Source organism: Parasteatoda tepidariorum, chromosome 8, assembly GCF_982258835.1.
Source record: "Parasteatoda tepidariorum strain Cologne lab strain chromosome 8, Ptep-v5.0, whole genome shotgun sequence".
Taxonomy (NCBI): domain Eukaryota; kingdom Metazoa; phylum Arthropoda; class Arachnida; order Araneae; family Theridiidae; genus Parasteatoda; species Parasteatoda tepidariorum.
The window spans coordinates 105,518,243-105,621,197 of NC_141762.1; the positions used below are offsets into that span (position 1 = coordinate 105,518,243).

Here is a 102,955-nt window from a genome sequence, read left to right on the forward strand (position 1 = left end):
AATTACTTTCTACAGCTATGCAAGTCTATATTAAGACAGCATTAAATGTTTACTTTAATCTGTACTTTCAATCTCAAGAATCAATAGATTTTTAAAAATGTAATTTCAAATGTGTTGGAATTTAACACACATCAAGAAAGAGAGTAATTTCGTTAACTAAAATTAATTAATGTAGCAATTTATTTGAAATAAATTTTAAAACAAAGATAAGAAAATAATAAAAGTATCAATATTTGAAACACTGTTTTTTAACTTTTAAAATCAATATATATAAAAAAAATTAGTTGATTTAAATCAATAATTTTTTTAAAAAAATCTTTTGATTTATATCATGTTTTAAATCGTTATTTAAATCAAGCTGATTTAAATCAACAAACCCTGATACAAATCAATAAAAAAGGACTATAATAGCAGGGATTACAATAAAAAAAAATTAAATAAAATAACAGGGATAACAATAAAAAAAAAGGATAATGTGGTATAATATACAAATGAAATCAGCTCTAATTTTATAAATCAAGTAAAATGCTACACGCAAATAAAATGACAATAAAAATTTAGAGTTATTTATTCAAAATGCTAAAAACCATAATAATTTTACATAAAAAAAAAATCATTTTTTTAAATGACTTTTTTTTTATTATTTAAAACTTTTAGAGGAAAAAAATCTAGAAAGTTTTAAACAATTTGTTTGCACATAGTTCTAATCTAAAGAACAGCTTTTCCAGTAGTGGCATTCTAAAATTAATAAATGGGCTTTTTTGTCAAATTTTTTGTTAAATAAAACAATTTCTGCAAAACCAATTTGAAATAAGTTTTTCCTAAAATCACTTAGAGATGTAACTGTATTGGTTACCATGAAGGATTGAGCAGGTATCATAGTAGGTATTACTGTTTGAGGATAGCCATAAACTGGAACATTGACCATTCCAACCATTCCTTGCCCAACAGCAGCCTAGAAGGGAAAAAAAATTCCATTCATTCCATTTAGGCTTATCACAAAGAAATTACATTTTGCAAACATTTATAAACTGGTTAATTTAAACCCAGCAGTAAAAGTATGATGGAATTGAGAAACAATGTATGTAGTTATTTAAATAAACAATCTTTATTTTTTTAGATAAAAATTATAATTTAAAATATTATACCAGAATCAGGGTCTGTCAAGACATTTTGTAAAAGGTTCTGTATTTGTAAAATTGAGAAAAAATTACTCTTGATTTGTGAATATAAAATAAGTGCTAAGTCACATTCTTTCAACCACGGTCCTGTTTTGTGAATTTGTGCAAATAGGGTTCCGTTATTGCAAAAAACCTTTTCAAGGAGCTTTTAAATTGTAAATGGACACAAGATTATGTTCAACACTGTAAAATTATAATTAAAAATATTTTAATTTTCAAAAATAAACAGCTATTGCTGCTACTAAATTAGAGATGCAACATACAAATATTTGGTATTTAGCCTATACTACACAACAAAGAATATTCATTTTGGACAAATAATGGAAACAAAATCACTCACATTTTTAATAATTTCAATGAACACATTTTAAATAACATAACTTAGTTATGTATCACTCTTAATGTGTTGCACATTAAGTAAACTTAAACAATTCTTAAATTTACAATAGTTTTTTTTAAAAATTGATATAAGTTAATTTTTATTTACATAATATTTTATCAATAAATTTTATGAATAATATATTGCTCAATTATTTATTTACAAAAAAATATCCTTTAATATCAATGAGAATGTACACACGATGCAAACCAATACAGTTACAAAGAAGTAGATATATTTTCTTTGAATACTACATTTTGAATTTATAATTTTTTTTTTTACTTCGAAGAAGTTAAGGGATCTAATATAAATGAAATGAGATCAAATTTAGCCTTAGAATTAAAGCAGAAAAACATGATTAACAAAACACTCAGCATCAGTCAATTTTTCCTGCCCATTTACAATAATACGCAAACGTCTTCGAGTGTCACTTGTGATGGGTTCGATTAAAAGACAAATTATTTTGTGAAGGGTCCGTTTTTATGAAAAGATATTTGGTGAAGGGTCCATTAACGGACCCAAATTTCTTCTAAACAGACTTTTGAGAATTGAGACAAAATATTCTGACATAATATATTTCAATTTTTGAAATGAACTCTAAGTTTAAATTAATCAGATTCACCAATGTATGATTAGCATGAGTTTCAGCCAGTAGTTTGAAAAACCACATTATTTTTGTAATTCACTGCAACTACACAGAATTTACAACTACAACTTGCTACAAATGCAGTTAACTACAACTATTTTTTTAAAAAATGAACTGACTACAAATTGTAGTGACTACTTCACTACTTTCAGACAAACTTTGCTAGAGAACTTAGTTTACACATATATTCAAAATGGGTGTGAATAAGAAATTGGCTTACATTAAAATACAAGGGAATAATTAAGAAATATTTATTCATGTTCACATGAGCCAGTTTGTTACTCCAAAAAATGTGTTTCGAATTTGATAATATAATCTTAAACTTTTTACACATTTTTCCATGAGAATGGTCCACATATTATAAAAATGGCTTGTTTGTTTTTTCTTAAAAAAATATTTATAGATATTTTTTACAGCAATCAAAACAAAAAAAGGGTGCATAGCCAAATCTTTCAACAAAAAATAAGCACCTTTTAAGTACTTTTTAAGCACTAAAAAAATATTTTTAAGCATACATTAACAAAATGCAAAATTATTTTCAAAGAGTTTACATGATCGTGATAAAATAACTAGTTTTTGACAAAGAACTCTTTTCTTCATTATATTAGCTACCATAAAAAGATCGCGAGATTTTTCGTTCCGAAAAATGAGGGTGGAAAATGAAACCTGGAATTGAGAATATCAAGCAAAATGCAGCAGAGTTGCACATGAGAGTGCTGGAATTTCCAAGAGCTCAGGTCAGTGGACGCACATGCGGTCTCGCAAGTATTTCCTTAAACATGTAAAATGATAGCTGCTTTCATACGCTACTGGACAGACGATAGGTCGAAATGGATTGTGGTTGAATAAAATGTGAAAACGTTGAATAGAACAAGGTGAAAACCACGCTTTTGCAAAATACGTGCCTAAAATCGACATGGTAAAGAAAAAAAATCTCTTTTTCAAAAGCACTTTTTAAAAATACTCAAAGAAAAAAGCACCTTTAAGGGCTTTAAAAAAAATGAAAATCGAGATAAGTACATTTAAGCACATTTTAAAAACGCTACACAACATGAAAAATAAAAGCCATTAAAAAATAAAGATTAAAATAAACACCATTTGCTGAAAAACAATACTTTTTTCTTAGAGCCATTCATATCTCTATATATCATAAACTTTTATTCCTAACTCTATAAATTTTCTTTTTTAAAAATCCCCAATTTGAGAATTTCATTTTAATTCTTTCAAAATTTCAAAAATGAGGACGACGACGAACAAACTAAAGTAGATCCAACACGGAAGACGTTGGAAGTATTATGCGTCCAAATCTTCCATTGCGGTGTCACATCATTATTTTTCAATTTACAACAAATAATATTTTCATTATAATGTAATAAAAGTAATAATAAAGTTCATATTATTTTAAATAATTTTTAACCAAAAATATTTGTTTATATCTGTTCACATTGGAGAAATAAATAACGGAGATTTTACTAGCAACATTTTTTAGGCTATGAGTAAAGTTTTGACACATGATGCATAATTATGTAAGTCAAAAAGTGAAAATTCACATTTAGAAATAATATAAGCACTTACATTTAGTGAAGTAAAAAATATGCATACAAATCTTAATCTAAAGAAATTAAAACCATTATTTATAAATGCTTTAACTATTTCATTTGAACAGCTGACCCAATTCTGGACTTACGATTGCCAATGTTCAACTCTGTATTCTTGTAATTTTGATCCCAATCCAGAAGACGAGGGAGCTCCTGGATCAGTACCCCCAGAGATATTGATTTGTTATGGGAACACGTAGGACTTTGCGACTCGACAGATATAACATGCATCAGTCACCATTCACTACACGGGGAGTTTTCGGTCGGTTTGGGATCAAACCCACAAACTCTAGGACATAGGCCCAGTGCCCCACCAACCAGGCTATCCCGGCCTCTTCTTAAACTATTAACATTCAGCATACTACAGTACTAGCAATAGTATCATCTGTTGAGTAATAAGATAATTATTTTTGCCATCAGTGGATATTTTATCACCAAATTTTTTTTCTTAAATTTCTTGAACAAATACGGAGAAATTTTAGAACATATGGGTTAACAGGAGATCGTAAAATACAGGAGACTTGGCAGGTATGTTTGTTTAATTTTTTAAAGAAGAAATAATTTTTTTTCTTGATTAATTCAAAAATCAAATTGGAAAGATATTAATTGTCCTATGGCATTCTGGTCTCTTGCGTTTTCTCAAAACTAATTTCAGCCCTCCGGAGTTCTGAAGAGAGGTCATATCAATAACTGTTAGAAAATAAAAGAAATAGCTTTTTCTGAGGACAAAAGTGAAAAATGTTTCTGAAATTTGAAGTGCACAAACATCTTAACAAATTGAACAAAATTTTATAAACACTTTTTTTAAAGTCATACAATATGCAAGTTAATGTAACATTACATTTTTACAAGAAACATGCTATAATTATAATTCTTGAAATTGCATTTATTCAAACTCAATTAAACTTGATATAAGCTTTTGTAAGTATAAATTCATGCCTAACAAGTAAGGTAACATAGAGGGCAAAAATACAAGTTTGTTTCATTTTTTTTTAAAATAAAAAATTTTAGCAACCTTGAAAAGATATTAAAATCAATTTTTATAAAAATATTGTTCTTACCACAGGTGGTACATTCTGTGGCACACCAACATAGTTTGACACAGGTGTATTTGGACTCCAGTTCACACCGCCAGTTTCAGAACATATTTTTGGAGAACCCCACTGATGACCACCAGTTCTAAATTTTGAAATAAAATGACAATCTTTAAATATTTTTAATTATAATAACCAAAATATAAGTTTTGGTAAAAGAATTTGCAATTTAATTATCTCCATTAATTATAAATAATTTAATAAAATTTGTACAAAAATATATTTGACATAATATATGCAAGCATTAAGCATAGAAGATTTGGGCATCAGAGGTACACATAAAAAAAAAATTCTGAGAAATTAAAAAACTAATTTTTTTAATTAATTATTTTCTCACCACATTTAAAACAGTTTTAAAGAAAATTCAATTATTTTATTAAAAAAAAAACTAAAGAAATATTTTTAATAAAAAAAAAAAGATTTCAGATCTAAAGAAAGTGGTCTAGTTTACACAAAGTACAGTGATTCTCTTTCAAATTAATACGTTTTCTAAACCTAAACTTAGGATATTTTTAGTTGATTATAGACACCTACACCGATAATTTTGCAGTCTTATTTCGAAAACAAAATAGAGGAAAAAGTTTTCATTAACAAATTTCAAATACAAAATAAAATTGTTTAATATATGGACATAACATGTTACAAGCATAACATTAGAAAACATAAAATATATTGTAAAAAGAAAAAGTTGAAAATCATAAAATGTTACAAACTATTCCTCATTTTAAAAATTATGTATCATCAAACATATTATAATTTAAATTTTTATATATTTTTTTCAGCATCAGATATAAAATATTGCTAGATTTATAATGAAAAATATTTTCAGAATTCTATTTTGACTAGACTTGTCACATTTTTCAGGTTTGGCAACTTTTATGAGCAGGGTGGTCACTCAAATTAGATTTCAAATTTTTCTTATTTTACCAGGTTTTCCAAGCAACTATCTTAAACTTCCAGGTCTGTGTTTCTTTTCTCTTATAAAGTGCAGGATGTGTACAAAAAAAAGTGTCTATATTACAAAATATTTTATTTAAAAACTTATTTTTTTAACATAGCATCTTGAAAAAAATAATTTATTTTGACAATTTTGCAAGATTTATTTATTTATTTTTTAATGTTTTGGTACAACATTAATTTTTAGGAAATTAAGACATGGAGAAAAAATACGTTTAACTTGTAGAATATATTGTTTTTATTGAATACAATTTTTTTAATGTGTTACTTTAACTAGTTTTTGCTCAAAGTGTAACTAGAAAATGGCAAAAAAGAATGACCAATAAGACCTTGGATAGGTATTGTTTAACATATTTTCATTAAGCAAAAAGGAAAACCGTTTCGGGTGATTATATATTAATACATTTTTATAATTATAGTGGCTCCCGAAAGTCTTCGCTCACTTATAACTGTTATTGAAATAGGCAATAAAAATTCATTAATTAAAATGAATATTTCAGACAATAAGATGTAAAACTGCATGGCAGCAAACAAAACGGCTTAAGCAAAACTGCATGGAATATTTTAAAAACAAAGCAAAAGTTTATTTTTAAGATATCAATAATGAAATAGCAACAAAAATTAAATGTTTTCCGATTTCAGAATTAAAATTATCATCTGTTGCTTTAATTTTTTCATTTAATTATTTTTCATTTCATTTTTTATATATTTATTTGCAATTCAGTATCAAATTTGAGACAGCAAAATTATATTTTTTTAAAAATTAAAATTATATTTTAATTTTTGCTTCACCGTAATATTTTCTTTTATCTTTTAAAAACGCCTCATGGTCATAATAAAACAATAGTTGATTATTTGTCATCATAAGAGGTAAATCAGTAATGAATATTGTTAAATTAATATATTATGTCATATTGCAATATGCGATAAAATGCTGTAAATGTGTAATATGCAATAAAATGCTAAAAAGAAGGACTTCATATCAGATTAAAATTATAAAATTTGTGGAAAAATTCATAAATTTACAATTGAGCGTTGAAACAGTTTCTGTAAAATTTTATAAAAAATATTCTGCTCGAATTTGTTCAGACAAAAAAAAACTAGTTACATTTATTTACGAACTTATAAAAGCTATTCTAGATGTGAAAGGAAACTAATATATTACTAATTAGAATATTTACTAATAGGCAGAGATTTTTTTGAAAGTGTACAATGACTTTTGTGCGATAAAGTGATTGTTACTTTTTGATGATTGATTTCTTACAAATTAACTTTTGCTTTGTCTTTAAAATATTCCATGCAGTTTTGATAAGAATAGAATATATTTTTTTATTATTAAATATCCATTCTGAAATATTCATTTTAATAAACGAATAGTCTTATTTCATTTAAAGTCATAAGTGTACCAACATTTTTATGAATCACTGGATTTACATTTCAATATAAAGCTGTATTGTAAACTGTATTTTATCTTAACAGTGCATTTTAAAAAATTAATTGATCATATTTTCTTTAAACCAATATCTCAAGCGAAATTTTTAAACAATGTTTTTTTTTTGAATTAGCATTATTATTTTAAGAGATTCAGTATCCAAAAGTAAACGTCACAAATGTATAATTGTCTAACTTTTTGTTGCTTAATTTATAGAAGAAAAAAGATAAAATTCTTTAAATTTTATTCTTTTTTTTCTTAAATGGAATTAAAATATTTAAAGAATTCCAATCTAAACAATCTTCTTTGTACTAAACACATATGAATAAAAAAAAAATTTTATTTTATGTTTATACATCATTTAATATGTTTCCTATATGTTCCTTAGTCATTGTCAGCTTTTTTAGGAAAAAAGAGGAATAGTTTTGAAACATCATCTCTGGAATGCAAGCAACATTTACGAACTTTCGATATTGTGATAACTATACAATTCGAATTTTTGAATCAAAAAACTAATATTTACCAACACAACCGTAAAATTTGATTTTAATATACAGTTAGTTCTAAAAAAAAACTTTTTTCAAAATAAAAATATACTATAAAAGGTTAAAATGAAATAGAAAAAATTAACATTAATGCAAGAATTGTAACAATTTGTCGACAAACATTGCTGTTAGTGATGGGGGAAATGTGATTGGTTGGTTTGCTGAGAAAAAATAATTTACAGATTTCTTTGAATGGGAGTTCAAAAGCTTTCAGAAAAAGAGTGCAATATAAAATCTATTATTATTAAATTATAACCAACTAATTTTTAGAGAATTTAATAAAGTTAAAGATACAAAAACATTTTGACTCATTTTGTCAAAATAGAAAAAATTACCACTCTCAATTGCAAACAAACTTGAATCATTGTGTGAACAAACCAACGGACAGAATTTAAAAACCGAAGGAAATATCCTAACCCCGTCTTCCACATCCACCATAATCTTTGCCTTTCCTAAATTGCACAGTCCCATAGTCTGCATAGAGATCAAAGGTTTCTACATTTGCTTAGCAACCATGGGAGAATTTTATGTTGTATTCTAGTTTAACAGGGTTATAATGGAGCAAATTTTGATGAAAGCAAAGTAAGTCGATGATATTTTAATTGTTTGGAGACACATTTCCGTCTAAAAAATGTGGGTATAATGGATGAAACAATTTAAATTAAGAAAATTAGCAAATAATTTAAATTAGAGAAATTAAAAAAAATATATAAGAAAAAATTTCCAGCTTTTCTTTAAAATTTCCAAGTTTTTATCCATATTTCCCTGATTTTTCCAGTATAAAAAAAATTCCCTGATAATTCCAGGTTTTCAAGGTTTTCCATGTGGGTGGCCACCCTGTAAATCTCTGAAGGGGTAGGGAATTTTCTCCAGATCCCTGTACATTTGGTACAGCAATGTGACCGACCACAAGCCTCTTGATTCCACAGATTTTAATAGCACATATATCGCATGTACTCGGTGGTGTCGAGGATCGAGCATCGCCCCCGTCAAGGACTAGAATGGCCCTTAAAACCCCTATTAACCGGGAACTAAGTTTAAATGAAAAAATCTTGGTCAAAAAACATAGAAAAAAATTTGTCGCACTAATGTCAAAATATGAAAAAACAAATATTTAATTTCTCTCTTCTTTTTTTGTTCTTAAAGGTGGGTTTCTTTTTTTATGGTTTATGTATTAGCATTGCAAAATTTAGGTCTTACTTTCAATTTTTGAGGAACTTTCTCTTTTCCTTACTTAAATCCTTTTCTTTTTTATTTATATAATCTAAATAATTAAAAACAATTTATTTAACTTCATTAACTATTTAAAACCTTCCAAGCATTGTGTCCCTAGGTAAATTTTACTAAAATTCCCTGTTATGTAACATTATTGCCCGATATGAAAAAAAAAAAAAAGGCTATTCAATGCAAGAAAGCCAAAAACTGACAGTTCGGAAAAATAAACCGAACTAACGCTCTAACTATTTTTAAAAGTGCTTCAATTTCACATACACAAAAACTCACTCATAAATAATATTTTGCAAAGAAATAAAGAATTATCATTACTTGCTCTTATGAAAAAAATTATTTTTCTGACATTACAACAAAACTTACAATTATTATTTATATTTTATGCTATTTTATATTATTTTTTATATTTTATAAATTTATATTATTTTTTACTATGCATGATTTTTATAAATAACGTACTTATTGCAATTAAGATTTCATAATTAAACAATTTCAAGATTACAAATTTAAAGATTCAAAGCCAAATTTAATAAATTTGTAAAAATGTTGTTGTGTGTAAAAACGTCTTTTAATAACAACAAATATTTTAAAACTTCCCACACTAAATTTTATTATGAAAACTAATTATGAGAATAATCTTTTTACCTGTCTTTTGATACATATATTTTTTTTTCATTAATAAATATTATATACATTAAAGAATCAAGATTGATAAATTTTTCAAAATACTTTAATTCTATTTTTATAATTTATGAAGTTTTTGGAAGGAAAAAAAATTAAATCAGTATTTTAAAATAAAGTAAATGTCTCTTTCATGCAGTAAGAACATGGAATTTAAAAGTAGACACATTTCTAAGTAATTATTTCGAAAAAACTTATATAGGGTAAGCGATAATTGCAAAGTAAGAAATTAATAAATAAATGTTAACATAGTTAAGCAAAAATAATCGTTTCTATTTCATGTTGATTGAAGTAGAAAATAATTATTATAATATTAAAATTATATTTTATAAACTCGTATGGTGAGCGATAATTACAATATAAAAAAAATAGTGAATCAATTTTTACATAATAACAAAAAAATAAATTTTTTAATTCATGATCTCTGAATAATAATAATTATAAGTATTCGCATATTAGCATCCCACTCTAGAGTAGGATCGAACCTAGGACGCCGTACCCTTTAGGCGAACGCTGTAACCACTACACCACGACTCTTGTTCTAGACTGAGATAATTTAAATTTAAGTAATGTGTTTCTATGTTATGTTCGCTGCATGTCAAGTTGTAGCAAATTTTTACTTTATTCAGTATTTTGGAAAATTTCTTAATTTTCATCATAGTTTAGTTATATAAGAATTAAAACTCATATTTCCCTTGTCAATTACTGATAATGAGCCGACTCAATAATATCAACAAGCAAATATTTATAACCAGTTTAATGAAACAAAAATAATTATAAGTATTTAAAAATTAAATATGAATTGTAATGAAAATCTGCAATGTACAGTTTATTCGAATTCAAGAGAGACGTAAAAGATTATCTTTCGTGGGCTCTCACAGGTTCACCCTTTTTGTTTGAAACATTTTTAATATTAAATTTACGTTTATAATCCCAAAAAATTTACGTAAATATAACTATGCAACAGAAGGTCAATTTTTCGTTAAAATAACAACTTTAAAAAACGGTCAAAAAATGGGTAAAAAGTGCACGTTAAAAAACATATTTTTAGTATGTATTTTTTATTATATATGATTTTCATATAAGATTTTATTATGAAACAATTTCTAGATTATAAAATTCAAGATTCAAAACAAAATGTAATCATTTTTTTTCTGTGTAAAAACGTTTTTTAATAAGAACAATTATTTTAAAACTTCCTACACTAAATTTTATTACGGAAACTAATTGTGGGAATTCCTTATTATCTGTCTTTTGATACATATGTTTTTGTTTTCTTTCAGTAATGAAGATATATACTACATTAAAGAAACAAGATTGATACATTTTTCAAAATATTTAAATTTTATTTTTGCTATTTATTGAAGTTTTTGTAAAAAAAAAAATTTAAATCATTATTTAAAAATAAATGTTTCTTTCATTGCAGAATGAACATGGAATTTAAAAGTAGACAAATTTCTTAGTAATTATTATAATTATTTTTTAAAAACTCCTTTTTAAATAATATCCTTCTTGGGCACTCACACCCTTTTTTTAGAAAAATTTTTACCATTAAATTTACGTTTATAATCCCAAAAGAATAACGTAAATATAACTATGCAACGAAGCGTTACTTTTTCCTTAATAAAACGTTTTTAAAAAACGGTCAAAAAATGGATAAATGTACACGTTAAGATAACGTATTTTAAGTACATATTTCTAACGAAATATTTAAAGGGAAAATTGATACCGTTAAAATAACGTCATTTTAACGTATACGTTTTAACCAGGGTTTGAAAAAACCTGGGTATTTTAAAATAACCCCAACCCGCCTGGGTTTTATTGAAAAAAAACCGGGGAAAATTGGGTTTTTTCATTTAGTGCTCATAAACTAAAAAAGTTTTACTGTGAAGCGTGCGTGAGTGTTTGAAGTTTTAATGTGAAAATTTTTTTTTTTTTAGTAAAAAGTGTTGTATAAGCTTAAAAATAGAAAAAAATCCAAAAAATTATTTCAATTTTGTTATATGTATTTTATATTAAGTTTAAATAATGCATTATCACTAATACATATTTGAATCTTCTTTATTGTTAAATACATAACGTTTCACAATTTTTAACCCAAGCATTATAAAATATAAATGCAGTAATATAAAAGGAACATTATTTACTAAAATTATTTCAATTTTGTTATATGTATTTTATATTAAGTTTAAATAACGCATTATCACTAATACATATTTGAATCTTCTTTATTGTTAAATACATAACGTTTCACAATTTTTAACCCAAGCATTATAAAATATAAATGCAGTAATATAAAAGGAACAAGTTTATTAATCTTTTTGTTTTCACACACATTTATTTACTATATTTATTAAACATTTATTTATATATATATATATATATATATGTATATGGGCAAATCTCTAGAACCTTTAACTTTTTGATAAAAAAAAATTTTAAAAAAATATATAGACACACTATTTTAAACCTCCAGGATTGTTTGAAAATGTATGAAATATCAGAAAATAATCGTGAACATCGAAAATTTCGATGCCCTTTGAAGTATAAACAAAATATTAAAATTTTTGAATTTTCCTTATTTACCCTTTATTTTTCATCAAAAATTATTAGTATCATAAATTAATTGAAAAATTTTAATATTAAGTTAAATTGTTATAAAATGTATAAAAAGGACTACTTTAATTATTTTTAGTCAAAAAATATTTTCAATTAATAAAACATAGGGAAAAAACTAAGTTCTCATATGTTAAATTCAATTAATTAATCCTGTGGTTACGGTTTGACAGGGTTACGGTCTGGACAACCTAGGGAATAGATCGAAAACTTTACTCAGATGCAACACAATGCGATGCACACAACACAGAAAATAAATTCGGCAATGACAAACGTGTGATCAAAATTTTGATTGATTTTTACATTTACTTTTTAGATCTGCGTCAGGTTACGGTCTTGACATCGTTACTGCTACCTCACCGAATGACAGTTTGGGATAAATTCGATTAATTTATAATTACTGCAAATAAAAATATTCATCTATAATAATGATACATGTTTGTTCTACTTTAAATAAGCTTTTGGAATATCACTAACATAAAATTCGCAGAATTGGATTGTATACCTTTTTTTTTCAATTTTCGATGGTTACGGTTTGGCGTGCCAAAATTTCGCGATAAACTTTAAGTGTTTGCGAACGTCAATATTTACGAAAAATATCATTCAAGGAAATATTATAGTACAGCTGATACACTTAATTATGTTTTCAGTTTTTTTTTTAAACAGAATACATATTGAAAAAAAATAAAAAGTATGTTAAACTCTCTAAGCGACACTCCTGAAAAGTCGTCAAACGTAGGATTGAAGTAAGAAGTGAAGGTCAAAATCAAGTTACCGGCGATCAAAACTGTACGTATTTTAAAGTTAGTAATGCTTAGTTACTCCTGTAATTTTATTAGAATTAATTTTCCCTTATTATGTTATATATTTACAAGAAAAGTTTGAAGACACCATAGGTTAAAGGTTCTAGAGATTTGCCCATATATATATATATATATTTATATATATAACCCAATATAAAATTATAATCAGTAAAAACTAAAATTTCATCTGACTTTTGACTTTAATAAAAAACTGAAATAAATATTTAATGGTCTTCCATGTTTTTATAATAATATTAATAGAAAGTGAAATTAAAATTGCATATAATTATAAAGAGTATCAATTACTTACTCCATTTTTTTTGTCAAATAATTTACCCTAGGAAAATGATTTCATTTTTAGATAAATAATTTTAAAATGTTCTTGTATAGAAAGTTTTAGCTTATTTTTTAAAGCCAGAAAATAAAACTGTTTAAATTTGCTAATGTATCACTTAGTAAAAAAAAAAAAAAAAAAAAGTTTCCTTTGAATTTTTTTAAACATATGAATTAATAATAACCTGTTTATTAATATATAAAGCATGCAACTATAATTGAAAAATTTATCTTTTCAGACTATATTATTAAATTTCTATTTGATTTAATTTCATTAAAATATTACTTTTCAAAAAAACCCACTTAAAGTTTTCAATAGTACCTACTATAAAATTAGATTCGAATTCCTTTTACTTTACAAATATTAGAAACTTAATTATATAAATCCCGCAACTCTATTTGACAAACTCATGCTGTACAATAAATTATATAAAATTAAATGTGCAACAATAAGTTTTAATAAAAATGTTTTTTTAAAAAAACCCACTTATTGTTTCAAGTGGGTTTTTTCAAGGTGGGCCCACCCAATAAAACCTGGGCGGGTTTTTTCAAAGTGGGCCCACTTGGCGAACCCTGGCTTTAACGAATGAAGAAATGTTGAAAATCATCACATGAAATTACGTAATTCAACGTCAATTTCAACGTAATTTTAACGTTTACGTTTTGACGAATAAAGAAATTGTGAAAATCATCATGTGAAATTAACGTAATTTTAACGTAAGCCCAAAACCTTATAACGGACGAACGGATTTTTGACGTTTATTTGCCCTTCATGCTGAATGGGATTTATATATATATGTACATATACATTATGAAAAGTGGTTACTCAAATTCACTGATAGTAATATCGTATTAAAAATATATATATATATTTTTAAATCATGCAGAATTTTGTAGCAATAACCATTGAAAAGGCGATCGAGAAACAAAACAAACTTACAATGGAATCTGAGCAAATTGAGTGCATTAAAAAGTGACGACTCAAATTTGCAATTCAAAATTTTTTAAATATTTTGCTTTTTTTGGGGGGGGGAACAAAAATTCATTGTGTTTAGAAGCCTGAGGTTGTCAAACTAAGTTTTGTTAAAAAAAAACATTGCTAGCAGTACAGAAAAGTTTCTAAATAGTCTCCTGTTCTAGAAAAATAGTTGCTTTTTTAGCCTTTTCAGGCAAAAAGTTGCCATAGTTGTCTCAGACCGAAAATAGTTGCAAATAGTCGCATTTTAGTCTTCTTTTGCAACCCTGTCCACTGTTTGTAAACTACCCTATAATATTTATTGTAACGAATATATGAAAACAAATCAAAATAATTTAGTTAGCCAAGATAAATGCTAATTATAAAAATACCGTGCAACCAATATTTATCGTTTTCAAGCAATTATTAAATTTGGCACTGAGGAGATACAACTGTTTACAGTAAAAAATCATAAAATATTCGAGGGTCAAAATTTTTTGTTACAGGGTGCGTAGCCAGATTTTTCAACGAAAAATAAGCACCTTTTAAGTACTTTTTAAGCAATCAAATATTTTTAATCACATTCCAAAAACAAAAACATAATTAGGATCTGAGCAGTAATAAAAATAAAAAAAATTCTATCGTTTAAAGTTCTTAATTTATAAACATGAAGTCAATAAATTTGGAAACATTTTCAGAAACTTTACATAATGATGATGAAATAACTAGTTTCTGATAAATGCTGCAGAGAAAATTGTGATTGAAAATTGTCATGCAAGCACTTTTTAAAAAACGCTACACACCTTGTGGTTGCTAAGTTTATGTTTTGATGTATGATCTCTGTTTCATAAATCTCATTTAAAATTATTTTCCATAACACCACATGTAAATGATTGAAAAGTTCATATGAAACAAAATTTTGTTACAATGCTCTTATAGCCATAGCCTTGTAATTTTGAACCCATTTCGGAAGACAAGGGATTGGGAGAAATTTGCCTTCGTGGAGGACTTTTTGATGGAGCAAAACCACATTTGCGTTACATGGAAAGGAAAACCACGAGAACGCCCCACGGTTAGGCTGACTGCAAGGAGACTCTAACCCATGATCCGTCTACCACTGAGAATATTTCATCTCAGCACAGCGGTCGGTGCAAGCCGGGACCGGAATTCGTATCGATCAACCATCGGCGGGATCGAACCTCGTTTCACCTCATTGGAAGGCGAACGCTTTATCCCCTGAGCCATCGTCGCTCTGCATTTACACATTGAAAAATTTATAACTAAAAGCATGCGGAATTTTGTAGCAATAACTGCGAAAAAAAGCAATCAAGAAACAACATAGAATTAATGTCATCAAAAAGTGATAACTCAAATGAGCAATTCTAACTTATGGGGTTTTTTTTTTCTTCAGAAAACAAAAATCATTGCATTTAAAAGCTGCGACGGGACGCAGGTTGTGAATCCATACTTTATATAAATCAGGGTGCATAGCCAAATGCTTCAACAAGAAATAAGCACCTTTTAAGTACTTCTTAAGCACTAGAAACAATATTTTTAAGCAATATATATATTAACAAAATGCAAATTAATTTTCAAAGACTTTACATGATCATAATAAAATAACTAGTTTCTGACAAAGAACTCTTTTCTTGATTATATTAGCCATTATAAAAGGATCAGGAGATTTTTCAGTTTGATATCAGAGGGTGGAAAATGAAGCTTGAAATTGTGAATATCTTCAAAATGTAGCAGAGTTGCAAATGAGAGTACAAGAATCTCACCAAACTCAGCCAGTAGACGGATATGCAGACTGGCAAGTATTTCACCAAACATGTATGCAAGTATTTCACCTCAAATGATTGGCGCTTTCATACGCTATGGACTGCATAATTATTAGCTAAAATTAAGAAGCATTTTTACAAGCTCGTAAAAATCATAAATTATGTACTTGAAATGAACAGCAAATGTTAAATAACAGAGAAAACAAATGTTTAAAATTTATTCTCTCTTTTCCTGCCTCTCTAAAGCAAAAAGTATAAACAACAAACAAGTTAATAATTTTTTGTAAATTCTAAGACATACAGAGAACGAATACATTGAAAAATATGTATACAATACTGTTGAAAATTCCATTTATTACTTTTAAAGCAAACTATGCATTTTTTTCTTTTTTTTTTCTTCAAAATTTAAAAATAATTCCAGAACATTATGCTTTACATTTTACAAAGAACCATTTCTGTAACTTCATTATGCAATTGCAATGCATTATACATTTAAAATGCAGAAATATAACTGAAATAGTTATTTTCATAATAATTTTTTTATTAATCCCTTTGGTAATAGGCAAGCAATATTTTTTCAGTTTTTACTTTACTTAACTTTTATATTTAGTATGTAAAAGTAACATGTCGAATATAATAGAAAAATACTTATTTCTGTGCAAAATTAAGTTGTTTCACGGGGAAAGAAGAAGAAAAAATCTTTGTGGGCTGGTTCTTTTCTGAACCCTATAATCTAGTATTATTTTTAGAAGCAGTATTATTTTGCGAGAAACAACAGTCTTCAGGAATATCAGTAAGTCATAACATTAAAATTGCAACAGTTAGATTCTCAGTTTATGATAGAGAAAATTTAATAAGGCACAACATGAAAAACATTCACAGAAAAGAAAATTAAAAGGGAACTTGAAACCAGGAATGAAAAGTTTTAACCACAGTGAAAGAAATAGGTTTCCTCTCACATAAGAGGAAGAAACTTTTTTTTTAATAAAGAAATATCAAGTATGAATTTAAAACAAAACTTTAAGAAATCCATAACTATAATCTAGTTTAAACAATTGTATTATTTCCAAGTCATTTAATAAATCATTTTTAAGTAAGAGAAAAGTCAATATTTAAAAAGGTTAATTATAAAAAAAATTGCTAATTAGATAATTAATTTGCAGTCTATTACTGCAGCAGTATATAAAGTATGATTAAAAAAAAGAAAGAAAATAAAATAAATAAAAAAATATTTCTAAAAAAAAAACATTTAACACTAAATATTTATTGGATCAATTCTTTTTGAAGCATTTTTGATCTTTTATGCTTTTTCACATAATTCAAGAAGTATATTAAAACATTAGCTACATCAGGTCTCTATAAGAGTAATTTGGGTACCTTTTATAACAGTGCCTAAAACACGTAGCAACTAATAATAACACCATTAAAAAATAATCACTGGCATCAATAATATTTTGTTTTATGCTCAACCCATGAAAAAGATAAGCATACTTTATTTTACGTTTTTTTTCTTCAGATTTATTATACAGGTAGGTGTTAAAATTAAGTATCTTAAATTGGACACAATTGAAACAGTCTAAATTAAAAGAAAAACACTTATACCATAATAGTGGTTGTTAAAACACATTATGATTTTCGTAGTTCATTTAAACAAATTTAAGAATCCAAGTATTAAGTAAGTGAACTTGATATAGAACTTAAATAAAAGTTTGTTAAAAAAATTCTTTTTTTTTTAACACAAAACACGTAGCAACTAATAATAACACCATTAAAAAATAATCACTGGCATCAATAATATTTTGTTTTATGCTCAACCCATGAAAAAAGATAAGCATACCCTCCAACTGCTACGGAATTTCCGTAGTTTCAGAAATCTTCTTTTCAGACGGTAGCAAAATTAATGTCTTAATATTTAGAGAAAATTAATTTTAGCGTAACTTGTCCACTATTACTTATAAAAGTGCAGGCCATATGGCTAGATTCTTAAGTTCTGATAAAAATTTCTACTTTAGTTCGCTACCACTAGAAGGAATTATTTTCAAAATCCTCATTAGTTGGAGGGTATGGATAAGCATACTTTATTTTACGTTTTTTTTTTTCTTCAGATTTATTATACAGGTAGGTGTTAAAATTAAGCATCTTAAATTGGACACAATTGAAACAGTCTAAATTAAAAGAAAAACACTTATACCATAATAGTGGTGGTTAAAACACATTATGATTTTCGTAGTTCATTTAAACAAATTTAAGAATCCAAGTATTAAGTAAGTGAACTTGATATAGAACTTAAATAAGAGTTTGTTAAAAAAATTCTTTTTTTTTACGGTAAATTTAGAAAGTAGTTGTTAATTTAAATTCATACAGCATTATAAGTTGATGTAAAAATTTTTATGCTCTAAGGATAATGGAACTAGACACTTATATTTGTTAAAAAAAATTTATATTAATTATTTTAAAAAAGATTTATTACAAATTATTACCTAATAATTATTAAGACAGGAAATATAATTGAAATTTGTTCAATTACAAAATTGCCAAAACAAAGTAAAAACAAATGGTTTCAGATAATTTCAAAGTATTTAGATTAAAATTAAGCATTTTCTTGATTGAAACAGTATTGTCATTAACTTTTCTCTCATCTAGTTTAAAAAGTATAAATTTTAATTACTTTGCTGCATTTGTACTGAAAATTTTATTCAGTTTGTACTTCTATTCAAAATATTAGGGCCATGTTACCATAAATATTATTTAATTAAAGTGTATTTTATCTTGTTGAAGATACAATTTCATATTACAGAATTCACTGTAACAGATTTATCTGAAAACAAATTTTCTGTTACCAAATACACAAAGCCAAATGTTAAACAGACACAGATTTACAATTACTGATGCTTTATAAAAAATCATTATAAAAAAAAAGTTATTGCAATTATAAATTTGAAATAAAATAAATAAAACTAGTATGATCACGAATGACCATCTAGCCTTGAAATGTTTACATAATTTTGTTTGATTTTATGATAAAAAATATCCGTCAGTAAAAAAAAATTACTTATTTGATTCTTTCTCTACATGCAAAAGTTTCCAAAATACACTAAATTCTTTTTTATCATAAACACTTTTTATTTTACACATCTCTCCAACATCGTTATTTATAAATCATGAATAATTCACAGAACTTTAAATTTAACACTAAACATACCATTACCGGTAAAATGACCATTTAAGAATTTTTGCATCGAAAATGTGCTTATCATCTTATCATTTTTTAACGTTTGACTTCATGACTTTTTCTAACAATTATATACAGTTAATATTATATTTTTCTTCTGGTATTTTGTTTGTTTCAAATAATACTTGTCATATACCTGCTTCTACCACAGCCAGTCATTTGACAGGGAGAACAATTTATTGCTTTATAAGGTTATCGGATCAGAAATTACGATGTAATGTGCGTTCAATGTATTGCGTTCGGTGAGTTACACATTTCTACTAAGACTGTTGCATATTAGTTCAATCAGAATAACTGTGAATTCAAATTTCAAGAAAGTACCTAAAATTTTAGATTTTGACATTTTTGTGAAAGAAAAAGTGGCAAAAACTGTTTTCGTAAGTAGCTTATATTTTATTTTGATGGCTATATTTCATTTCGAACTAATTGTTAGTTTTTACAAAGAAAAATGTCAAAACAATCAAGACAGCACAAGTTCTTAGAAGAAATAATATTAATTATAAGAATTATAATTCTTATAATTATAAGAATAATAATAAGAATTATAGAAATAATATTAATATGTCTGTGGAAAATGTACAATGGAAACACTTTGTACATGTAAAAAATGAGTTTAATAATGAAATGAAAATTCTTATTCTTTGTGTTTGTAATACATAAAAATTGTCAATATACAATTTTATTTAATCATAATAAAGTTTTTTTTAGTTTATTTCTTTCCAAACATCCATATTTTATACATTCAATCAAGAAACATACAGTCATTAGACCGGCTATGGTAGAAATAGGTGTAGATTAAGTGATAGTATGCTTAGAGTTAATGAACTTATTCTGCAAAATTAAATGATGTAATACCAGTTTTACTCATAAAATTATGGAATATAAAACTTAAATTTACTATTTATATAGGATCATTAAATTTAATAGAATAAAGTTTTTGAACGATTAAAACATTGTTCTAATATCCAATAAGAATATATCTGAGATATCCAGATAAAACATACAATTCATAAATGAAAGAAGTCCCTCAGATATCTCATGGATATCTGTGATAAGTCACATGTATGTGTCAGATGTTTCTGGGATATACAACAGATGTCACAATACCCAAATATCTGTTTGATATCTAACAGTTGTAACTCCTGGATTTCAGAGGTGCATTTCATGGATATTCAAAAGATTTGGAAATATCCAGCCTTTTAGTATATGTCTCAAAGATTTTTTGGGAATATTTGATGCTGCATAGGCTTATTTCTGTAATACCATAATAATTATCACCCTTACGGCAGAATTTTTTCGAGCTATCTGCGACAAAACTCTCTAGCACTAATATCTTTCTGCAAGACACTTTTAAGAATAACAAACATATATGTTTCAAATTTAAGATAACAAAATCACTGTGTTTACAACAAAAAAAATATTTTTTTTTTTAAATAAAACACGCAATAATTTTTAATTTTAACATTATGGGTGATATTCTCTCATTTTGTAGGGGTGGGGTGGACACAAATTATTTCCTACTTCGCATTTTGTAAATAATCATCACAATAAAAAAATAAATAAAAAGTATGAAATCCAAAGATCGACGAAATCATGCGAATCCAGCTCCACAAATACATGTTTCGAATCAGGCTCCTCAAATGCTTCGTTTCGAGATTACCTTATTGTAATAAATAACAGCGCATAAAAGAATATCAGATTTTTAAAAAATGGAGAAATCAATAGCAATAACTGCAAAAAGTGGGATAGAATTATCACCTTAAAAAGTAAATACTCAAATGCACGATACGAATGTTCCGTATTGTTTCAAATATATGGGGATATTTAATATCCAAGTGAAAATCAATATCAATAACTGCTGAAAATACAATTAAAACCTTATATTAATTTACGATACTATCGGCGTAAATTGAGCATGTCAAAAATTGGTTATCTATATGCATGATTCAAATATTATGCGTAAATTTTGAAAAGAAAATTAAATATATATTTCTTTTACTTTTCAAAAGAAAGATCTTTTTGCAAGAACTCTAACGTGCTCAGACGGCGTGTCTCTATGATTCTGACACAGGGATTATCACTTCATGTTATTTTATACATTAATATGTGCACTCCAGCGTGTCAATTTTATTGAACTTTTCTACATGTACTACATTTTGTACTTAATTTTTTGAGATATAATTTTTGATCATTTTTCCTTAATTTATAACAGCCAGTGTAACTTTTTGCACTATGTCATGAGAAGATCATGTAAAGAACCTACACTCATATTGAGCAAAATCTTCAGGAGCATTAATGCAATAATTATTGGCATGCTTTGTTTTTAAGTGATAGACTCAATATTTTGTTTGAGGAAGTTTGTATAAGAACTGAAATAAGAATAACAAAAAGTAAAAATTTAAAATGCTATACAAACTCAAAGGTAAAAGTATAAAGGGAGACAGTGGTAATAAACAATAGATACTTTTATCAAAATAAAACTGGACTCATTTCATCCATGTTTGACTTTTTTGATAGATCTTACTAATTACTTACATTTAAAAAAATATATGATTAGAAAAAACACAAACTGAATCTTATTCAAAACGTTTCACTCTTTCAAATCAATTATAGTCCTAAAATGTAACTGTTTTTACAGTTAACAGAAACTAATCTATGCATCGGAGTTATGTAATTTTTTTTATTTCTTGCAAAAAAAAAAAAAAAACAACAAAAAAATCCCAATGAAGAAAACATTAATTTATAAAGAAAAAAATCATAATATATATTTCTTCCACATCATACAAACTTCAATACAACTATTGAAATAAACTTTGTTGGAAATACAAAAATGTACAGAAATAAAAAATTATCTAAAATTTATATTTTTATAAAAAATTACAAAAAGATATTTTAAAACTTTTTACTTTTTTTTGTACTAATGGTGTATCAGTTTTAATTTTCTGATTTATAAAAATATATTTTGAGCCTTAGATTGATATTATCACAATTCTTTAAGTCATTTTCATATAAGTTTGCGAAATTTCTATTTTGTTTTAATTTCATCACTTTATTAAATAGCATTTCGTATTAGCCCATTTTGAGATATTATCATAAAAGAAAAAAAAAAGAAAGATCAATAAAGTTTTAACTAAGAAATGTTTTATGGGGAATATAGTAAGGATAAATTAATGAATAAGATAAAAATCATAATAAGTGTAAATTATTGCTCTTATTTACACACAAACAGGAATTTTAACATGTACATTTATTCAAAGGGCTACGGTGGGCCTGGCCTACTTAGATAATTGATTGTCCATCACAGAAATATTGGACATCACTTTCCAAACAGAAAAAAATCTTTGTTTCATGAATCATTTTGTTTAATAAGCTGCAACTTACAGGGTATCTACTACATTTTAAATTTTCAAATTCATGACTTTCCATGACTAATTCCAAGAATATTCCATGACTTAACGAAGTTCTCCAACAAAAGCACAACAATAAATTTAAAAAAGCATTAGAACATTAATTGAAATGATAGGTATAACGAAAATTCATACTCTGCATCTTTAAATTTATTTTAAATTTAAAAAACAGAGTAAAGAAAAAGTTGAAGCAATAAAATAGCAGAAAAAAATACAAAAGCAATTTGTTTCTCCTCTTTTTTACAGCAGAAATATATTTTAAAGATGCTTTTCTTGTGTATTGGAGATTAAAGAAATACTCCTGATATTTCTGTTCTCTTTTCGGAAAAATGGCCAATGACTGGCTTGCTTCAGCTAGAATTTTAAATTGATAAAATAAAATAAAAATAATAACAAAAATTCTGAAATTACAGAAGTTTAAAAGATAATTTGCTCTAGAAATGATGTTTTATCTTTCATTTTTTTAAAGAACATCATAATTTTTAAAGAACACAATAAAAACATTTTATATTTTAATAAAATATGACTGTGAGTGGGGATTTTGTTACAAATTCAGATATTCGGTACATCATGAAATTGTGTGTGTGTGAGGGGGTAAATTCTATTTTAAAAAAAGAGACTTTTGGGCACCCTGAATCCATGATTTTTTAAAAATAAATAGTTAAAATCAAGACATTTCATGACAAATTTTGTTCAATACCAAGATTTAAGACTTTCTTGGTGTGCAGATACCATGAACTTAAACCTGTTTCTCTATTGATCATAAATTGAAAAAGTTTTTGAACTTGTGAACATTTGCTATTCAAAAAAGCAAGATCAATTAGAAGTCAAAATTAAATGAACACCAAAGATAATTGCCTAACAGTTATTAAATATAATTAACAGTACACAACTGCAAAACCTCAAAAAAATTTTCAAAATCTTTTGAGCTTTGAAACCAAATTATTTAATTTACACTCATACACTTAATACACTCATACACTTTACACTTAATTATACTCATACACTTTACACTTAAAAAATTGTATACTAAAATACTACAACTAATTTATGACATAATTAAAATGAACATACTCATTTTTTTTTTTTTACTTCCAATCTTGTCAAGAAATAACATCAGTTGAGTATATGGCCAAGACTTTATTTGTTGAGCTGTTACTACTCACCCCTTTTTGACTTGTTCAGCTAAATGCCAAAAATTGATAAAATGAGATATCTACTTAAAGACACGAGAAAAAGAATGACATTTTTTTTCACAAATATAGTTTAAAATTACTAAATTTAATTTAAAAGAAATAATAAAGAATAATTCATAGAGCAAAAAAGTTATTTTATAGATTTATTACAGGGTTGCTACTCAAATCTGGGAAGACAAAAAAAGCTCCCTGCGTTTTCCCTGTATATATTATACACAATATACTAAGAGGAAACACGCAATTACTGCGCAAATTTGTACGCTATATCAGGATAACTAATAGTAGTTTTAATTGCTAGAAAAACTTAAATAAGGAACAGTTTAACATACATAAAAAAAATAAAAATACAGCAAATAAAATAGTAAAGTATAACTGAACTATATTTAAATACCCCATAGATTGCACTTAAAGAGGACAACATTTTGTAAAAAAAGAAAATAAGAAATAAATATTCCTTGCATTTTCCCTGATAATTTAGTTGATTTCTTAATTCCCTTTTTTTTCAGGTTTTCCCTATTCTCCCTGCGGAGTGGCAACCCTGTATTTTATTTTCATTTCCTTAATTTAATTTTAGACGTTAGATACCAACTATTTTATAAGTTTTTAAGCAATGTCAAAAGACTATGTCAATCAAACCATGCTCAACATTCATATGTTCAGAAATGAAAATTATCACATTTTATCCATAAAACTCTTGATCACTGTAACAATCATTTGCCTCATTTCTATTCCTAAACATATTTTTTTTTATCTGAATTTTTATTCCGATGTATTGTTCAACTATTCAGGGGTGATTGTGATCCCAACTCAAAAATCCTGAAAATTTCTTATTAAAATCATTAATGACGCATTTCAAAAAATTAATGTCTTTATAAAGTTAAATTATTTATATTTTCAAAACATTAAATTCTAAATAAATTATTTACAGCATAATTTAAATGAATAATTATGTATAAGTTTATTTTTATCTCTAATCACATTTATTATTCTGCCAGAAAAAATATTTACAAATGAAAGACGGCAAGTATAAATTCTAGTTCTAATATTTTTAAATAAAATAGACAAGAATTTTTACACATGATCGATGATTTCTTGAAGCTTCTGGACATAGAATTTCCAGAAACTTCAGGAGTATTGTTAGCAAAAAATCCGGTATTTTTCAGGAACACAATCACCTCTATAGCAGACTTATCTGGTTTAAAACAATGCCGTTTAAACCAAATGATTTAAAAGAAGAAAAAAAAACAAAGTCAGAATTTTTTTTTTTTAAAAGAATCTTTTTAATAAATAAATTTTCCTGTATTTATATTAATTTTTTATTTGTTTAAATATTGCGAAGTGACAAGATGGTTTTCTCACCTTTTTGGAAATTTTGAGTTAAATTCCGTTATTTTAAATAAACACAAAACTGCAATTTTCAAATGTTTAGGTAGAATTTGAGTTTTCACAAGAATACCAATGTGAAATAAAGTATTGTAAGCAAATTTAAAATAAAAACATGAGGTTTTGTAAAAATGCTTAAAATAAATTAGACCATAACTAATTCAAAAGTAATTCTTGTTCTAACAAAAGTATAAACAAGAATAAGGTGCTTTTCTAAATTTTATTTTTTCAGTTCAATTTCATATTTGTTTTCTGCTACTTAGATAAACAAACTTGAATTGTACACAAATTTGAATTTTATGCTTACATTCATTATTTTAAAATTCATTTAAAATATTTTTTTAAGTAAATGTTTCATAATTTTGCAATATGTCAATAAGAACATTGTTATATTTAAAGCTCAATTATGTTAAAATAAATGACACAAAAGTAAATAGTTCTTTGTTTTTCTAACTGTCAAAACTAAAACCCACCTTTACTATAATATGTGTGTATATATTTATGTAACACATTTATCAATTTTATTTCTTTTCATCAATCTGTTATTAAATATTTCTTAATTGAAAAAATATATTTTCTTGAATATCTCATTCTCCTTGATATTAAAATTCGTCACAGTATATATACATATTCACACATTACTAAGATAACATTTAGATATAAAATACTATTTAACCTTTCGTTTAAAATAAAAAATTAAAAAAACACCTGGTTTTTGGGTTTTTATGAAGAAAAAAATAGCTTTTTAAACCCTGTCTACCAGTCGCGAAAAATTTCAGTAACCTTTACTCCCTATTTAATGATTTTCAAGGATTTTTGAGGTAACTATTTTTTTTCTTCAACAAAAGTAATGTTGAGAAATTGGAATTAGTTTTTAAAAGGAAATGGTTATTAACAGATCCACTAAAATATTTTTATCTGAGCTGGTAGACAAAACTTTAAATATTTAATTAATTAAGCTATTTAATTAAATAGCTTAACGAGAAAATTAGAATAATTTTCAGCATCATATTACATAGTTTTTCCTAGATGCAGGTGTTTGATAAATCTTAATCAGCCTTGATTTCTCAAACATATGTAACAATTTTCTTTAACAGCAGACTTTCTAAGTCTTAGAGACCCATAGTTCTCAAAATCTAACTGAATCAATGAATGACTATACATCTTTTGTTGTAAAGAAAAATATGAATATTTATTAATTTTAAGATTTTTATTTTATTATGTCTATCATCTTGGTTATTTATTTTTTTAAAAGAAATTTGTCGCGACATATTTTTTAAATTATTAAGCAACAAAATTTTTTGTACATATAATGAATACTAATATAACATATAAACCAAATTACTGTGAGCATAAGTTTATAGTTATAACAGTCGTCTTTAGATAATTTTTGTTATTGCTTAGACATGCTTTTATGAACTGATATAGGTCAAATAAAAATTATACAACCTGGCTGCTTCGAATCAATGTGATCGAGGAAATGTGAAATCAATGCAATTTTAAAATGCAGCATCATGGGAGAAACAAGACAATGTAATATTTCAACTAAATAATATAATTAAAATGATGAGAAGAATAAAATTGATAAATGGGCTACATAATTACAAACATTTAAAATTGTAAAAGTATATTTCAGCCTTAATGGTTCTAAAACACACACACGCAAAAAAAAAAAATTACTTTTTGGTCATTAGCTTTAAATGTAACAAAGTTCTTATTGTTATATTTCAGCATAAACAAAAAAGAAATATTTTAAAAATATTTAAAAAAAATTTCTCAAACTTTTTTTTTAAATAAAGTATAAAAATAGCAATTTTAAACATTATAATAATAAATACAAAAGAGAACCATTTATCCGGTATCCAGATAACCGGGAAACCAGAAAACCGGGAAAAATTTTGCTCGATTTTCCCGCCATTTTAAACTAGAACGAAAAAAGCGCAAATTGGACTCATCCTTGAAGTTAAGTAGAGGAAAATGTAAGGAAGGGGAAAAAAATTTTCCCCGTTTACCCAGAGAAACGTCATTGACCTTGAAAGCAGGGAAGGGAGGAATGTTTTATTTTTTCCTTTAGGCCGTCAATCAAACTCAAGGGTGTGGCATGCTGATTTCGTTTTCTGCTTGATTTACGTGAACAGAAAAAGAAAAGAGAAAAATATATTTATTTGACATCGACTAATAAAAATAAAATCTTTTTCTTTTGAATAAATTCTCAATCTTTGGAAGAGCGGTATCAATTGCAAGTTTTTCTTGGTGTGGAATCACATCTGCTGTAATTAAAAATCTTGTTTTTATCAACAAAAAAAAATAAAATAAAAGGAGAATTGTTTATTAATTTAAACATAAGATTATTTTATGAAGCAGATTGCAGTTTTGTTTTTCTGATTCCACTACGTTTGATTTTTTTTCTTTTCGCGATAAATTTCGCACTCAATAAATTAATTCTTTTTATTCATAAATTTTATCATTAGGTTTTTTTTTTTTTTTTTTTTGAATTCCGTTGATCTTGCTTTGTTCCGGGTTTTAATATTTATGCTAGTGCTTTTTTTAACTATCGTTTCGTTCGATAATTTTCAAGTGTTTTTATTTAGATTAATAAGTTTTCCTTTTATTTTATCGTTTCCCCCCCGTATAATTAGGTATGAAATATATTGCGTTATTTAATCATTGGTTTTGTTTATATTATTTAATTTAGGAATTGTAATTATTTTTAAAAAAATAATATGAGAATTTTGTATTTTTTAAACTTTATTTCTTGTCTAAACTTGCAAATTTTTTTATTCTTTTAAATGTTATATTTCTACCATTTTTTTTTTCTTTTTAAAGTTAGGAGTACCTTTCTTTTTTCTCTTACTTTATGCATTACACTTTTTCCTTGTTCTTCGGGTTCGATAAAACATCGATTATCGACACTTTTTGGTCGATCCAGAAAACCGGGAACAGATATCCGGGATAGCGATGGTCCCGAGCATCCCGGATAATTGGTTTTCTACTGTATAAGCATACTGCATAAATACAAATTTGTTCACCTAAATAATAAAAAATAATTCTTAAATTAAACTGTTAAAATAAAATTTAGAAAAGTAATTCATTCCTGTTTATACGCTTGACTGCAGCAAAAATGCATCTTTTACAAGTTTGTAAAAATAAAGTTTGAAAAACTTTAATTCTTTCAGTCTTTAATTCACACAATTTAACTAATACAAAAAAACTAACATAACAGGGAATAACTAACAATCTATTTTATTTTAAACATTTTAAGAGTTATGATTTTATCTAAAAATTGATTGCATTTATTTCTTTTACATAGGCTTTTTTTTGGAGGGGACAAAATTAATTTTACATAAACAATTAAAAATTGCAGATTTATGTCTATTTCAAGTAGGTGAATTCCAATTATCAATTAAACTCAAAATTGAAACAAATGTGAGAATTTCTATTTCATTTTTCAATATTCAAACTAAAAACATTCACATAAATAGCAGAAAATTTATTTAAAAAGATGCTTATTAAAAAAAAAAATTATTAGAAAACCAGGCTTTATCGTTCTAAAAAGAATTTTTTTTTTGGTTTTGACCTTGTTTTAAACGGACAAACTATGAAATGGGACAACTATGGACAAACTATGAACGGAAATATACTAATGAACAAAACAAATTGCTTTTAAACAACTGAAAACAGAATTTTATTATTTTTTTTAAATGATCTTTTTTTTTTTAAATGATCTTGAAATGAAAGTTTACTGTGGACAGGTAAATAAAATATATATGGGCAATTAAATAAAATATAAACTTAAGGGTAAAAAAAATTTTACACTCAGAGGTAACTAAATAAGAAATAATAAATCACTACATGCCGAGGTCATTTAAAATAACTTAATTTTAAAGCAAACGTAGGAAGTTAAATTTACATTAAAGATGGCATTTACATAAATTAATGACATAAAAGTGAGAGCGAAAAAAAAGCGACAAAGAAGAGCCGATCCACACAAATGATTATACATAGGTAGTTCTAAATTAAATTTTTTAAAATACAGAACATCTGAGTCTCAGTTGTTGTTGGTTTACGTCCCACTAGATCTGAATTATGGACTATTAGCGACAATCTGGGAAACATCGCAGAGGATGATCCGAAGACATGCCATCACCATTTTTCATCCTTTGGAGAGGGGATGACCGCTGCTTCGGTAGCCTGATGACATGCAAAGTCAACCACTTTGCTTAAAACAGTTTAACGAGGACCGATACAGCACACTCTCGGTCCCTTTGCATGCTGATCAAAGAGGTTACTCACCCGCACACTGACCGCAGCCAGTGATGCTTGACTTCAGTGTTCTATTGGGATCTTGATGATCAGTCAGTTCACTGCGGGACTCTCAGTGCATTTGCAGCTATGCAAAACAATAGCTATGAAGCCCCAACGTAATCACAGCCATTAGGATGAAGTCTATTAAGGCCCATTTAATCCTAAAAATAAAATATATTATTAATAAAATATATAATAAAATAAATATATGTTGTGGGAAACTATCTACAGTTTTAAATTTCTAACTTTTTGGATTGCTTAAATAGATCGGTATCATAAGAACTAAATACTGCAACGAACTTGATTAAAATTTATAAGGTTTATGCCAATATGGCAACAATCTACGTATAATGTTCTACAAATGTCACCCAAATGATATGCATGGGTGCCAAATTTGTCAAAATGTTAGGAATTAGCAAAATAATAATGAAAAAAAAAATTTATATTGAATTCCACGAGTTAAAAAAAAATTCTAATTTTATTATTCTATGCTGAAGGTTTCGGTAGCGAATATTATAGAAATAAATAAGTTCTTTCGCGTGTTGCAGGGTGGCCACAGTCTGGAAAATTTTTAAAAGAGGCACCAATTACTTAATGAGGTTATTGTAAGTTTCAAAGGCTTTAATTTTAGGGATATTTCAGGAATACAATTTGTCAGCTGTAACATAAATTTACAAATATTTTTGGATAACAATTGCTACCAGCTTTTAAATTTTTCTGGAAAGTGGCTACACTTGGAAGGTTTGTCCACCCACCCCCCTTTTCCATGAGATGAAGCATTTAAAATTGAAATGTTTAAATTTCAAATTTACATGCTTTCTGTGGACTGACAGCGAGATTTGTCTATCAGCTAAAAGAAATATCTTTTAGGCTTTGAGAATTTACTTTATTTAGGAATTTTTAGATTTAGATTTTAAAAAACAGTACTCCTAAATCATTATCTTATATTATAACAATGGTAAAAGCATACTTAATGTTTATAATAATTATTCTTAATGTTTCTGATAAAAATTACTTTACATGATATTTACTATTTTGGACAATGTATTTGTCAACAAAAAAAAAAAAAGTTAAGTTCCGTTTTATGTATAAGACACATTGCAGTGTAATGATATTGATGTGTATGGTTTTAATTTTTTATGTTGATAGAAGTCAATGAAAACTGCATTTATCTAAAAACAGAGAGCTTTAAATGCAATTTTTTTAATAATATTTATAAATGCAAATAAATTCTAGTGAAGTTTCATTATTATATGTGTCCCAATTTCTGTTTTTTATTCTATGCAGCTGTCTCTTATCTCATAGCATGTGTACCATAATATAAATTATACAAACAAAGTTTTATTTTCCCCCTTCAAGTTTATCTACCATATTAAGATCTCGGTACACTAAAAGAATAGTACTCCCATTGGTCTACTAAATTTTTATTGTTTGGTGTGACTTTAAAAACTTATAATATTATAATTTATGCCTGACTAAGTTCTACTAGATAACAGAAAAGTCTGAAGCATCTGAAACAGGCTTCCCCGACCCCGGGATGACTATTTCCTCCAATCAGATAGCTTGTTATAGTCACTAACTAGGCTTGTTATAAGAGTGAGAAAAGTATAAAAAAGCTAAAATACACATATCAACTCGTGAAAAAATAATTTAAAAAAAGTATGTAAAACTCATTTTCATAATTTACATACTTATTTAAAGTTATAATTTGTGCACATTAACAGTCTAACAAACCAAAGATTATGATGTTTAAATAGGATAACATAGTAAAGTAAAACAAAATAATGCAGAAATATTAAGAAAAATAGACAATAAAGATTTTTTTTTTATTCAGGAACTTTTTCTAAAGTTTAAAAAGTTTGAAATTTTGTCCAGGGACAAGTCAGATCAATCTCTTGCCTGGCTATAAAAGAAATCAGCTATAAAACTGAAATGTTATGAATATATTACACCAAAGACCGTAATAATCTTCAATTAGTAACAATCTTTAATAATTAAGAGTTTAAAAAAAAAAAAAGGATGGTAGATTTTGACTTGAAAATATTTTGTATTTCATGCAAATTTTGCACTTAATACACAATAGAATTATTTAGTTAATGGACAGAAAACAATTGAGAAAAATATTATAAAAACTTTAAAATGGCGAGCATAAATTATTAAATTGATCATTAATTTTAGTAAAGATTTAAAAAATTTTTAGCTGAAGCAATGTAACAAAAGCAAAAGAAACATTAAATAAATTGTATGTGAAAACTAAAAACTAATCTATAAAAATAAACACACTTTAAATAAAATACTTTCATCAACAAATAATTTGAATGAAATGCTTATTATTTTACCATACTTAGTCAAAAACTACAATTTAAAAGAAAAACAAAAATTTTAAACATAGAAATGTTTAATAAATATAAATTATTATATCTTCCTCTTACAAAGTAAATATTATGTTTAAAAAAAAAGCCACAAAATATAATTAAACAGCAAAAAAAAAAGAAATAATTACACCTGCATAAACAAATATTTTTGATGAAAAATGTAGACCTCCAACTTTTTTTTAACACATAAAAATTAAATAAAATAATTAAATTTCTTGCGCCTAGCTAACTGAAAAATACCTTGTTTTCGTACCCTCTTGTCCACCAATACCACAAGGATAAATAGATACAGAACCTCTGTTCATCATCCAGTGCACTTTTAAAAAAAAGTCATTTCAAACTATTTAACTGAGAATATGCTCTGAAAGAGAATAGAAAAATGTTATAAAATTTCAACTAAACATCCATAGAAAAGTATATAACAATGTTTTCGAGTAAAGACATGACAACTTACTTCATTGAAATGAAGTAAATTTTCATGCTTGGGGAAAAAAATCAAAATTGAAGCAAAGAGGATGAAGTTTATTCACAGTGGAGAAAACGCTAAAGTCAAAGTTGGCACGCATTAGACAATTGACTGTTTTATCCAGATTTAACCACAGTTTTAACACTCATATCAGAAACCTAAAATTTTAGGTAAGAAAATAATTGTTAGCTAATATGAATGTGAAGTAATTATAAATAAATAAACATAGAAAATAACAAGTGATCAACTATGATGTTCAATTGTTCTGACATTAACCCCCCTTTTAGTTTTGATAATCACCGTCGAAAATCATAAGTTTTGGTGAAGAGGATGATTGATTATCAATAATAAATATTGAATAATTATGACTAAGAATTTTCAAAATTGCAATTTATCTAATTTACTGCTAGAAAAATATATAGAAATTGAAAAAAAATTATGATTTTTTTTTCCAGCACAAAGTGCAGTCACTGAAATATACAAAGTATAATAAATAAAGTTATGAAATAAAAAAAATAGAAGTAAATTTTGTTTCCTCCCCACAGATCTAATAAAATAAGTCAGAGTTTAACAGATGTAACAGTTGCTACAGTCAAATTTTTAATTTTCACTTCAAATCTATTGCAGTTTATTAGTAGTATATTTCATTTGAATTACCTATATGATAACTAAAATTTATTGAGAATAATCTATTTGATTAAATTTGTGTGAATACAATATTTTTATATTAAGTTATGCTGAAGCTACCAAATATTATACACTCATTTTTAAATTATTTTGCATACAAGCAATGGACAGATTTAGTTTTATCTTATGCTTAGCAAAGTGCTTCTTGTTAAAATTCTTCGTTGAACTATTATGGAATTAGTTTCAAATCACAGCTTTTCAAATTTTTACATTTTATTCAGATTTTTAAAATAGAGATATTTAAATAATTTCAAATAGAGACCTGCTTTTACAAAAAAAAAAAAAAAAAAAAAAAAAAAAAAGAACCCAGAAATTTAAAATTACAGGCTCCTAAAAATCTGCAGCTTCATCAAAGCTAGTGAAATCACCGGAGTATTGGGAAATTTATTTTAATAACTGTACTAAATATTGTAATCAACTTGATAAAGCACTTTAACCGATTGATTGAAAAAAATTAATCGATTTATACGAGTAAATGATATAATGATTACATAGCAAAATTATTCCGTAAAATACATATAATTGTGCACTTTACAGTATAAAATTTTTTAGATTATTATTGCTAAATACAGGGATGAGAGTAGTCAGAAAGTAAAAAAGAGGAAATCCAAAAATATTTATATATATATATATATACATACATAAATCGCACTTTTTTTGTCTAATTTTTGTTTAAACTTGTAATCCATGTGATTATAAGTCCCGATATGAGGCTTTTTAAATCACGTGCATATAAAACTCTACATCGAATTTAAAAAAAGCGAAAATACAAATCATGATGCGTAATTTTTAGATCAAGATGCATAATTTTAAAATCGCGCGATATTACAACCGCAAAAATGAATCACGACATTGGATTTTAAGCTCGGGTAGCTACATAGGGTTTTAAAAGCTCGTAAATGCAAATCGAGAAATTGGCTTTTTAAATCTCGTAAATAAGAATCGCAATATTTAAATGGCCTGAATAAGAATCGCAACGTTCAACTTTTAAATCAGGTAAATACGAAAATCGATGTTTGATAATAAAATCGCGATTTTAAAAATGCGAAAATACAAAACACGATATTAGATTTTTAAATCTCGTAAATCCGAGTCATAATGTACGATATTTAAAAAGCGTAAATAAGAATTGCAATGCGCAACTTTTAAATCAGGTAAATACGAAAATTGATGATTGATATTAAAATCACGTAAATAAAAATCGAGATATTTGCAGAGTCGGGACTTGGGATTTCTAAAAGGATTGTTTGAATTGTTTTTTGTTTACACAATAAGTAAAAATTTACAAGATTAATTGAATGAGCAAATAAATATTTTCACCACAAATTCACCTCTATTTTTTTTGTTGCTTTTTTTGTTTGCTTTCTCTCCAGAATACAAGAAGCAGCGACGTCTAAATTACAAAAATACGAGCTATCCGGCCGACGGATAAAAAATACGGAAAATCTTATTTTCTATGCGTGAAATCGGAGAAAATAGCTAATATAAGTAAACATGCGGAAGGATTAGCAGTTAGGACGTAGTTTGAAATTTCTGTTTTTCTTTGAAAATCGTAAATAAATATATTAATTTGACTTCAACGACTGAATTTTTAAAAAAAAAAAACGGGATATTTATAAATAAAAAAAACGAAACTTTTAGAGAATCTGAGTTTTTGATAAAAAGGCTGAAATTCGATAGAAAAAAGCGAAAAAAATCTCATCCCTGTATAAAGGTCAACCAGTTTTATCCCAAGGAAATGATTTTTAGAGAAACTTCAGAGGGAGGAATGAGGACTTCAATAATTTCGTTCCGCGGAAAATTAAATTCCTCATAAAATACTTTAACTTGTGCAAAAAAAAATTTCGGCGGAAATTAGCGGGAAAAATGGAAAAATCTGAGAAAAGGCGGAAATCCGCGAATCCGCGGAAGAATCTCATCCCTGTAAATAAAATATGCAAGTTATTTTTTTGCATCGAATTATCATTGGATAAACCAGCTTAATAATTGTGGGCAAAAAAATTTCAATTCGACTAAAAAGTTCTTCAGATATGACGAAATATTCGAAATATAAAACTTCACATCAAGGGGTACAAATTTTGGACTACTCTCCTGACCAAACTATTGGAACCTTTTCCACGATTGTGGGTCAGAAATCCTAATTCTTCAGAATACCTTAATCCATCTGATTTTGTACCTTAAAATGTCATCTGCACTAATTAATTGCCATATTTGAGATCACCCTTTCAAACCTTTAGGACTGAGTCAGAGAATGTGAAGATCTGATCATTAGATCAAAAATCATACTGGGTGGTCTGATTATTTTTTTCAAGCTGCACACATAAGCACGAAAAACAAATAATGTGAATTACAAAAAAAAATTCACAGGTTAAGATTATACAATTATTAGTGACAACTTTAGTTTTAAGAAAGCTAAGAAATCTGTCTAAATTGTACCATCAATATTCAGACGAATAACAACTACCAACTCAACAATTAGAACAATAGTAATTATCTGTAATGTAAACTTAACACTTATAATATATCAAACATAATAACCTTAAAATATAAATAATACATAAGTCATTAAGAAAGCAAATAAATTATTTTAGATACATTTTTAATATATGATGTATAATATGAATAATAATTATGTTAATAATTATAATGCAAATATTATGCATGATTGAAATAATTATGTAGATGGGTGTTTAACAAAATATCTTCAATGACAAAAAAGAAACTTGTCACTGGTTTTTTATAAGTTTTTGCCACATTTCGACAAACAGTTTATTATAATTTTCGACAGGTTTTTGACATGTCGTGTCAAAACCAGCTTTTGATGCAAAAACTAAAACCCTGGATAGTAAATGAAATCTCACCAGGAATTTTTCCATATCACAACAAACTGTCGTGCAAACTGCAATTGCTAATGCATTTAATAGATTTTAAAATCTCAATTTAAAAAAAAAAGAAGATATACAAGCTTGATTGGAGGTTATGAGATGCATATCCTTCAAGTTGGTCCTCGTCTGTAATGTGTCCAGTACCTTGTAAACCACAGCCCGTAAGTTGCAAATATTTGGAGATTATTCAGCTACAGATCATGATAGGGAAATCTTCCCATTGCCCAAGAATATATATGTTTTTTTTTCTCCCAAGTAACACTTTTTTCTAGAGAAATATCAAACATTAAAACAATTTTTTTTAAAGCATCTTATAATTAAAATCTAATTGTACAGCTGTAATCCTTCAATATTTTACATAAACAATATAAAACCTTTTTTTAAAAAAGGTTATGATCTAAAGAATTATTAATATATAATAAATTTTAATTAATACAACTAAATATAACAGGTACACAACTCCAAATCACAAATTTAATTCACAACTACTAATAGCATAGAAATTTTTATAATCATATAATGTTAAGTATGAATACTTAAACGAAATTTTAAATATAATATACTGATATTACATCTACATTTTAGAAAAATTTAAAAATGAAAATTATTACATTTTATATCTTTTAAGAAAATCGATATAGAAATGCATAAAATATTTACTAGAAATGGTTAAACTGAGCTCAAAAATAAATCATGAAATACCTATTGCATTTTAATATATTTCACAATGTAAGCTATATTAAAATTTAATTTAGGCCAAGGGTCAGCAAATTAGTAGATAGAAAGAATAAAAAACAAAAGAAGTAACAAAAATTACAAATTGCAGATTTGCAATGTGAAACCAAAGCAACTAACAGAAAGCTTATACTTGTTACTCAAATTAAATGGTTAATTCTATGTAGCTAAACTATAAAAAAGTATTCTTTTAATTTGAGTGTTGTAAAATCACCGGAAAATTAAAACATTTTAATATATTTGAAAATGTAAACAGTTTTAAAACTCAATTTAGACCACCACTGATCATAGTATTATAAGGAAAATAAATAAAACACAAGAAACAACACACAATTCAAATAGTAGATTTTCAAAGTTAAGCTAAAGAAATAACTTCATCCAATAACAAAAAGTCAATTTGTTACTGAAATAAAATGGTCAATACTATAATAATTAAGCAATAAAAAGAGTGCTTTTTAATTTAAAGATTTCATGAATTGTTTCATTATGGCAGCAGTAACTGAGAAATACTAATTGCATATACATAAAATTGTAAATAAAAACACTTTATTTAAAATAACGGATGTGATATTCTACTGTATTTACAAAAATAAAATTAATATATCTGCCTGAAAATAAATACAAATGTTCAGACAGAACGACTATTAAGAACAAATTTAAGATTTCCAATAACAGCGCTTCGCCTAAGCCTTGAATTTGTTAACCAATCAAATTCAACGATGCGCGTAGAAATTTACACCTCGGAACTTGAGACGAGTCTTGCGGCCTTGCGGAATTTTGTTTTTAATGTAAATTTGTAAATTTTTCTTCTTTTTGTTTCCTACTTATAACTGTAAGCCTCATGCTATACTTTGTGGTGCATGAGGAGTTTTAAGTCGTTTAAATAAAAAAAATTAAAAAAAGATCTTGTTGTTGCTGTTAATTTACATCGCACTAGAGCTGCACAATGGGCTATTGGCGACGGTCTGGGAAACATCCCGGAGGATGATCCGAAGACATGCCATCACAATTTTGATCCTCTGCGGAGGGGATGGCACCCCTGCTTCGGTAGCCCGACGACCTGCGCGAAGTCGAGCACTTTACGGTAGCACAGTTTAACGAGGACTCATACCGCACACCCTCGGTCCCTACGCAGACTGATCCAAGTGGTCACCCACCCGCACACTGACCGTAGCCAGTGATGCTTGACTTCGGTGATCTGCTGAGAACCGTTTCTTAAGAGATGTCCTCCTTGAGTGTTAAGATAGAAAGATTATTTAAAGACGTTTTAATGACTGATTTTTTTGTTTAAATATCATCTATACAAATTTCTTAGAATAATTTAGATCGTTAATAATTCTAAAGTTATTAACATTTTATGTTAGTACTGAAAATCCAATCATTAGGTCAAACATTTTTCAGCTGTTACTTTCTTTCTTGGGCCCAATAAAACTTTTAGCACTGTAACTTTTGTTTTAGATTTGTTATATTTGTTTACAGTGAATAAATAAGATTTTGAAAATAGAAAAGTATTTAGTAAAAATCTTCAAATTAAACGTTTTCTAGTTTTTGAATAATTTGTTTTATTTGTTTATAACAGGCATAATAAAGTAAGAAAAAGTAATAGTCAAATAAGAATCTATTTCAGTTTGTTTGATAAATTTTTGTTTTTACATTTTATTAAAACTTTAAATTCTTATTATCTGCAGTAAACTATATTTTTCAGTCTTATCTTTCAGATTTGTAAAAAACGCACTTTTATTGATAGATATTTTTACTAAATTATCTGTTGACAAATTTGTAAGGTGTTATTGCACTGCTTCAGTCTATATCATGCAATATATATGACAGATTAAAACTTGAATCAAAATCGCTTTCTGAATTATGGATTAAAATTCATTTACAAAAATTTTAATAGAAAGACCTTGTAAAAATGTTTTACCCAACAAAGCTGTAGGATGTGTAATTATTGAATAATAAAAAATTGAAGTACGTAAACTATTTGAAAATGAGTTTTTGTTCTTTGAACTTCTTTTTAAAGATTATTCCACTTTAGTTGAAAACAAATTCAGAAAGCTCTAAAATTATTACGCAAGTAATATTAGTTCGCTATAATATTCCTTGCATTTTGTTTTTCTAATAACTTAAATTTCCTTTTTTAATAAACTCATGAACTCTTAAAACAGTTTTGGCATTTATAATTTTTTTTAGCAAAGAGAAAAGTTATTTTATAGTTAAAAAAATTAACTGGAAAATTTTAATGTCTTAACTGATGAAAATAAAATACAACTAATTCCATGTAAAAATTAATCATTTTTCATGTAAAAATTAAAGAAGACAGAAATCAGTGGATATGAAACAATTTTAAGTATCGAAGAACGTGCATACTGTATCACAGAGTTATTTAAGAGCATTTCTTGTTTATTTATTTAGTTTTTTTTCCTTTGCACCAAAAAGATAAATTTAGCTGAATTTTTCATTTATAGAACTTGAAGAATGAAGTGCTTGTTGATGTTATTGAAAAAATAGTGGTCCATATTTCTAAAGAGGTAATAAATTATTCTGTAACAAAACATAGTTAGTTTAAAATTTTACAACATGTCTTAGTTAATTTATCAATTTTATATGAAGTAGCATTAAAAAATTAATAGAAGATCTATGAACTTATTACTTTATTTATTATAATGTTACCACGTTTAAAACCTTTTGATTAGTTGAATTTGATATTTTTACAATTTTACAAATTATTCCTTACCTGGACGTTTTCTGAATATCATTTCTATGCCGCTTTTCCTAAAAGTGCAATGCCATCATTTCTTAGATATTCATAAAACAATGTTGAGTTATTTCAAAATTTTTCGTTGTACTGGGGGATTGTTGAAACAAATTGAGGCTATATTCTTCTTGATTAAAAATTATTTTCTGCCCAATTTATGATTTTGTTTTTCCTTTAAGAGTACATATAAATTTTTTGGAAACAATTACTTAAATATTTTTTTTTATTAAAAAGATTGAGAATTACCACCGTAAATAATGTCTGAAGAATATTTTAAACTGATAAGTAAATTTTTTGTAGTTAACTGCATTTTTTAAGAAATGCTTCAAGGTGTGCTTTCTTAGATTGGTAATTCTTTAAATTTATTTCTGTCTGAAAGGAAAACTTTCAAGAATGAAGAAAAATTTGAAGATTATTACTTAAGACTGAAGTGACTAAGAATTATCAATCTAAATAATTTCTTTGTTAATTAAGTTTGGGTGCTCTAGTTAATAAAGTTTTGTTATATTGTAAAGTTACATGCACACACATGTATATATATATATATATATATATATATATATAGCACAAAAAATAAAAAGGAGAAAAACAAAGAAAATCAGTAAGTTTTATTTACTGCTCCTAATCTGCAAGCATATAGAACTCATAAAATAAGTTCAAAATGTAGAGAAAACATGGAAAAATTTACAGAATAAAGAAAAAAATATTTAAAAGAAATTAATAAAAGTCCGGGGGAAAAAAGATAATCTCTTCATCAGCTCAGACGATTATATCCGCGAAAAGGAGTGCTTTCTAATATTGTATCAATATAGTCTATGCAAATACATCAATACAATAGTGTGAGGAGCACTAAAGAAATAGTGGATATAGTCATGTGACTATATCCGTCATTCTATACTTTATTTTTTTACCCCCGGACTTTTATTAATTTTTTTTCTAATTTTTTCTTTAAAATAATTTTTTTTTTCAATATTCTGTAATCTTTTCCATGTTTTCTCTACATTTTGAACTTTAAGCAAAAATTACTAAATGTAAACTAATTTTTAAGAATAGCTCTTAATATATATATATATATATACACACATATATTAACAGCTATTTTCCAAAATTGGTTTATATTTTGTCATTTTTGCTTTACAGTTATTCTTCTTAGAAAAATTATTCGAAACGCAGACAAAGTATTAAAAAATATTGCATGTTATTTTATACGAGGGAAATCATCATTGCAAGTAGCTTCTTTTGTAACTGCACCATACCAGTTGAGTTCTATAAAGTTTTCTTTGTGTAGTTCAAAATTTAGTACATATGATATAAAATCCTCCTGTTTTTAAAATTGTGTTCTATTTTTTATATAACCTTGGATCAACTATTTTAAGTAAAATATGATCTTTTAACTTTATAAATTTAATTTATTTTGAGTTAATTTGGAAACATTTCATCATATTTTTTCTTTATTCTGAAATAATGTTTGTAGTAGTTTTTAATTTAAAAAAGTATTCTAGCTTTATTTTACTTATTATTAAATGTATTATTCGTTCTTAAGCATAGCATTATATGATTTTAAAACTTATTTATTTTCAGGGAATAATTCAAAAGTGCCAACTGCATGGAATGATACTCATGAAAAGCTTCTTACCTGTGAGTCATAAAATAATTGTGAATTCAGACGTAATGAAAGGTAATTTTTATTTTCGCAAAGTGTTTTTAACTTGTTGTTTTCTTTATTTTTAAAAATTTAGAAGATTGATTATTTTTATTGACTGATATTCTTATTTGTTTAATGTTTTATTATTTCTAAGTAAAAAACCTAAAAGAGAAGCCGTGTGTAGCATCTTATTTTCATAGTTTGTATCTGTATTAAGTAATAAATAACAATAATTATTTCCTTAACTGTTTTATATTTGTTTCAGGTAAATTTAAGTGTTTTTTTATGAATGAATAGTTATTTTCCCCATGGTGTGTAGTTTTCTTAAGAAGTACTTATTTTCAATTTACGCTTTTTAAATTTTTAAAAGCCTTTAAAGAGGATTTTTTATTGGGTGTTTTTAAAAAGTGCTTAATTTTCCTTTTGAAAATGAAATTTTTTTTCTTTGCCTTGTTGATTTTCATCACTTGATATGCAAAAGAGTGGTTTTCACGTTCTTTGCAACGTTTTCACTATTCGTTCAAACGCAATGCATTTTGGCGTACCGTTAGTAGTAGTATATGGGGGGGGGGGCTCCAGGACACTTTGCCCTTTCCTCATATACTACTATTAATTTCCTATTTTATATTAAAAAAATTTAAAATAGTCCTATATTTTGCATTTTTATATGAAATATTAAACAAAATCAGCATATTTAAAAATTCTTATTTTATATATTAATAATTTTTATTTTATTAATAATCCTGTATTTTATATGACTTTAGTAATCAAAATTCTTATTTTTATAGTAATAATCCCTTATTAATAAAATTATCACAATTATTTAAAATATCGTTTTTTATTTTACATGTAATTCATAATCGTAATATTTATTTTTACCTTTAAAATAAAAAATATATTTTCCACTATTAATTTTTCTTATAGCTTTATCAGATAATTCACCCTGACATTTCGAGAGATAAAAATCTTTCTCATCATTGTCTACTTCTAATCTAGCTACAATAGAGTCACCGTATTTTGTATTTATTTTTCTCAGTGATATTAAATTATATTTACCTATCTCGAGTTCATTTAATTTGTATGTTTCAGGAAATTGTTTGAGGTCATTAAATTCTTCCATTTATTTAAGAACATTTTTTGCAATATTTCTGTAATACATACACTTGTATAACGAACATCCAGGTCCTAAAATTTTAGTACATTTAGGTACATCAATGTCAATAGATGGTATATTCAATTCATCTAATATCTCTTTTTTTAAAATACCTCCTTTATAAGCAAATGTTCCACCATATAGTTGATATAGGTTATTTATATAATTTTTTACGTCTTGATGATTTATCCATAAACTATTCTTATTTCTATTAAATCTTAATCCGTGTACTTCTGAAGTGCATTTACATACAATCTTCAATTCTTGATCATTCAATTCACAATTAGGTGTAAATACGCCAATATATTCACCGATTGGTAAATTTAAATGAACCCATCCTATCTCTCTTACAATCTTACGATTGGGAAAAATAAATCCCTGAATGTTTAGGATGACTGTAATCTTATCCATTTATTAAGAAACATTTTTAAAAGCCAAAAGGCACAGTATCATAATTATCTAAAAGTCTACGTTTATCGTATCCAAAGGTATAACGTTTATTTGTTTTAATACTTGAAATATTTCTATCTTTTTCGATTTTAAACTGATTGATATCTACATCTAAACAATCTGTTTCACCTGTTATTATTTTAGTCCTATTATCAAAGTCTGATATGGTTTCCTTCTGATAAGACATTTTAAATCCATCCTTTTACTTTTTCATGCACAGATTTATCATTTAATTTATACCCATAATCTTTAGAGGCTCTAGCTATCCAAGATGTAATATATTTATCATTTCCCAATTCATAAGTCCATTCTCCTAACATGCATCCCGTTTCAATTTTATTGGTTCCGTCGTCTATATATACTACACTATCTGTATCTTAATAAAGTACTGTATCTCCTAATTTATCTAACATTTCATATAATCTAATTCTGGCAGAACTAGTTGTAAAAGCAGCTATATATACATTAGTATTGAAGTTATTTTTTTCAAATTTATCTTTCATGTTATAACTCATTTCCACACAATCGTTGTTTAAAAAATTCATATTCAAATCTTTAATAGTATCATTTAGAATAATTCTATAAAAATCTTCAATTTCCATCACATATTCAGTTTGCTTCATATTATTTCTTTGGCCAAACTTACCCCATAAAGAATTTAAACATATTTTAGCTATGAATCTCAAACCTGGATTTTCTTCAATTTTATCTAATTTAATATTTAATTTTTCCTTAACTACTTTTCCATACTCTTCTTCATTTTTGAAATTATTTTTCCACTTATCACAAGTTTCTAATTTTATTTTTAAAAACATCTTGACATATTTTCTAAATAGTTTATTCGATTTATTTTCGAAGTGCCACACTTCATAAATATTCAATATTTCATATCCTTTTTTAACAGCTAATCTGATCTCATCGGTAGTCCAAGTTCCAATAATGCATCGATCGCAATCATCGTGTTTACATTCCGAATTTCTTATCTCATGACACATTTCGCATTTCTTCTTTTCTGAAGTTGTTTTGAAATGATTGCATTTTATTGTTTCAGAGCAAGTTCTGCATAATGAAAATATTAATTTTTCTGCTTTATAAGGTAATACTAACTAACTCAGTGGCGCGACAGCCCATTAAGAGGGCCAAGGCCGACTGTGCCCATCTCAGTTTTCTTGACCTTGGGCTCTGGGGTGCAAGAGCATATGTTCCGGTCAGGTGGTCAGCCGAACGCAGAACCCCCAGTGTTAGTTCCCAAGCATGCTTGGTACTCATTTTATCGACCCACTGAAGGGATGAAAGGCTGAGTCGGCCTTGCCCAGCCCAAGGATCGAACCAAGGACCTGTGGCACGGCAGCGCGAAGCGCTACCACTCAGCCACCGGGCGTCTGCCTTTTTCATTACTTTTCATTTCATATTTTAATTTGGTAGGTTCACATCTTCCACCATAAAAAGCATCTCTAGGATTTAAAGGTTCTATAAAATCTCTCTTCCATTCCTTTTTCATGTATTGTTTCATATCCTTATTATTATCAAAATCACACTCCCAGATATTTACCAATTCATAACCTGCTTCACTTATATTTTTATTGATCTTCTTAGTTCGTTTATATAAATCTTCCATAAGCATTTGATTAACAGTGTTTACTTGTGTTCTAGTGAAACATTTGTTACACCCATGCCAGAAACATCCATTAAATTGAAATACTGTATTTTTATAAAATCCATCTACCTTGTAATATTTTTCACCTAATTTCAATTTTTTCTCTCCTCCATTCAAAGCATGACGTATATAAATATTTTCCTTTCTTGATATGTAATCTAACCAAGCTATTGATTTTTTACTGTACTGATCTTTTTGAATGACATTTTCATCAATAGCTATTGTGTTTTCTTTCAAGAATTTATCTCTGTAAATGGCCATACATAGACCAGCTAAAGTTACATATTTAAACGGATCTACATTCACAGTTTCTAAGAATAATCTTCTTAATTCTAAACAACCTTTTCTTAAAATATCTACATCAGATCTGCAGTATTTTATAAATTCCTTTTGGAAATCAAAGGTTTCATGTTTAATGGAATCATACCATTTATCAAATTTTTTCCTGTCTTCATCAACCATATAATTATATCCATAGTAATATTTATCTGGATATTTACCAATATAATTTTGATTCTTTTGTTTGTTGAATAAATGAGGAAAATAACCCTTGGCCAGTCCATTTAAATTGAATGTTTTTGGAAATTTCTTGAGTGCACACATTGTAAAATTAATAGAATCAATAAACCTTATGTTATACTTATCAGCTTTCATATATGCTAACTTATTTCCCTGATAAATTGTGAATATTTTTATATGTTTTTTAAAACAATACTTAGCTAAAAATTGAAAATCAAATCCTTTTCCATAATGAGCTATAACAGTATATTCAACGTGTTCCCCTCTAAATAACCATTCACAAAAATCGTTTTAATTTTTAAATTCTGTTTCGTTTCCATGAAAATCATGGCATATAACTAGATTCACTTCATGAATTCCTGTATCTTGCTTGGTTTCAACATCAAAAAATAAATATTTTTCTGTATAATCATCTTTACATTTTTCACACCATTGTTTTTTAATACATTTATTTTTTACACAATTATCTTTACATACACCTCCTTTGCTTTTTTCATTTTTCATGAAACACTCATGACCTTTAGTGACCCACTCCCAACAATTGTTACAACGATATTCACCACATATATGTTCACCAGGGTCTCTGTCATCTCTATTAATATTTCTTTTACATTTTAAACATTTCCATAAAACTTTACAAACACTAGGTTTCTTTGGAAATTCTTTTTTATGATTATCAAAACAATCTTCTCCTTTAAATTTACGGTTACATTTTTTACAAAATATTTCCTCTCCTTCACAATCAGATTCTTTAACAAAACACCTATCACATTTTAAAGGGCATTTATGTTGATTTGAACGTTTATAACCCACTTTACAATAATTACAATAATTATTCTTACCTAAAAATCCTGTCATTGATGTAATGACATCGAAATGATTTCTATTCTTATATATAAAAATACATGTTGATTTATAATTACCATTATATATAATTTCATTACCATTTTCTCTGCAAACTATATTGATCTGAATGTCTAAAAAATTTTCAAATATTTTAAATTCTTCTAAACTGCACACTTCTAAAGGAATTTTGCATATATCATGTAATTATAGCTAATGTTTTTTGTAAAACACGACCTTTTTTAATATAAATTATTTCATTGCTTGATAATTTTTCAGTACATAATTTATCACTTAACAGTTCAGAATTTTGGATAGCTAAAGCTGTTACAATTGATCTAGCCAAACATATATTATCATCATTTTTTATTTGACAAATGCTTTTCTTTTTTGCTGGATCTGTTTCAGAATACATTTTTAAAGCCTTGTGTCTACCACCGTGAGGTAATTCGATTACATTAAAAACAAATATACACTCTGTTATGTCGAGTTGTTTATATTCAATTTGGTTGGATAATTTATCAATGTATTCATTAAAAGCAGTTTTAGTTGACATCATTTTATCATGAAAAGGTACATTTAATTTGGGATTATGTATAATTACATCTACTTTTCCTATAATATTTCCAATAGCCCTTTTAAATATATTTCTTAAAATATTATAGTATTGTTCAGGTAAAATTTTAGATCCTACCACTCTATATTGTTTTCTATAAACTTTATATTTTTCAATATATTGACCTCTGAATTCAATAATTTTATAATCTGGTTTAAAGAAATTTTTAAGATTTACCTTTACTTTTACCTTATCTTTTATTTTTTGAGGCCTATACAAAGCATTTAAATTAGTTTCAATTAAAATATTTTTTTCTGCTTTCGGTATAAATTTACCATCTTTATATTTTAAATTATAAGAATCAAAAAATTTTTTTAATTCATTTCTTTGCTTAGGATATTTATTAAATAGTTTCATATAATAAGAAGCATCTAATCCTAAATAATCTGATAAAACAGATTTACAATTTGCTGTACTTTTGATATTTGAAACTATTGATTTAATGATATTTGATTTTAATCTCTTATCAGTCAGGACAGGAATTTTAAGTTTAGTTATCAATTCTCTTAGTTTTTTAATACTGAAAGTTGAGAGTACATTACTCAAGTGTTTGAACTCCTTTGCTATGTTACTCATTTATAAGGAAGAAAATTTATAAATGCTTATTGTCCAATTCTTTCATACGTTGTATATGAAAATTACTTTTAAAATGTCGTTGTTTATGTGAATAAGTATAATTTCCCCCCCATTTGCATTCATAATATGTATATTTTCTTTTGAGATCACAATTTATACATCTTTTAAATAAATATTTTTTTAAATTTGTAAAATTCGTCAGCTGATTTCAAAGTCTTACAATCACAACAAAATTTCTCTTCCATTTAATTAGAAAACTTTTTTTTAAATATTTTCTGCAGTTAAATCTCTTTAAGAAACGAATTCCAAATTTCATCATAAATGTTTTGCTTTTTCGGACTACCTAACTTAATATTATTAGGAATATTATAATAATCACATATCTTTTTCATAAAATATTTATATCTATTATTTATATCTATTATTTATATCTATTATTTATATCTATTATTTATATCTAATAAATAATTATAATCTATTTCATAAAATATTTCCATTCAGCACATGCGACGTCATAACCAATCAGAAATAGTTTTTGATTGCATCCACTACGGAGGCCTTTGTGGGCAATTTAAATGTTTAATAATTAAATAAATAAACATTTAAAAAAAAAACTATTAGATTTTTTTGTTCAGTAAGTTAGGATTGAAAATAAAGAAAAGAGATGTTGTAATTGTCCATTATTTATTTATTCAAACTAGGATTTTTACATAAAAAATTTTTATATTTGCCTGTATATGACTTCTCTAACATCTTCTATACCTTCCAAAAATTAAATGATATTTTCTATTTGTATAAATGTTAAATATTTTTAAAATGTCTGCTAGGCTTGTTCTGCTTTGGAGATCAGATAACCACCAGGGAAACTCAAGCACAGTCCTTCAGTCGATTTCTCTTACAATCTTCAAAATATTTCTTATATTCAAACGGTAAAAGAATTATTACTTATTGAGGTGAGACTTCTTTATTCAATTATTTAATTATCAAACAAGGAAATTTTTTGGAGTGGAACTAAGATCACATTTTATTTAAAAAAATTAAATATCTGTGTTATTTTTATTTTATTTTATTTTTTTTAAATCTCATTCCTGCATTGAGGCCTTTTTTTTAATAAGGAAATTCATTTTTCTATGGATTGTTGACTTTTCTTTAAAGATGCTTCATAGTGATCTTGTGTACATTTTAAAAACTAAGTTTACATTATGATGAAGATAATTTAATTCATTTTCTGTTGTATGAAAAGTGATAAAATATTGTTAAAGACAAGCATGAGTTAAATTTTTTAATAAGTTAAGTACTTATTTAAAATATATCCTGAAATACAGACTATTATTATTATTTAAAAAAAATTACATTTTCCCCCCTTCCTTCTAATAATAAAAAATTGTAACTTAATGTTAAATGTTTTAAAATAAATCTTTTTTTTTTCTTTCACACTTTGTATCATTTTTTCTTTTTAGAACACAATTCTATAAAATGTAATACATTGAAACAAAGAACTCGGATAATTGTTTGTGGATATGAGAACAAAAAATTTTTTTTCACCCTCAAGTTTGACTTAAAACTGTTTCAAACTTTACTTATCAATGAGATTGTTGTAATAATTTAAAAATTGAAGGAGTCCTCCCTTCTTCCCAAAGTTGTTTTGTTGTCCATGGGGACTCAGAAATACAGCACAAGGAAATTATAATTACTGCCCACTGGAATGGTATAGAAGTTTCTAAAAGTTTAAAAGACGAAGTAGGAAAGATAAATTTGTAGAATTCACTTAGAACCAGTTCACCTATTTGTAGAATTCACTTCTAACCAAAAGTGGCTTATAGGGTTTTCAATTTTATCCCTGAACTGTCTTAAATAAAATTACTAAGAAAATAAGCATAACAAAACAAATGTTTTTCCAACTGCATTCTTCATTTACTGATCTACTTGTAACCTTTCTCTCATTATTGGATTGCAACAATTTTGTTTTTAATGTCTTGTTTATTATCATAGGTTCAGTATTTGCTATGAAATGTAATTTTAAATTTGAACAAATAAACTAGGAAAAAAAATTAAAAATTGAAAAATGAATAAAAATAATTATAAGTGAGACCATCACATTAATTTCAAACTAATTATTAAAAATTTATTTATTTATGTATTTTTTTTTTTTTGATTAGCAGTTTGAAGCAGATGAAAATTTTAATTTCCTGTTTGTGTTTTTACCATTTTTTGCACTCCTATGAATTTGTTATAATTGTTTCAAAATGTTTCCTATGTTCAAATTGTTTCCCATGATTCAAAAATTGCTTTTCATCCGTGATACATAAAAATAATTTATGGTAATTAATTAATTTTCAAGTACATTTTTCTTACAAATGTTATTAATGGCTGCTTGTGACAAGCTTTTATATATAACAGTGTATTGTGTAAACTTTTTTATATTGGTCTTACTCAAAAAAGTATCTAGTTTAATTCTTTTCTTCTAATAAAAATACTTTGTTGTAATTAATTTTTATTAAAAAAATATTTATACAAGTTCAATTATTTTCTCGGAGTATTATAACTTTGGATTTTGACATGCAAATATTTTCCGATAATTCATACATTTTTTTTATTTACTCATTTTTAAACATAAAAATGTTTATGAACAGTAATTTTTTCATAATTTTCTAGTTGGTTTTATGAATGCGTTAATAAAAATTACTTGAAAACTATTGAGTTCCTCATTAAATCATGTTTATAGTTTAAGATTATGTTTCAAATAAATATTGTGTATTATTAATTTTATTTATTTATACTCTTTCAAAAATGCACCAAATACTTTTTAAGTTTTTTCTCTCCATTAGGAGTTTCCAAATGCTTTTATAAGAGATCTAACACTGCTTCATTGCATTCTAAGGTATATTTGTTTTTTATTCATTTGTTTTTACTTTAGATTGAAGAATTCATGTAAAAATGAAGAGAAAATATATTTTTACTTAAAATTTGAATTAATTCTTAGACAGGGTGCGTAGCGTTTGTAAAAAGTACTTAAAGGTGCTTTTTTGTGGATTTCGTTTTTAAAAGCTTTTAAAGGAGCTTTTTTCAGCTGGCGTTTTTAAAAAGTGCTTTTTTTCCGAATAATTTTTTTCTTCCCTTCGGTGATATCTGGTGGATCCCATGCATTTCACAAAAAATGGGGAGTTTGCTACGTAATCATTCACGCGGACTTCGTGTCGTACCCACGTTATGACTTGCGCATGCGCGCACACTTGAAACCGAAACCCGAGTGCTCCAATTCGGATAGAGAGTATCAGATCCTTATGAAATGTTTTTCTTTTTAATTTATTTTAATTTTGTTCTTGTTTATTTTATTTTACTTCTAACACTTTTTTTGATGTAGGGGGTAAGGGTACTTTTGTTCTGAGTTCAGGGTCAAGTTGAATTCACTCGGTGATGTGGGAAAGTACTGATTGTTTCGATTTACGCCCGTTTCTTTTTGGGGTTTTTTTTTAACGCTAAAACTGTTTATAAAAAGTTTTTGTTTTTCAATAATATCATTGATTGAATATGAATTTTTTGAGTGCTTGAAAACTTTTGTAAAGTGCTTGAAAAGTTTTTAAAAAGTGCTTATTTTTTATTCAAAGGTTTGGCTACGCACCCTGTTAGAACAACTTTGTTTCCCCTATGCATTTTTTTTCACTGTCAAATATTTTTGGCAAATTTTTGCTGCTGCCGCTTTTGTTACATGATAAAAACTATCAAATATTGGAACTCAAAATTCACTTTTATTATTGGGATACAAAGTTGAAGTGAATTAAATCTTTTGATTTAAGTCATGTTTTAAATCAACTATATATTTTTTCAAGAAAACCACTGATTTGAAATTGATTTTTTTAAATAATTGAGACCATTTATGATTAATCATTAGGTCGAAAATATGTTTGTAATTACATTCTTTACTGTGCGATGCTTTTTAAAGTCTGATCTCATTGATAATGAAGGTTTTATCCAAAAATATAAAAGGTTTTATCCAAAGGGTAAATTATTATATTTCTAAATATACTAATACATAAATAAAATTAGAGACTGAATGTGGATAAGAGTAGTGTCAAACTGTTAAATTATAATTTTCCACTAACTGTATGCAAAACAATCAGCTAGAAATTTAACATAGTTCAATTATACCCATTTAATTTTATGTTTATTTGAGTGCCTTAAGTGCTTTTAAAACATATTTACTGGCTATTAGTGTTTAAAAACTGATAACTATTTTGATAAAATATAGCCCAGAAAAACTTTCAATAATATTTTTTTTTAATGTGTTCTGATATTAACTATTTTACTCTTCATTAGGTATCTAACTGTCAAATTGCTTCCCTGTCCTTAAAAGTTTAGATCTTTAGTTTGTAATAATAAATTTTTATTTTATTTTTTGAATAGCATTTGAAATAGAAATATTAATAGTTTTAGCTATATTATTGTTTTAAAATTGCACTTTTAATTCATAACTTATTGTTAATGTATTTTATCAGATAATTTGGCTAGCATATATAATTTTTTTTTTTATTTAAATAAAAAAAAAATTCTATTTAAATGAAAATTTGATTTAAAAAAAATTTGTCAACTACGTTGGGATTGTTATTTATTAACATCGCAAAATATACATTTCCTAAATAAAAAATATGGAAGATCAGGGGTGATTGAGCTCCGGAAAAAATCCGGATTTTTCGTTAACCGCGTTTTGAAAGTTTCCGCAAATCCAAAGTTCAGAAGTTTCAAGAAATCATCGATCACATTTATATATAAAAATTCTTGTATATTTTATTAAAAAACTTTTTGAACTAGAATTTATACTTGGCATCTCTTTCATTTTTAAATATTTTTTCTGGTAGAATAATAAATGTGATTAGAGATAAAAGTAAACTTACACATAATTATTCATTTAAATTATGTTGCATATAATTCATTTAGAATATCATGTTTTGAAAATTTCAATAAATAAAGATAATTTTATTTTATAAAATAAATATTTAAATTTATAAAGATATTAATTTTTTTTAATGATTTTCCTCTAGAAATTTTCAGGATTTATGAGTTGGGCTTACAATCACCCCTGGAAGATCTTTATAAGATTTTTTTTTTCTCCTTTGCAAACATTTTGTTACCTCTCAGCCACAAGTTTCATAAAACTATAGCACTATATATGCACAAATCTATGTTAATGTTTGTTAAATGTAAAAGGTGAAAGTGAATTTAAAATATATTATGAACATACATAAAATGAATGCTTTTCTATGTTCACATTTCTGTATAGTGTCTGAAAATATTTATCAAAAGTAAAGTTAACTTTTTACATTGGAAATTTAATTTACATTGGTTTTTACATTCAAAACATACCAAAATGTTGCATAAATATGAAAACATCAAATATGTTTGTTGTTGAAAATATTATTATCCTTACTACTGAGTGCTTACATATTTTCATTATTTTAAAACAAAGTGTTTGTTCTCAAAAGGAGGTACGCTGTTCAGTCTTATCATCCAGTCATTTTCATCATTAGTGATAATGCTAAAGTCTTGAAGGTTCTCTTTTGCCTAAGGAGATGCAGTTTTCTTTGAAAATCAAAAATATTAGGTAAATAGTTTTATTGTAATGCTACTTTTATGTGTATTAAACAGAGATAGATCAGGGAACAGATTTTTTACTGATACACTACAATTTTTATGTAATATATTTTTTTCATCACCTAGTATTTTGGATTTGTTTTGTTGGTTTTGTAACATAACATATTTGAACATGTTTGTTGACCACTACATAAAATATGGTAAATTATAGGATTTTCAGAAGAATGGAGTGCCTAAAAATGAGCATTTCTCAACTAAAAATACAGTTAACCGATGACAATTGTGAGCCTCCGTTATCTGATTTGACAAAAGTAAACCATTTTTAAACCCTAAGCACTCTCATAATTACAAAAATATACATTTAAAAATGAGAAGATATTGCCAACTAACATCAAATGATTGCTTCCCTATTAAATAAAAGTTGGCTTTTTTTTAAAATTAACACTTTTATAAATGCAAAAGAAAAAGTTTCAGTAAACAGTTTTACTGTTTATTTTATTAATGCTTATTTTGTATAAGTATCTAATTTATTTTGTGTTATTGAAAACTATGAATTCAACGAATTTTGCTTTAAAGCTTTGTGTTTTACATGTTATTAATAATTTTTTTGTTGAATACTTTTTACTTTTTTTTTTAGTTTTAATGCAATTGCCCCAACCATGATGATGAAAGTGCTCACAAAAATTAATAACTCACCAAAGGTAAGGTGTCTCCTGCATTAAACTTCAGATCTCATTGAAGGAGACAAATTAATAAGTTTCATTCCTTTTAAATTTTAGGTGCATTCCTGCTAAAAAACGAAGAAAGTCTGAAATTGAAAATATTGTTGCCGATTCTTTGGGAGATATACGGAATGCCATAAATTCTATGCAGTTCATGTGCATGTCTTGTACGTTATCTACATAATGATTCTAATTTTTATAAACATATGATTCTTCATTTTTCGTGTTGCAAAAACACTATGCGTTTGATAAAATTATCTTAGGATTGACTTTATGTTTATTGCATTTTTAGAAATAACTTAGAAACATTGTTTAAGTTTATCATATAATGAACTTCCATTATATGTTAAATGTTATAGACTTTCTTTAATGCATATAATAATGATTCTAATTTTTATGTAATTTTTTATTTTGTGGCAAAAGCACTATGGTTATGATAGGTTTATCTTGGAATTGACTTTTATTTATATTGCATTTTTAAAAATAGCTTAGAAACATTGTTAAAGTTTATCATATAATGAACTTCCATTATATAATAGACTTTATAGACTTTCATTAATGCATTTATTAATAATGATTTTTATGTGATTTTTTAATTTGTATGTCACAAAAGCACTATGGTTTTGATAGTGTTATCTTAGATTTGACTTTTGTTTTTATTTAATGTTTTAAAATAACTTAGAAACATTGTTAAAGTCTATCATATAAAAATAAAGAAACTTTAAAGTTTATTCCCTTAAATGTTTATATATTTATAAGATTTTTTTTCAGTTAGCACAAAAACTTTTTAAGTGCATGAATAAATTGTTACAGAGTATTGAGTGTTATGAATATTGTTTGCAATCAAAGTATGAAATTGGTTTAAACAAATTTTAAGATAAAAATTTTAGGTTAAAAATTTAAAATAATGAGTCAAAATGGAAAAGTGCTAGAAGCAGCTAAAACCAAATCTGTCTTATGTAAACAATTGAAATAAAAAGTTAGAAACCAAAAATAAGCAAAACTTTAGTTTAGTTAGTAGTAAAAACAGTTAGTACAAAAACTTTTAGAGTGCAAAAAACAATTTTTTGAGGAGTATTGAGTATTATGAATATTGTTTGCAATCAGAGTATGAAATTGGTTTAAGCAAATTTTAAGATAAAAATTTTTGGTTAAATTAATAAATCAAAATGGTAAGGCTCTGAAAGCAGTTAAAAACCAAATCTGTCTTATGTAAGCATTTGAAACAAAAAGTTAGAAAGCAAAAGTAAGCAAAACGAAATTTTAAAGATATGTATGTTAGCAAATTTTTTCAGTTAGCATTTATTAACATACATGTGTTTAAAATTTCCTTTTGCTTATTTTTGCTTTCTAACTTTTTATTTTAATTGAATATTGTTTGTTTATAAGGAGTAAAAGATAGCTTTTTAAACTTCATACCTATGTAAGATGTTGCAATATACTTATTACATAGTGATTTAAAAAATTTCAGAAGCTTTTAGAGATATGTTATCTTAAGCATTAAATTTTTTTAATGTTAAAGGAGAAAAAGAAGAAATATGTGAAAAATCTTCAGTCGAAATTAAACATATATATTTTAAGCATAAAAAATATTTGATAAGAAAGAAAAGAAACCTAAATTACTTATTTTTTAAACAACAGAACTCTATGAACAAACATTTTAAAATATTATATCTAAGTGAAAGATTCCTGAAAGAGAAAAAATATTCTCATTTACAAGTGAAAGAGTAAAATTACAAAAATTTATTCAATAATTTTTATTTAAAAATATCCAGAAAAAAGAAAAGAAAATGCAGTCAAAGTTCACAGAAATAGGAAAATGACTGAATGACATTAAAGTTGACTTTCAACTAAAGAAATTAAATGTTAACAGAAAAAGTAGAAAAAGAATTTGTTTTTCTTTATTCATTAAGTTTTTGAAATTAAAGTTATATTTTTTCTGACATTTTAAAAGCCACTTAATATTTTTTTTTGCCATTTCTATTGTAAATAAGAGTGCAAATATTATTTTTATATGGATTTCATGGCTGCTATAGATTCTTGGTTGTCATAATTTAAAACATTTTGAAAATTGTGTGAACAACATGATGAGGAAAAAAAAGCAAAAAAGCAGAACTTGTGGGATGCTTAGTTTAACACTTAACTTTGTTTCTCTGAATGAGTGATATATTCAGTTTATTGAATGTCTTAATTTATAAAAATACAGCAAAAATCATAAAACAATAATAACATATTGTGTAAGGAAAGATTAAATAAAATTTTAATTGTTTCTTTCTCTTACTTTCAAGAGGTGCCGACCGGACTATGTAGGGGTCAGGGAACTGACCTTGCACCAGAAAAGTTTTGGGTTAGAATCCCATGCAAAGCATGGATGTTCTGTAGTATCTGTCCTTACTGTGAGAGCAACGTTGGCCCACCTAATATGGTACCCCTGAAAGAGTGGCCAACAAATCTGCACTGTAAATGTCTAAATTGACAAAATGTTAATATGGGTGGGTATTGGAAATAAAATAAAAAATCTTTTCAGAAGTTTAATATTTATTTTCACATTAAATTTGATGACTTTAACTGCAACTTTTTGCACTTTAGGGATCTTGTATGGGTTAGCATTTCCTTTCGTTGATGTTTATTAATTTTCTTTTTCAATTTTAAAATTATCAATATTTTTTTTAAGATTTTAAGAAGCCCTTATCTGTGCAAGGGAGTGTTTCTTCCTCTGAAGATGGTAGTAAAAGGGATTCCTCTCTGTTTCTGTTTCATGCAGTGGGAAAAATTCTTTACTCCAAGCGTAAGTTTAGTTTATTTCCTATGGGATTCAATATTGATTGTGGTACTTGCTAAATAACTTAAATGCTGGTATTTATTTTATTTAGGTGATGCATCAAGGAAATCAAATCAAGATGTACTTCCTACTCATCTGAAAATTTTTGAAAAGGATCCTCTCATTTCTAATCCTGAAGTAAAAAATTTTGAAATAAATACTGTCATTATTCAAATCTAAACTGCTTTCAAGTAAAAGCCACACTCCAAATTCTTTTGTTTCACATAAAAAATAGGTTTGTTGTTGTTGTTGTTTCTAATGCGACTTGCCATACGGGCAAGCCTGCTTGGTGAAACCAAGCAAATTTAAGGCAGAGTGTGCGATTCTTGTTCTTTCAATGGCACCATCCTATCGCCAAGAATTCGTCTTCAGCCACACACACGTCACAGCCCGTTTTTTATAGGGCGGACCCATTCATTCATCTACAGATCGTAATTTTTTACCTAAATCAGAGAACGATCGATCTCCAATCCTGTACTCCCAGAGGTATTGATTTGTTATGGGAACATGGAGAACTTTGCGACTCGACAGATTTAACGTGCATCAGTCACCATTTAATACACGGGAGGTCTTCGCCCGGCGGGGTTCGAACCCACGAACTCTCGGACATGGCGCCATCTTCCTACCGACCAGGCTATCCTGACCCATGAGTAATATAGTAATAGTAAAAATAGTGTAAAGAGTTTTATTGATATACATTTATGACATTAAAAGGCCGGGATAGCCTGGTTGGTTGGGTGCTAGACTCACGATTGTGAGAACAGGAATTCGAATCCAGCCATGGATTCTCTTTGTAGTAAATGGTGACTGGTGCACATTAATTCTGTCGGGTCACAAAGTACTCCATGTCCTCATAACAAATTATACCTCTGGGGTTACTTGATAGGAGATTGATCATTCTCTGCTTCAGGTCAAAATTACGATCTGTGGGTGAAAGAAAGATTGTATGAATGGGTCTGCCTTATAAATAGGTGTGACATATGGGCAGTTTTGTCAGGTACCGGTAACCAATCACCCCAGATGGCGTTGTAAAATGCCCTAAAAATTTTTAAAAAACCCAAAATTTTAAATATGTATAAGTATTATAAAATAGTACAAAAGTTAAATAATGTATAGAAAACGTTGCTTTAATACTTTTTAATATTTTATTATCAAGAAATTAATAATGTGCTGATAATTGAAAAAAGGATGAACAATTGTACTATTAATATACCATTAAACTGATTTTTGTGTTCCCAATCTTTCTTGTACTTTTGTACGTACTTCTTTTTTTATTTATCCTTTGTCATTATTTTTAAACCATGCACATTAAAATTTTTAAATAATTTGTATTCAAATTCACCAAACGTACAGGTTGATCGAGTTAAGTAATAAGTTACTACATTCAACAAAGGGGTTAAGTTCTAAAATTAAATCTTAATCTTTTTGTTTTGGTTTACATTGATTTTCATATTACCATCTCACACATTCAGTTATAAAATTTGATATTAGAATGTAACCAAATTGAAACTAGTAAAATTCCCAAATAACCCTTAAACAAACCCCTAAAAACAAATTCCCCTAAAATACCCACTGAAGATAAAACATCCCCCTAAATTTCGGGGGGAAACCCCTAATTTGGCAACACTGCATATGGGTACTGCCTTAAAAAGTCACAAATTTTTTTTTTGAAGTTTAATAGAAACCTTGATTTTGCGGTGAACCGCAATTAGCAACTAATGAAAAGAGTACTGATTTGACTATCTTAAAAAATTTTAAAATCTCAAGCATTTTTCTAAGTAATTTTTGTATTTTTTAAAAGAAATCACAAAAGGTTAGCGTTTTTCACAAATTTTATTTTGTAGTCTCGTCTATTTTTTCCGACATCATTTTTAATAAATCTTGTTTTATAATATAAAATGAAACTTGTGGAAAGACCCTTATCATTTTGAGCTTTCTTTTAAAAAATACAAAAACAACTTAGAAAATTGCTAGGCACTTTTTAAATTTTTAAGATATTTAAATTAGATAATTTTCATTATTTGCCAAAATACAATTCATTACAGAAATATGAATTTTATTTTTAATTTTCTGTGTGTGTGCAATATAAGCGAACTGCTTTAAATACTCATATCTTAAGTAGTTTTTATTGATTTTTTTTTTCAAATTTTAAATCCATATTTTTGTAAATAATTTTAAATTTCTCTAACAATTTTGTTTAATTATATTAGATATTAAAGTTATATAAAAAAAAAAAAACATAAGACAATGGAATTTTTTTTTTTTTTAAATGTCTATAACTCCATAAATATTTAGTTAGGTTTATGAAATTTTATGCTGTTATTGCAAATAACAACCAAAATAATCTATACAAGTTACAAGATTCTTGATTGGCTTTCTGGCATAGGGTTTAAAAAAATCCTTTTTTTTTGTAATTTATTGTTGGTTTCTCAAACTTCTGAAAGTTTTAAGCTTTATAGCTAAGTATAAAAAAAAATCTCATGAACTAAAAACCTTGAGAAATTTAAAAAAAAGTCAGAAACTGAAATTGTCTCTACCATTATTCTAGGGTAAATTATGTATATATATATATTTGTTTCAGAGTCATGACACAATGAATGATTATATGGTGTCTTTGGCGTCTAGAAGTCTGATGTTCAATTTGTCCTCTGTGAATAATAGGAGGTGGAGAGCACTGCACAAACCTCAATTTTACGAAAATTTGTCTAAGGTATATATGAAGATTCTTTGATTGAGCCAGAATTATTGTTTTGTAATTTTATATCTGCTTTCATTTTTTTTAAATTTTATTTATTTATTTATTTTTTTTATCTTACTGCAAAGGCGGTTGCAAAAATCTCTGAAGTATGCTTTTAGTGGTAAGACTTTATTTTAATAGTTACTTTGTTCCTATTTTTTATTTTTTTAAAGCAAAATTATAAACTTGCTTCCAACATTACCACTTAGTAAAAATATCTTAACTTCACTGTACTTATGTGAGTAGTTGAAGATTAATTGCAGTTTTGTAAAATGAATTTTGTTATCTATGTTTTAATACATGGTGCATAGAGTTTTTAAAAAGTGCTTAAAGGTGCTTATCTTCGATTTTCTTTTTTTAAAGGCCCTTAAGATGCTTTTTTTATTCAGTATTTTTAAAGACTGCTTAATTTTCCCTTTTCAAAAATTAGATTTTTTTTCTTTACTTTGTCGATTTTTGACGCATATTATGCAGAAGCGTGTTTTTCACATTATTCTATTCAACGTTTTCACAATTCATTAAACCACAATCCATTTCGATGTACCCTCGATCCGTAGCGTATGAAAGTGCCAATCATTTTACTTGTTTGATGAAATACTTGCGGATCTGCATGTAAGTCTTCTGAACTGGGCTCACTGACATTCTTGCTCACTCATGTGCAACTCTGCTGCATTTTGCTAGATATTCTCAATTTTAGACTTCATTCTCCACCACCTGATATCAGACTGGAAAAACTCTTGATCTTTTTATAAAAGCTAATATAATCAAGAAAAGAGTTCGTTGTCAGAAACTGGTTATTTTATCATGATCATGTAAAATTTGAAAATTATTTTGCATTTTGTTAATGTATATAGTGATTAAAAATATATTTTGAACTCTTAAAAAGTACTTAAAAGGTGCTTATTTATTGTTGGAAGATTTGGCAACGCTTCCTGCAATAATAATACAGTCAATGCTTCATTGCTGTCTAAACTGTTATGTTGTGAGTTTTGAAAACAGTATAACTGTAAATATTCATTAAATTCTCTCAAAATAGTTTTTTTTTCTTGAAAAGAAATTATAGTTTTACTTTTTTCTAATAATAAAAGAGACACTATGTTACAATGCCACAATTCAAAGAGGAACCAAAGCCAAATCCAAAAGCCACTAATTCTTCCATGCATTATAGTTGATATAAAATTTGCATGGGCATAAATAACATAATTTTCTAAAAAGTTTCATTCTGCTCAAAATCTTTTAAAATAACCTAACAGTTACTATAGATTACAATTCTCAGAGAAAATATTTCTAGATTTTTTTTTTCATTATTAGGAAGCATTGATCTTCCTAGAAAGCTTTAACTTTTTTAGACTTTGGAAATTTTTAACTAGGTTCTTAGATCCACCTAAAATATTCAAAATTTGCATTTGCATGTTTTTAAACTTTTTCAGAAGTTTAAACTCACTTGAACTTCGTTTAAACTTCTTGAGAAGGCCAAGGCCCACCCTGGGCTGTCGAGCCATTGATGATGTTTTTAAAATGGGTATTCATAGCTGCCAACTCTCCTGGATTTACCAGTCGACTACTGGATTTTGCCATTTTTCCCCAGGTCTACTGGTATAATAAAAATTCTCCAGGGTGCGTAGCGTTTGTAAAAAGTACTTAAAGGTGCTTTTTTGGGGATTTTGTTTTTAAAAGCTTTTAAAGGTGCTTTTTTCAGCTGGCGTTTTTAAAAAGTGCTTTTTTCCGAATAACTCTTTTTCTTTCCTTCAGTGATATCTGGTGGATCCCATGCATTTCACGAAAAATGGGGAGTTTGCTACGTAATCATTGACGCGGATTTCATATCGTACCCATGTTATGACTTGCACATGCGCACACTTGAAACTGAAACCCGAGTGCTCCAATTCGGATAGAGAATATCAGATCCTTATGAAATGTTTTTCTTTTTAATTTAATTTATTTTTGTTCTTGTTTATTTTATTTTACTTCTAACACTTTTTTTGACGTAGGGGGTAAGGGTACTTTTATTCTGAGTTCGGGTCAAGTTGAATTCACTCGTTGATGTGGGAAAGTACTGATTGTTTCGATTTACGCCCGTTTCTTTTTTGTTTGTTTTTTAACGCTAAAACTGTTTATAAAAAGCTTTTGTTTTTCAATAATATCATTGATTGAATATGAATTTTTTGAGTGCTTGAAAATTTTTGTAAAGTGCTTGAAAAGTTTTTAAAAAGTGCTTATTTTTGATTCAAAGATTCGGCTATGCACCCTGTTCTCCTGGTTTTCATACATTTTAGAAAATTCCCTATAATTGATTAAGTTTTTGAAAAATATCCTTAATCAGAATAGAATTTTTACACAATTTATCACTTGCTTGAATACTTAAATAAGTATAGCTAGTGCATAAGGGAACGAGCCTCACTTATTGTAATTAGTTTAAAGCTTTTCTTTTTTCTGAAAATTTAAGTTTGTTTTATTCTGTACTTAAATAGTAAAATCTTTTAATCATCAATAATGATTTACTTGTCTTTTTAAAACAGAAGCTAAAAATAATAAAAAGAAGCATTTCAAATTCATTTAATATTAATCATAAATGGAAAATATTGCAGACTATTTATTAGTGTAATAAAGTTTTATAGTGTAATAAACTTTATTAGTGTAATAAAGTTTTTGTATTGTGATGACTATAAAAATCCCAAACTTCCCAAAACGGTTAAAAAATTATGGAACAGTTATAAAATTTTTATTTTTTCTTGAAATCTACTGGATTTATTCCTATCCATGTTGGCAGCTATGGGTATTTATGGTTATGAAATGTTGGTAACTTTTTAATTTACATTTTATTGTTCAACTTCGATTTTTTTTATAGCTTATGAATTAAGTGCATTGCCTATTCTTTTCAGGCTCTTCTCTTAGTATGAGACAGCTACAAGTTGACTTAGTTCCTTATCTTTCAAAATTGCAAAAAAGAGATTTAAATCCTGGTATTAACACTTTAATAATCTATTTGGAAAAAAAAACATAATAAATAGATTAAAATATTTGTTTTAATTTTTTTTTATTTTTTATTTTAGCTCATGTAACACTAACAAAAGAATTAAGAGATATGAAAATAAAAAAGTTTTTTAGGTAATTAATTATCATTTTATGTTAATTTTTTAGTTTTTAAAACCTTGTAGTGATGCAATCTACTAATTAAGCTGTATTAAGTCCAATATTCTTCAGAGATGATTCTGCTTACCGCAATCCAAAAATTTCATAAATTCCAAAACCCAGAAGTTTCAAGAAATCATTGATCTTATTTATGCATAAAAATTGTTGTATAATTTACTTAGAAATATTAGGAACTAGAATTTATTCTTGGCATCTCTTTACAAAATTATTAATTTAAATTATGTTGTATATAATTTATTTAGAATTTCATGTTGTGGAAATATCAATGATTTAAATTTATAAAGACATTTATTTTTTGAAACACGTCATTAATGATTTTACTCAAGAAATTTTCAGGTTTTTTGACTTCGGCTCAAAATCACCCCTGATTCTTTCAAACAATAAAATTCTCTTCAATTTGGTTTTTATTGTTATTGATTTTAGTTTTAAAATTATCAATTATATTTTTTAATAAAATTGTAAATTATATTTTGAAAAAATATGTGTTAAATATTTTTAAATTTAAAAATATTCCAACTTGTCTTAAAGGTGACCACATACAATTGCTATTACTTTGTACTTCTATGCATACTATCTTTCTTTTTATTCTCTAATGTAGTACATTTGCTTTGATGTTAGACCTTGTAAAAGATTGTCTTTTTTGAAGAATTTTGTGTTTTTTTTTTCAATTAGATGGGACTAGATACATTTGTCTTTACACTCTCAAGAAAATGTTTTATAAATATTGAAAATTATATCTTCTGAAACACTGTACCTCAATTTAGGATTATAAATTAAGTTTTGTGCAAAAATTGTGTGCAACATTACCAGGGTTGGTTAGTCCCAATGTTTGATCCAGGAGTTTTCTTGTCTTCTGGGTTGGGTTCAAAATTTACAAGGAAACATAGTTAAGCATTGATAGTTGTAAACCTGAAATTGGCTTGACTGCTCAATGCGGTTGTAAAATGAAATATAAAGTTGCGCTAAAGATAAACATATTGAGATAATACTATCTTTAGTTAGAGAAGAAGACTGTTCCATTTTTTTTCTTCTCAGAATCGTAACTCTTAACACTAAATTTTTCAACAGCAGATTATTTGGAGATCATGGCTTTTCTTTCATCTTCATATTGAAATTGAATGTCCGCTTATTTATGAAAATATTTACGCAATTTGTTCACACCTACTCCTTCTGAATTTACCATCAACTGGCATCAAAACAAATGTTGAAAATAGCATCACACTTATATTCCTGTGCTGTTTTCAGAGGTGCTAACCATTACAATTTCTCCAAAATTAAAAACTATTTTAAGATTTCTTCAAGAAAATAAGGGTCTTATGATTGAGAAATAAAAATTATAGTTTTTAAATTTTTTTTGTTTTTTGCAGCTATTTAACTAATCTTTATTTTTTACTCCTTGGAATCATTTTTTTAACAATACAAACATAAGAAAGTAACCGTACATAACCGTAGGTAACCGTACAAACATAAAAATAAACTGTATAGGAGAACAAAGGAGCTTAATCTCAAAACAGAAGCGCTGTGAGAAAATATTTTTAAGGATTTAAATGCAGTTGTCTATAAAGGCAATATGGATTAGTTCTAATTTAACCAAAAATTAGAACTTTGATTTCAAATAATAGATACAATTTTATATATTTTACAATAAAAGTATAAAATTTTAGTGTCATATATTTTTTAATTTAGTATATTTGCCAAGGTATTTTTTATTTTTATTTTATAAATATATACCTAAATGTATTAATTATTCTTTAAATATGTAGAATTAAGTAATAAAGACATCTTAGAATTGCACGATTTTGGAACGCTAACTTGTATTGAATTCTGTGTTGTTGTAGGGTTATACTGTATTGTTTTTATGGATATTTTAAAAATATATACCTAAATGTATTAATTATTCTTTAAATATATAGAATTAAGTAATAAATACATCTTAGAATTGCACGATTTTGGAACGCTAACTTGTATTGAATTCTGTGTTGTTGTAGGGTTATACTGTATTGTTTTTATGGATATTAAATAAATACTGAGCTCAAGGGTCTGTCCAGGGTAAATTTCCTACCATTTAGCGGTACCTTCACAAATTCAACTTTAGGAAAAACTTCAGTTTCACAAATGAAAAAGCAAGTTCTCATGCAAATCTGTGTTCTTGTTGCAATCTATGGAAAAGGAGAGCTTTCCTGCCAGCTGTCTTTTACAAAACGGTAGCACATGTTCAGTCAATGTGGGAAACCTAATCGGTCGTTTACGCCATATCAAAGCGAATTTTTTTCCCGCTGAGTTTTTTAAAATTAAACGTGAGGCTCTCCCTCCGTAAGCTTTACAAGAAGTCGAAATTCGAACATTATCATAAACACTATTGTAAATTTTTTTTAACTGACATTTCTAACATTTTTTTCTCTGTGAAACTTTTTTCTGTATGACCCAGAGGAAAATGTTCTCATAATTAGAATAACTTTTAGTATTAGTACTGTTAAATGCATGTTTTTATTAAGTTCAAGTTGGAATTTTACTATGGACAATGATTTTTTACAGATTTATGCTTTTTGTAATTTAGATAACATTTTTAGCCCAAAATTTTACAATACCAAAATTGTTTTTGAATATATAGGGAAAAATATATAGAAATAAGTCATAAATGATTTTTATTTGTAGTGACAATTTTCGAAAATATTTTCTTCCTTTACCATATTTTTGTGTTGATTTTTTAAATATAATTTTTTATTTGCACTAATTTTGTCTAAATTTTCACAAAATAGGTACCTCTTAAAAAAACCCAGACAGATCAATGATTTTGCTCTTTCATAAACGACACACCTTTCCAAGAAAACAAATATTATTATCATTTCAACGTACACCCCTACTCAAAAAAAGACTTGCTGATATTTTTCACTAGTGTTACATTATTTTTAATTTAACTTTTGTAACTTAGTGATAATTTCATTCACCGCATGTTAGCTAGTTTAGAAAGTTGCATTTTGTTGTTAGGAACCATTTTAAATCAATTTTAAATATTTTCTTGCAAACTGTTTTATGAAATCTGTTTTATGCAATGTACTCCTTCATTTAAAAACTCTGATTGGTTATTACTTTTGTATTTTTGATTATGGCATTGCAGTGCAACTTATATACCTTACAGCAGAATTTACTGAGTCAATCTGCAGCACAATCTTCATGTTCTTATATTCAAAATTTCTATATCTTCATTTTCCCAAAATTAGGCACATATATCAAGCAAAAAATGTATATTAGATAAAAAGTCATATTTTATGTAAATTTCAGAAATTCCGTAAATAAATAAATAGAAAATTCTTAAATTTTTAAATTTCGTTTAATTTAATATCTTTAAATGAATTAAAGAAAAGTAATTAAAATTTTCATCATAGTTTTGTGTTTGCTGATTTTAATATTAGAAAAAAAATCTGTTAACTTTAAGAAAATCTTCAAATATGCTCAGGAAATAACCCCTACTCTTACTGCAAATAATTTTGTAATATAAAATTGAAGCAATGCGAAAGTGCAAGGTATATAGAATTATCTGAAAATTTTATTTTACTAATGACTTCTTTATACTTAGTAGTATTCTCTTAATTCAGTTTTCTTAATTTAATGAGAAACAAACATAAGTTTAAGGATGTTTTCTTTTTCTAAATTGAAAGTTATTCTATATCTTTTAATCTTTATTTTCACCATTATTGATAATCGTTTTCATTACTATTGATTTAATGAATACTTACTTTTATTGTTGTAAAATTTCATATATTAATAGCCAAGTGGGAAAGACGTTAGATGAAAAAGACCACTTTTGTTTTGGAGAGGAAGAGAGCGACCCAATTGATAATACTAACATGTCAGATGAAAATGTCAAGATATTGCCTGATGAAGAGATTGTTATAGAAGAATACGACTTTTGAACACAGAGATTATTTGTTGTGAAATATTTATATAATGAAGATATTTATTAAATTTTTGATTTCTTTTTTACTTGAATTAAAGTCACTTTCTATTAATGACTTGGTCTCAATTTAGTTGCAAACAAGATATTGTTTTTTTTTTAATTGCTTCTAATTGAAGTTTGCTTGTATGAGTGTTATGCAGTGTTTTAATTGATTTTTCGAGTAAAAAAATTCAGTATTTTCATCCCTTTTATTGTAAAAAAAAAAATACAAAAGTGATAATTTGTGTCTGGGTTTTAAAAAAAGGTTTTTATACCTTGGAGGTTGAGTTTTTTGGATTTCTTAAACTGGTTTTTGACAGTAATACTTGAAAGTTTCTTCCAAAATTGTCTTAAAGCACATAATACTATAAATAATCAAAATACTTCTAACATGAAATATTTTCTGTTAATAAAAAAATAAATATTGTTTCATATTTGCTTTAAATATTTGTTTATTAAGTAAAACAATGTTGAATTTTTAAGAATACATTTATAAATTATAAATGTATGTTGATACAGATAAATATTACTATAAACACTGATAATCTAAACTTGACTAATACTAAACTTGAGAGCTTATAATAGTTTTACAAATCTATTATATGCACTAACTAAACTATTATAAGGGAATATTACTAAAACTTGAAAGCTTGTAATAGTATTGTATAATAAAAAAATTGCAGTTACTTTTTACTGTGCCTCAAAGAAAAAAAATCTTTACCACGCTCCTGGAATGTCTTGAAAAATCATAGTAAGTCATAGATTTTGGTATTAAACAAATTTTGTCATGATTTTAACTATTTCTTTTTAAAAAAACATCATACGTCATGGATTTAGACTGCCGAAAAATCTAATTTTTAAAATGGAATTTTCACAGTGTAAATATCTGAATTTGTAACAAAATCCGCTCTCCCAGTCATATTTTATTAAAATATGGATTCTTTCTAAAAATGAAAGAAAGAACGTAATTTCTAGAGCAAATTAGCTTTTAAACTTTCGTGATTTCAAAATTTATTTATTTATTTTTTTATTAATTTAAAATTCTAGTTTAAGCTTTTTATATTACACTTTTAAGAAGAAATAAAACAGCTTTAAATAACATATATCTGACTGTATTTAGTTATTTGCTTTCATATTTTTTTTTAGCCACTTCATTGCTGCAACTCTTTCTTTACTTTGTTTTTTAAGTTTAAAATCAATTAATATGAAGATGCAGAGTATAACAGTTTCGGTTATATCTATCATTTCAATTATTGTTATTACAATGCTTTTTTAATTTATGGTTGTGTTTTTGTCGGAGAAAATTGTAACTTCAATTGTAAGTGTTTGTGATGTATCGATCTATTAACCAGTGGACTGTAACACACATAATAATTTATTTACAAGTTTAAAGATATAAAATTGACAAGGTCATTGTGAAGTGGCAGCTCCCTGTTCCAGAGTTGAATGGCAACTGAATAATATTGATTTGAGCACCGCCTCATGACATAATTTCACAATTCTTAACCATAAGTAACTAAAATTGTAAGTAATGAAAAATTCTTAGAATTATTCAGGGAAAGTCATGGATTTGAAAATCTAAAATGTAGCAGGTACCCTGTATTTAAAAAATTAATCTCTATTTAATTTTTCTGCCTGTTATACAATTTGCCTTTGTTTTAACTGGAGGGAGTCCCGGCGGTGTAATCTCGTGCACAGATCCAGAGCTTCGGACCAGGCAAAGTTGACACATCCATTCAGTGGATCAATAAAATGGCAGAGAGAACACAGAAAACCTAAAAATTTCAGGGAATTTTATTTTGACTCTAAAAATCAGGTAATTGTCAAGGAAAGTTGAATTGTCTAGAAAAATCCTTCAACAAACCTGGTAAATGATCAGTCTTCGAATTGTCAGTAACAGTTATCGAGATTCGAGTTAATTCTAGCATCTAGTAGAATTATTTTATAAAGTATGTCTATATTAAAAGTTGAATATATATCTACCTTAGAAGTAAAATTCTTTTTCTAGTGAAACTTTTCTATGTTTCCATTCTCATTATATTATATGTTTTTTTGCTCACATTACAAGAAATTTGACAAGAATGCTGGTTTTCTGATGAAAAATTTCATGGTATGATAAAATATGGTTTGGATTTCTGTTGAAATTTACCTGATATACATGGAAAAGTTAGGAAATTTTTTTTCAGAAATTGAGTGGGAAGCCTGTTGCAAGATAGGATTAATTATGTTCGAAAATTAGAAGAAAAAAAATCAAAAGATAGGAATATGTTATCAAAATAATAAGTTTTTACTCATATCTTTTTTTTTTTCTCTTAAAAAGTTTTCAACTGTAGATCAGGTAACAGATTTGTTTCTGGTAAACCACATTTTTTATGTAATCTTTTGAAACAAATAATTCTGATATCTATTACAGTTATCTGTTGCAAAAATTTCACATTTTAGCCAAACTTGCATTTTTTATTCCTCTTTCCATGATATTGTTTTGCTCACAAAATCTAGTATTTGACACTACAAATAAAAAGTAAAATCATTTCTGATGAAAAATTGCATGGTATAGATAAAATATGATCTGGATTTTCACTGAACTTTTTCTAGCAAAGTCATGGAATTTTTTTTCCTTCTGAAATTGAGTGGGGACCCTGAATAAGTGCCAAACATTGGGGATTTCCACACTTGGTTGACCACCCAACATTTGCTCTGGCACTCCAGAGCCTAGAGTCACAAAAACTTGGATGTGCACAGTAGGCTTTTACCCTTCATAGGCTGCTGCACCACATAGTGTAGAATTTTTTTTAAAAAAAAAAACATTTTAGAACATATTAAAATTAACTCTTTTTAATTCAAATATTTTGTAGTAAATATGATTTACAGGCATATATCAACATTTGCTAATAGTTTAAATAAAATATTTTTAGTTTGGCTTAACATTACAAGATACTGCTATCTTTTTTTCCTTTTCCGAATATTACTCTAAAATTGAAGGTAAAAAAGAAAATAAATAAAGAATAAAACTAAATAAATAATGCAAAGAGATTTATTGGAAAAGTAGTATCAAGCATTGTTTTTCACTGCATTGTAGCTCAAGCAATAAAGCAAAGCATTCTTTCAACAGCCCATTATATGCCAAGGGGGTGATAAGGGTTAGGGCTCCACAATTTCATGACAATCACAGATTTTTCGGACATTTTTCTTAAATATTTAAACTTCTGTTTTACCATTTGATTTTGACCAACACTTTATATGAATAGTTGCAATATATATGTTATAAAAAAAAGAGATTGTTTTCCTAAAGACTGGTGGTTTTCAATAAGCCAAATTGAGTGGTGCAGAAAAAGACTTACATAATGTTCAGAGAATGATCGTCTTTTTTTTTTCTTTTTTTTTACGACCACTTTTTGGGAGGCACTGACTTTTTTTCATAGATTTTGTGATGAAAAAAAACCTTCTAGGAGAGACCATTAAAACCTCAACCAGTGACCTGAGAAACATCTGCATCAAACGCGAAAAAATATAAAAACAAAAAATTTAACAAAGCAAATTAAGTATATTAAAATGTATTCAAAATATTTGTTCGAAGTTCTAACTTAAAGAGGTCTTTTTGACGATACAACCTCATGTCAGAGTGCACTAAAAACGGTGCTGCCAATGATCTGATTCTAGAGTAGAAAGTTAAATTAGAAAAAAAAAGTTATTTTAGAAAAAAACAAGCATCTCAAATAAACCAACCTTTTCTTTCCTTTTAAAGCTAACTAATTTTTATGATATTAAATTCAATGCACATTAAACATAAAAGATAATTGTTTATTTATTCAAAATTAGTAAAATTGTCATTGAAAATTAGTAAATTTGTTTTTACACATAATTATATCAGTTAGGATCCTTTTTATAAACGCTAAATTGCACAATTTAAAATAAAATTAAATTAAATATTTTTACCGGACGCAAATTATCTGTATTACAACAAATAAAAAAACATTTATTAAAAACAGAAAAATTAATGTTAAGCCTGAAAAATTTTAAAGTCTAAAAATAGGTTATTATCTATCTATATATATATATATGAACAGAAAGTGCAATGGGGCTATGTATGAGCTCCGGTTCTGTGAAAATGATAATGTAGTTACTGTAAGTATGAATTTCATTACACAATTATTTTGCCTAATCATGTATATGAGGAGTGCAAGACAGTAGAGACTTCTCACGTGCTGAAGGAATGGAGTAAATTATGTGGTGTCAACGATGGGATTTGAACCCCTGTTTAGCTGGATTGACAGCTAAAGTATATACGCAACTTCAAGAAGCTAAGTGACTTTATGAAACATTTACCTAGAGCCGTGATGGCTCGGGGGATAGAGAGTTCGCCTTCCTATGAGATGAACCGGGTTCGAATTCCAACGATGACTGGTTAATAAAAATTCCGCATCCGTCTTTCACCGATCACAGTGCTGTGCAAAATATCCTCAGTGATATATAACCGTCATTGAACGGCCGACCCCATTTTTGGGTTTACGACTACTAATGTTCAAGTACTTAGCCTTGTAATTTTGAACCCAATCCAGAAGACAAGGGAACTCTTGTATCAAGTATTGGGAGAAATTTGCCTTTGTGGAGGATTTTCAAATTTCTCCCAATACTTGATACAAGAGTTCCCTTGTCTTCTGGATTGGGTTCAAAATGACAAGGCTACGGAGTTGAACATTAGTAGTCGTAAACCTAAAAATTGGGTTGACTGTTCAACGAAGGTTATAAAATAAAATAAAATATTTTACGTGAAACTAAGTCCTTCCATCATTAATAGCGCAATTCTTTCATTTAACTGCTATCTATGCAATAGAATGTTTTTGCTTTAACATCAGACGGAACTTCTTATGCTTACAACATTGACAGTGTGCATTGATGTTTCTTTCAAGATGGTGAACATAAGCTTTGTCGGATTCAATGGTATGTTACGGTGGATATTTATGTGTTTGATCTAGCATGTTTGCATACAGAGTTTGTTCGAGCTGGATTTGAAAAAGAAATTATAAAACAATTTTACAATATATGACAAGTAACAATAAATTTTTGATAACATGAAACTTTTAACTATTCAATACAACGCTGTAAATAAGTTGTGTTTACGTAAAAAAATTTAATAGTGATGAAAATTTATTTATGATCTTATTATTTAGTTTTCTTATAAAATGTAAATAATGTCTTAAAAAAAAAAAAAAAAAAACAATTCATTGAACAGTGACACTTAAGCAAGAAAGAGTAAGAAGAACTTATTTTACTTTTCAGAATTACAAATTATTTATTTTAAATAAGAAAAGTAAATAACGACGTTAAAAACATTCTTTTTCCTTTTTGTAACATAACATTTAGGAAAATGGTGTGGAAAGAAAGATTTAAATCAGCAACTTAGAAACACAATAGAACGTCATGGATGTCATTAAGTATTGAGTATAGTTAAGTGCGGCGAGCTCTCTGCTTATCGCTTATAGCTCTTGACTTGTTTTAAATTTGTTAAGTATCTAACTTTATTGAAAAACCGATCACAAACAGTCCCTGGCCAAATTATTAGACGAACTATAAGATTCTATGTAAAATCTTAATTATCACGTGATACTATACAGCTTTATTGTTTTTTAGCGTCTGAAATCGATTTGCACACTAGTTTACGTTTGTGTATCGATTGGTTAACATTGTAATGCAATATGTTAAAATTAATATAAGTAGGAAGTATATAAAAAATCTCCTGAATAAAAACCCATTGCATGTATATTTAAATATAAAAGTATTACGTTTAAACTCGTGCAAATCATGTCATTATTAAAAAACTACAGCGCGTCTAATAATTTGGTCTAATTATTAAAATATAATACCTGATATAATAAATATTCTATATTTATGTAATATATCGTCTAATTTATCCAATTGTCAAATTCATATTATATATTGTCTAATTTAACAGATTGACACACGAGCGCAAACAAGTGTAAACCGCGTGAAAATAATAAAGCTGTATAGTTATCACCCGATAAATACAATTTTGCATAGAATCTTATAGCGCGTCTAATAATTTGGGTCAGGGACTGTAAGTTGCACAATAAACAATGTATTAGATAACAGAGCAGTTTTCTTCGGCAGCCATGTTTGGACCATAGACCCCTACTTAGGGTCCGAGTTTGAAAATTAAACCTTGATATTAAAGAGAGCTAGGGGGTCTCGAAATATGAACCTTACTCGAGCCATTTTATTTTCTTCCTCTTTTTTTTATTACTCCATTACGCTTTCTTTGCTGGATTTCACACACAGAAAATACCCCATGCATTCTAGAAAATCCAAAATGTTACAAAAGGAGTCGAAAAAGAGCAAATAAACTGATTTTCCTGGATTGTTCCATTTTTTCCCCATTTCCGCAATAAAAAAAATTTATTTCCAAAATGCAGGACCCTCCAGAATATCGAAAAACACATTAAAAAATAATATAATGTAAAATAAACAAAAGAAGAAAAAAAGAAATTTTTTCGAAAAGGTGCACGTCCCAGGCATTCGAACCCAGGACCCCCGGAACAACAAATCTAACTTGCCACACAGCTTTACCAACTGCGCCAAGATTCACATGCATGCCCGCGAATATTTAGCTTAAAACACCACCTCCCGGTTAGTAAACAAAACTTATTTTGGCAGATTGAGGGCCCACTAATTGGTATATAAAAAAATCCTTCGGTACAATTGTTCGATACATTAAATTCTAAGTTTGGGCGGAGTTTGAAATTTATAGGTTAATATTATAGGGAGTTACGGGGTGTGATGTGTGCGTGACTCCTGATATGACTTCTGTCCCGTTTTTAGCCTTTATTCACATATAGAAGACTTTATTAGCTTTAAAATATTGGAAAGAAGTTAAAAAAAGTTCGCTATTAGTTATTATTCGCTATTTCCCAAAGAAAAAATAGATTTTTTTTTATATACAGAACACTTGATTCACGTTTAAAAATAAAAATATATATTAAAAAAATAATATTAAAAAAAAGAAAAAATTTGAATGTTGACCGTCGCAGGGTTTCGAACCCATGGTCCCCGGAACAACAAATTTAACTTGTCACACAGCTTTACCAACTGCGCCATGATTCACATGCCTGCCCGCGAATATTTAGCTTAAAGCACCACCGCCCGGTTAGTAAACAAAACTTATTTTGGCAGATTGTGGGCCCACTAATTGGTATATAAAAAAATCCTTCGGTACAATTGTTGGATACATTAAATTCTAAGTTTGGGCGGAGTTTGAAATTTATAGGTTAATATTATAGGGAGTTACGGGGTGTGATGTGTGCGTGACTCCTGATATGACTTCTGTCCCGTTTTCAGCCTTTATTCACATATAGAAGACTTTATTCGCTTTAAAATATTGGAAAGAAGTTAAAAAAAAGTTCGCTATTAGTTATTATTCGCTATTTCCCAAAGAAAAAATAGATTTTTTTTATATACAGAACACTTGATTCACGTTTAAAAATAAAAATATATATTAAAAAAAAGAAAAAATTAGAATGTTGACCATCGCAGGGTTTCGAACCCATGGTCCCCGGAACAACAAATTTAACTTACCACACAGCTTTACCAACTGCGCCATGATTCAAATGCCTGCCCGCGAATATTTAGCTAAAAACACCACCGCCCGGTTAGTAAACAAAACTTATTTTGGCAGATTGTGGGCCCACTAATTGGTATATAAAAAAATCCTTCGGTACAATTGTTGGATACATTAAATTCTAATTTGGGGCGGAGTTTGAAATTTATAGGTTTATATTATAGGGAGTTACGGGGTGTGATGTGTGCGTGACTCCTGATATGACTTCTGTCCCGTTTTCAGCCTTTATTCACATATAGAAGACTTTATTCGCTTTAAAATATTGGAAAGAAGTTAAAAAAAGTTCGCTATTAGTTATTATTCGCTATTTCCCAAAGAAAAAATAGATTTTTTTTTATATACAGAACACTTGATTCACGTTTAAAAATAAAAATATATATTAAAAAAATAATATTAAAAAAAGGAAAAAATTTGAATGATGACCGTCGCAGGGTTTCGAACCCATGGTCCCCGGAACAACAAATTTAACTTGCCACACAGCTTTACCAACTGCGCCATGATTCACATGCCTGCCCGCGAATATTTAGCTTAAAACATCACCGCCCGGTTAGTAAGCAAAACTTATTTTGGCAGATTGTGGGCCCACTAATTAGTATATAAAAAAATCCTTCTGTACAATTGTTGGATACATTAAATTCTAATTTTGGGCGGAGTTTGAAATTTATAGGTTAATATTATAGGGAGTTACGGGGAGTGATGTGTGCGTGACTCCTGATATGACTTCTGTCCCGTTTTCAGCCTTTATTCACATATAGAAGACTTTATTCGCTTTAAAATATTGGAAAGAAGTTAAAAAAAGTTCGCTATTAGCTATTATTCGCTATTTCCCAAAGAAAAAATAGATTTTTTTTATATACAGAACACTTGATTCACGTTTAAAAATAAAAATATATATTAAAAAAATAATATTAAAAAAAAAGAAAAAATTTGAATGTTGACCGTCGCAGGGTTTCGAACCCATGGTATCGTGGACTACAAATTTAACTTGCCACACAGCTTTACCAACTGCTCCATGATTCACATGCCTGACCGCGAATATTTAGCTTAAAACACCACCGCCCGGTTAGTAAACAAAACTTATTTTGGCAGATTGTGGGCCCACTAATTGGTATATAAAAAAATCCTTCGGTACAATTGCTGGATACATTAAATTCTAAGTTTGAGCGGAGTTTGAAATTTATAGGTTAATATTATAGGGAGTTACGGGGTGTGATGTGTGCGTGACTCTTGATATGACTTCTGTCCCGTTTTTAGCCTTTATTCACATATAGAAGACTTTATTCGCCTTAAAATATTAGAAAGAAGTTAAAAAAAGTTCGCTATTAGTTATTATTCGCTATTTCCCAAAGAAAAAATAGATTTTTTTTTATATACAGAACACTTGATTCACGTTTAAAAATAAAAATATATATTAAAAAAATAATATTAAAAAAAAGAAAAAATTTGAATGTTGACCGTCGCAGGGTTTCGAACCCATGGTATCGTGGACTACAAATTTAACTTGCCACACAGCTTTACCAACTGCTCCATGATTCACGTGCCTGACCGCGAATATTTAGCATAAAACACCACCGCCCGGTTAGTAAACAAAACTTATTTTGGCAGATTGTGGGCCCACTAATTGGTATATAAAAAAATCCTTCGGTACAATTGCTGGATACATTAAATTCTACGTTTGGGCGGAGTTTGAAATTTATAGGTTAATATTATAGGGAGTTACGGGGTGTGATGTGTGCGTGACTCCTGATATGACTTTTGTCCCGTTTTTAGCCTTTATTCACATATAGAAGACTTTATTCGCTTTAAAATATGGGAAAGAAGTTAAAAAAAGTTCGCTATTAGTTATTATTCGCTATTTCCCAAAGAAAAAATAGATTTTTTTTTATATACAGAACACTTGATTCACGTTTAAAAATAAAAATATATATTAAAAAAATAATATTAAAAAAAAGAAAAAATTTGAATGTTGACTGTCGCAGGGTTTCGAACCCATGGTATCGTGGACTACAAATTTAACTTGCCACACAGCTTTACCAACTGCGCCATGATTCACATGCCTGTCCGCGAATATTTAGCTTAAAACACCACCGCCCGGTTAGTAAACAAAACTTATTTTGGCAGATTGTGGGCCCACTAATTGGTATATAAAAAAATCCTTCGGTACAATTGCTGGATACATTAAATTCTAAGTTTGGGCGGAGTTTGAAATTTATAGGTTAATATTATAGGGAGTTACGGGGTGTGATTTGTGCGTGACTCCTGATATGACTTCTATCCCGTTTTCAGTCTTTATTCACATATAGAAGACTTTATTCGCTTTAAAATATTGGAAAGAAGTTAAAAAAAAGTTCGCTATTAGTTATTATTCGCTATTTCCCAAAGAAAAAATAGATTTTTTTTTATATACAGAACACTTGTTTCACGTTTAAAAATAAAAATATATATTAAAAAAATAATATTAAAAAAAAGAAAAAATTTGAATGTTGACTGTCGCAGGGTTTCGAACCCATGGCATCGTGGACTACAATTTTAACTTGCCACACAGCTTTACCAACTGCGCCATGATTCACATGCCTGTCCGCGAATATTTAGCTTAAAACACCACCGCCCGGTTAGTAAACAAAACTTATTTTGGCAGATTGTGGGCCCACTAACTGGTATATAAAAAAATCCTTCGGTACAATTGCTGGATACATTAAATTCTAAGTTTGAGCGGAGTTTGAAATTTATAGGTTAATATTATAGGGAGTTACGGGGTGTGATGTGTGCGTGACTCCTGATATGACTTCTGTCCCGTTTTTAGCCTTTATTCCCATATAGAAGACTTTATTCGCTTTAAAATATTGGAAAGAAGTTAAAAAAAGTTCGCTATTAGTTATTATTCGCTATTTCCCAAAGAAAAAATAGATTTTTTTTTATATACAGAACACTTGATTCACGTTTAAAAATAAAAATATATATTAAAAAAATAATATTAAAAAAAAGAAAAAATTTGAATGTTGACTGTCGCAGGGTTTCGAACCCATGGTATCGTGGACTACAAATTTAACTTGCCACACAGCTTTACCAACTGCGCCATGATTCACATGCCTGTCCGCGAATATTTAGCTTAAAACACCACCGCCCTGTTAGTAAACAAAATTTATTTTGGCAGATTGTGGGCCCACTAATTGGTATATAAAAAAATCCTTCGGTACAATTGCTGGATACATTAAATTCTAAGTTTGAGCGGAGTTTGAAATTTATAGGTTAATATTATAGGGAGTTACGGGGTGTGACGTGTGCGTGACTCCTGATATGACTTCTGTCCCGTTTTTAGCCTTTATTCACATATAGAAGACTTTATTCGCTTTAAAATATTGGAAAGAAGTTAAAAAAAGTTTGCTATTAGTTATTATTCGCTATTTCCCAAAGAAAAAATAGATTTCTTTTTATATACAGAACACTTGATTCACGTTTAAAAATAAAAATATATATTAAAAAAATAATATTAAAAAAAAGAAAAAATTTGAATGTTGACCGTCGCAGGGTTTCGAACCCATGGTATCGTGGACTACAAATTTAACTTGCCACACAGCTTTACCAACTGCGCCATGATTCACGTGCCTGACCGCGAATATTTAGCTTAAAACACCACCGCCCGGTTAGTAAACAAAACTTATTTTGGCAGATTGTGGGCCCACTAATTGGTATATAAAAAAATCCTTCGGTACAATTGCTGGATACATTAAATTCTAAGTTTGAGCGGAGTTTGAAATTTATAGGTTAATATTATAGGGAGTTACGGGGTGTGATGTGTGCGTGACTCCTGATATGACTTCTGTCCCGTTTTTAGCATTTATTCACATATAGAAGACTTTATTCGCTTTAAAATATTGGAAAGAAGTTAAAAAAAGTTCGCTATTAGTTATTATTCGCTATTTCCCAAAGAAAAAATAGATTTTTTTTTATATACAGAACACTTGATTCACGTTTAAAAATAAAAATATATATTAAAAAAATAATATTAAAAAAAAGAAAAAATTTGAATGTTGACTGTCGCAGGGTTTCGAACCCATGGTATCGTGGACTACAAATTTAACTTGCCACACAGCTTTACCAACTGCGCCATGATTCACATGCCTGTCCGCGAATATTTAGCTTAAAACAACACCGCCCGGTTAGTAAACAAAACTTATTTTGGCAGATTGTGGGCCCACTAATTGGTATATAAAAAAATCCTTCGGTACAATTGCTGGATACATTAAATTCTAAGTTTGAGCGGAGTTTGAAATTTATAGGTTAATATTATAGGGAGTTACGGGGTGTGATGTGTGCGTGACTCCTGATATGACTTTTGTCCCGTTTTTAGCCTTTATTCACATATAGAAGACTTTATTCGCTTTAAAATATTGGAAAGAAGTTAAAAAAAGTTCGCTATTAGTTATTATTCGCTATTTCCCAAAGAAAAAATAGATTTTTTTTTATATACAGAACACTTGATTCACGTTTAAAAATAAAAATATATATTAAAAAAATAATATTAAAAAAAAGAAAAAATTTGAATGTTGACCTTCGCAGGGTTTCGAACCCATGGTATCGTGGACTACAAATTTAACTTGCCACACAGCTTTACCAACTGCTCCATGATTCACATGCCTGACCGCGAATATTTAGCTTAAAACACCACCGCCCGGTTAGTAAACAAAACTTATTTTGGCAGATTGTGGGCCCACTAATTGGTATATAAAAAAATCCTTCGGTACAATTGCTGGATACATTAAATTCTAAGTTTGAGCGGAGTTTGAAATTTATAGGTTAATATTATAGGGAGTTACGGGGTGTGATGTGTGCGTGACTCTTGATATGACTTCTGTCCCGTTTTTAGCCTTTATTCACATATAGAAGACTTTATTCGCCTTAAAATATTAGAAAGAAGTTAAAAAAAGTTCGCTATTAGTTATTATTCGCTATTTCCCAAAGAAAAAATAGATTTTTTTTTATATACAGAACACTTGATTCACGTTTAAAAATAAAAATATATATTAAAAAAATAATATTAAAAAAAAGAAAAAATTTGAATGTTGACCGTCGCAGGGTTTCGAACCCATGGTATCGTGGACTACAAATTTAACTTGCCACACAGCTTTACCAACTGCTCCATGATTCACGTGCCTGACCGCGAATATTTAGCATAAAACACCACCGCCCGGTTAGTAAACAAAACTTATTTTGGCAGATTGTGGGCCCACTAATTGGTATATAAAAAAATCCTTCGGTACAATTGCTGGATACATTAAATTCTACGTTTGGGCGGAGTTTGAAATTTATAGGTTAATATTATAGGGAGTTACGGGGTGTGATGTGTGCGTGACTCCTGATATGACTTTTGTCCCGTTTTTAGCCTTTATTCACATATAGAAGACTTTATTCGCTTTAAAATATGGGAAAGAAGTTAAAAAAAGTTCGCTATTAGTTATTATTCGCTATTTCCCAAAGAAAAAATAGATTTTTTTTTATATACAGAACACTTGATTCACGTTTAAAAATAAAAATATATATTAAAAAAATAATATTAAAAAAAAGAAAAAATTTGAATGTTGACTGTCGCAGGGTTTCGAACCCATGGTATCGTGGACTACAAATTTAACTTGCCACACAGCTTTACCAACTGCGCCATGATTCACATGCCTGTCCGCGAATATTTAGCTTAAAACACCACCGCCCGGTTAGTAAACAAAACTTATTTTGGCAGATTGTGGGCCCACTAATTGGTATATAAAAAAATCCTTCGGTACAATTGCTGGATACATTAAATTCTAAGTTTGGGCGGAGTTTGAAATTTATAGGTTAATATTATAGGGAGTTACGGGGTGTGATTTGTGCGTGACTCCTGATATGACTTCTATCCCGTTTTCAGTCTTTATTCACATATAGAAGACTTTATTCGCTTTAAAATATTGGAAAGAAGTTAAAAAAAAGTTCGCTATTAGTTATTATTCGCTATTTCCCAAAGAAAAAATAGATTTTTTTTTATATACAGAACACTTGTTTCACGTTTAAAAATAAAAATATATATTAAAAAAATAATATTAAAAAAAAGAAAAAATTTGAATGTTGACTGTCGCAGGGTTTCGAACCCATGGCATCGTGGACTACAATTTTAACTTGCCACACAGCTTTACCAACTGCGCCATGATTCACATGCCTGTCCGCGAATATTTAGCTTAAAACACCACCGCCCGGTTAGTAAACAAAACTTATTTTGGCAGATTGTGGGCCCACTAATTGGTATATAAAAAAATCCTTCGGTACAATTGCTGGATACATTAAATTCTAAGTTTGAGCGGAGTTTGAAATTTATAGGTTAATATTATAGGGAGTTACGGGGTGTGATGTGTGCGTGACTCCTGATATGACTTCTGTCCCGTTTTTAGCCTTTATTCCCATATAGAAGACTTTATTCGCTTTAAAATATTGGAAAGAAGTTAAAAAAAGTTTGCTATTAGTTATTATTCGCTATTTCCCAAAGAAAAAATAGATTTCTTTTTATATACAGAACACTTGATTCACGTTTAAAAATAAAAATATATATTAAAAAAATAATATTAAAAAAAAGAAAAAATTTGAATGTTGACCGTCGCAGGGTTTCGAACCCATGGTATCGTGGACTACAAAATTAACTTGCCACACAGCTTTACCAACTGCGCCATGATTCACGTGCCTGACCGCGAATATTTAGCTTAAAACACCACCGCCCGGTTAGTAAACAAAACTTATTTTGGCAGATTGTGGGCCCACTAATTGGTATATAAAAAAATCCTTCGGTACAATTGCTGGATACATTAAATTCTAAGTTTGAGCGGAGTTTGAAATTTATAGGTTAATATTATAGGGAGTTACGGGGTGTGATGTGTGCGTGACTCCTGATATGACTTCTGTCCCGTTTTTAGCATTTATTCACATATAGAAGACTTTATTCGCTTTAAAATATTGGAAAGAAGTTAAAAAAAGTTCGCTATTAGTTATTATTCGCTATTTCCCAAAGAAAAAATAGATTTTTTTTTATATACAGAACACTTGATTCACGTTTAAAAATAAAAATATATATTAAAAAAATAATATTAAAAAAAAGAAAAAATTTGAATGTTGACTGTCGCAGGGTTTCGAACCCATGGTATCGTGGACTACAAATTTAACTTGCCACACAGCTTTACCAACTGCGCCATGATTCACATGCCTGTCCGCGAATATTTAGCTTAAAACAACACCGCCCGGTTAGTAAACAAAACTTATTTTGGCAGATTGTGGGCCCACTAATTGGTATATAAAAAAATCCTTCGGTACAATTGCTGGATACATTAAATTCTAAGTTTGAGCGGAGTTTGAAATTTATAGGTTAATATTATAGGGAGTTACGGGGTGTGATGTGTGCGTGACTCCTGATATGACTTTTGTCCCGTTTTTAGCCTTTATTCACATATAGAAGACTTTATTCGCTTTAAAATATTGGAAAGAAGTTAAAAAAAGTTCGCTATTAGTTATTATTCGCTATTTCCCAAAGAAAAAATAGATTTTTTTTTATATACAGAACACTTGATTCACGTTTAAAAATAAAAATATATATTAAAAAAATAATATTAAAAAAAAGAAAAAATTTGAATGTTGACCTTCGCAGGGTTTCGAACCCATGGTATCGTGGACTACAAATTTAACTTGCCACACAGCTCTACCAACTGCTCCATGATTCACGTGCCTGACCGCGAATATTTAGCTTAAAACACCACCGCCCGGTTAGTAAACAAAACTTATTTTGGCAGATTGTGGGCCCACTAATTGGTATAAAAAAAAATCCTTCGGTACAATTGCTTTATACATTAAATTCTAAGTTTGGGCGGAGTTTGAAATTTATAGGTTAATATTATAGGGAGTTACGGGGTGTGATGTGTGCGTGACTCCTGATATGACTTCTGTCCCGTTTTTAGCCTTTATTCACATATAGAAGACATTATTCGCTTTAAAATATTGGAAAGAAGTTAAAAAAAGTTCGCTATTAGTTATTATTCGCTATTTCCCAAAGAAAAAATAGATTTTTTTTATATACAGAACACTTGATTCACGTTTAAAAATAAAAATATATATTAAAAAAATAATATTAAAAAAAAGAAAAAATTTGAATGTTGACCGTCGCAGGGTTTCGAACCCATGGTATCGTGGACTACAAATTTAACTTGCCACACAGCTTTACCAACTGCGCCATGATTCCCGTGCCTGACCGCGAATATTTAGCTTAAAACACCACTGCCCGGTTAGTAAACAAAGCTTATTTTGGCAGATTGTGGGCCCACTAATTGGTATATAAAAAAATCCTTCGGTACAATTGCTGGATACATTAAATTCTAAGTTTGGGCGGAGTTTGAAATTTATAGGTTAATATTATAGGGAGTTACGGGGTGTGATGTGTGCGTGACTCCTGATATGACTTCTGTCCCGTTTTCAGCCTTTATTCACATATAGAAGACTTTATTCGCTTTAAAATATTGGAAAGAAGTTAAAAAAAGTTCGCTATTAGTTATTATTCCCTATTTCTTAAAGAAAAAATAGATTTTTTTTATATACAGAACACTTGATTCACGTTTAAAAATAAAAATATATATTAAAAAAATAATATTAAAAAAAAGAAAAAATTTGAATGCTGACCGTCGCAGGGTTTCGAACCCATGGAATCGTGGACTACAAATTTAACTTGCCACACAGCTTTACCAACTGCGCCATGATTCACATGCCTGACCGCGAATATTTAGCTCAAAACACCACCGCCCGGTTAGTAAACAAAACTTATTTTGGCAGATTGTGGGCCCACTAATTGGTATATAAAAAAATCCTTCGGTACAATTGCTGAATACATTAAATTCTAAGTTTGGGCGGAGTTTGAAATTTATAGGTTAATATTAAAGGGATTTACGGGGTGTGATTTGTGCGTGACTCCTGATATGACTTCTATCCCGTTTTCAGTCTTTATTCACATATAGAAGACTTTATTCGCTTTAAAATATTGGAAAGAAGTTAAAAAAAGTTCGCTATTAGTTATTATTCGCTATTTCCCAAAGAAAAAATAGATTTTTTTTATATACAGAACACTTGTTTCACGTTTAAAAATAAAAATATATATTAAAAAAATAATATTAAAAAAAAGAAAAAATTTGAATGTTGACTGTCGCAGGGTTTCGAACCCATGGCATCGTGGACTACAATTTTAACTTGCCACACAGCTTTACCAACTGCGCCATGATTCACATGCCTGTCCGCGAATATTTAGCTTAAAACACCACCGCCCGGTTAGTAAACAAAACATATTTTGGCAGATTGTGGGCCCACTAATTGGTATATAAAAAAATCCTTCGGTACAATTGCTGGATACATTAAATTCTAAGTTTGAGCGGAGTTTGAAATTTATAGGTTAATATTATAGGGAGTTACGGGGTGTGATGTGTGCGTGACTCCTGATATGACTTCTGTCCCGTTTTTAGCCTTTATTCACATATAGAAGACTTTATTCGCTTTAAAATATTGGAAAGAAGTTAAAAAAAGTTCGCTATTAGTTATTATTCGCTATTTCCCAAAGAAAAAATAGATTTTTTTTTATATACAGAACACTTGATTCACGTTTAAAAATAAAAATATATATTAAAAAAATAATATTAAAAAAAAGAAAAAATTTGAATGTTGACTGTCGCAGGGTTTCGAACCCATGGTATCGTGGACTACAAATTTAACTTGCCACACAGCTTTACCAACTGCGCCATGATTCACATGCCTGTCCGCGAATATTTAGCTTAAAACACCACCGCCCGGTTAGTAAACAAAACTTATTTTGGCAGATTGTGGGCCCACTAATTGGTATATAAAAAAATCCTTCGGTACAATTGCTGGATACATTAAATTCTAAGTTTGGGCGGAGTTTGAAATTTATAGGTTAATATTATAGGGAGTTACGGGGTGTGATGTGTGCGTGACTCCTGATATGACTTCTGTCCCGTTTTCAGCCTTTATTCACATATAGAAGACTTTATTCGCTTTAAAATATTGGAAAGAAGTTAAAAAAAGTTCGCTATTAGTTATTATTCGCTATTTCCCAAAGAAAAAATAGATTTTTTTTTATATACAGAACACTTGATTCACGTTTAAAAATAAAAATATATATTAAAAAAATAATATTAAAAAAAAGAAAAAATTTGAATGTTGACTGTCGCAGGGTTTCGAACCCATGGTATCGTGGACTACAAATTTAACTTGCCACACAGCTTTACCAACTGCGCCATGATTCACATGCCTGTCCGCGAATATTTAGCTTAAAACACCACCGCCCGGTTAGTAAACAAAACTTATTTTGGCAGATTGTGGGCCCACTAATTGGTATATAAAAAAATCCTTCGGTACAATTGCTGGATACATTAAATTCTAAGTTTGAGCGGAGTTTGAAATTTATAGGTTAATATTATAGGGAGTTACGGGGTGTGACGTGTGCGTGACTCCTGATATGACTTCTGTCCCGTTTTTAGCCTTTATTCACATATAGAAGACATTATTCGCTTTAAAATATTGGAAAGAAGTTAAAAAAAGTTCGCTATTAGTTATTATTCGCTATTTCCCAAAGAAAAAATAGATTTCTTTTTATATACAGAACACTTGATTCACGTTTAAAAATAAAAATATATATTAAAAAAATAATATTAAAAAAAAGAAAAAATTTGAATGTTGACCGTCGCTGGGTTTCGAACCCATGGTATCGTGGACTACAAATTTAACTTGCCACACAGCTTTACCAACTGCGCCATGATTCACGTGCCTGACCGCGAATATTTAGCTTAAAACACCACCGCCCGGTTAGTAAACAAAACTTATTTTGGCAGATTGTGGGCCCACTAATTGGTATATAAAAAAATCCTTCGGTACAATTGCTGGATACATTAAATTCTAAGTTTGAGCGGAGTTTGAAATTTATAGGTTAATATTATAGGGAGTTACGGGGTGTGACGTGTGCGTGACTCCTGATATGACTTCTGTCCCGTTTTTAGCCTTTATTCACATATAGAAGACATTATTCGCTTTAAAATATTGGAAAGAAGTTAAAAAAAGTTCGCTATTAGTTATTATTCGCTATTTCCCAAAGAAAAAATAGATTTCTTTTTATATACAGAACACTTGATTCACGTTTAAAAATAAAAATATATATTAAAAAAATAATATTAAAAAAAAGAAAAAATTTGAATGTTGACCGTCGCTGGGTTTCGAACCCATGGTATCGTGGACTACAAATTTAACTTGCCACACAGCTTTACCAACTGCGCCATGATTCACGTGCCTGACCGCGAATATTTAGCTTAAAACACCACCGCCCGGTTAGTAAACAAAACTTATTTTGGCAGATTGTGGGCCCACTAATTGGTATATAAAAAAATCCTTCGGTACAATTGCTGGATACATTAAATTCTAAGTTTGGGCGGAGTTTGAAATTTATAGGTTAATATTATAGGGAGTTACGGGGTGTGATTTGTGCGTGACTCCTGATATGACTTCTATCCCGTTTTCAGTCTTTATTCACATATAGAAGACTTTATTCGCTTTAAAATATTGGAAAGAAGTTAAAAAAAGTTCGCTATTAGTTATTATTCGCTATTTCCCAAAGAAAAAATAGATTTTTTTTTATATACAGAACACTTGTTTCACGTTTAAAAATAAAAATATATATTAAAAAAATAATATTAAAAAAAAGAAAAAATTTGAATGTTGACTGTCGCAGGGTTTCGAACCCATGGCATCGTGGACTACAATTTTAACTTGCCACACAGCTTTACCAACTGCGCCATGATTCACATGCCTGTCCGCGAATATTTAGCTTAAAACACCACCGCCCGGTTAGTAAACAAAACTTATTTTGGCAGATTGTGGGCCCACTAATTGGTATATAAAAAAATCCTTCGGTACAATTGCTGGATACATTAAATTCTAAGTTTGAGCGGAGTTTGAAATTTATAGGTTAATATTATAGGGAGTTACGGGGTGTGATGTGTGCGTGACTCCTGATATGACTTCTGTCCCGTTTTTAGCCTTTATTCACATATAGAAGACTTTATTCGCTTTAAAATATTGGAAAGAAGTTAAAAAAAGTTCGCTATTAGTTATTATTCGCTATTTCCCAAAGAAAAAATAGATTTTTTTTTATATACAGAACACTTGATTCACGTTTAAAAATAAAAATATATATTAAAAAAATAATATTAAAAAAAAGAAAAATTTGAATGTTGACTGTCGCAGGGTTTCGAACCCATGGTATCGTGGACTACAAATTTAACTTGCCACACAGCTTTACCAACTGCGCCATGATTCACATGCCTGTCCGCGAATATTTAGCTTAAAACACCACCGCCCGGTTAGTAAACAAAACTTATTTTGGCAGATTGTGGGCCCACTAATTGGTATATAAAAAAAATCCTTCGGTACAATTGCTGGATACATTAAATTCTAAGTTTGGGCGGAGTTTGAAATTTATAGGTTAATATTATAGGGAGTTACGGGGTGTGATGTGTGCGTGACTCCTGATATGACTTCTGTCCCGTTTTCAGCCTTTATTCACATATAGAAGACTTTATTCGCTTTAAAATATTGGAAAGAAGTTAAAAAAAGTTCGCTATTAGTTATTATTCGCTATTTCCCAAAGAAAAAATAGATTTTTTTTTATATACAGAACACTTGATTCACGTTTAAAAATAAAAATATATATTAAAAAAATAATATTAAAAAAAAGAAAAAATTTGAATGTTGACTGTCGCAGGGTTTCGAACCCATGGTATCGTGGACTACAAATTTAACTTGCCACACAGCTCTACCAACTGCTCCATGATTCACGTGCCTGACCGCGAATATTTAGCTTAAAACACCACCGCCCGGTTAGTAAACAAAACTTATTTTGGCAGATTGTGGGCCCACTAATTGGTATAAAAAAAAATCCTTCGGTACAATTGCTTTATACATTAAATTCTAAGTTTGGGCGGAGTTTGAAATTTATAGGTTAATATTATAGGGAGTTACGGGGTGTGATGTGTGCGTGACTCCTGATATGACTTCTGTCCCGTTTTTAGCCTTTATTCACATATAGAAGACTTTATTCGCTTTAAAATATTGGAAAGAAGTTAAAAAAAGTTCGCTATTAGTTATTATTCGCTATTTCCCAAAGAAAAAATAGATTTTTTTTATATACAGAACACTTGATTCACGTTTAAAAATAAAAATATATATTAAAAAAATAATATTAAAAAAAAGAAAAAATTTGAATGCTGACCGTCGCAGGGTTTCGAACCCATGGAATCGTGGACTACAAATTTAACTTGCCACACAGCTTTACCAACTGCGCCATGATTCACATGCCTGACCGCGAATATTTAGCTTAAAACACCACCGCCCGGTTAGTAAACAAAACTTATTTTGGCAGATTGTGGGCCCACTAATTGGTATATAAAAAAATCATTCGGTACAATTGCTGAATACATTAAATTCTAAGTTTGGGCGGAGTTTGAAATTTATAGGTTAATATTATAGGGATTTACGGGGTGTGATTTGTGCGTGACTCCTGATATGACTTCTATCCCGTTTTCAGTCTTTATTCACATATAGAAGACTTTATTCGCTTTAAAATATTGGAAAGAAGTTAAAAAAAGTTCGCTATTAGTTATTATTCGCTATTTCCCAAAGAAAAAATAGATTTTTTTTTATATACAGAACACTTGTTTCACGTTTAAAAATAAAAATATATATTAAAAAAATAATATTAAAAAAAAGAAAAAATTTGAATGTTGACTGTCGCAGGGTTTCGAACCCATGGCATCGTGGACTACAATTTTAACTTGCCACACAGCTTTACCAACTGCGCCATGATTCACATGCCTGTCCGCGAATATTTAGCTTAAAACACCACCGCCCGGTTAGTAAACAAAACTTATTTTGGCAGATTGTGGGCCCACTAATTGGTATATAAAAAAATCCTTCGGTACAATTGCTGGATACATTAAATTCTAAGTTTGAGCGGAGTTTGAAATTTATAGGTTAATATTATAGGGAGTTACGGGGTGTGATGTGTGCGTGACTCCTGATATGACTTCTGTCCCGTTTTTAGCCTTTATTCACATATAGAAGACTTTATTCGCTTTAAAATATTGGAAAGAAGTTAAAAAAAGTTCGCTATTAGTTATTATTCGCTATTTCCCAAAGAAAAAATAGATTTTTTTTTATATACAGAACACTTGATTCACGTTTAAAAATAAAAATATATATTAATAAAATAATATTAAAAAAAAGAAAAAATTTGAATGTTGACTGTCGCAGGGTTTCGAACCCATGGTATCGTGGACTACAAATTTAACTTGCCACACAGCTTTACCAACTGCGCCATGATTCACATGCCTGTCCGCGAATATTTAGCTTAAAACACCACCGCCCGGTTAGTAAACAAAACTTATTTTGGCAGATTGTGGGCCCACTAATTGGTATATAAAAAAATCCTTCGGGACAATTGCTGGATACATTAAATTCTAAGTTTGGGCGGAGTTTGAAATTTATAGGTTAATATTATAGGGAGTTAAGGGGTGTGATGTGTGCGTGACTCCTGATATGACTTCTGTCCCGTTTTCAGCCTTTATTCACATATAGAAGACTTTATTCGCTTTAAAATATTGGAAAGAAGTTAAAAAAAGTTCGCTATTAGTTATTATTCGCTATTTCCCAAAGAAAAAATAGATTTTTTTTATATACAGAACACTTGATTCACGTTTAAAAATAAAAATATATATTAAAAAAATAATATTAAAAAAAAGAAAAAATTTGAATGTTGACCGTCGCAGGGTTTCGAACCCATGGTATCGTGGACTACAAATTTAACTTGCCACACAGCTTTACCAACTGCGCCATGATTCCCGTGCCTGACCGCGAATATTTAGCTTAAAACACCACCGCCCGGTTAGTAAACAAAACTTATTTTGGCAGATTGTGGGCCCACTAATTGGTATATAAAAAAATCCTTCGGTACAATTGCTGGATACATTAAATTCTAAGTTTGGGCGGAGTTTGAAATTTATAGGTTAATATTATAGGGAGTTACGGGGTGTGATGTGTGCGTGACTCCTGATATGACTTCTGTCCCGTTTTCAGCCTTTATTCACATATAGAAGACTTTATTCGCTTTAAAATATTGGAAAGAAGTTAAAAAAAGTTCGCTATTGGTTATTATTCGCTATTTCTTAAAGAAAAAATAGATTTTTTTTATATACAGAACACTTGATTCACGTTTAAAAATAAAAATATATATTAAAAAAATAATATTAAAAAAAAGAAAAAATTTGAATGCTGACCGTCGCAGGGTTTCGAACCCATGGAATCGTGGACTACAAATTTAACTTGCCACACAGCTTTACCAACTGCGCCATGATTCACATGCCTGTCCGCGAATATTTAGCTTAAAACACCACCGCCCGGTAAGTAAACAAAACTTATTTTGGCAGATTGTGGGCCCACTAATTGGTATATAAAAAAATCCTTCGGTACAATTGCTGGATACATTAAATTCTAAGTTTGAGCGGAGTTTGAAATTTATAGGTTAATATTATAGGGAGTTACGGGGTGTGATGTGTGCGTGACTCCTGATATGACTTCTGTCCCGTTTTTAGCCTTTATTCACATATAGAAGACTTTATTCGCTTTAAAATATTGGAAAGAAGTTAAAAAAAGTTCGCTATTAGTTATTATTCGCTATTTCCCAAAGAAAAAATAGATTTTTTTTATATACAGAACACTTGATTCACGTTTAAAAATAAAAATATATATTAAAAAAATAATATTAAAAAAAAGAAAAAATTTGAATGTTGACTGTCGCAGGGTTTCGAACCCATGGTATCGTGGACTACAAATTTAACTTGCCACACAGCTTTACCAACTGCGCCATGATTCACATGCCTGTCCGCGAATATTTAGCTTAAAACACCACCGCCCGGTTAGTAAACAAAACTTATTTTGGCAGATTGTGGGCCCACTAATTGGTATATAAAAAAATCCTTCGGTACAATTGCTGGATACATTAAATTCTAAGTTTGGGCGGAGTTTGAAATTTATAGGTTAATATTATAGGGAGTTACGGGGTGTGATGTGTGCGTGACTCCTGATATGACTTCTGTCCCGTTTTCAGCCTTTATTCACATATAGAAGACTTTATTCGCTTTAAAATATTGGAAAGAAGTTAAAAAAAGTTCGCTATTAGTTATTATTCGCTATTTCCCAAAGAAAAAATAGATTTTTTTTTATATACAGAACACTTGATTCACGTTTAAAAATAAAAATATATATTAAAAAAATAATATTAAAAAAAAGAAAAAATTTGAACGTTGACTGTCGCAGGGTTTCGAACCCATGGTATCGTGGACTACAAATTTAACTTGCCACACAGCTTTACCAACTGCGCCATGATTCACATGCCTGTCCGCGAATATTTAGCTTAAAACACCACCGCCCGGTTAGTAAACAAAACTTATTTTGGCAGATTGTGGGCCCACTAATTGGTATATAAAAAAATCCTTCGGTACAATTGCTGGATACATTAAATTCTAAGTTTGAGCGGAGTTTGAAATTTATAGGTTAATATTATAGGGAGTTACGGGGTGTGACGTGTGCGTGACTCCTGATATGACTTCTGTCCCGTTTTTAGCCTTTATTCACATATAGAAGACTTTATTCGCTTTAAAATATTGGAAAGAAGTTAAAAAAAGTTTGCTATTAGTTATTATTCGCTATTTCCCAAAGAAAAAATAGATTTCTTTTTATATACAGAACACTTGATTCACGTTTAAAAATAAAAATATATATTAAAAAAATAATATTAAAAAAAAGAAAAAATTTGAATGTTGACCGTCGCTGGGTTTCGAACCCATGGTATCGTGGACTACAAATTTAACTTGCCACACAGCTTTACCAACTGCGCCATGATTCACGTGCCTGACCGCGAATATTTAGCTTAAAACACCACCGCCCGGTTAGTAAACAAAACTTATTTTGGCAGATTGTGGGCCCACTAATTGGTATATAAAAAAATCCTTCGGTACAATTGCTGGATACATTAAATTCTAAGTTTGGGCGGAGTTTGAAATTTATAGGTTAATATTATAGGGAGTTACGGGGTGTGATTTGTGCGTGACTCCTGATATGACTTCTATCCCGTTTTCAGTCTTTATTCACATATAGAAGACTTTATTCGCTTTAAAATATTGGAAAGAAGTTAAAAAAAGTTCGCTATTAGTTATTATTCGCTATTTCCCAAAGAAAAAATAGATTTCTTTTTATATACAGAACACTTGATTCACGTTTAAAAATAAAAATATATATTAAAAAAATAATATTAAAAAAAAGAAAAAATTTGAATGTTGACCGTCGCTGGGTTTCGAACCCATGGTATCGTGGACTACAAATTTAACTTGCCACACAGCTTTACCAACTGCGCCATGATTCACGTGCCTGACCGCGAATATTTAGCTTAAAACACCACCGCCCGGTTAGTAAACAAAACTTATTTTGGCAGATTGTGGGCCCACTAATTGGTATATAAAAAAATCCTTCGGTACAATTGCTGGATACATTAAATTCTAAGTTTGGGCGGAGTTTGAAATTTATAAGTTAATATTATAGGGAGTTACGGGGTGTGATTTGTGCGTGACTCCTGATATGACTTCTATCCCGTTTTCAGTCTTTATTCACATATAGAAGACTTTATTCGCTTTAAAATATTGGAAAGAAGTTAAAAAAAGTTCGCTATTAGTTATTATTCGCTATTTCCCAAAGAAAAAATAGATTTTTTTTTATATACAGAACACTTGTTTCACGTTTAAAAATAAAAATATATATTAAAAAAATAATATTAAAAAAAAGAAAAAATTTGAATGTTGACTGTCGCAGGGTTTCGAACCCATGGCATCGTGGACTACAATTTTAACTTGCCACACAGCTTTACCAACTGCGCCATGATTCACATGCCTGTCCGCGAATATTTAGCTTAAAACACCACCGCCCGGTTAGTAAACAAAACTTATTTTGGCAGATTGTGGGCCCACTAATTGGTATATAACAAAATCCTTCGGTACAATTGCTGGATACATTAAATTCTAAGTTTGAGCGGAGTTTGAAATTTATAGGTTAATATTATAGGGAGTTACGGGGTGTGATGTGTGCGTGACTCCTGATATGACTTCTGTCCCGTTTTTAGCCTTTATTCACATATAGAAGACTTTATTCGCTTTAAAATATTGGAAAGAAGTTAAAAAAAGTTCGCTATTAGTTATTATTCGCTATTTCCCAAAGAAAAAATAGATTTTTTTTTATATACAGAACACTTGATTCACGTTTAAAAATAAAAATATATATTAAAAAAATAATATTAAAAAAAAGAAAAAATTTGAATGTTAACTGTCGCAGGGTTTCGAACCCATGGTATCGTGGACTACAAATTTAACTTGCCACACAGCTTTACCAACTGCGCCATGATTCACATGCCTGTCCGCGAATATTTAGCTTAAAACACCACCGCCCGGTTAGTAAACAAAACTTATTTTGGCAGATTGTGGGCCCACTAATTGGTATATAAAAAAATCCTTCGGTACAATTGCAGGATACATTAAATTCTAAGTTTGGGCGGAGTTTGAAATTTATAGGTTAATATTATAGGGAGTTACGGGGTGTGATTTGTGCGTGACTCCTGATATGACTTCTGTCCCGTTTTCAGCCTTTATTCACATATAGAAGACTTTATTCGCTTTAAAATATTGGAAAGAAGTTAAAAAAAGTTCGCTATTAGTTATTATTCGCTATTTCCCAAAGAAAAAATAGATTTCTTTTTATATACAGAACACTTGATTCACGTTTAAAAATAAAAATATATATTAAAAAAATAATATTAAAAAAAAGAAAAAATTTGAATGTTGACCGTCGCTGGGTTTCGAACCCATGGTATCGTGGACTACAAATTTAACTTGCCACACAGCTTTACCAACTGCGCCATGATTCACGTGCCTGACCGCGAATATTTAGCTTAAAACACCACCGCCCGGTTAGTAAACAAAACTTATTTTGGCAGATTGTGGGCCCACTAATTGGTATATAAAAAAATCCTTCGGTACAATTGCTGGATACATTAAATTCTAAGTTTGGGCGGAGTTTGAAATTTATAAGTTAATATTATAGGGAGTTACGGGGTGTGATTTGTGCGTGACTCCTGATATGACTTCTATCCCGTTTTCAGTCTTTATTCACATATAGAAGACTTTATTCGCTTTAAAATATTGGAAAGAAGTTAAAAAAAGTTCGCTATTAGTTATTATTCGCTATTTCCCAAAGAAAAAATAGATTTTTTTTTATATACAGAACACTTGTTTCACGTTTAAAAATAAAAATATATATTAAAAAAATAATATTAAAAAAAAGAAAAAATTTGAATGTTGACTGTCGCAGGGTTTCGAACCCATGGCATCGTGGACTACAATTTTAACTTGCCACACAGCTTTACCAACTGCGCCATGATTCACATGCCTGTCCGCGAATATTTAGCTTAAAACACCACCGCCCGGTTAGTAAACAAAACTTATTTTGGCAGATTGTGGGCCCACTAATTGGTATATAAAAAAATCCTTCGGTACAATTGCTGGATACATTAAATTCTAAGTTTGAGCGGAGTTTGAAATTTATAGGTTAATATTATAGGGAGTTACGGGGTGTGATGTGTGCGTGACTCCTGATATGACTTCTGTCCCGTTTTTAGCCTTTATTCACATATAGAAGACTTTATTCGCTTTAAAATATTGGAAAGAAGTTAAAAAAAGTTCGCTATTAGTTATTATTCGCTATTTCCCAAAGAAAAAATAGATTTTTTTTTATATACAGAACACTTGATTCACGTTTAAAAATAAAAATATATATTAAAAAAATAATATTAAAAAAAAGAAAAAATTTGAATGTTAACTGTCGCAGGGTTTCGAACCCATGGTATCGTGGACTACAAATTTAACTTGCCACACAGCTTTACCAACTGCGCCATGATTCACATGCCTGTCCGCGAATATTTAGCTTAAAACACCACCGCCCGGTTAGTAAACAAAACTTATTTTGGCAGATTGTGGGCCCACTAATTGGTATATAAAAAAATCCTTCGGTACAATTGCAGGATACATTAAATTCTAAGTTTGGGCGGAGTTTGAAATTTATAGGTTAATATTATAGGGAGTTACGGGGTGTGATTTGTGCGTGACTCCTGATATGACTTCTGTCCCGTTTTCAGCCTTTATTCACATATAGAAGACTTTATTCGCTTTAAAATATTGGAAAGAAGTTAAAAAAAGTTCGCTATTAGTTATTATTCGCTATTTCCCAAAGAAAAAATAGATTTCTTTTTATATACAGAACACTTGATTCACGTTTAAAAATAAAAATATATATTAAAAAAATAATATTAAAAAAAAGAAAAAATTTGAATGTTGACCGTCGCTGGGTTTCGAACCCATGGTATCGTGGACTACAAATTTAACTTGCCACACAGCTTTACCAACTGCGCCATGATTCACGTGCCTGACCGCGAATATTTAGCTTAAAACACCACCGCCCGGTTAGTAAACAAAACTTATTTTGGCAGATTGTGGGCCCACTAATTGGTATATAAAAAAATCCTTCGGTACAATTGCTGGATACATTAAATTCTAAGTTTGGGCGGAGTTTGAAATTTATAAGTTAATATTATAGGGAGTTACGGGGTGTGATTTGTGCGTGACTCCTGATATGACTTCTATCCCGTTTTCAGTCTTTATTCACATATAGAAGACTTTATTCGCTTTAAAATATTGGAAAGAAGTTAAAAAAAGTTCGCTATTAGTTATTATTCGCTATTTCCCAAAGAAAAAATAGATTTTTTTTTATATACAGAACACTTGTTTCACGTTTAAAAATAAAAATATATATTAAAAAAATAATATTAAAAAAAAGAAAAAATTTGAATGTTGACTGTCGCAGGGTTTCGAACCCATGGCATCGTGGACTACAATTTTAACTTGCCACACAGCTTTACCAACTGCGCCATGATTCACATGCCTGTCCGCGAATATTTAGCTTAAAACACCACCGCCCGGTTAGTAAACAAAACTTATTTTGGCAGATTGTGGGCCCACTAATTGGTATATAAAAAAATCCTTCGGTACAATTGCTGGATACATTAAATTCTAAGTTTGAGCGGAGTTTGAAATTTATAGGTTAATATTATAGGGAGTTACGGGGTGTGATGTGTGCGTGACTCCTGATATGACTTCTGTCCCGTTTTTAGCCTTTATTCACATATAGAAGACTTTATTCGCTTTAAAATATTGGAAAGAAGTTAAAAAAAGTTCGCTATTAGTTATTATTCGCTATTTCCCAAAGAAAAAATAGATTTTTTTTTATATACAGAACACTTGATTCACGTTTAAAAATAAAAATATATATTAAAAAAATAATATTAAAAAAAAGAAAAAATTTGAATGTTAACTGTCGCAGGGTTTCGAACCCATGGTATCGTGGACTACAAATTTAACTTGCCACACAGCTTTACCAACTGCGCCATGATTCACATGCCTGTCCGCGAATATTTAGCTTAAAACACCACCGCCCGGTTAGTAAACAAAACTTATTTTGGCAGATTGTGGGCCCACTAATTGGTATATAAAAAAATCCTTCGGTACAATTGCAGGATACATTAAATTCTAAGTTTGGGCGGAGTTTGAAATTTATAGGTTAATATTATAGGGAGTTACGGGGTGTGATTTGTGCGTGACTCCTGATATGACTTCTGTCCCGTTTTCAGCCTTTATTCACATATAGAAGACTTTATTCGCTTTAAAATATTGGAAAGAAGTTAAAAAAAGTTCGCTATTAGTTATTATTCGCTATTTCCCAAAGAAAAAATAGATTTCTTTTTATATACAGAACACTTGATTCACGTTTAAAAATAAAAATATATATTAAAAAAATAATATTAAAAAAAAGAAAAAATTTGAATGTTGACCGTCGCTGGGTTTCGAACCCATGGTATCGTGGACTACAAATTTAACTTGCCACACAGCTTTACCAACTGCGCCATGATTCACGTGCCTGACCGCGAATATTTAGCTTAAAACACCACCGCCCGGTTAGTAAACAAAACTTATTTTGGCAGATTGTGGGCCCACTAATTGGTATATAAAAAAATCCTTCGGTACAATTGCTGGATACATTAAATTCTAAGTTTGGGCGGAGTTTGAAATTTATAGGTTAATATTATAGGGAGTTACGGGGTGTGATTTGTGCGTGACTCCTGATATGACTTCTATCCCGTTTTCAGTCTTTATTCACATATAGAAGACTTTATTCGCTTTAAAATATTGGAAAGAAGTTAAAAAAAGTTCGCTATTAGTTATTATTCGCTATTTCCCAAAGAAAAAATAGATTTTTTTTTATATACAGAACACTTGTTTCACGTTTAAAAATAAAAATATATATTAAAAAAATAATATTAAAAAAAAGAAAAAATTTGAATGTTGACTGTCGCAGGGTTTCGAACCCATGGCATCGTGGACTACAATTTTAACTTGCCACACAGCTTTACCAACTGCGCCATGATTCACATGCCTGTCCGCGAATATTTAGCTTAAAACACCACCGCCCGGTTAGTAAACAAAACTTATTTTGGCAGATTGTGGGCCCACTAATTGGTATATAAAAAAATCCTTCGGTACAATTGCTGGATACATTAAATTCTAAGTTTGAGCGGAGTTTGAAATTTATAGGTTAATATTATAGGGAGTTACGGGGTGTGATGTGTGCGTGACTCCTGATATGACTTCTGTCCCGTTTTTAGCCTTTATTCACATATAGAAGACTTTATTCGCTTTAAAATATTGGAAAGAAGTTAAAAAAAGTTCGCTATTAGTTATTATTCGCTATTTCCCAAAGAAAAAATAGATTTCTTTTTATATACAGAACACTTGATTCACGTTTAAAAATAAAAATATATATTAAAAAAATAATATTAAAAAAAAGAAAAAATTTGAATGTTGACCGTCGCTGGGTTTCGAACCCATGGTATCGTGGACTACAAATTTAACTTGCCACACAGCTTTACCAACTGCGCCATGATTCACGTGCCTGACCGCGAATATTTAGCTTAAAACACCACCGCCCGGTTAGTAAACAAAACTTATTTTGGCAGATTGTGGGCCCACTAATTGGTATATAAAAAAATCCTTCGGTACAATTGCTGGATACATTAAATTCTAAGTTTGGGCGGAGTTTGAAATTTATAAGTTAATATTATAGGGAGTTACGGGGTGTGATTTGTGCGTGACTCCTGATATGACTTCTATCCCGTTTTCAGTCTTTATTCACATATAGAAGACTTTATTCGCTTTAAAATATTGGAAAGAAGTTAAAAAAAGTTCGCTATTAGTTATTATTCGCTATTTCCCAAAGAAAAAATAGATTTTTTTTTATATACAGAACACTTGTTTCACGTTTAAAAATAAAAATATATATTAAAAAAATAATATTAAAAAAAAGAAAAAATTTGAATGTTGACTGTCGCAGGGTTTCGAACCCATGGCATCGTGGACTACAATTTTAACTTGCCACACAGCTTTACCAACTGCGCCATGATTCACATGCCTGTCCGCGAATATTTAGCTTAAAACACCACCGCCCGGTTAGTAAACAAAACTTATTTTGGCAGATTGTGGGCCCACTAATTGGTATATAAAAAAATCCTTCGGTACAATTGCTGGATACATTAAATTCTAAGTTTGAGCGGAGTTTGAAATTTATAGGTTAATATTATAGGGAGTTACGGGGTGTGATGTGTGCGTGACTCCTGATATGACTTCTGTCCCGTTTTTAGCCTTTATTCACATATAGAAGACTTTATTCGCTTTAAAATATTGGAAAGAAGTTAAAAAAAGTTCGCTATTAGTTATTATTCGCTATTTCCCAAAGAAAAAATAGATTTTTTTTTATATACAGAACACTTGATTCACGTTTAAAAATAAAAATATATATTAAAAAAATAATATTAAAAAAAAGAAAAAATTTGAATGTTAACTGTCGCAGGGTTTCGAACCCATGGTATCGTGGACTACAAATTTAACTTGCCACACAGCTTTACCAACTGCGCCATGATTCACATGCCTGTCCGCGAATATTTAGCTTAAAACACCACCGCCCGGTTAGTAAACAAAACTTATTTTGGCAGATTGTGGGCCCACTAATTGGTATATAAAAAAATCCTTCGGTACAATTGCAGGATACATTAAATTCTAAGTTTGGGCGGAGTTTGAAATTTATAGGTTAATATTATAGGGAGTTACGGGGTGTGATTTGTGCGTGACTCCTGATATGACTTCTGTCCCGTTTTCAGCCTTTATTCACATATAGAAGACTTTATTCGCTTTAAAATATTGGAAAGAAGTTAAAAAAAGTTCGCTATTAGTTATTATTCGCTATTTCCCAAAGAAAAAATAGATTTCTTTTTATATACAGAACACTTGATTCACGTTTAAAAATAAAAATATATATTAAAAAAATAATATTAAAAAAAAGAAAAAATTTGAATGTTGACCGTCGCTGGGTTTCGAACCCATGGTATCGTGGACTACAAATTTAACTTGCCACACAGCTTTACCAACTGCGCCATGATTCACGTGCCTGACCGCGAATATTTAGCTTAAAACACCACCGCCCGGTTAGTAAACAAAACTTATTTTGGCAGATTGTGGGCCCACTAATTGGTATATAAAAAAATCCTTCGGTACAATTGCTGGATACATTAAATTCTAAGTTTGGGCGGAGTTTGAAATTTATAGGTTAATATTATAGGGAGTTACGGGGTGTGATTTGTGCGTGACTCCTGATATGACTTCTATCCCGTTTTCAGTCTTTATTCACATATAGAAGACTTTATTCGCTTTAAAATATTGGAAAGAAGTTAAAAAAAGTTCGCTATTAGTTATTATTCGCTATTTCCCAAAGAAAAAATAGATTTTTTTTTATATACAGAACACTTGTTTCACGTTTAAAAATAAAAATATATATTAAAAAAATAATATTAAAAAAAAGAAAAAATTTGAATGTTGACTGTCGCAGGGTTTCGAACCCATGGCATCGTGGACTACAATTTTAACTTGCCACACAGCTTTACCAACTGCGCCATGATTCACATGCCTGTCCGCGAATATTTAGCTTAAAACACCACCGCCCGGTTAGTAAACAAAACTTATTTTGGCAGATTGTGGGCCCACTAATTGGTATATAAAAAAATCCTTCGGTACAATTGCTGGATACATTAAATTCTAAGTTTGAGCGGAGTTTGAAATTTATAGGTTAATATTATAGGGAGTTACGGGGTGTGATGTGTGCGTGACTCCTGATATGACTTCTGTCCCGTTTTTAGCCTTTATTCACATATAGAAGACTTTATTCGCTTTAAAATATTGGAAAGAAGTTAAAAAAAGTTCGCTATTAGTTATTATTCGCTATTTCCCAAAGAAAAAATAGATTTTTTTTTATATACAGAACACTTGATTCACGTTTAAAAATAAAAATATATATTAAAAAAATAATATTAAAAAAAAGAAAAAATTTGAATGTTGACTGTCGCAGGGTTTCGAACCCATGGTATCGTGGACTACAAATTTAACTTGCCACACAGCTTTACCAACTGCGCCATGATTCACATGCCTGTCCGCGAATATTTAGCTTAAAACACCACCGCCCGGTTAGTAAACAAAACTTATTTTGGCAGATTGTGGGCCCACTAATTGGTATATAAAAAAATCCTTCGGTACAATTGCTGGATACATTAAATTCTAAGTTTGGGCGGAGTTTGAAATTTATAGGTTAATATTATAGGGAGTTACGGGGTGCGATGTGTGCGTGACTCCTGATATGACTTCTGTCCCGTTTTCAGCCTTTATTCACATATAGAAGACTTTATTCGCTTTAAAATATTGGAAAGAAGTTAAAAAAAGTTCGCTATTAGTTATTATTCGCTATTTCCCAAAGAAAAAATAGATTTTTTTTTATATACAGAACACTTGATTCACGTTTAAAAATAAAAATATATATTAAAAAAGTAATATTAAAAAAAAGAAAAAATTTGAATGTTGACTGTCGCAGGGTTTCGAACGCATGGTATCGTGGACTACAAATTTAACTTGCCACACAGCTTTACCAACTGCGCCATGATTCACATGCCTGTCCGCGAATATTTAGCTTAAAACACCACCGCCCGGTTAGTAAACAAAACTTATTTTGGCAGATTGTGGGCCCACTAATTGGTATATAAAAAAATCCTTCGGTACAATTGCTGGATACATTAAATTCTAAGTTTGAGCGGAGTTTGAAATTTATAGGTTAATATTATAGGGAGTTACGGGGTGTGACGTGTGCGTGACTCCTGATATGACTTCTGTCCCGTTTTTAGCCTTTATTCACATATAGAAGACTTTATTCGCTTTAAAATATTGGAAAGAAGTTAAAAAAAGTTCGCTATTAATTATTATTCGCTATTTCCCAAAGAAAAAATAGATTTCTTTTTATATACAGAACACTTGATTCACGTTTAAAAATAAAAATATATATTAAAAAAATAATATTAAAAAAAAGAAAAAATTTGAATGTTGACCGTCGCTGGGTTTCGAACCCATGGTATCGTGGACTACAAATTTAACTTGCCACACAGCTTTACCAACTGCGCCATGATTCACGTGCCTGACCGCGAATATTTAGCTTAAAACACCACCGCCCGGTTAGTAAACAAAACTTATTTTGGCAGATTGTGGGCCCACTAATTGGTATATAAAAAAATCCTTCGGTACAATTGCTGGATACATTAAATTCTAAGTTTGAGCGGAGTTTGAAATTTATAGGTTAATATTATAGGGAGTTACGGGGTGTGATGTGTGCGTGACTCCTGATATGACTTCTGTCCCGTTTTTAGCATTTATTCACATATAGAAGACTTTATTCGCTTTAAAATATTGGAAAGAAGTTAAAAAAAGTTCGCTATTAGTTATTATTCGCTATTTCCCAAAGAAAAAATAGATTTTTTTTTATATACAGAACACTTGATTCACGTTTAAAAATAAAAATATATATTAAAAAAATAATATTAAAAAAAAGAAAAAATTTGAATGTTGACCGTCGCAGGGTTTCGAACCCATGGTATCGTGGACTACAAATTTAACTTGCCACACAGCTTTACCAACTGCGCCATGATTCACGTGCCTGTCCGCGAATATTTAGCTTAAAACACCACCGCCCGGTTAGTAAACAAAACTTATTTTGGCAGATTGTGGGCCCACTAATTGGTATATAAAAAAATCCTTCGGTACAATTGCTGGATACATTAAATTCTAAGTTTGAGCGGAGTTTGAAATTTATAGGTTAATATTATAGGGAGTTACGGGGTGTGACGTGTGCGTGACTCCTGATATGACTTCTGTCCCGTTTTTAGCCTTTATTCACATATAGAAGACTTTATTCGCTTTAAAATATTGGAAAGAAGTTAAAAAAAGTTCGCTATTAATTATTATTCGCTATTTCCCAAAGAAAAAATAGATTTCTTTTTATATACAGAACACTTGATTCACGTTTAAAAATAAAAATATATATTAAAAAAATAATATTAAAAAAAAGAAAAAATTTGAATGTTGACCGTCGCTGGGTTTCGAACCCATGGTATCGTGGACTACAAATTTAACTTGCCACACAGCTTTACCAACTGCGCCATGATTCACGTGCCTGACCGCGAATATTTAGCTTAAAACACCACCGCCCGGTTAGTAAACAAAACTTATTTTGGCAGATTGTGGGCCCACTAATTGGTATATAAAAAAATCCTTCGGTACAATTGCTGGATACATTAAATTCTAAGTTTGAGCGGAGTTTGAAATTTATAGGTTAATATTATAGGGAGTTACGGGGTGTGATGTGTGCGTGACTCCTGATATGACTTCTGTCCCGTTTTTAGCATTTATTCACATATAGAAGACTTTATTCGCTTTAAAATATTGGAAAGAAGTTAAAAAAAGTTCGCTATTAGTTATTATTCGCTATTTCCCAAAGAAAAAATAGATTTTTTTTTATATACAGAACACTTGATTCACGTTTAAAAATAAAAATATATATTAAAAAAATAATATTAAAAAAAAGAAAAAATTTGAATGTTGACCGTCGCAGGGTTTCGAACCCATGGTATCGTGGACTACAAATTTAACTTGCCACACAGCTTTACCAACTGCGCCATGATTCACGTGCCTGACCGCGAATATTTAGCTTAAAACACCACCGCCCGGTTAGTAAACAAAACTTATTTTGGCAGATTGTGGGCCCACTAATTGGTATATAAAAAAATCCTTCGGTACAATTGCTGGATACATTAAATTCTAAGTTTGGGCGGAGTTTGAAATTTATAGGTTAATATTATAGGGAGTTACGGGGTGTGATGTGTGCGTGACTCCTGATATGACTTCTGTCCCGTTTTCAGCCTTTATTCACATATAGAAGACTTTATTCGCTTTAAAATATTGGAAAGAAGTTAAAAAAAGTTCGCTATTAGTTATTATTCGCTATTTCTTAAAGAAAAAATAGATTTTTTTTATATACAGAACACTTGATTCACGTTTAAAAATAAAAATATATATTAAAAAAATAATATTAAAAAAAAGAAAAAATTTGAATGCTGACCGTCGCAGGGTTTCGAACCCATGGAATCGTGGACTACAAATTTAACTTGCCACACAGCTTTACCAACTGCGCCATGATTCACATGCCTGACCGCGAATATTTAGCTTAAAACACCACCGCCCGGTTAGTAAACAAAACTTATTTTGGCAGATTGTGGGCCCACTAATTGGTATATAAAAAAATCCTTCGGTACAATTGCTGGATACATTAAATTCTAAGTTTGGGCGGAGTTTGAAATTTATAGGTTAATATTATAGGGAGTTACGGGGTGTGATTTGTGCGTGACTCCTGATATGACTTCTATCCCGTTTTCAGTCTTTATTCACATATAGAAGACTTTATTCGCTTTAAAATATTGGAAAGAAGTTAAAAAAAGTTCGCTATTAGTTATTATTCGCTATTTCCCAAAGAAAAAATAGATTTTTTTTTTATATACAGAACACTTGATTC

At 28.6% G+C, this 102,955-nt stretch overlaps 1 protein-coding gene and 1 long non-coding RNA gene across 19 annotated transcripts; one reads left to right on the forward strand and one right to left on the reverse strand.

The window, feature by feature from the left end:
* Positions 1-642: 642 nt before the first annotated feature.
* LOC147806624 (uncharacterized) lies at positions 643-37,680 on the reverse strand. Of its 6 annotated transcripts, none has more exons than XR_015436047.1 (8): positions 37,488-37,680; positions 36,245-36,435; positions 32,584-32,753; positions 32,370-32,490; positions 29,743-29,915; positions 23,945-24,055; positions 4,866-4,983; positions 643-955 (listed from the first exon to the last, which is right to left on the reverse strand). It is a non-coding gene; the product is annotated as an uncharacterized LOC147806624 (long non-coding RNA). The 6 variants fall into 6 exon arrangements; XR_015436046.1 differs by having other exon boundaries at positions 37,036-37,680; XR_015436048.1 differs by lacking the exon at positions 37,488-37,680 and having other exon boundaries at positions 644-955; positions 36,144-36,683.
* Positions 37,589-66,148, forward strand: LOC110282992 (uncharacterized). Of its 13 annotated transcripts, XM_087169574.1 has the most exons (12): positions 38,351-38,491; positions 39,368-39,430; positions 41,239-41,335; positions 47,944-48,069; positions 49,945-49,997; positions 53,343-53,406; positions 53,485-53,594; positions 56,102-56,215; positions 56,301-56,386; positions 58,830-58,958; positions 62,039-62,093; positions 65,908-66,148. In XM_087169574.1, the coding sequence occupies exons 7-11, from the start codon at positions 53,573-53,575 to the stop codon at positions 62,045-62,047; spliced, it is 360 nt and encodes a 119-aa protein (XP_087025700.1). In that variant the 5' UTR covers positions 38,351-38,491; positions 39,368-39,430; positions 41,239-41,335; positions 47,944-48,069; positions 49,945-49,997; positions 53,343-53,406; positions 53,485-53,572; the 3' UTR covers positions 62,048-62,093; positions 65,908-66,148. The 13 variants fall into 13 exon arrangements, with proteins under 13 accessions (XP_087025696.1, XP_087025691.1, XP_087025694.1 ...); XM_087169575.1 differs by lacking the exon at positions 62,039-62,093; XM_087169570.1 differs by lacking the exons at positions 38,351-38,491; positions 56,301-56,386; positions 58,830-58,958; positions 62,039-62,093; positions 65,908-66,148 and adding exons at positions 37,589-37,690; positions 51,434-51,482; positions 52,597-52,715 and having other exon boundaries at positions 47,944-48,045; positions 56,102-56,220.
* The last annotated feature ends 36,807 nt before the right edge of the window (positions 66,149-102,955 follow it).

Bases quoted from the DNA above. Each gene is read 5' to 3' on its own strand.
- LOC110282992 (XM_087169565.1), top strand. From the start codon at position 37,622: ATGCGCGTAGAAATTTACACCTCGGAACTTGAGACGAGTCTTGCGGCC. The intron at 37,691-39,367 runs GTAAATTTGTAA...TTTCATTTATAG, and splicing joins TGCGGAATTTTGTTTTTAAT to AACTTGAAGAATGAAGTGCT. The intron at 39,431-41,238 runs GTAATAAATTAT...ATTTATTTTCAG, and splicing joins TGGTCCATATTTCTAAAGAG to GGAATAATTCAAAAGTGCCA.